Source organism: Lichenostomus cassidix, chromosome 1Aa, assembly GCF_008360975.1.
Source record: "Lichenostomus cassidix isolate B80296 chromosome 1Aa, HeHo_3.0, whole genome shotgun sequence".
Classification (NCBI taxonomy): Eukaryota; Metazoa; Chordata; class Aves; order Passeriformes; family Meliphagidae; genus Lichenostomus; species Lichenostomus cassidix.
The window spans coordinates 7,099,514-7,210,143 of record NC_139480.1 but is presented as its reverse complement, the minus strand read 5'-3'; the positions used below and the strand labels follow the sequence as shown (position 1 = coordinate 7,210,143).

The 110,630-nt window shown below is 43.0% G+C and overlaps 5 protein-coding genes and 1 long non-coding RNA gene across 11 annotated transcripts; 2 read left to right on the top strand and 4 right to left on the bottom strand.

Moving 5' to 3' along the window:
- Positions 1 to 10,756: 10,756 nt before the first annotated feature.
- MEIG1 (meiosis/spermiogenesis associated 1) lies at positions 10,757 to 18,783 on the bottom strand. 4 transcript variants are annotated; one of them, XM_085083170.1, is made up of 4 exons: positions 18,649 to 18,783; positions 16,446 to 16,578; positions 14,417 to 14,579; positions 10,757 to 12,435 (listed from the first exon to the last, which is right to left on the bottom strand). In XM_085083170.1, the coding sequence occupies exons 2-4, from the start codon at positions 16,574 to 16,576 to the stop codon at positions 12,307 to 12,309; spliced, it is 423 nt and encodes a 140-aa protein (XP_084939296.1). In that variant the 5' UTR covers positions 16,577 to 16,578; positions 18,649 to 18,783; the 3' UTR covers positions 10,757 to 12,306. The 4 variants fall into 4 exon arrangements, with proteins under 4 accessions (XP_084939296.1, XP_084939309.1, XP_084939300.1 ...); XM_085083183.1 differs by lacking the exon at positions 18,649 to 18,783 and adding an exon at positions 18,483 to 18,622 and having other exon boundaries at positions 14,417 to 14,590; XM_085083174.1 differs by lacking the exon at positions 18,649 to 18,783 and adding an exon at positions 18,483 to 18,622.
- A 100-nt stretch (positions 18,784 to 18,883) lies between these two features.
- On the top strand, positions 18,884 to 30,377 carry DCLRE1C (DNA cross-link repair 1C). The gene is made up of 14 exons (XM_085083136.1): positions 18,884 to 19,042; positions 19,172 to 19,223; positions 20,939 to 21,023; positions 22,109 to 22,168; positions 22,838 to 22,893; positions 22,982 to 23,083; positions 23,336 to 23,408; positions 23,574 to 23,714; positions 24,238 to 24,339; positions 24,920 to 25,056; positions 25,240 to 25,294; positions 26,890 to 26,978; positions 27,830 to 27,930; positions 28,170 to 30,377. Exons 1-14 carry the CDS (start codon positions 18,934 to 18,936, stop codon positions 29,129 to 29,131), a joined length of 2,124 nt encoding a protein of 707 aa, XP_084939262.1. The 5' UTR covers positions 18,884 to 18,933; the 3' UTR covers positions 29,132 to 30,377.
- A 296-nt stretch (positions 30,378 to 30,673) lies between these two features.
- Positions 30,674 to 43,256, bottom strand: SUV39H2 (SUV39H2 histone lysine methyltransferase). Of its 2 annotated transcripts, none has more exons than XM_085083158.1 (7): positions 43,029 to 43,256; positions 42,110 to 42,171; positions 41,877 to 42,022; positions 40,235 to 40,906; positions 38,179 to 38,325; positions 36,494 to 36,623; positions 30,674 to 35,108 (listed from the first exon to the last, which is right to left on the bottom strand). In XM_085083158.1, exons 2-7 carry the CDS (start codon positions 42,117 to 42,119, stop codon positions 34,999 to 35,001), a joined length of 1,215 nt encoding a protein of 404 aa, XP_084939284.1. In that variant the 5' UTR covers positions 42,120 to 42,171; positions 43,029 to 43,256; the 3' UTR covers positions 30,674 to 34,998. The 2 variants fall into 2 exon arrangements, with proteins under 2 accessions (XP_084939284.1, XP_084939274.1); XM_085083148.1 differs by lacking the exon at positions 42,110 to 42,171 and having other exon boundaries at positions 30,674 to 32,832; positions 34,993 to 35,108.
- A 738-nt stretch (positions 43,257 to 43,994) lies between these two features.
- Positions 43,995 to 55,938, bottom strand: HSPA14 (heat shock protein family A (Hsp70) member 14). Its single transcript, XM_085083124.1, has 14 exons — positions 55,834 to 55,938; positions 55,545 to 55,625; positions 55,355 to 55,437; positions 54,224 to 54,272; positions 53,339 to 53,432; positions 53,136 to 53,226; positions 51,892 to 51,996; positions 51,135 to 51,296; positions 50,570 to 50,725; positions 49,236 to 49,338; positions 47,482 to 47,694; positions 46,871 to 47,044; positions 45,910 to 45,980; positions 43,995 to 44,659 (listed from the first exon to the last, which is right to left on the bottom strand). The coding sequence occupies exons 1-14, from the start codon at positions 55,888 to 55,890 to the stop codon at positions 44,581 to 44,583; spliced, it is 1,518 nt and encodes a 505-aa protein (XP_084939250.1). The 5' UTR covers positions 55,891 to 55,938; the 3' UTR covers positions 43,995 to 44,580.
- A 7,023-nt stretch (positions 55,939 to 62,961) lies between these two features.
- On the bottom strand, positions 62,962 to 64,490 carry LOC146443124 (uncharacterized). Of its 2 annotated transcripts, none has more exons than XR_014855928.1 (2): positions 64,249 to 64,490; positions 62,962 to 63,396 (listed from the first exon to the last, which is right to left on the bottom strand). It is a non-coding gene; the product is annotated as an uncharacterized LOC146443124 (long non-coding RNA). The 2 variants fall into 2 exon arrangements; XR_014855930.1 differs by having other exon boundaries at positions 62,962 to 63,262.
- Positions 64,491 to 79,724: 15,234 nt separating this feature from the next.
- On the top strand, positions 79,725 to 108,267 carry LOC146443123 (uncharacterized). The gene is made up of 2 exons (XM_085079961.1): positions 79,725 to 80,293; positions 108,145 to 108,267. The coding sequence occupies exons 1-2, from the start codon at positions 79,847 to 79,849 to the stop codon at positions 108,265 to 108,267; spliced, it is 570 nt and encodes a 189-aa protein (XP_084936087.1). The 5' UTR covers positions 79,725 to 79,846.
- Positions 108,268 to 110,630: the final 2,363 nt, after the last annotated feature.

Genomic DNA, 110,630 nt, shown 5'->3' with positions numbered 1-110,630 from the left:
TATTTTATTATTATTATTACATTTTTATTTTATTTTCCTTTATTGCGTATTACTCTCATAGAATCACAGAAACAGAATGTCGTGTGTTAGAAGGGACCCACAAGTCACATCAGTCCTGCTCCTGGCCCTGCACAGGATGCCCCACAAACCTCACCCTATGCCTGAGAGCTTTGCCAAACACCTGCACTCTGTCAGGGTCAGTGCTGTGAGCTCTGCCCTGGGGAGCTGTTCCAGCCCAGCCACCCTTTGGGTGAAAAACTTTCCCCTGATATCTAACCTAACCTTGGTTTTATAGCTTTTGTATTTTTCTTATTCTGTATTTCATTTTATTTTTACTTTATTATATTTTCCTTTATTTTGTTGGAGGGGCTTATTTATTTGTTTGTTTGTTTTTAAACATCTGATCCTATTAGAGCTGAAAAATGAACTTACTTGTGCTCTGCCCAGTCCCCTGCATGTGTTACCCACCAAAACTAGATAAAAGGGAGGGATTATTCCTGGGGCTAGGATTGGTGACAGTGAAACACTTCTGCTGTATGCATTCCTTTGCCAAAGTTTTCCCATGTACTGTTGCTGCTTAGGATAAAGCTTGCTGCTGCTGCTGCTTTGGAGCTGAAGATGGGTTTGCATGTGAGAAAGCCTGCAAAATTCATTTTATTGGGTTTTTTAATTTATTTTTATTTATTTTAATTTTCGAATTATATTTTTGTTTATTTTTTATTACTTTAGTTTTTATTTAAATTAAATTTTATTGATTTTTTAATTTTACTTTTTAATGAATTTCATTTTTTTCTAACTACAGCACTCGGTCTCAGAAAATAGCTTTCCTCTTGGCTATCCCCCAGACCATCATGGCTACTTTCTCCAAGTGCATTTTAAGATTAAAATAAACCAATTAAGATGCAGTAAATGTTGTGGCTTCCAGGACAGCTTTTAAGTTTTTTGTTCAAACGAGCTCTGTGGTTTCACCCCAGCCCTGCTCTCACTGCCATGCACCTCTCCAGGAATTCCAGGGGACTTTTTGCCCTGAGAGACAAATTCCCCTAAAAATCACTGGAATTTAGCAGAAAAAACATGGACGTATCTTTCTTGCTGGATAGAAAAGATTTGTAGGCCAGGTCTGTAGGTGGAAAGATCAGAAAGACCAGCGGCAGATATGAATTGTCAGTGCAGCTGTTCTGTTGGTGGCTCCAATTCCTGTCACCCCATCATCCAAGGTCCCCTCTAGGCCACCAGTCATGGCTCATTGGAGCTCCCTGGCTCTTGAGCAAGAGCCCAGTGGAATCAGCCACTTCTCTTGCGAAACATTTCTGTCATTTTAGGTCAGAAGTGCTGCCGGCTGTGCACACAGGGCTCGGGAGCACTCGATCTGCTCTCAGCCTCTGCGCTCAGCACGCTCCGAGACCAAAGCGCTGCCGCTTCAAAGGTGAAGAGTATTGAATCCAAGTAAGGGCAGAAAACAGCCACAGTTTCGATGAGCTTGACTGTGTCCTGAGCTGAAGTACTGGGTGGGAAGCCACAAAGGCCTCCCGTAACCCTCCAGCAGTCATTCCCACGATAAGAGCTGGGCAAGAAGGGTCTCCAGGACTCAGTGGAGAGACTCTTCATGTCCTCTTGAGCCACCTTGAAAAAACCAATCCCATGGTGTGAAGGATGTGGCTTCCTGACACATGAGTGCTCTTCACCTGCAGAACTGTTGGTTCTCTGCTCATTTTTCAGCACTTGTATATTAATTATATTCTTGAGCAAGCTCCAGCTGTGCCAGATTGAATACTGAGGGGTTTGTGTGGTCTGGGTGGGGCATGGGGGTGGCTAGGGGAAGCGATTGTAGGAGTGCCCTGCATCATGGACTGCGTTTATACTTGAAGTTATGGCTCAGTGGGACAAAGGGACATAACCTTCTTCCAACATCTAGGGACATAACCTTCTTCCAACATCTACTGAATAATGGAGAACAAGTGCAAAGCACAGGCAAAACTTGCTGAAAACCACAAACTGTTACTTGCACATAAATAGCATCGATAATCAGTGAATATCAGAACAGGGCAGTTACTTGTTACTCAGCCCATGCTTTCTTGTAGTATCTTGCTGTTTAAGTGCTACCCATCTTCTCCACTTAACAGATCTACATCTCTCCCACCTGGAGCACTCACTTGGCATCAAAGTGCTTCCTGGGTGATGTGATCACTTAGACAGCAGCTCTAATTTGTTGAGCGAGTCTGATTGAGCCATTAATGTGACAGACCAAACAGATTCACTTCTTTCTACAATTCAAAGTAAGTACATCAATCTTTAGTGAAAACTACCTATACTTCTCTGGTCTGAAATACAAAACAACCTGTTTTTTAGTGGAGGAAGTCATATTAAAGGAAATCTCGGATGCTTTAAAATTGGAGAGGTTTGTCCTGCTCAGGTTGGACACAACTCCCCTGGCCTTATTTAGAGTGTTTTACATTTATCACAGCTGGCTGCTCTGTTAGAGCAGTTCCAAGGTTTGTATGCTGAGCTTTAGCTCTCCTTTCTCAAAAATATTCCTGGCATTACTTCCAAGAAATAGATTTGGCCCATAAATTGCAGGGAGCTCTGGAGTCTCTTCAGAACATCAGCACCACAGACTATAAAAGAATATATGCTTTCTCCTGTCTAATATTTTATTTATATTAAAAGTCATCATGTGCTTTTCCCTGCACTCGGGGTGAAGGTTTAATTCAGCACATATATGAAATTTTTTGATATATCCCAAGGCTAATTATATATCACTGTCATTGATGCTGCTGCCTCTGTGAGTCACCAGCTGGCTGTTGGAGTCCCAGGGTGGAGGTCAGTAACTCATCTGGGCAGGCAGTGCTGCCTTCAGCCCCTCACCGACCTGGCTCCCTGATGCTCTGCATGTCCTGTCAAGTGATCTAATGCGCTGAGGCTTCTAATGCATCAATTTATTCCATAACTCTTTGGTAGCAGGGGCTTTCTGCTGCAATTTATCTTAGTCTCAGCTCCAGCAAGAGCAGACCCTGCTCTCCTGTCTCCTTCCCCGTAGCGATTTCAGCTTCCCGACACAGCCCTTACTGATTACAGCCTGGTAATTGGTTTTTGCACTATTAAATCAGCCTTCAGCTCCCAGCACGATGGCCCTTGGGCTGTTCTATTTGGCACATTTTATTTTGAAAGGATACTAGTTTCCTCGGAGCTTTCTAACAAAGCTTCCACAACACAAAATTCCTGGAGCACCCGGGAGCTGTTTTCATCTGTATTTTTAAATCCCAAGGAAACCTAACAAACTTGGTTTGTTAGAATGGACTTTAATCTCATCTCTGTCAGCCCCCAACCTAAGGAAATACTCTGGAAGAGGAATAAATGGACAAAACATTTACAATGCTGAAGAGCTGCGTTTGTCTCCCTCTACAGAAAGGGACACCCGACACTGGCAGATCATCAAGGGGAAAACCATCTCGAGGATAGCCAGCACTGCCCCTCCTCCTCCAGAGCAAGGCACATGATTTTTTCCAATTAATCCTGCCATGCTGGGATTGTACATTTCTTGCCTTTGCTGGGGGCACGTGTTCTGCTGAGAGGAGAGGAAGTTTCTGCAGAGGGTGTGTGAAAGGAGAAGAGAATCCAAAAACTTTAAGTTTTGCAGTTCCCACAATCAGTTTTACTTAGTAGCTGCCTGTAAGGACCAAAATATTTTAAAACTGGTACCAAATGGTGTCACAGACATATTCAAACTTAAAAAAAACCCCACAACCATAACCACAACCACAACAAAAAAAAAAAAAAAACATCAAAACCAACCAACCAACCAAAAAACACCAAAACAAACAAAACCAAAACAAACAAAACCCACGAACAAACAAAAAAGACAAAATCAAAATTTAGTGCAGTATTTCCAATATACCCCAGGTGTAACCTAGTGGTGTAGCCAAAGATTTCTGCCTGCATCTCTCAGCTGATGGTAACTTTTTTTAAGTCTCTGCCTTGCAGCTTTCAGAGTATTTCCCCTAAACAAGGATTCATGCATTAATTCAGTGTTAATGAACTAGAACCTGAGTGGCACTGGGACCCATGGGGCAGATGCCACCAAGGGAACAAGAGCACTGCTGAAGTGACACTCGCTGGTACCACAGGGCTGCAGCTGATGTGAGCAGCTCATATCCAACAGCTCCTCGGACTTTACGGCCATTGCTTGGGACATGGGGAGGAACATCTGCCCAACAGGAGGGGAAAAACAACCACAGCCTTTTATCTTTTGCAGCCAAGGAGAGAGAGGTCTGGGGAGGCAGTCAGCAGAGGGAGGCATGAGCTCACAGATTCAGTGCAAACCTCAGCCCGTGGCCTCCCTCCGAGCTCCGGAATGCAGGCAGTGGGCTTCAAACGGTTCTGCAAAACTATTTCATTTTACTTTTTCCACATTTATGTTTAACTCTTGGAGATCAGATGAGAGACTGAGCAAATGAGGAAGCTGAAACATTCTGATTCAAGGATGTGTTGTCTGAATTATTCATTATAATCTTCATTTTCCTGTGGGGTTTTCAGCATTTGAGTTTTATGAGGATTGTGGATTCTCCCTCTTTCACATTATCTTACTTAATGTATTGCAGAAGATTTCCCATCTGCTCCTTCATGCTCCAAAATCTCAACTGAAAGAGTCAAAGTGTTCGATAGATTTAGAGAAAAATGTTCTCAATACTTTTTATTTTTGAGAAAAAAAAAATCTTCAGAAAGATAAACGTTTCATTAATATATGCATGCATATGCATATCTAATGCAAATTTCCCTCCTGGGCTTCTGATACATGTATAAGCAGTTTACCAACTGCTCCTCTGAGCTGGTGGCAGATATTAAGTGGGGCAGCAGCTGTGGGGCTGCTTCAAAACACCCCTTTGAAGAGCAGAGGAAAGAGATCAGTGTGACACCGGTCGTTACACACCAGCTGAACAAAACAGCCCTTCATCTGCTGCATCTGCAATCACACATCACCTGTCACCCCACCAAGGGTGGCAGGAACATCACAGGGCAATCTGCATTGGTACTGATCTTCAAGAAGAAAAAAAGCTACTTTGAATGGCAAAAGGACACAGAGCAGCAGTACTACCTCCTGATTTTGCAGGTTTTCCATCTTGTCATTTAAGCTTTCCACAGCGGGATGAACAGAAAATTATCCACCTCTTTGTCCTTCCTTATTATGTGCATATGCTCCCCTTGGCACTGGCACAGCCTTGAAATGCAGAATTTTCTGATGGTCTGCAGAGAGGTGAGATGAAAAGCCTTCTCTGCCCACAGCAAGCATGGTTTGCTGAGCCAGAAGAGGTCATCTCACCAGCAGTGAGGGTCTGTGAGATTCGCCCATCTTCCCAAGCCACCTCAAGGCTACCTGTCAGCCAAGCACATCCAGGAGAAGGAGATTTTCTTCCCAAAACTCAGTGCTCCTGAAGCACACACTCCATTAAACAATGGCTAGCCAGAGGCTGACTAAAGCATCTGCCTGAAATCCAGACTGCTGCCTCTTGTGCTGAAATGTTTCCAGCTGGCACTGCCCCAACCGCAGGCTTTTTCCTTCTCCATGGGCATGTGCAATTCAAAACCTGCAGTGGCTACAGCTTCTGAATTGAAAAGGAAGTCATGCAAATCCTATTTGCACAAGGGAGCTGTTATCTTACTAAGGTTTACAGAGTCTGAGGGTGGAGGGCTCCATCCCAAGTGAGAGGTGTGAACTCTCATCTCAGGGTCTCTCACAGCACAAGTCACTGCTTATGGTCAGATAACTCTGGGCTGAGACTGGTGACAGTGCTTGGAAACTGTGTTAGTCCCCAGGCAGTAAAACAATGTTCCAGAAACAAAACCTCTGCCTGCTCTGTATCTGTCTTATATCTCTGTATCCACCTTGTCTGTATCAGACGAGATGTGTCTGATCAGTGAAGCACTGTGGAAAATACTAATTAACCTTTATTGACAGAGTCCCAGTGTAACCACTTCATTAATTTATCCCTGATTAGAGTCTGTTTATCCAATCCAGTATCATTCCCTTATAAGTACTGGTTGATGTTGACCCTCCATCGACCTGGCACCTCTCCAGTTTTCCAAAGTTTGTTAAAGTCTAAAATTAGTGAAATGAGAGTACTGAGCTACTGGTCTTAAGACTGGCAGTGTATGTGACCCCAGACTTCTGAATGAAAGTGTTTGTATTTAGCAGGTGATGTTTCACATCCTCCTCAGCTATAGACAATAAATTATTTCATCTGGTATAGATGGATCCAACCACCTTGTTCTGATACAGTAAAGCAGGAATTATGAACATTTGGTGTGGGTTTTTTTTCCACCTGATGGATATAAATGGTAAAATTGCAAATAACAGAGAAGCTATTCCTAAATTAAGATTCCTGGTGATATTTTAATGTCTTCTGTCTATAGCATACTTAGGTTTTTATATTTCTTCTGTTTCTGTTGCCTTGCATTCTCAATAATCTGCTTAGAATATACATTCTATAGCAATAGCTCTTCTAAAAACCTTGTCTGAACTCATCCTTCAGATCTATTATCTATCTATCTGTCTATCTATCTATTATCTATCTATCTATCTATCTATCTACCTTTCTTCTCTGTTGAAATATTGCTCTGGTCTGACAAAATATTAATCCACTGATTTTTAAATAAATCTCTGTAGTTGCAAGTGTAGTAAGCGTTCTCATTTGCTGAGACCAAAGTTGTGAGTGATAGGCTATCAAAGAGATACTTCATGTATTTAATTAGCATCTCCTCCGAACTGTGATCTTTCAGCTCTTGGTACACAGACCTCCTCCTTTTTTCAGGGTCTGGTGGAGGGAAGAGGGGTCCTTCTGGGTTGTGATTCAAGTTCCTTCTGAACAAGATGGAGATGTATCTGTCAGGGAGGTTAGGACAGGAGCTGGCAGGTTCTACCCACCACAGAGCAAGAGCTCCACTGTCTGTAGCTTCAGGAGAGCAGAGCCATGGAAAGAGGCTGATCTGCAGGGACACCATGCTCTTTTCTCCAGAAGCACTGCCCAACACATTCCTGCCTGGAGTGTGCCTGGCTCCAGCCCATCTCTCCAGGCACGACATCCTAGCACTTATCTCCTCGCACTCACAGCCCACCTGCTGGCTCCTCCTTGCTCACATCCCAGCACTGCCTGGAACATCATGTACTTGGCACGAGGATGCTCCCCAGGACAGCACAACAGACATCCTCTAGACACCCTGCACAAAAATGAAGAGCCTGCCATATAGCCAGTCTCCCTGCCTTTTGCTCCATCCCCCAGGCAGCTGGCAGCACTTTATCCACCCAAGCAGGACACCTCCCCCTTGGATGAGGTATTTGGGCACTCCTGCCAAGGTAGGAGGAACATCTGCAACGAGGAGCTGGGACCACATCCTACTTTCCTAGTCAGCAGGAGCTGCCAGCAGGGGAGGAGGTTTCTGTGGGTACGAGATTGCTGGCAAAATACTGATGCATCCGTGTGCTTGACTCTTTAGCATGCTCGTCCTTCTCTGAACCCGTCCCCTTCTTCCCTCCCTTCCCCCTCCTCCTTCTGCTTTTAGGCATTCCCTTCCCTTTATCTCCACCTTCACATGCAGCAGCGGCAGCACTGCTGAGCTCTGGTGTGTAGGTGCCTCTACATCATCCCTCAGAGTGCAGCCAAGTGCCTGCCTCGGGGAGGCTGCCATGAGGACCTGTGAAACTGGAGAGCATCTGCTTCAGTAAGCTGTTTGGTTATTCCGTGTCATAGAAATAACAAACAATGAGGAAAGCAGTGATTTCAACACACAGGCACACAACCATTAATGAGTAGGTGATGAGAGAGACAATAAGGGAAGCCAGAGCTTGCCAGGCACTGACTGATGGGCCATCAAAGGAGACACTCTGGCTTTGGAGAGGATCTGCCTCAATTTTGTAACTGATAAGATGGAGAAAACATGGTTAGTGTGAATTTTAAGGAGTATTTGAGGGAGCTGGGGAGACTGCACAAAACTTACTATAGGATGTTTAGGGGAAGGACCAAAGATACAGGAGGGGAAGGATCAGGATGGAACAAGTACGGGAAGATGACAAGCAGGGAGGTTGGAGGGATCAGACACACATCAGCAAACGTTTGGGTAGGATGATCACCCCCTGGCCCTGATCCCCAGTCTGGCCTGCCTTCTTGTTAAATCCCATCCTTAATTACCTTTTCTGTGTGCCAGCCCATGGAAAAGACTCAGGGTTTGAGCCAGGGCTGGTTGAGGGAGCCAGGATAGAGGACAGTGGACAGGATTTTCAAGGGATCCATGAGCACAGAGTGCCTGTGAAGGCAGAAAATATGGAAGAGTACTGAGGGGAAAAAAGAGGCACAAAAGCAACAAGCAGCAAAGATGCTCTATCTCAGCACTGAGAGCTGTAAATACACTGGCTGAACAAAGTATCCGTAAAATTATGTTTGTTCAAAGTTACATTGCAGAGATTTTTTGGGTGCCACCCTATAACTCTGCTGACAGTAGGCATTCCACAGTCACCCTCCCAAATGCTGTTTGTGAGGGTGCTGGGCTTTAGACTTGAGTTAAATGCAAAGCCTCAACAAGAAAGAAATTGTGTTTTATGAAGTAATTACAAGTTGCAAAGAGGTGCTCAGCACAAGCAGGCTACTGAGAAAGCAGATCCAGTGATTAAAATAAATCAAGTGGAATTGGAGAACTAGGAGAGAACCTGCAAAGAGCATAGGGGAACTCCATTCCAGCTGCTTTCAGGCAGCCTAATTTGTACAGACAATGTGAGGAACTGGTGCACCTACAGTTGCTGAGTTAGAAAACTGTTTTTAATGAGTCTGAGGCAAATCATTTTCAACACTTTGAAACAAGGGAACCACGTTTGAAAACCAAAAGGCTGAGGTTCAACTGCCTTCAGAGATGGAAAAACAACTGTCCATTTGGGTGCCTAAGTGAAAATCAAAACACTTACACCATCCTTCTGTATGGTGCTTTGAGCTGCTGTGACTGCAAAGTAATCAAACAACCCTGGCATCACTGTCAGAAAATACTGTTCCATAAGTAAAGGCTGAAACACAGAGCACACCAGCCTGGAGCACACAAGGTTGCACTCTTGCCATTTCACATGTAGCTGTCAAACACAAAGCCTGAAAACCAGGTCTTGGAACTTTATTTTACCTACTCTTGTGAGCTTCAACAGGCATAGAAAGGATTTATTCTTCTTGTACAAAGCCATGAAGGGAATTAGAATTAGACCAAGTAGATCAGGCTGAGGCAGCTGCAAGCTAACAGAGAGCCCTGCCACCAGCCATTCCTTGAGCTGCTGCAAATGGCTGTTGAGAGCATTACAGTACTCCCTGATAAGAGAAATACCAACAGATAAAAAAGTACCTAGGAAAGTATTTTTATGGAATTACTTTTTACTAAGACTCAAATCAGAAGAATAGCACACATTTTCATCTCTAGGCAGTAAAACTTGAAAGATGTGATTTTATCTCCAGCTCTTTAAAGTTATTAAAGTTCAGTAGGAAAGTTTTTATAGCAATGTTCAGAAAATATTTATGTTGGTAAGTATTGTCACTTTTAAAATAAAGCACGGTTTCCCCAGATCACTTACTTCTGATACTCCTTTATAACTTAGCTTAAGAGACAAGTAAGCTCACAATTCTCCACCCGATTAAAACTGAGGTAGGGACATTTCAGTTACAGATGTATCAAATATGAGAAAACACTGAGTTCTTTTGACAGCTCTTTTGAGTGAAAGATATATCCAGCACACAGGCAGCAGAGTAAACCTTGTTTGTACTCAAGTGTCAGCTTCATGCTCAGCCAGCACAGCTGAACCCCAAAGCCCGGTCAGGAAGAACTTTGACCAGCTGGAGGAGTGGTTACATTGCCTTAAGTTTAGCATGAACTGGATGTCAAAGGACAATTATAACTGAAACCAACTGCCAGTACAACATCTGCTGTTTTGCTAATGAACTGAGAGAACTCACAAATTCAGCACAGTCCTGACAAAGGCCATCTCTGTAAATTAGTCTTACTAATTACAGCGGTTGCCTTTCTTTTTCATCCTGTGAATCTTCTAAATATCAGAGTGAAATCCGATGTGTTTGCACACTGACAATGCTGAAAAATGTAAGTAATAAAATCTAGGTAATTCACTCTCTCAAAGTGGGAAGGATCTGTCAATTCTTACAAATTGGAACATGAATTCCCATGCTACTCGTTTGAAGTGAAATATCCATGGGTTACATAAAATGCACACTCATGATTTTAAAATATAGACAGAAGCATCCAGCAGTATTGCAAAAATATTGAGGAGTAGTCAGGTAAAATGAGGGAATCCCAGAATAATCTCTTAGATTTGTTTCAACTTTTAAAAGTCTTTCTTGAGGAAAAAACTCCGCATTAAATCCTAAAAAGTTACCTGCCGTTTTAGTTTCTGTTCTCGAGTGCCCAACTACATCTTTTTTATAGACTGAGAAAATGGCTGTACGAAATGTCCTCACTTCTGTGTGTGCTGATAGCAATAATTTCTGACAATAAATTTGAGCTGGCTATACAATACATCTATTTTTTGTGAAATTCTTTAAAGGCTATTTTCATGTCCACTGGAAGTTAACAACGTGAGATCCACTAAATTAAAGTGACAAAATAGATGGGTTATCTGGAAATTGTGTTCCCATGATTTAAATGCAAAGTATGCAAAAACTCCTGTCTTTAAAAAGTGCATCCAGAGCACTCCAAATATAAAAGAAATCCTAATGAAAGGCTGAAGTGATATTTATTGTAGCAATGCTTTATTTGTCTACATTGCAGTAACTCTTTCTTTATATGCCATTAAAACCTTCCTGGAATATAAGTTTCATTGCTGCTTCAGAATATCTTTCAGTCATTTCTCTAACAGAGCTCATACAATAGGCTAAACTTTTCCAAGTAGTCTAAATAAGATGAGGAGATCATTAGACATTGTCAATGAGATCTTTTGAATATTGCACCCATACTAATTACTTTGAGTAGGAGCTGTAGGTCCTCTATTCCTCCTCTTGAGTCTGTCTCCACCTTAGGCTCAAATACTAGAAGAATATCCATAAGACAGCTGATCAGTGTACACACTGCTAATTCATGCCTAAAACTGAGTTTAGATACCCCTTGGTCAGCAGTCTGAAGATAGGAAATACTGATAACATTTTCATAACTACCACATAACACACCTACTGGTTTACATACCAATAATCTGTTCTATTGGTCAATTACCAAGAGTTTCAGCATCTCAAAGTATTTTAATTAAATCCCCTCATGAGTGAAAGTAAGTAGAGTCACTCATCTTTACTGAGTGTTTTGAGTTGCCCAGGTATTGGCAGCTGCTGCAGAGCTGATGTCACAGCAGCACGTTCAAAACAAATGTTACATAGCTGCACTTAAAAGAAACTGATTGTGCCCACAAGAGCTTCTCTCTATTTAGAACAAAGGCTGCCTAAACTACAGGATCAGGTGTGGATGTTGATAATGTGACACTTGAAGTTAGATGAGATGAATTCTGCCCAGAAATCCCACATATCATCTGTATATGTCACTTTCCCCTAAATATTACAGAGTGTGGATTTCATGTTCTCCCTGAAGTTTTATACTCCATGTTCCCAACACCTGTAGATCCACAATCCACCCCTGCAAGCAGGTAAATGCTACTAAGTACTAATTAGTACTTCATCTTTGAGTAATTAATACTGGTACCTGACAAAAATACTTTGGGGATAGACAGAAAGACACTTCTGTTGTGACTCTTTCTATCACAAAAACCAGTCTTTAAATCTGCAGTTCAGCACTGGCCCTTGCTAATTGATTGTTCAACATCCTTCACTTAAATTTTTTGCTTGTTATTCTTGCTCTGCTCCAAGGGAATTTTAGTCAGTGCTCTGGCCTCACTTTGGCCCTTTGGAGTCTCATAACCCTTAGCTACACCAAGAGACTGTGGCTGACATTAGCCAGGGTCAACAAGATTATATTGTTTGGAATCAAAATTGATGCCTGTACCTACAGTGGATGTTATATACAGTTAGCTGAAATATATGATGCCGATTTACCAGCTTTTTATCTTTATGTCAAAGAATTTGTAACCAGGAAAATGAGGAATAATAAGATTTTTGGTTGTAAGAGATAAAAAGTGAAGTTTCTATGTCTATAGTTCCAGGCTTCTCTACATTTCCAGCACTCCCCTTTCTAAGAATGACATGGATACTTACAAAGTAAACAAGATTACACACTTCATTTACTTACAGGTCTTAAGAAACGATTTATGAAAACAAACCAACCAGAACAGTATCAATGCTAATACACATAAACTTTCACTTTATGGACATCTTTGTCTTCACATTCTCTTTGCCTATTGTAATAATAGAATGTATTATCCCTCCTCTGAAGTTTCTTAACGAATCCAGTTTCTGGCCAACACTCTACCTACAAATAGAACAAAAAAGGATACACAATCACCTGAATATGCTCACATTAAACTAGGTTTGTGCATTGCATTGCAAGGAATACAGGGTATAATTCCACAGGAAATCCCCATTTGCATCTAAATACTATTTTTCTATTAATTTTATGAACTTTAAAAACAGATTGAGAACAAAATGTCAGAAACAAGTTTTCAGGTTTAGCATAAAGACTTATGTGATCTGAAAAGCCTAGAAATAAGAATCTAAGGATATTTGATAGACTAATTTAAAATTGGACTAGTCAAAGCTTTTCAAATACCTTGTTTAGGAATATAACATTGATGTTATTCAGTTTTTCAGTCATCTGCTTCTCTAAGACTGACATACATTTAAAAGTTTCTTTCAGATCCTTCTGATCATGAAAACTGTGCTTTTTATTAGTAATTGCATGAAAATTACAATAAGCTGCAGACTGCATCACAGTCTGAAAGGCAGAAGGATCAGTCCTACTGTAAAGCTTTAAACTAAAGGCATGAGCACTTGCACATTCAACAGCTTTATGGCTTTAGTAGCTTTCTGAGCTTGAACATCTATGACTGCTTCTGAATAAACAGAACTTTAAAGATCTGGTAAGAACCATCTTATTTCTCTTCCAGGCATAGCTGATAACAGGATGTCAGACTAGAGCATTCTTTAATTGGAGAGCCCCAGAAGCAGGTTCATCACTTACCTTATGACTTCAGGCATACAGCTGTGTTATTTGCGTTCTCTGTCTAAACAGCCTTAATATTCATTCTACCTACATTATAATTGCATCTTTAGTAACAACTGCATTACAGAAACCTAATATGGACTAAACACGACTTTTCAGAATATGTAAGCTGAAAGAGAATCACTGCCAGGCCCTGGCAGGCTGGAACAGAATGCACACTCACTTTACAATGAGTCAGTGGTGTTCTTTAACTTTCCTCAGGGTTTAACTGCCAGTGGTTGTGCCCCACCGCAAATCTTAAACCCACAGATCCTACCACAATAATTACATAATTTTCTTCTGCAGTGACTGAAAATTATACCAAAGCCTTTGCAGTGGTATCAGAACCCATTATAAAATAATAAATTGCATCTTATTTTGCACATCAATGTTTTGCTGTGTTGTGAGTTAACTGGATGGGGAGTTACTTTCTTGGAACTTTCTGTGCTTTCTTATGTGCACAGGAGGTCAACATCCTTTAAAGGTGTATTCTTCCCACTATATTTGCTGCTTTGGAAGATAAATTACAGAGCTGTAATAAAGATGATGTATTGTTTTCTGTATTAACCTCTTGGTTGCTATTTTGAACCTCAGGTAGCCACTAGATATTTGGGCACTGCTCAATAGCTCATTTGATGCGCTGGGGAGCATCACCACCAACTGTAGTGAGCAGAGGCACAAGTCCTTGGTGTTGACAAGAGCCTTGGATCACAACTGCATTTGCCACAGCCAGCATCAAATCTTTCCATTGTGGACATCATTTTGATAGAGGCCAAGTTCTGAGTGTGCACAAAGTCCTACTGTACTACCACACAATCCAACTGCAAACTGAAGCAGTAGCAATGACACAGGACTGACTCCATGGACAACCAAAGAGTTTCCTATTAAGTCTCTTGACAGACTAATGGGGAAGCTTCAGAGAACTCACTTTGAAATATTCCTTCCCTCAATGCTGAATTATTCCTTTGGAGATCAGCTACATCTATTCAAAGAGATCTATGATGCTTCTAAGTGCATCAGCGAGGGGGAACAGAACACAGGCTGGGTAGTGTTTCTGTTTTACTTCTGTGAAATGAATTATTCTGCACAGTTAACAACTGGCTCAAGAATTCAAGTCAGACCTGTGAGGAAACACACTGTATCAAAACCTAGCCCAAATAAAAGGAAATAAACAGCACCTCCATTTTTATTTAATCATTTAACATGAGACAGAAGTTTAAAGTAATTACCCTTACAAAGTTTTAAATCTTACCACATCAACTTGTTTTACTTGTTTATATTCCACCTCATCTCTGTATCCAGCTTGCTGAAATCTGTATAAGTTCTCTACATCATCTGACCATATTTTGGCGCGATGCATAGATTTTGGTTTGATGTCAGCTTTAGTCATGACTTCAGAAACTTCAGACTTGTTCCTGAAATTAGACTTACAAAAATTAAATAGAGAAGACAGAAGCAAGTGATTTTGTTGGGGACATAGAGTAATGGATAGAACAAGTTTTTAAAATAAAATAATTACAGACCTCAACATCTGAGGTTAAAAAAGGAAAAAGTTATAAGCAGCTGTAATCAAATAAAATGCACCACTTGATCTCAAACAAACCCAGCTCATCTGATTTTCCATATACACCTTGACTCAACCTTCCTAAAATTTACTTGTGCATATAGATACATTAAAAATATTAAATGCTGTATTTTTTTAATTTCACATCTTTGTAGTTGCTGTCACCTTGGGGCAGAAAGGCAGCTTTTCAGGTTTTTCTTTCTTCCTCCTGAAGTGACACCAAAGTGGGAACCACAGAATGAAGATCTGGGGTGCTACTGAAGAGCAGCAAACACTCAGGATGGGAGAGGAAGGGAAAAGAGAAATGAATGGCCAGTCAAATGGCCACAGTGCAGATGACAGAGATAAGGTCTTGAGAGATAAATTGCATAAGGAGATAAGGCACACAACGTGCCAGAATTCACCCTTTTCTACCTTTGCCCAATCAAACTGACTGCCACTGACTTCCTCCTCACACAAAACCCAATTGTTTAGTCTGCTGGGAAGTAGTAAATAGGTTAATCAAGGGCAACACCTGAAAAGAGCAGAACTGGGCCAAGATAAAACTCAAACAGAAACAAAATTAAATAAAGAAATAAACCATGAAAAAAACCAAACAAACTAAAAACAACAGCAACAACAACAAAAGGCAATAAAAAAAATTGCAGACAGTGGATACTCACCAGGCATGAATTTGAACTACATTAAAAAAATATATGAATCATTTGACTTCTACCTTATATCTGAATTTCACTGCATTTGCTTTCCTGAATGTAACTTACTTTGCTACTAAAATAGAAGTTTTGTTGCTTCTGCAAGCAAAACACACACGTCACTATCCTGCCTAGCAGGTATGATCAGAGATGAGTCCTTTCTTAGTTTTGAAATGTCACCGAGCTTTATAATTAGGAAGATATCTCCAAGGAATGAAAGCTTCTGGATTTTGCAGCAAGAGGATGAATATACTCTCCCTCCCTGTGGGTAGGATGCTGCCTCCAAACCTTGCACATGGAGTAAAATTTCTTTACTTGGCAAGTTCCTATATCAACAGAAATCTTGAAAAGTTGAATGCTGAAATCTTATCAAATGCAAAATGCCACTAGTCTGTTAGACAAGCAGAAGTTGGAAAAAAATTCTTGCACCACAGGATACAAATCTTTGGGGAAATTGTATCAAGAATTATTGTTATCACAATGTGGAAGTAGCAGGAAGAAGTAGGCACACCTATCATCTAATTGTATGAGAGCCATCAGGAGACAAAGAAAGGGCCTTTCATCTCTTATCAAATACACTTTAATAGAAATTGAAAAAATATGTGAAAGGGTTCTTTTTTGGCAACACTAAACCATTTCTTGCAGTTCAAGTACTCTAAGCATTCTTTTACCAGGCACAGCAGCATTTTGCAATTGAAAGCAGACATTTACTAAAATAAAAAAGTAATTTTCCCACCTGGTTATGAGGTATCAAATACAAATTAACAGGATAAGCACAAATCCTTATTCTAAATATTTAGGGTAGTCTTTGAGATATCTATCTCAACATCTTTTTTTCTGCTGTGCTGCAAAGGGCCCTTCTGCAGCCATTACAGGATTTTTCAAGCCCTTTATATGCTCATCAGTGTTTGATGAGAAGTGTTGTCAGTCAATATTGACTTTAGACAGTCAATATGATTAGCAATAACATTAGGTCTTAACAAGTGCTAAGCTATAATGAATGTAAGTATCTTGTGATAACTTACATGTTATTAGTGTTAAGTGTTTCTTTACAGGATGTACTGGGTTCACCTAATGAATGTTCTTCTTCGAGACATGCAGGCAGGTCTGGCACTTCCTGAGTCACCATTAATTCACAGAGCCTGTCCACAGGCATTCCTGCCCAAAAAATAAAGGTCATATATTGAAAGTTCCAGCTTGGTGACCACAAAAAATGAAAACAACATCCTGATATTTTAGGGCTGCTATTTGAAAATTGTACCCTTTGTCTATTGTGTGCCCCGAGTTCCAGGCATAGAGCTGTTTGCATTGTACCAGAGCAAGGGACAGCTGTACTCCAGCCAGGAATTCAGGAAAGAGAAGAAAGACAACAGACAGATAAAGGCAAATAAAGAGGACCAGAGAATAGTAAGAAATTCAGTTTAATATTAACATTTTTATTTACAGGGATTTTTTGAACAGTGGACTTTGCTAAGATGACAGTGTTTGCCTATTCCTAATATAGGGTAAAAAAGGAGTGTTTTGGCTTTGGAAACACATTTTTTACTGTTAATCATAACACAGTTACTGTGGAATCCTAACTAGCCTGGGCTCGCATATGGTGGTTTCCTGAATAGTTACACGAGCTGTAAGGGTTTGTGGGAGGAGAGTGTCTGCTCCCTTAGGACATCTGCTCAAGGACCATTTTCACTGCACCATGGAATTACAGGACACAGAGGAAACCATAAAACAAGAACATATGGGGACTCAAACCTGAGCAGCAAAAGAGGAAGGTGGCAATGAGAACCACTCCTGACCAGTCACGGGGCATGAGAAGAGTGTAAGAATGTTTATTCCAAGCAAGGTTATCTGACCAGGGACCTTGTGGATTGGGAAATGAGGGAAAAAGGGGAAAACAAACAAAATATGCAGAGACATATTTTGCAGAGACAAGGACCTGACAAAACAAACACAGAGAAAAAACCTCACCGCTAGCACTAACAGCTGTCAAGAAACTACAGGAATGACATCCAGGGAGATCAACCTGGACTTTGCACTGGTAAGACTGTTATCCAGGGGGACCCAGACTTGGGGAGGCATGGGAATCCATGGAACTGTTTAGATCACTGAGGAATGTGCAGGAGCAGTGAGGAACAAAAATAGGAACAGACAGAAAGGAGTATAAAATAACCCTGTCCCGTGTAAAACAGGGCCAGTCAGTATATACGCTTGGCTGAGCCCCACACATGATCATCACAGACTGTCCTACTCTATTGTATCTTCTTCTTAAATCTTAACTATCTCTCTGCATAAGCTCTGTATTCCACGTGTGGGTGTGGTGCAAGGACAAAGCGCCAGCTCCTGGTGTGTGAGTGAACACTGGTGCCAGCTCCTGGAGTCAGGCTGGGGGTATGAGCATCTCTGGCCTGTGATATCAGCTGCTGGAGCAGGTGAAGGTACTTCCAGCTACTGGAGCAGGAACAGGATACATCCTGAAAAATTGGCTGCTGGACTAGGCCTGTCATGACTGAGGGGCTCCAGGTCAGCAGGGGGAGCAGGACTGTGGGTCACAGCCTGTGCACCTGGTGCTGGGGAGGAGTGGTGTCTGTATCTTCACTCCATTTGCTACATCTAGGGTGCACACCCATATTCACCAGCAAACTTTAATCTGAAGAGTAGATGCACCTTGGGGCCAGGCCACGGTATCAAGTGGCACAGGAGCCCTGATGCATCCTCAGCCCGGGGAAAGAGCCCCATGCTCCCAGGGAGGAGAGGTGGGCCAGAGCAGTGGGAGGGCTGTACCTCCATCACTTAAGCAGCAAACACAGGATATGCTTGGGGTCTCAGAAGAGTCAGAAAGAATTTTCATAGAATGTTAAGGGGTTGGAAAGGACCTTAAAGATCACCTCGTCCCAACCCCCTGCCATGAGCAGGGACACCTTCCACAAGGCCAGGTTGGTCAAAGCCCCATCCAGCCTGGCCTTGGACACTGCCACGGTTGGGGCACCACAACCTCGCTGGGCAACTTGTTCCAGTGCCTCACCCCTTCACTGCAAAAAAAATCTTCCTAATATTTAACTTACATTTCCCCTCTTTCTAGTGACTTCCACCTACTCTAGCGACAGTTCCTTGTACGTTCCGAAGCGCGCAGGCAGACATCTAGGCCTGAATTAACGCTGCGGCCGTAACTTCACCACGCTCCCACCGCCACGGCCACAAGCCGCCCACCCAGCCCTTAAGGCGGCCCACCTCGGTGCGAGAGGAGCAAAGCAGGGGCTCTTCCCAGGCGGGACGGAGCGGAGCGGTGAGCGAGGCGCGGTAGCGGTGACCGAGCCCCTCACGGCCTGCCCCCCACCCCCTGCCCCCTCACGGCTCTCCCCTCACGGGCTTCTCCTCACGACGCCAACGGTCGCCAGGCAACCGCCCGCCATGGCCTCTTTAAAAGGCCGTGCCCGCCCCTGATAGGCCGGCGCGGGGCGGGGTTGCCTCGGGATTGGCTGGGGGCCGGGCAGGCGGAAGCGCGCGCGGCCCGCCATGAGCCGGTTCGGGGGCCGCACGCGCGAGTACCCGGCCGTGTCCATCGACCGCTTCGACCGCGACAACCTGCGCGCGCGCGCCTTCTTCCTGTCGCACTGCCACAAGGGTGAGGGGCCGCCAGGGTCCCCCGTGTGTCCCTCCCCACGTGCTGCCCTCCCCACGTGTGTCCCTCCCCCCCTCGTGTCGTCCGGCCCGCCCCCCGTGTCCCGCACTGACCCGGTGCCTCTCTCCGCAGATCACATGAAGGGGCTGCGGGCGCCCGCCCTGAAGAGGAGGCTGGAGGGCAGGTACGGCCTGCGGGGGGTGGCTGGTGCGCGGCAAAGCGTGAGCGAAACAGCGTGGGGAACTGCCGTGGGTCATTACCCGCAGGATGGGGATGTGACAGGGACATCTCCCGCTAGATCAGGTTGCTCCCAGCCCCGTCCCACCTGGCCTCGAGCACTGCCGGGGATGGGGCATCCAGAACTTCTCTGGGCAGCTTGTTCCAGTGCCTCACCACCCTCACTCACTGTAAAAGACTTCTTCCTTGTGTTTAATCTAGACCTGCTGACTTTCAATTTGAAGTCCTTCCCCCTTGTCGGCACCATGTCCTTGTAGAAAGTCCCTCTCTATAATTCTTAAAAGCCCCTTTAAATATCAAGTGATCGCATTAATGTCCTCCCCCCAGAATTTTCTCTTCTTCAGGCTGAAGAACCCCAACTATCTCAGCCTGCCTCCATAGGAGAGGTGCTCCAGTCCTCTGAACATCTTCATGGCCTCCTCTGGACCTGCTCCAGCAAATCCCTGTCCTTCCTTGCTGGTGTCCCCAGACCTGAATGCAGCACTGCAGGTGGGATCTCACAAGAGCAGAGTAGAGGCGAAGAATCCCTTACCTTGTCATGCTGCCCACAGTGCTGGTGGTGCAGCCCACGATCTGATTGTCTTTCTGGGCTGCAAATGCATGCTGCTGGCTCATGTCCAGCCCCTCGTCCACCAATACCCTGAGGTCATCTGCAGGGCTGCTGTTAACCCATTTATCCTTCAGTCTGTTTTGATACCAGGGGTTGCCCACATTCAGGTGCATTTGGCCTTGTTGAACTCCATGATGTTCATGAGCTTCATGAGGATCTCTCTGTTACTCCCTGGAAGTGTGTTGGTACACAGAGACAGTGCTGTGCCTGTGCAGTGAAGGGAGCCAGCTTTGCTCTCTGAGGTGTATAAACAAGCAGGCAGCCAGCAATTTGAGGGAGAAAGTTATTCCCCTCTGGCTCCACTTGTGAGACTCTTCTGGAGTACTGACTTCATCCCTGGGCTCTCCTGGATAATAAACCAAGAGGTGTTTTGGAGCAGGATCACCATGCTGGTCTGGGGCAGGAGTGTGTGAGGAGAGGCTGAGAGAGCTGGATGTCTTCAGCCTTAGGAGTAGGAGACACTGTGTTCACTGTTTGCAGGTAGGGGCAGAGAAGATGGAGCCAGACTCTTCTTGGAGGTGCATAAGAAAAGGGCAAGGGACACCTTTGTCACCATGAGGATGATCAAACGTGGCAGTGGGCCCAGGGTGGTTGTGGACCAGTTCCTAGGCTCTGTTTATCAGAGTAAATGTTGCATCTCCTCAGATGCAAGCAGAGAATCTCTCTTTGCTCATCAGGTCTGTGTGCACAAGCTCAAGCTTCATATGGAGTATTCTGTGTTCTGCTGATTGCTGACTGTTCCAAATTCCTGTTCCAGGGCTGTGTGCAGGCCTATAGAAACAAGCAGATAGGTCTGCACATGGCCATGTACCACACACTGCATTTATGTCAGCACAAAACCATGCAGGCAGGTTTAACTTGCAGGAGTAAGTTTGGGTTTACTGTGCTGAAGAAAAGCCTGCAGGATTCCAGCTCTGCAGGTCTCCTTTCATGAGAGGTTTCTGTGCACAGCACAGTTTTGATGTACTGGGTGCCAGGTGCTGATGTGTCGTTAGATTGTTCCTTGTGTTTACTTTAAAAAACACTTATCTGTGTTTTTTGTCTCCTCACAGCTTGAAAGTTAAACTATACTGCTCACCAGTAACTAAGGAATTGTTGTTGACTAACTGGAAATACAAGTTTTGGGAGAATCATATTGTGAGTGTGTGTTTATTTTGAAATTAGTGCTTTCCAAGCAGTGATTCCCAGAAAGAAGCTCCCAGCTCCTTGGAGTTGTCTGAATATTGGTGTTGATACAGTGTTTCAGGGCCTAAGTACTTCCAGCAATGTGCCTATCCTGCTGCTTGCTATGTGGGTTTATTGCTGTTTGATGTTTAATTATTTTTCCCTCCACAAAATTGTTCCTTTTCTCTCAGCTTCAGCTTTACATGGCCTTCGTCTTTACGTCAATCATTTGCACACTGGAATTCGTATTAATTTCCTTACCTTGCTCATGTCTCTTTGCTGCTGTCCTTAATTTTTCATTTGCTTCACTGAAAGTCTCTTATTGCTTGGAGTATATATATAATCTGTAGTTATATTCTTTTCCTTTGTTTTTTTGGCAAATGGACAATAACATGAAGAAGTTTTAGTGGTATAAAATCACTGAAGAACTTAATAAATTTACATGATTTCCAGCGTTTGGAGCCAAACTGCAAGGGATTGGTGTTATGTACAGTGTTAACTACAGCTTGTAGTTATTTCCTTCCTTTTGCAGATGGAGGCATTTTGAAATTGAACATGAGGGTTTTGGGTTTTTTTTTTCAGAAGTAAAAATAATTCTCTCTGCACAAACACAGGAATGTGTACTCCTGGTGATTTGTGGGCTCTGCTTCTGGTAATAGGGAGCAGTGGGTAGTGCTGCAGCACAGAGCTGTCCTAGCAAGATCCACGGCTGTGCTCTGGGACTGGGATGTTTTGGGCTTTGTAGTCATCCAAAAATAAGGCATGTGATCCATCCAGGAACAAGAGCTGTTGCTGTAAAAAGTCCAACATGCTCTAACTCTTGTAGGCATGCATAACTTGGTTGAGGCATCTCCATTTAATTTTTAGATAACTTTTAGGAAACTTTATTCCACTGGAAATGGAAATTTATTACTTACTATGGGAAAATGAGTTTAATTTTACTGGCTTAGCATTAGCCACAGTGAGTGCTAGAGATGTCTACATGATGAGTATCTGGTTGTAAACATGAAACACAGTGTTCAGTAAATCCTATAACACAATTAATCATTTTGTTACAGGTTGCATTGGAAGTTGACACTCCAACTCAGATATCTTTAGAAGATGAAACATCTGGTGAGGTAAGTTACAGGAATAAAAGATTCATATTAGTATTGGGCAGTAATGCTGTTTAAGTGAGTACAGGAAACACAGCTGCAAAATCCAAAGTGGACAAGCTATTTTTAAAATGCATGTGCCTCTCCTCTCCTGTAGTGACAGAACAAGGGGTGATAGTTTTAAACTAAAAGAGGGTCAATTCATACGAAATATAAGGAAGCAGCATTTTACAATAAGGATGGTGAAATACTGGAACAGGTTGCCCAGAGGGGTGGTGGATGACCCATCCCTGGAAACATTTGAGATCAGAATGGGTGAGGCTCTGAGCAACCTGATCTAGTTGAAGATGTCCCTGCAAAGGGTTTGGACTGGGTAAACTTACAAAGTCCTTTCCAACCCAGACTATTCTGTGATTTTCTACTTGCTCACCAGGAACCAAGGAAGCAGAACTGTCTTCTGTCCAACTTGTGTAATGTATGAGCACCATACAATATTTGGTCCTCTCTTCTGCCATGACAGGATGGTCCTTGCTCTCTAGTGCTTGTTGCAATGTGAAGAGACTCTCTGGATTTAGAAACAATGCTAAATGCTGCAGGAGGCTGTGGGGAGTAATGCATTGGTTTCACTGTTATGATGAAAGTACTGGTAGTACTTATTACAGTCTGAAAATAATGCTAACCCATCTCTTCCAGAAAGAAGATGTAGTGGTGACACTTCTGCCAGCTGGTCACTGTCCAGGTTCAGTCATGTATGTCATCTCAATACTTAAAATGTTTCACCACCTGGCATTTAATGCTTTATATTGATGAGTTTGACCCAAGTGTTGCTGTTTGCAGGTTTCTGTTTGAAGGTGAGAATGGCACTGTGTTGTACACGGGGGATTTCAGACTTGCAAAAGGAGAAGCAGCCAGAATGGAGCTTTTGCATTCAGGGACCAGGTGAGCTATTTGTGGGATATAGAAAGAATAGAAGATCATATGGCATGGACAATTTGGCTAGGTATTCTTTCTTTTTTTTTTTCCTCATTTTTTATTCTGGATTAAATATAATTGCAGTGCTGCAGTTACAAGCCTCCTTTGACTTATTGCTTGTAATAAAGAGGTAGAATTACCTCCTTTTGAAGAGAGGAAGTGGTGTGTCTTAGCATTGTGATGCAAGGTTTATTCTGATATTACATTTCTCTCCTCCAGGGTAAAGGACATCCAGAGTGTGTATTTAGACACTACTTTTTGTGATCCCAATTTTTATCACATACCAAGCCGGGTAAGTCTAAATAAACTGCAAGAGGAAAGGCCCTTAAAACTGTTAATTAATTAACCACCCCTTTGTTAGATAAGTCTTGCAAGGCAATGCCATTTTGCACTACCAAATCACAGCACTTTGGAAGTATCTTCCAAGATGACTGACAGCCTTTTCTACACTTTTCAGGAGGAATGTTTAAATGGGATCTTGGAGTTAGTGCGAAGTTGGACCTCACTGTCTCGTAATCATGTTGTGTGGCTGAACTGCAAAGCTGCTTATGGATATGAGTATTTATTCATAAACCTCAGTGAGGAACTTGGAATCAAGGTAATGTTTCTCTGATTGTTGTTTGGAACAGATCCTCAGTAATGATTGTGGCCAGTCACTGAGCTGGCAATGGTTCTTCAGAGGGCTGCTCTAGGTGACAGTTGTGCCTATTTCATTAACTTCTCTTAAAATGTGCAGTTGTGCTCAAAATGAGTTAGCTAGTTGACCTCAGTCTGGGACATCTGGACTTTCCAAAGAGAGGTTAATTCCCAGCTTTCAAGCTCAGCATTTACCTCTCTCCCTTTTATTTTGTGAAAGTGATTTGTATACAGCATTTATAATTAGTAGATCTGTTCTGACTTTCTCATGAATATTCATCCCTCTTCAGCATAGAAGGCATGTCTACTTGTTCTAGATGTCCAAGTTTTGGCTGACACATCTCTGCTTGGACATAATTAGTGGGAGTAATAACTTAAATGCCTGCCAGCATTTGGGGAGAGCAGAATCACATCTGTATAGCTGCTCCAGCTGCAGTCAGTCAAACACATTGAACTACTGAAGAGTAAACTCTGCCTTTCTCTAGGTGCACACGAACAAACTTGGTATGTTCAGGAACATGCCAGAAATCCTGTGCCACGTTACCACAGACCGACACACGCAGATTCACGCCTGTCGACATCCTCGGGTGCGTTTGTTCTGCAAAGCCTCCCCTGCCTTTGCTGATGTTTGGGACCTGCTTGGTTAATGAAGACTGGTGAAATGATGGCTTAATGTAAAGCAAAGTGAAAACTTAATTCAGTGGGTTGAAGCTTTTTAAAAAAAAAAAAGAAAAAATACATTAGCTTATGCCAGAAATAATTTAACTGTATTTGAAACCTAAAAATTGTGGTTTTAAGTGAAGTGAGACAAGCAGCAGACTAGATCGATCAGGTATTATCCATTTCAATGTATCAAAAATAGGTAAGATGATCCCTGCTGCAGCCACACACTGTGTGGTTTTAATATGTGGCCTTCTCTTTCCAGGGTGTCTGTCAGGCTGGAGGCTCCAGCTTGGAGGAGCACAGGTAGAACTCAAAATGGCACACTGGGGCATTCGTGTCTCTGACTGATTTGCTTTGCTAGCTGCACTAAAGAAGCAAGGTTGTGACAAAAAGTGTTTTAAGGCATTTGGAAGTGAAAGAACGTGGTTTGGGTAGATACTATGTTGCTTAATTTCTGGGTTAAAAAGGTCACTGCTGAACGTAATTTTATATCCCATTGGACAGGATGATGACTGCTTCCGAGGCAACAGACTGCCCTGTGGGATGACTTGCCACAATGGAACTCCCCTGCACATAATCAGCATCAAACCCTCCACTATGTGGTTTGGGGAAAGGAAAAAGAAAACCAACGTAATAGTGAGGTGAGTGTTTGGGCCACACAGAAACCTGTTGTTTCAGATTTGTATCTTGTCTGACACTTGTATAGCTGAATCTCAGAATGGACTGAGAGCAAACAAAGTAAGCTAAGAGTAGGTTATGCTAGTCTGTTGACCGAGGATAAAAAGCAGTTACCTAATTTTTGTGCCTGTTCTGGTTTTTTTTAGGACTGGGGAGAGGACATACAGAGCTTGTTTCTCTTTCCACTCTTCATACAGCGAGGTTTGTATACTTGTACTACTGAGTATATATTGATTAAGAAAATGTAAAAAAGTTTTGATTATTCTGGAGTGGATGACATGACTTGTCACAATAAAAGAAAAATCTTGTCAGTAATAAGACATAAGGGGATAGGAAGTTCTGGATGCTAAAGACAGAGAAATTTATTTTAATATAGCTGCAGAGGAACTTGTTAAAGTAGGGTAGGATTACAAGCCTAGTTTTTGTCCTCTGTTCTCAGTGTACAGGTCACTGCTACAATTGTTTTGATTGCCTTTCTGTTTTAGATTATTGTGTAACTATGGGATGCTTAAAGCATACAGTTTTGGTTTACAATACATTGCTTATCTACTGTGACTCAGATTTGGGTGGGTTTGCTTTCTTTTCTCTGCCCACACATTTAGACAGAATTTTCTTGCATCCTGATTGCTGCTGTTGCCCCTCTTCCTGTGTTAAAAACTAAAAGGAAATTGGTCACTGCAGCATCCTCCCCACAATCACACACTTGCATTTAATTTGACTTGATACAGCTCTAAAAACACTTCTTTCTCCTAAGAAACTGAAATGAAACTGGATCAGTGCTAACAATGAACTGTCACAAAGTCTTGCACTACAAATAGAGGAAGGAAGTACTGTTTTTAAGATCCTGGTTGAGTTTAAATTTGCTCTGCCGTGCAGAATTTTAAATGGAGGTCCCAGTGTGGAATTTGCTGGTGGAATATGGGGGGTAGTGTAACTGTAAGACTCCTACCTCCACATGCAAACATAGATGGTTCTTTGTCTTGGATTGAGACAATTTTAAGGAGAACATTCTGGAACAAGTTGTCTCCCTTTATAGGTTCAACTAATCCCTTTCCACCAATAAGGAATGAACATCAGTAGATAGAAGTGAAATAGTAACAGTTTACTAACAAGGGGGACAGCAACAGGCAAAAAAATAACACTAAATAACTGCTGGATACAAAATTGCAATAACATTATGGGTCACCCCAAGACAGTTCTGTCTGTACAGATAGGAGTGTGATCTGCAGCCTGCAAGTGTTTCCAGTGCTCAGCACTGAAAAAGCCTCAGCTGGAGTGCCCCAAACCAGACACAATTCTTCAAGAAATTTACTGGAGATCATCTGGAAGACAACAGCGTAAGGCTTGGGAAAAGCCTTGTTTTGTCATAATGGGCTTTTGCAGGGGACTGAAGAGAGTTTAAGAAAAGTCTTTGAGGAAAGGAATTCCTGATCTGCACAACTGGAGACTTGAAGTTCAGTAAGAAAAGCATTCTGAAAAGATCAACAGCAGTAAGGACAGGGAAGCACTGGATCACATTCCAGGTCTGCCCAGCCTCTTGTTTCAGAGCTAGTGATGGTCTGTGTAGTAATTGATAATTGCAGTGAGGTGTTAGGTGAGGCTGAGTTCTCAGCATCCTTTCAGGTCTGTTTCCTTGTTCCAGAGATATCCACTTTGACAGAGTCATGGTTAAAATTGGTCTTTATCTAAGACTACTAGTAGTACTTTGGGATGTGCTTGCATCAGTGCTGCCTTTAAGTGACATTCTTAACTGCTGATGTAACTTGTTAAATTGCTTCTTCTTTTCTGGAATTTAGATCAAGGATTTCCTGAGCTATATCTGTCCTGTGAATGTGTATCCCAATGTACTGCCAGTGGGTGGAACAGAGGACAAAGTTATGGAAATGTAAGTAACAAGTGGCTGCTAGAGGGAGGTGATCCAAACTCTGTTCTTGTAAGGACAATTCCCCTCCTGAATCTCAGCCTCTCAGGAGGGCAACTGCATTTTGCTTTACTTGTCTGAGAATTCAGATTTTTTTTCTGTATTCAATCCCACAGACTTGGGCTTTCTGCAGCACATGTGTATGTTGAGCTGAGTGATTGTATCCTACTTCTGTCTGTGTAGAGGCTTTTCTGCTGGTAAACTCTGTTTGGGGGGAAGCTGAATACACACATTCATCTTGCTATGTTCTGTGACCCGTTTCTATTCATCATTGCTACTTCTCAGAAGTTTCTTTTAAAGAGGATTTCTCTGGGGACTTGAACTCCTCCCCTCCACACAGCATCAGAGAGGCCAGTTCTCTCAAGCTGCTGCAGATGTTGGCAGTTTAAAAAGTGCCCTTGGGGAGCAGGAGAGCTGTGGTATCTCTTAGTCTGGACAGAACAAAGACTCCTGTTCCTTTTTCCTTTCCTCCTTAGTAAGAAAGGATACTTACACTTAATAATTTCTAAATAAAACTACAGTCAGATTTTGAACACTGTTGTCTTCTCTAAGCAAGGAACAACATAGTTTGTAAATTATATACATGTTTTAAGGTAAACATATTGAAAGGACAGGTTTCTACCTTTCAGCTGCTTAAGCTTACCAATGAATTAAGAACTTTGCCCTACGTATTGCTGCCTTTGCTTTAACAATTTTGCTCCAGTGCCTGTGAAAGGCTTGGAGCAGTGTACTTAAAACAAGTTAAAAGATTTACTTTTGCTCCTGAAAGCATTTGCTGAGTTCTAAATATTAACTGCTTTTCTCATTCCCCTCAGATTAAAGCCATTATGCAGGTCATACAGGAGAAACATAGAACCCAGGTACAAGCCCTTAGGAATATTGAAGAGAGCCCACAAGAGAGAATTATCTGATACAGGTAAAGGTTCTGCTGGTGCATCTGTCCCTGTGAGGCTCTGTGCTAGACAAGGCAAGGCAAACACTGTCAGTAAAGTCTGTGACCCCTCCAGCTGGGTTAAGGAACTTTTTCCTCAATTTATACTAAATGAATTTTTGTTAAAACTTTGCTCTCAACAAGGTTTTAGCAGAGCAGAGATGTTTAGTAAATTCAGTAAGACTTTTCTTACTGATTTTCTTTTCCTGTTTGTTTCTTGACAGATGAAGATGATCTCTTTGATTCAGAATTAACTTCTACAAGGCCTAAGATTCCAAAACAGCAGAGAGGAGAGAGCAGGCTCTCCAGCACAGGCCAGTCTGAAAATGCTGAAGGAAACATCAATGAGAGCACAGAAACTTACCAAGGGCCCACAACTTACACCTCCCTCAAGGTAGACTTTGTGGACTGTGAGGAATCAAATGATGATGATGAAGATGATGAAGAAGAAGAATCTGAAAAAAATACAGCTCAGTTTCTTTCCCATGAGCCAGATGCCTCTTCCACAGCCAATTTCAATGGATTAATCGGTGACCAGCAGGAGTCTAATGCCAATGTCCCTTGCTGGGGTGAATTCTTTACGGGTAATAAACTAGAGGAAAGCTCTGAAATTGAGGACAACATCCCATCTTCAGCAGATGCTGGAGGGTCCCAGTCACTCTTTAGTGATTCAGATGGAGTAAGTGACTCAACACACATCTCTTCCCAAAATTCTTCTCAGTCAACACACATATCAGAGCAGGGGAGCCAAGGCTGGGATAGCCAAATGGACACAGTGCTCATCACCTCCCAGGAGAGAAGTGCCCTGGAACTCAGCAAAGGTGGGAGCAGAGTGGTGGTTCCTGTGCTGCAGGAGACTTCCAGGGACACTCAGCCAGACAGCAGCAGAGGGAAACCCTCAGGCCAGAACAGACCTTGTGCCCATGATGGTGCCTGTGACTTCAACAGCAAAGGCTGTGAGCAAGCTGCAGAAGCTGGTGCTGGCCACGTTCAGGATGTGCTGGTGGAAATAAGTGACAGCCCTAGGACTCCTGATCTGGAGCTGAAGAGGGATTCCCAGAGCTCCTCTGACTTTGAAATTCCCTTGACCCCTGATGCTGAAGCACCTCAGCCAGATAAACTGCACCATTTATACAAGAAGCTCGCAGCAGGTGAAAACATAATCAATGAGAAGAAAGTCTTCTGAGTACAGGTGTAACTGATTACCCAATGGTAATACCCAAGATGTTTATTAATATCTGAATTCTTTTTCTCATTCCTATCTGCAGCTATGCTGAGTCATGCTTTTTTCAGAAATATCTTACTGTAAGAACTAAGAATGTGCAGCCTCTGTAACTTTATTCTTCATTCCATGAAATACTGAAAAGGAAGTATTATTCCCAGAAGGGACAGTGAAAGCCTTCTACCTCCCAAAGGTCAGTCCTCCAGAATTATAAGTAGACTAAAAATGGACCAGACAAAACCAAGGGTAGAACACTAAATGAAATTTAGTGTTTATTATAAGCTCTAAGAGTTTGCCTTTGTAATGTGATCTCAGGTTTTAAAAAAATACTGCATTAACTGTGGGGAGGAACACCTAAGAATGACCATGTAAACAAGGCAGATGTAATTTGGCTTTAATGACTATTATCATTGTTTATCACAACAATTTAATCATTATTTACTACAGTTATTTTTAAAACCAACTGCAGAACAGGGTAAAGGATTACTGAAATTGTGAGGGGGTTTGAATTTGTTTTTAAGTCAAATTGTTCATTTTAAGAAGTCTCTCTTTACACTGAGCAAGTGCTATCAGGCTTTAACTCCTGAATGAGGTACTGCAGACCACTGTCTCTGCTTCATCTGCATTACTTAAGGCTATGGTACTACAAAATTTCACCTCCTCTGCAACATTCTGTAGATTTCACTGTTTTAAATCAAGACAACATGTTCTCCATGCATGTGTGCCATCAAAACTCTCTGCCAAAATTCTTAACTTCTAACTTGGAAATGTAATTCAGGTTTTTCTTAAAATGGAGTGCCTATGAAATATCCAAACCACAGAAGTAATCTAAAAATACCTGAGGTTTTCCATGTATGTGGTCTTAAGTCCCAAAGAATTAAACATATTTTAGCACAACATTTCTCCCCTCTAAATGACTGTGCCTTCAGTCATTGTGCCATGTTTAGTGACATGTGAATGTTAAACCAGCCAGCATTCTGCCACAGGGAACAGAGGTGGGAGGGTCAAATCACTTTTATCGTCGATGTATGAATTTAAAGATATTCAAGATCCATGTATTTCTCCACTATTACCTTTCCTGCTGTTTGTGGGATTTGTTAACCTAATTTCCAAAAGTGATCTACCAGCTCTGGGTTTTTTTTTTATCAAGCCTGAGTGAGGGGAACTGCTATTGGAACTACCTCTGTGAATAAAGTCAGAGCAGAACCTCTTCTGTTTGCTCATTTCATATCTGTTCTGTGCATGTAAGTTCAGGGCTGCTTTTACCAGGATGCTCAAATATACAGGAATCTAGTCTGCTTCAGGCAAGTGTAAATTTATACCAGTTCTCAGCAGCCCTAAACTGAAAACACATAATTTCCTCATGATCCCTCTGCTGGAGTCCTTACAGTCCTAGAAAATTCAGGTACAGGCCAGGAATTAGGAGGTTGCAGTTTTAAAGCAAATTCTACTGCCACAACTCATTTTGAGAAGCTAATTTTTTTTTAAGAATGACAACAACAAGAGAAAAACTAAATTTAATTTATTTTATCAAAAACTATAGGAAGATAGCAATACTAGAGATGACACAGTATGAAAAGAAAATGTTCCTGAGCTTACAAACTGCATATTCTAATACAGTTCCTAAAACATACATTAAAAATAACCAAAAGATTGATTTAACTTGGAGATTAAATAAATAGACAACAGCTTTTCTTACAGGTGATCTTGCAGCTTTAGTTTTGCTATTAAAAAAACAAAATTAAACCAACAAAAAAGAACAGCTGGAGGACAAGCCACCAGGCCCCAGGTGCATACAGATGACTGAACTGGTGACCATGACGATGCCAACAAAGCAAAACAAAGGCAGAAGCTGGGCTGGTTTAGGTTCCCTAAGAAACTAAAACCAGCTTTTTCTCCTTTTCCAATCTGGCAATTTTCTGCCAAACTCATAAAGACAGTAAAAGGAGTTTTAAAAGTGACATGGTGTCCCCTTAAGTTAATTCACTGACTGCCACCCAAATCCACTGTGCATATGTAAATATAAAATACTGTTCAAGGCTCTAAGTTAGAAACTGGATCCATGGGTTTCCTTCAAATAAATACAAAATACTGCTACCTCCCAGAACATAAATTAACAGTTCTTTATTTATGGCAGAAGATAACACATATATCCTGAACAAACAGCAGTGTTATTCCAGTGCTGTGATAACATTCACTGCGTCTGGAAGAGGCAGACATTACACTCCAGTAAAACTGCCACAACTGTTGCCTTCTAAAATGCATCTACCTCCAATATGTAAATCAAACTGGGCATGGGGAGAGACAGAGCCTGGGGCCCAACCTGTGGCCCCAGCAGAGGGGAGGCCAGAGTAAAGAATTCATGTCTTGCTGCAGGGACAGGGCAGGCTGCAGACTGCAGTGGATTAAGGAGCTGGAGACTGTAGATTTCATCCACACAGAATGCATTGCTCATTTGAGCTACATGCAAGAGAAAGCGCTAAGGACCCCAAACAATGCAAGATCATCTAGAGTTTGCTGACATTAAAGCTCCACATTCCACTTAAAACTTTAAATTAAAAAATCATTAGAGATATGGCATCATAAAAACTGAAGAGATTCAGCATTTATCGACTGTGTGGATACAGGTAAGCCTGATCACATCAAATACTTTTAAATCTAAGCAAACTTTCTCCTATGCATTAACAATATAAAGTCTCTATTTCAATGTGTATCTCTGTATTGTAGATTACAAAATTCACAGAGCATTTCCAGGAGCCCATGCTCTTCACCAAAACTGTGAAACTGATTTTGGCTAGTAGCATATAAAATGTCATTTGCTACCAAAGAGCCAAATCTTCAGTACAAATGCAACTGTGCTTCTTAAGGAACAACCTTGAAGTACTCTTTTTGAAGTGCTAGTAATTAACATGGAATTTAAGGCATTTTCTAACAAATTAAGTAAACAGTTACATGCTAGGTACTTGACTTCATTCACCTGAGCCAACAGCTGTGCACCTTATAAAGGTAACTAGCTGACCTATGATACATAGCCAGCATCCTGCTATGGAGCATCCATTTATGGAGCAACATTATTCTGCCTGACCCTGTCAACATTTATGTGACTTGTAAGCAATATGCAAGTTTTACAAGCTTTGAATCCGTGAGAATAAAGCACTTGGATCATCCCTAGAGCATGGACCTTGGCTGTAACTCCACTCATCACCCACCTCAACTCCTCTTCAGTGGTTTTGAAGCCAAGCAAAACTTAGCACATGTTATGAATAGATCGAGACAACTTTAAGATGATCGGGGAAAAAAAAAAAAGATGACTCAAGCAGCTGAAGAACAGCACATTTCTCAGCCTTTACATTCAAGAACATCTTACAAATGCCTACAGCAAATGGGTATACTCACCCCTAGTCTAACTTCACTGAAGTTAACATTTTTGCAACCAGAAAATACAGGCCTAGTATCTTAGAAGTCTGTCACTAGGTAAAAAAGACACAGTATGTAAAAACTTAATCCAAACCAATTGTGAATATACATCAATCCCAGGGTACTTTTGCACCTAACATCTCCACAATGCATTGGCTTTGTTAGACAACAGGCTGCTCTCCTTAACCTTTTGCTATCTGTTTCCAAACTGTAGCCAGCAAATTGTTTCAGCCATGACTGCCAAATTTCTGCAATGAAAACAAACAGTGAATGTTACTTCTGACAACATCATATTTAAAAATGCTCTGTGGAACTTCAGTCCTCCTATAGAATCCTAACTAAAAATCAGAGCATAACAACTGAAAAAAATTCTACATCACATCAGCTAGAAGTTTTACACCTGCGATCTGTTAATACCAATTACAGAATCACAGAATCAGTTAGGCTGGAAAACACTTTTGAGATCATCAAATGCAACCTATGACTGAACACCACCTTGTCAACCAGACCATGGCACTGAATGCCACATCCAGTTTTTTTTAGAACACCTTCAGGATGGTGACTCCTCTCTGAGCAGCCCATTCCAATGTCCAATCACCCCTTCTGTGAAGAAGTTTATCCTGATGTCTAACCAAAACCCTCCTCCCTGGAACAGCCTGAGACTGTGTCTCCTTGTCCTATTGCTGGTTCCTGGGAGAAGAGACTGACTCTCACCTGGCTGCAACCTCCTCTCAGGGAGTTGTAGAGTGATAAGGTCACCCCTGAGCCTCCTTTTCTCGAGGTAAATGATGGAGAGTGGCTTGGCTAGCTCTTCTGCCAGCTCCCTCATCACCGTAGGATGGATCCCAGCTGGTTCCACAGACTTGTAAGCATCTAAATGACTCAGAAGGTCTCTGCTTCCTCCTGGATTACAGGGGAGCTACTCTGCTCCCCATCCCCATCTACCAGCTCAGGAGGCTGTCCTAAGGACAGCTGTCAGCTGAGCAAAGAAGGTGTTAAGTACCTCATCCTTTTCCTCATGTTTGGTAACTATATTCCCCCACTGTGTCCAATAAAGAATTGAGGTTTTCTGTGCCCCTTCTTTTGCTATTAATGTAGATAAAAAAACATCTTTTGTTATCCTTTAAACAAGTGGCCAGGTGAAGTTTTAATTGAGCTTTTGCCTCTCTAATTTTCTTTCTGCAATTACTTCCCTTGCATGGAGTACCATGAACACTTTAAAATTTGCACTCCTGTGAATCTTTATTTACACACTGGCTCTCCTTAATCCCTCACCTTGTTGCCATAAATGTTACTGCTAAGCTCTTCAAGCTTTTCTTTATATAACAAAAAAGCAAAAGAACTGTCAGAACTAAGATGTAGAATTCAATCAAATGCCTCCTGACTTCTCAAGCTATAGAAAATATGTAACAACACTTCATCCCACTAGAATCAGCTCCTGAAGCCCTATGGCTGAAAGCTCACACTCAAATGTCAGTGACAAGATGAACATGAGTCAGCAGTGCCCTGGCAGCCAGGAGGGCCAACCTTGTCCTGGTATAGCATTGCCAGCCAGACAACAGAGAGGACTGTCCCACTCTGCTCTGCACTGGGGCAGCCTCACCTCAAGTCCTGGGGGCAGTTTTGGGTGCCACAATGTAAAAAAAGACATTGAAGCATTAGAGAGCATCCAAAGGAGGCCACGAGGATGGTGAAGGGTCTGAGAGGAAACCTTATGAGGAGCATCTGAGGTCACTTGGTCTGTTCAGCCTGGAGAAGAGGAGACTGAGGGGAGACCACATTGTGCTCTTCAACATCCTCATAAGGGGAAGCAGAGGGGCAGGTACCCATCTGTTCACTCTGGTGACCAGTGACAGGACCTGAGGGAATGGCCTGAAGCTGAGTCAGAGGAGGTTTAAACTGGGTATCAGGAAAAGGTTTTTCACGCAGAGGGTGGTTGGACACTGGAACAGCTCCCCAGCGAAGTGGGCAAAGCACCAAGCCCAACAGAGTTCAAGAAGTGTTCAGACAATGCTGGCAGGCACACAGTGTGACTCTCAGGGATGGTGCTGTACAGGACTAAGAGATGGACTCGATGACCCTTGTGGGTCCCTTCCAATCCAGCTTATTCTATGATTCTAAGGATATTCAAATCAAGATATATTTTAGAGTTTTCTTTGCATACATTTTACTGCTTCCTAAACAACAGTTCTAGAAAAATGAATTTTTAATCCCCATTATCAGTTTTGTATTGGCTTGAAACACTACAATCTCTTCCTTTGGCCAACGTCATTTCAATTACAAACACCATGCCTTGTTTTCACCATCCTTATTTACATTAGATGTAAGAATACTTAAATATATGTGTGAAAGAAGAGTCTTCTTAAAACACATTAAAAAAAGAACAAAATATTTGTGACTTTGGATACCCGAACTCAGTTGAGATAACCTCTGCAACACACAGCTCCACATTTACAGACAGTTCTGATCCTCTTTTTGGATGGGCTAAGACCTTCAGCAGAGTCTGAAGTCAGATCTATTGAACCTGCAACACAGATAAACACAAGTAAGGAAGTTCTAAAATATAGACTGAGACCATGCCTGGTATTCAAACAGCTTCCAAAGGCCTTCTAACACCCTGGTTCAAAGAGCTGTGTGTGAAGCTATATTCACATTCTACTGACACCCTTGTTACAACTACTTGTACAACACCTGGCATACACATCAGAATCCAAAACTCAGACTTGAGCTTTGTACCCACCAGCTAACCACACAGATCAGCTGAGAGTGCAGCTGGCCTTAAACATCAGTGTTCACAGACTACATGGAGAGAAAGAGGAGTTTCAATGATTCAAGATCAATTTGGCAGTGTCATGGTTTAAGCCCAGCTGGCAATAAAACCATGCAGACACTTGCTCACTTCCATCCCAGCAAAACAGGGAGGAGAATCAAAAGTAAAACTTACAGGTTGAGATAAGAACAGTTTAGTAACCGAAACAGTAAAATGTTGTAATAATGATGATATGCTGATGTTGATTATTGTTATTATTATTAGTTATAGTAGTAGAAGAAAAAAACAAACATGAGTGTTGCACATACAATTGCTTACCTATGGCTGACCATATGACTATGATGACATATGACCCAGATGCCATCCCTAAACTCTGATCAGCCCCTTCTGGACAGCCCCCAGTTTCCATACTGCTCATGACATCCTCTGGTATGGAATATCCCTTTGACCAGTTCAGGTCACCTGTCTATGGTCCCTCCCAGCTTTTTTTCACGTTTTTTTGGGTACCTCCTCACTGGCAGAACATGAGACACAAAAAAGTCCTGGACTTAGGAAAAACACCACTTAACAACCAAAACATCAGAGTTATCCATATTATTCTCATACTGAATCTGAAACACAGCACTGTACCAGCTACTGAGAGGACGTTAACTCTATCCCAGCTGAAACAGTTGTTCCATAGGACCTACATCTGCAACTGAGGCCTACAAACACCACAATCCAGAGACAAACCTATGGTGCCTCATGCTGTTGAGCTGTTACAACTGCCTTAGTAACTACCACCAGCAGATTACCTAGAAAGTAGTTTACCTGAAATGCCAATTTGAATAAAGGAAAGCTTTATTTAAGGGCAGCCTGACTGTTCCTTTGAGCATTCCTGGGACAAATCTTCGAAATCATTTGCTTCACCAGACAATCCAGCCACAATCCCTGAAGTGCTAGGAGCACTGAGGGAGGCAGTGCACTAGAGATGCAGGCAAAGGTTTCTGGGTGTGCTTTTCTCTGCACTGCTTTGAAAGCCAGAGCTGTGCTAGGGAGAGCTGTGCCTGAGCTGAAATGCTATCATCAGACAGGCTGCAGTAAAACCCACCAGCACCCCAAAACTCCCACAAGAACCTTAAATGTTAAAATGTGCAGACCTTTCATCTGATAGTCAAAGGTTAGCTCTTCTCCAGCCTTGATGGTTCGGGTAGAGAACAGCGCTATGCGAGGAAGACGCAAGTCGAGGTTATCAATAAACACGTTGAAGACTTGAAGATTTGGATCACACTGTAAGCAAAAATTAATGCAGTTTCTGTTTAGAAAAATTAACATTAAACTTCACTGAAGTGTTTAAGTAAACCAAGGTCACAGGAAAGGAAGAATTGTTCTTGTCTCAGTGACAGAAGTCTGCAAACTAAGTTATCTTCTAAAATCAACAAACTGAAATGTTCCAAGAGAACATTCATAGCTCAGATTCGAGTTCTTCCAGGAAGGCAACCTTTACATGTTAGGTAGACTACATTAATATGCAACAACCTATAAAACAAAAACGGCACCTTCAAAGGGGACAATAAAAATGATGACAAAGTAATTAGAGCTATATTCAGAGGTTGATATTTACCTACAAAACCCACAAAAAGAATTACAGTTAAAAGAAAACTAAAAACAACCTAGTATTTCAAGCCCCCCACACTCACTACTCTGTACTGATGTTTAAGCATTGCTTCCAGGCCGGAGATAACATCTTCATATTATGCATTAATTTTTACTGTCAACTGCAAATCTGCTTCTGAATTCCCTGCCACAGGCTGGGTGGTAGGAGGAGGGTGAAGGTCACTAAGCAGGAACTAGAAACCACTTCCTCACTTTCTCTGGTTTAAGTGCCAGAAGTCAGTAGTCCCTGAGACTGTTAAAATCTGCATGCTTTTTTGCTCTTCAACAAGTGAAATAGATCACATGTTAAAGAATCAGAAGTGAAGTTACAGACATTTAACTTTACGCTGAAGACTAAGAATACTTCAGTTCCATTTCTGAATGTGAAGAGCAACTTTCTGTATCTAAAGCTCTTCATCCTTCTCCCTGGCAAACCTGCATGGAATATAAGTATCATCATCTCACAAACCTGAAGACATGAATTTTCTGCATTTGTAGAACACTGACTGCATACCTCACAAACATTTGATCAGTAAGAAATAATTTTTAGTTCAGGGATCCTTACAAATGCAGTTCAGCCTTCTTACTTTAGGTACTTCAGTTGAACTTGAATAAAACAATGAAAAAAGTTGCTCTTTAAAAATCTACTTTTGAATTCTCTGACAAGTTTAGATCAGGAGGGAAAATTATATTTCTCCCCTGTACATACCTAAGAAAGCACAGGAATTTTCTTTTTTCCCTTTACCACGTCTGCAGGACGAAAGTCAGAGTAACATTTCATCCTGTCCAGCTACAAAATAATACATCAGTTCCTGTCACCTTTGACTCCTGGTTCATTTTATTAAGGACCTGTCCCATGTTAAGTATTTCAAGTACTTGGAAAAAAACACAGCCAAAGCAATCCTATTTTGATTGTCTAGAACCAGTGTACTCAGTGAAAACTCCAGTCCTATAGGATGTCCAATTCAGGCATCACCTCACTCCCTGATTTTCATAGGCAGTCTCAGCCCCAGTAAAGCCAAGTGTTCTGCTCAATTTATTGCATCATCTGATTGACTGGACTGTGCTGGCATGAAGCAAACTACTCCAGAAAAACTGTGAATATGGTAAGGAAACGTCTAAAGTGGAAGACATTTCTGGCACAATTAGGATAATTCTCCAAATTCTTAGATACAAAACAAGGTCTTACACTGTGGTTCACAAAGTGGGACACATTTCCATATCGAGCTGCATCTACTGTAAATTCATCTGAGTCGTAGTCCAAATCAAACAAGTATGTATTTCCCTGGTTGTCATAGAATTGGCCTCGCCTCTCTGCTTCCTCACTTGTAATAACCTAAAAAAAAAAAAAGAAAAAAGAAAAAAGAAACCTGCATCATGTTATTATCTATTCCTAAATCAAAACAAAAATCCCAATCAAGTTAGAAAAAAACTTTACTTAGTAAAAAATACCACAGTAACTTTTTGATGTTGAAATAGCTTTCCATCTAATGAATGAAGAATACATAAGAGTACATACAGCTGAACTAATTAGGGACTGAGGCTTCTCTGGATGCAATTTGTCTACAGCTGATGCACAGCACTACCTTGTCTCTGGAAAAAAAAATATCAGCACCCTCTGTTAATAGCTGTGATGATAACAATACAACCAACTGTACACACTTTTTCCATTAGACCCAGAAAGCCTCATTTACTTCACATAAAACCAAGATGCAACCTTCTCCCTTTGCACAGATGATCAACAGGTACCAGTCTTTAAAATCCAGTCACATTTACAGCCTGATATTCATTTCCTCCCTTCCCAGAAGCATCTCTTCCTGCTATTTTTGACTGCAATGAAAGATCCTATTCATGGCAGCTTAGACAGACACACCACTTCACAAAGCTCAATCTATTCAATTAGGCGAGCGTGTCACTGTCAACAGAAGAAACAGCTTAAACAACTTCATCTGCAACCTGTCACTTTAAACACATTCTGTTGTGCAGATTCAGCATAGAAATAATAATTTGGCAGCAAGAGAGATTCAAAATGTGATGCAATTGGACAACAAATTCCCCTAAAATCTGACAGATGACATTTGAGAACTCAGTAGTAGATATTAAGCAGATTCAGGTGAAAAGGCAAATACACATTCTTTCCTTTAAGCAACAAAATTACATAATCACCTTTCTGCATTAACTCACCCACAGAGATATTTGTAATGTCTGACCTCTTGTCTGTTTAAAGGAAATATGTATGAACATGAGCAGCTAGAAGCTTTGGGGCAGGAAGCATGGAGGAAATCTACTTAAGACCATAAACACTGCACAAAGGGACAGAAGGAAACCCTTTGAGTCAACATAGCACCAAGGCATATTTGTGGTAGAAATGCAACACATTGTAACAGAGAGGCTTCCAGGAGCTGCTTAAGTGAAGAGCACTCGAGCAGAGCAGACGCTGAACCACACGGCAATACAAAATATCAAAAACTCAAGGTCTGTATTTCATAACATAAAAGTTCTCTTCAAAATAGTATAAGATTGAATAAACAGATAATGTCCATACTATGAGTCTTAATCTTGCTGCTGAATTAATCAAAAGTAATAAATATGCTTGGAAATACTACCTTAGAAGTTCAGACAAAACAGAAAAGGAAGGGACTGACAGACTGTGCTGGGAGTTTCATAACAACTGGGCTCTGGGAACAGCAAAAACTATAATAAAGATGATCAGGGAAGAATGAAGAACGTGATTGCCATGAAAGAAATTAAGGGCTTGCCTCTAGGAAAACTATTAGGGCATGGCATGTATCTAAAATATTTTTTTTAGTGCCATATAAGATAAATATTCTCTTTATAGTTGACCTTTTACAACTGCTCTGGAATGAAGGAATGTTCTGGACAATATAATTTTGCTGTTGACTTGAAAGTCTATTTATCTCTTTACTCAAAAGCAGACTGATCTATTTTACAGTAGAATCACAGAATGTCCTCAGTTGCAAGGATCCCACAAGGATCACCAAGTCCAACTCCTGGCCCTGCCCACGACATCCCCATGTGCCTGAGAGCATTGTCCAAACACCCCATGAACTCTGTCAGGCTTGTTATTGTGATCACCACCCTAGAAAGCCTGTTCCAGTGTCTGACCACCTTCTGGGTGAAGAAGTCCAGAAGAGTTGAAACTGAGAGAGAAAGCGCATAAAGATTTTATCTAACATCTCCTTGATTGTATGTAATTCACCTATATGAGCTAAATACATACCTACCTCTCCAACATACTCCATCACAAAACTGTTGGTTTTAATTTTCTGGAGGGTTTTTACTCCCCAGCCACGGCCGTTGTTGGTTCTGAAGATGCAGAGGGAATATGGGGTCCCTTTCTGTACAATCCTATTTGGGCAGTCAGGCCCACACCTACAATATGAATTGCACTCATAGATGGGCAGGCCAGGCTGGATCTTCAATTTCTTACGTTTATTGTAAGCCAAAATAAACCCAGCCTCCTTCGGACAGCACTTCTCAGCAGGGCAGTCAGCACATTCACAGCCAGTCGTTATTCCATTGAGCACATTTATGCCTGGAGCAGGTTTATACTCATTAATGTAGTAGAAGTCTAAAGGAGGGCCTTCAAGATCCACAGTGTTTTCTACCAGAATCATTGCTTTATGATTCTTTTTCCTGTTGAGTTCTTCTTTCCATCTCTGCAGAGCTATTCTTTGCTTAGCCTTCTTTACAATGTAATCTGCAATTGCAGGTTTCAAAGCTTTAACATGGTTTTTCACTTTCAGTGCTTTGCCTTCTCTCCCCCGAGACAAGTATTCATTCTTGTCTCTAAGAAAGTTCTGAAGAAGAACTGGGCAGTTCAGATGTTTCCGAGGTTCCCAAGTATTTGAAGATTCTGGCCATCCTTTCCATTTCACAAGAAAGTATGCTTTGCCCTTGAAATACAGAAAGAGATACAGATTTAGCCAGAGTTCATGTTGCTGAAATCCAGCATCACAGAGCACACAGACAATCTCAAGAGCTCTGGAGTTAAGGATCAGCTCACAGTGCAGAAGGTCTTGATGTCCCCATAGCAATTACAACTGGGGAGAAAGAGAAAAAACAGGTTTTTTGTTTGCAAATTAACCTATAGCAAAACTTTGCATTGTTTACATATCATCTCTAGGGGCAAAGAAATCAAAAGTTGGGATAAATTCTGATTGCTAATGTCATACCTAGAGGAGGAGGAGGCTAGTTTGTCAAGGCAGGTGGTAAGTTATGCTAACGTGCTGTATGACTCGTATGCACAAGCAGAATGCAGCCATACCACATACGGAACAAAAAAATTTAATCCAAAATTTAGACAAAAAAAAAAAGTCTAAACCTTACTATTGGTCATATCAACCATCCTCCCAGAATAGTAATTAATTTGATACATGTAATAGTATATTTACAATGAAGCAGAATACACTTTGTAATTATTTTAAAAAGGACAAATAACTGTAACAAGGACAAATCATGAGACTGAATTTCACAGGAATCCATTTGCAGCACATGGCCCTAATTCTTCATCTAACAGACTAAAAGAATCAAGAGAGAAATACACATGGCTGTCTGCAAATAAAGAGAAGCATCATAATTCATACTGAGCTACCACCTAAAGCATCAGCATCAGATACGCAAAGGTGAAATATTTCATATTCCAACATGTGTGTAATTTCAGGAAAAGATTTTCCTTCCACATACTGAAAGTAGCAGTTTACACCACTTTCTGTTTACAGTTCAAAGTTTAAAACATATTTAATTTGATGCCCACAAAAGCTTTGTCCTCACTACCTGCTGCTTTATATTATGAATAAAACTACCTTTGGCTTGCTTCTAAATTTCAGCTGAAAGAGTGATCAAATTGATCTGTGTTTCTCTTACCTCTTCTACCTTGTAGTCACACAAATATTCCACCTCATAACTCTTTACACTCTTGTTGGTGATTCCAATGGATTTACATGTGAGATTTTCCTTCCTACACAATTCTTGGAGGGTCTCAAGTGAAGCTAGACATGGCACATACCAGGCTACAATAAGAAAATTGGTAAAGAATCCTATTTAATGTCTCAGCTAAATTGAAATCATTATGCCTTATCCCAGAGTCCCCACATTACCATTTGCCATAGCAGTCCACGAGTCTCTTGAACAACTGCAGCGCCTCCAACTCAACCCTTCTCTAAAGGGTCAAGAGAAACGCGTCAATGATTCCCTCCCTGCGCCTTTATTCTGTGTAGCACGTATACTTATAGAGAACAACAAATATTTTGGAGGGCAGAGACTTCCACAGGTGAAAGTTACACTAAGCATAGAGCAATTTTTCTACAGTTACAGCATCGCATAACAGAACTACGGCAAGCAGGAAACCTCCATTCTTCAGTAAGACCGCCAAATTTCTGTAGTCAAGCGCAGCCGAGCACTTGCGATGCAGCCATGGTGACTGGACTGGGAAACAGAGATCCACAGCCCCCATCCAGAAGGATCGCGGGTGCCCCGTCAGCCAGGCGGGACACTCCGCGGGGCAGCAGGGCCGGGCAGCACCGGGATCGAGGGGTTGGATGGAGTCCCGAGCGGGAGCCGCGGGCTGTGGGGCCGTGCCCGCCTCCCCCCGGGGCTCTCCCCAGCACGCCTCACGGCGCAGGGGCGCGGGAGGGCCGGCGGTGCCTTTCCGCGGCCGCAGCAGGATCGAGCCTCTCGCTCCGTGTCCCACCCCCGTCCCATGCTTACCCCAGGCGCCTCCCGCCCTCCTCCCACCACAGCTCCCCTGGGGCAGCGGCAGGATCCCCAGGGAAGGGGGCAGAACCCCCAGCCCTTCCCTCCCCGCCCCGCCGGGGGTCTGCGGGCAGGGGCGGTGGGAACGGTCCTGACGGAGCCGGGCGACAAGCACCGGCAGCGGCTCCCAGCGCCGAGAGCGAACGGGAGCCTTCCCCCCTGTCCTTTCTCCCTCCCGGTCCCCCAGCGCCCGGAGCAGGGCGGGCAGAGCCCTGAGGGGACAGAGCCCCGGGCGGCCCCGTCCCCAGCCCGCTCCCCCCTCACCTCCTCGCCAGCCCTCCATGTTGGGGGGGGGCGCGCCGGCTCCGCCCCCGGCCGGAAGAGGGCGGAGCGCAGCGGGCGGCGGGCGCTGCTCCCTTTCCCGCCTCTGCCGTGAGGGGCTGCGGGCGGGACGGGCCGGAAGAGCGGAACGGAGGGGAGGAGAGGGGCGGGGGAAACGCGGCGGGACGGATTTGAAGCCTTTGCTCTTTGTCCTTTCACAGAACGGCGGTGCCGAAGGAAGCACGAGGCAGCTTCCTCCCCGCGCCCCTCAGCTGCGGAGCGTAGCGGAAGAACCGCACTTCTTGATTTGAAAAAAGTTACAGCATCGTCACAGCTCCCTCCTCAGATGAGGTGTTTCGTGTTAACGGAGCTTTCACAGAATCACACAATCGGTTAGTTTAGCAAAGGCCATGGCACTGAGTGCCACCCTCAGGCTTTCCTTAAACACCCCCGGGGACAGTGACTGCACCACCTCCCTGGGCAGCCCGTTCCAACATCTAATTACCTTTAACGTGAAGAAATTCCTCCCAATGTCACGCCCAAATCTTCCCCAGCTTCAGAGTTCTCTCATCCTGTCAGTGTTCCCTGTCAGACAGAGCCTCACTCCCCCCAGCTCCAATCTGCTTTCAGGTAGCTGTAGAAGAGGTTTTCAAGTTCGCTTCAAACCCCAGGTAACAGAATACAGCTCTCTTCAAACCCAGACAGCTATCCCTTGCTCTATTTTTTCTGATTTTTGAGGGTCTACTGTGACACTTTTAGTATTTTACAAGGTGTTTTACAAGTATTTTACATTGTTGCAAGCACTGAACTGTCGCACAGTAACTGCGCTTGAGGCTGATACTGTCAAATCCCATAACCACACTTGCCTGCCACATCTTCTCATTGAAAAAAACCTGTCAGCTTGTATCCAGACAAATGTGTAACATACAGATTAAAACAGTGTCACACAGAATGGAGAGTGCCAGGATCTGCATAAAAAATGTATTTTAATAACATATAAATAAGCATATTTAAGTCTTACATTCCTCAGGTAATACCACAAAACCATGTTACAGAAAAAAACTCCAGAAAAAAAAATAACCTGCTCAAGAGGCCAGCACAAATGGGCTCCACCTTCACTGTTTTGGGCATTATCGATACTAGACAGGATTTCAGTACAATTACCAGAGAGTGGATTTTCACCAGTCTAGTTCTCGCTGGTTCAAAGCTATGCTGCTGAAGCCACAGATACACTGGCTAAAAGGGTACAAAACCTGATTAGTCAAGTTAGAATCTTCAGACTATGTCATATGCTTGTTGCTGAATCACAGGCACAAGGTTTTGTGCTTTGCATTCTGCAAATCAAGTGCTGATAATCCAATAATCTGCTGTCCACATGTCTTGACTAACATTTTGCACCACACTCCAAACAGACTTGGTGGCAAATTAACATTTTACTTTAGTTTATTACAGTCTTCTAAGAATCACCAGAGACATCCCAGAGAGTCGCTGCTTTGGCAGCAAAGCCAGTTAGAGACAAGAATCAACTCAGAAAAATATTGCCTTTCGAAATGGACTATGATGCCACTTCAACAGTGATGATTTCACACTTTCCAGTATCTTGATCTGTGCAGGTAACATGCAAGGAGCCATCCCTAGATAAAAGAGAGGGGTATGTTTAAGATTATCTCAACACAACACTTACTATGTTACTGCATGTTCCAGAGTTGATACACAATAGTCTTCACACAGATTAAAGGAAGAAATATCAGCATCAAAATACCAGGGACAAACATGCTTCAACAAAGATGAAATTGGTTTATGATATTAAATTTAATTTAGTGAGTGTTTATATATGGAATTCTTGCCCTTAAAGCATCTATCTTCTCTGTATGTGCTGGAATAGATCCAGGAACACATTTAAATATTGCAATTAGATTTATTTAGTACAGGTCTGTAAATAGAATATGTGGTAATATTTTTCAAAAATACTCATTTTGAGAACTGAGTAACAGCAATGGATTGATAAGCATATAGCACAACAACTTGACTTTTAAACTGTAAGTAGTCTTTAAATTCCAAAGATCTCCTTCAATAAGGAAAGTTTAATTTTCAAAATCCAAGAATTAAGAAACAATATTGAGTCCTACCTTAGCTAGGCATACAGTCACACAGAATATTTAGGTCGAAATACTAAACTTTTGCTCCCTTTTTCACCTAAATATTACTTAAATTTTCTTCATAATAATGCTTTTTCCTTCAAAATAATGTTTTTCTGCATGACAGAGTTGTATCTGTAATACCCAAGGTGTTTTCCTTATCAGTGGTAAGTGTAAATCTCTGTATGCCAAACAAGGCATTTTAGGTGAGGTCTATTAATGGGTATTAATACACCTAATAGCTAACATAAGAAAATGAAGCATTTTGAACTTAAATACCAAGTAGAAATTATCTGTGGCACTGTTTCTCTCCTTAACAATCCTGCCTCTGAAAGGACAGAGCCACTGTAAATTCTACAATCCTTCATAACTAAAACACAAAGTCTCCTTCAGTTTTTCCCAAGAGTGTGGGCATTCAGCAAAACTACCCAAACCACTTCCACAGGAAGTCTGAGATCCTGACTGCTCTCAAGCTGGTTCAACTGACCAATGGTTCAGAAGTTGCTAAAAATAACATACACAATTGTATTAAGCTTGCTGTCTTTAGGAATCAATGAGAGTACCAAAGGTACTGCAGAAAACCCACATTTCTACAGAATTTTTTCCTGCTAGGACTGTACAGCCCTGTGACCAATGAAACGCTCAAATTTCTCAATACAAAATTAAACACTCTGTAACAGGAGCAGACTGCTTTTGCCAGAAGTGTGACATAGCAGGGTAAACAGCAGAACAAGTATTTTGGGTACCTTTTCATAGTGAGAACAGTCAATATATCATGTAAGCCATCCTCCTTTTTATCCAAATCCTGAAGTACAATCTAGTAAAAAAAAAAAAACCAGTACATTATAACCAAGTTCTCCAAGTTTACACAGCACAGCAGTTCAAGGGAAATGACAATATATTAGATATATAAGATGTGCAAATTAATCTATTTTTAGCTATTTGTACTTTCTGTGGTTTGGCTCAGATCTACCACCAAGACAGCTGGAGGACCTATCTCCCCACGGTGTCATTACTTAGGACCCATACTGTAACTATTACAACATCCCTTCCCCATCCCCTTAAAGATATTTGGGCAGAACTAAGGTGGAATAACATTCTTCTTAAATATTCCACTAATTTCAGACATATCTACCCCTTCTCTGATGCTTTCCAAGGAAAGCACATCATCACTATTTCAAAAAAGCTGGGCTCTCTCTATAGGTTGACTTCTAACCCACAACTCTAAATCCTCACTTGATAGAATCATTTCATCTGACCACTGTGATAAATTGAGAATTTAATACCAAGATCATGTCTTATCTAGGAAGATCAAAAAGTAATCAACACACCAGCTGTGTAATTCTCTCCATCAGCTTCATTTTTAAAACGTTGGAGGATCTGTGCACTACTGGAATGACTGGTAAAGATCTCTCATCCCAGGTGATCCTACTACAATAATCAACTCACACAACAACTCACTGCAAGTGTCAAATCCTGTCAGCCATTTAGGAATTCAAAAGGCAAACTTCAGTTTCTTTACAAAATGCTTGAATACTATTCATGTACAGAAGAATGAATGAAGACCAATGCTAAAGAGATGCATGTTATTATTTCCAACAAGTTCTGGTAGATGGTAGTGGTTGGATTGGTTTCCATTTTTTTTCAGGTCCAACTGATTTTCAGGTGGCTGCTATTAAAAGTGCACCCAGGTGTGTGCATACTCACTTGTGCAAATTTATCTTCTTCGTTCATGGGACTTTTCCCCAATGACTCATACAGCTCAAGGCACACAGAAGAAATATTTCCAGGAGCATGCAGGGTGTGCTGCCTTCGAGCTGGCAGTGGTGTCCCTGATGGAAATAGCACTGTGAATTTGTCAGCCCCTGACTCGTCTACTCCCTTAAAAACAGAAAAAAAAAAAAAAAAAAAGAAAAAAAAAGTAATAGAGTTCATGACTTTAACTGCTTCACTGAGCTGGAAGTCTTACAATGATGCGCCACAAGCAAAGAAATCCAAGATTCATTCCCTCTCTCATTTTTACCATCACAGCAAGTAAAACAACCCGAGATTCCTATAAATAGGAAGTCCAGCTATTACAACATAGGAAAGATAGTTTGTATCTCCCCTTAAAATCAGTTATTCTTGTCAATTTTTTTTGTTAATAAGCCTATGTTACCATGTACTGCTGATCTATAGCAAATCTGTAGAAGTTACAAGAAAACAATGCTGTTTCTCTAGTATCAATCATACATAATTAGTGCCGTATATTCACAGTAATATTCACAGCAGTATATTCACAGCAGTAAAATTTTCTAATATTCTAATTTTAGCCTTACCTTAAGAAGAATGTCTTTGGCAGAACACTCAATGAGTGCATCTTCTTCTAACAAGGTATTCTCTTTCCCTAGCAGAATGCCTGCCTCTATGGCTGCACCAATGGGAATAACCTCATCTGGAGGAATTGAATTCAGTAATTCCACAGTTGGGAAAATGTCTTTGATCAGCTGCTGCAGCTTTGGGATTCGAGCAGACCCACCACAAAGAACCACCTGGAAAACATGTCATAAGAATTTCAAATGTTTATTCTGTCAAAAGAAAACAGACAGGTCACACCCTGCAGTATAGAAATGCAAACTGCTCTGGGATATTTTCTCCTGCAGTTATTAAAACAAAACTTAAAGTAGTCTTTGGTTGGCTTGTGATACTTTTGCAATTGAAATTAAAGGAAATATGATGTCTTGAAAAAGTGTTTCTCATTGCCAGAATCAGCTATATAAAGTAACACTTTAAAAATTGAGAAACTCATCACAAAAAGAACATCAGGTTGAAAGGGATTTCCAGAGGTGATCTAGTACAACCTCCTGGCCAGAATAAGTACAGTTACAACAGGCTGCTCAGGACCTCTCCTCTACAGATACATATTTCACAGACTCTGTAGCTGCTTAATTCAGCATCTGATTTCCCTCACACTACAAATTCCCTTCTTGGAATCTAAAATTTCCCCATGTTGTAACTTGTGCTGCTTGCCACTCACCTTTCCACCATGCACCTGCAGGAAGGAGCAAGTCAGGTTTTATCCATAAGTCCCAGTCTTATTATAGTGACTTTGTTGAAATCATCCATATCTGGAAACAAAGCTAATTCCCAATTTTCCTCGTGTAAAACATAAACCTAATTTACTGCTCTTAAGTTATTTATTTTTACATTTAAAGTGTTCAACTGCCCTCCACTCAAAGCATTAAAGACTGAGAGCCTAAAAGGCCACCTAAAAACCACTTAAGAAAAAGGCCACCAGAAAACAAAAGCCATTCTTTGAACAGTAGCCTGGGATACTTGATTATCCACCAGTGAAACTGAGATGTGACAAAGCAAACACTAATGAAGAGTCTGAAATAGCATCGAGTGTCACTGAAAGCACCAGGCAGCTTCAGCTGCAGAACTGATGAGTCAGTTCCCACCAGCAATGAATTCAGTACCATTCGCTATGCACAGGGACAAAGGGGGCAAGATGAATTTCCTCTCTTACACCAAGGCAGGAGACATTTGAATTAAACTGCTAATGTCAGCTGCCTTGCTCACCATCTTTGGGATTAAAGCACTCCCTGGTTTGGCATCTCATGAGGTTTTTAAGCCAGCAAGGAGGAGCACAGGCACCAACTGGACACCAAGGGATTTGTTCAACTTTAAGTCAAAGCTTGGCCTCTCTTCAGAAGTGTCAGCAAAGCCCATCCAAAGTTCAGTGAAGGCAGAACAAAGTCCACAGACTGAACTTAAGGAAGGTACTCCTCAGCTTGAGTTTGGGCAGAGTTACACAAATGTATCAAATGGAGGCAAATCCTCCCCGCCTATTCAATATGCAGCAGTAAAAATACACAGCTGAATCTGACTCTACCTCATACTTAACTTCAAATAACTGAAATGAAAGCAAATATAGAAGTCCTAAAGATCTTGAGTTTGTAAGACTGTTGGACTCCAGTTAAAAATCCTTAAACATACAATGGAAATCTCAGTCTGCAAGGAAAACAGACTCCGTAAGTATTGTTTTTGTGAAATTATGAAGCATCCTACAGACAAATTATTTTGTTATTACCTTATTAATATCATCTGCTGTAAATCCAACTTGCTGCAAGAGCTTTTTAATTGCTTCTACACATTTACTAAAAAGTGAAGAACAGATAAGTTCAAACCTGGCCCTAGAAGAGAAAAGAAAAATACACTCAGAAAGGGTCATCTCATCCATTAGAGACAAACACTTGAAATGGAAGAATGGTAACTTTTAGAATATAATTCAGTTCTCCAGCTGGTACTAAGGGATTAAAAAAAAATTTAAAAATCACCTTTTCCCATTATTAATCTTCAAGTGATTTTGTTGTTGTGGAAGTGTCTATGCTATTCATTCCATCATTAACACCTACACACACAGAATGCACATTCATTCTTCTTCTGTGTACTCTAGAGAACAAAACCAGTATTGTTGTCTTGACAACACCCAGGTATTGCTGTCTTGACTCATATGAAAAAAGTCAAGACAAAGAAACAATTCTGGGACTGCTTCATCTTTAAAATGGATACAAACACTCAATTTTTAGAGGCAAAACAAGGTGAGTCCTGATTTGCACATAGTGACTAGGTTCAGCACATTAAAAGACAAACTTGTGCTTGCTTTTGTCTCTTTCAAACCTGCAGAAGAAGTTCTACTTTGCACAAATACAATGAATCAAAGTCTGCTACACTTAATCCACAGGATTGGCATCCTTATCCAAAAGTCAGCCGACCCAAAATATACAGTATTGCTCCTCACACTTGCAAACATGCTGTGCCTTATTTTAGACTACTGGAATTCTGGAATGGAAAAGTCTGTTTCATTTTGCTAAAGCTACTGCTGTCTGGAAGAGCAATCAAAGTGAGCTAAAAATCTCAGTAAGAGATCATCCCAAGGGAAAAGAGACTGAGTAGGACAGTATGAGCAGTATGAACAAAAAGACAGAAGACATCTTTTTACTCCAGCTGTCACCAAGAGGCACCATGAAGACTCCCAGGACTCCTATCATTCTGGATCTCATTTAGATGAAGAGTTCACATGCTGTCTTTTCTTTAAGGAAAGTACAACAAAAACAATAAAGGGAAGGAAACAGCCACCTTGATTCATTGCAGTATCTACTCCCCTCCCATCAACAGCCAGACAACAAAGATAGGGTCTCCTTTGCCTTTTTGCACTTTATTTTCTAACAATTACAGCAACACTGTTAGTGTGACTGCCCTGACCACTACAGATTGCAGCATAATAGGATCATCAATATGAAACAGAAAATTTGCCTTCAATCTTCCTTCTTTCTCTAAAATAAACACCATCAGAAATCAAAGCTTATTGAACCTCCATAATACCACCTAGAAAGATTTCAGTAGCTTCAAGATCTGCCTTACCTGGACACATTGCAGTCAAAATCTAATCCATCGTACAATGAATCTACAAAACAGTTTGCACTTCCCAGGGTTGATAAAGAGTGTTTTGCAATATCAGCACTGTTCATTAACTTCATCATGGCTCTGGGATTTCCTCTAATATCATGTTTACAAGACCTGTATTTATTAAGAAAAAAAAAAGATTATGCAAGTTTAGAAAGGCAGGAATTTGATTGATAACTCCTACTGAAAGGGAAAAACAGTTTAGAGCTCTTGAACTTTTTTTGGTAAACATTTTAGTATTAACTACAGTGTCACTACTGAAAGTCTGCACACACCACTCGAGACACAGCAGAGTTCATAGCTGAACCCTTATAGTTCAACACCAGCTTCAGGCAACATCCACACAAATGCAAGAATTTCCCAGTCTTCCTCTTTGGCCTCAAACAACTGATTGTTCCTTCAACACCATCTTGAACCGTTTCACTCACAGGCAGGCTGCCAGATTTAGGGCTTTTTTTTTAAACAAGTGCCAGATAATAAAGTTCCTGTCCTAACAGCAACATGCCTGGAATTCAAACCTTACCTCTGAAATTCAGAAGCTAAGTGTTGTGCTAGAGCTTCTGTGAAGCAAACTCCGCCAATGCTGTCATCTGTGTTTGTTGCAAGCACACGATATATTCCACTGTTTACTTCTACCACTGTGATAGAAAGTGATGTTCCACCAAGTTTATAAACCAGAACATTGCTGCCACATTGAAAAAAAAATTGAAAGTAGCATTAGTAAGCCATCAAAAGTTATGTTGATTTTGACACACTGTCTATAAAGACACTGCAAGTACCACCAAATAACATATTGCAGGTTTTAATCAGGCAAGGAGTATTTGAGAACAGTAAAAAACACCAAGAATAACAAAGAAGTTTACAGCGACTTTGCTGTTTTCAAAGTTTTGTGAATAATCTGAATATTCATAAAGAAAATCAAATGCACCTGCTGAATGCAGGAGCTCTGCTTTAGTTCTTCCAGCATATGTAAAATTATCCCATCTCCCACAATTAAAGACAGCTATGCCAAAATGTTTAGAAAGGAATGTATTTTTCTTCAAGCCAACCAGCTAGTTAAAGAGAAAACTTGCAACAAAACTTTAAAGACAATTCTTAAAATACAAAAAACAACAAAGGGATTTAAAACACTACAGAACTACAACTTCTAAATGCTTATTCACTTTATTGAGAGAAAAAAGCAAAACAAGCCTCATGCTAAGGTAACACAGCATTTCCTCATTTAAGATTTCTATGGATTTAAGTACAGCAGCTTGAAAAGTAAAATATGAGGATTTTACCTTTTCCCAGTGGGTGAATCTTGGCCAATTCCATAAGCGAGGAGAGCTGCAGATGGTTCATGAATTAATCTCATAACATTGAACCCAGCAGCTGCAGCTGCTTCCCTGCAATGAGCCATAACAGCATTTCATTTTACTTTAATGATCTCACCATAGTCACACACTATTAAGATTTCACCTGCACTACACATGCCACCTAATCAGACCTTGTTTACAGCATGGTATTAACAAAGCTGAGTGACTGGAAAAGAAAAATATCAAGACGTTCAGTTGCTACTGTATTTGTCAAGTAATTGGATCTGCTGTGTGCTCATTGTCAAAGAAAACATTGGTCTATCAGTCTATATAGCCCATGCAAAACACCCCTCAGCTACAAGATTGAAAACCCCACTCTAAATCAAACTTAGTAACTTATCTTCAGGTGTGATATTAAAAGCTGCTGATACATTATTTCAAAAGGTAACATGCCAGAAACACTGATTTACTTCAAAATGAACTTACTGTGCCTCACCTGTAACATTTTACTTACATGTTTTCTTGAAACCTCAGTGACTCTGGGACTACCTCACAACTTGTTTCCTCCACTTTGAAGTTATACCAGAGCCACAGAATGCTTTGTTATAGACACTGCAAATCCCCAGCTCACTGTTTTCTGACCATTTAGGTGCACTTTATTTATTTAATGACAGTTAGACATAAGGGCTTCTACATAACAGAAAGGAGAAATAGATGCTGCTGTTTATGCTCAGCTTTAAGCATGCTTATGTTTTCATATGGAGGAACTCTTCCAGCAGAAATGTTTCCAAACAGAATTTTCAAGTAGAAATCTGGTATGTATTCCATATCTGCACTCTGACAAAACAGACCTCAATAGGTCATGTAGCACCACTTGGTTTGGGGAATATGAAGGGCAGGAGGGGAAATTATGGAGGAGAGTCTTAATTTGTATTTCAAAGGGCACACTGAAAATCCTAATCTGAAATGAAGTTCTATCCTTGACGAAATTGAAATTTCCCACACTTTAGTGATTCAAAATTTCCATTTGCTTACATCAGTGAATTCCACTGAAAGTTTCTCAACTCAGGATTTAGTCTGTTACTTTCATGTCTTCCCAATTTAAATAACATCCCAAAATCTTGACTAATGGTCACAAGCTGAAGTCCAGCAGCAGAATTCCCACTGCTGATCTTCCAGCCTTTCTGCTTTAGGCACATAAAATAAGAGATAAACCTTAATGCTCTTACCCAAGGGCATTTTTCTGATTCTCTCCAAAATCAAACGGTACAGTGACAACAACATCATTTACATCTGAACCCAAGGCAGACTGGGCAGTCTCTGTTCATAAACACAGGCAGAGCATGTTGAGTAAAAGAAAAAAAAAGGCATCTTAAAAATACAAGGACAGCTTAAAAAGACAAAACATGTTATAAATTTAATTATTATATACCTTTCATTTTGCTAAAAATTAGTTTTGCCACATCTTCTGGGTTAATGAGCTTGTTATCTATTTCATACTGAAGTTTTCCATTCTTCTCAATTATCTGTAAACAAAACCAACACACCTTTGTTATAGAGTAATTTGGTTAATAACAAAAACTAAATTAGATTCTGTTTCAAGTAAAAAGCACCAGACTGTGTAAATATTCTCTGCATTAGTACTCTACTACAAGGCAATAAATGCTTTCAAGATGCTTATCAAAGATCACAAAAAGACCTGTAGCATCTGACAGACACAACAGTGACATTCAAGGACTTAAAGAGTCCAGGTTTCCCTTTTCTGTTAAGTTTGCCTCAGTACAAAAGCAACGTTTAGAACAAAACCATGCCAGGTTTATTTCATAAGAGAAACCCTAGCTATTTTTTAAAAAAATCACATCAATATCAACAGTCAAAACCCAGAGAAAAACTTGCTCCTTTATTAGAAACGTATTTCCCAGGATAATTTCTCTCCTGTTTCACAAAATTTTCTAGTAATAGGCAAAGTATTATGCAAATTAAATACTGACATTAAATCAAGCAGTAAACATTCCTATCATAAGGTGTTGTAACCTGAGCATCTCCTATCAGCACTAAGAAAAACCACAATGCTACTACATAAACATATTAAAATTCATCCCTTTGGAAAATGGCCAAGAGACAAAAATTTTTCTGTTGGAACTGTATAATGCTGTCAGATCTCAGAACATAGTTATCTACTGGATAAAAACAGAAACATTCCACACAGCAGCAAAGGGACCTCATATGATGAGAGCTGATCACTACACAACACAGACATGGTGTGGCACAAACAATGACAAGAAAAACATAAAATTATACAAATCATCATACTCACAGAGCACTTGCTTTCTGCAATATATTTCTTTGCCTGGGGGTCATCAGAGCTGTCCAGAAAAATTCAAAGCAACAAAATAAACCACACGTTCAAGGGTAATTGCACAATTTTTTTTTTACTTGCTGCTATTCCTTATAACATCTCCAACACATCAAGCTATATTTGAACGAAAAATTCCTGTTTCCACTCTAGAGATATATTTATAGCATAGAAGAAAACCCAACAATTCTGACTGCTGGCACCTTTCATTCTCCTTTCCCCAAACTTATGATTGAAAGAATTCCTACTAGCTAGGGAAAAGGGAAAACAAAACTCAACACACTGTTTTAACCTGCTATCCCCCATGACCATTATAAAAGATTTCAGTCAAGTTCTGCATCAGAAAAGTGCTGAGAAATACACCAGGATGGACAACATCTTCTCCTGGCAATGAAAGGGCTGTAGCACACAGCTGGGTGTTCACTAAAAAGCTTTGTCACATCTCTGATGTGAAATCCAACCCAAGAGGTTTAGTTCTAGTGTCACTGTAATTGCCAGTGTAAATTATCACAGCCTCACTAACAGAGGCATCACAACAGGCACTGTTTCACTGTTGCAATAAAAGGAACACAAAGTTTCATTCAAACAAAACCACAGTGGATTTAACACACAGGAAAACAACCAGGGAACAAGATATTTGAGTTAAGAAATTTAAGCATATATGAAAAGCATATGTGCAACTTGTTACTAAATTTCACAATTAAATTTTCATAGTCAAATTCAGACACAAAATACTATTTTTCTTTTCTGCTTTTCTATTTTCAGGAGCATCTCTTTGCTGCTGGAATGAAATGTAGGTTAAGAAGTTCCTAATAGTAACTGAGTCTAGGGGAAGGTGTCCCTCCCTATGGCGGGGGGGGGGTAACAGAATCATCATTAAAGCCCCTTCCAAATCAAAAGGCTCTGTGACTCTATGATAATAACATGATTTTTAATCAAATGACTCTCCTGTCAGTGCCAGGTTAACTGAACTACTATCACACTAGGTTAAAATGCCTTCAGTATCAGTGTTGAGAAGTTGAACTCTAGCGCTGACCAGCTTTAATAGGAAAATTAAACTCCTCACCGCCCCTTTCACGCCTGGTCTCTTACCTTCGCCCAAGGATCTGCTTCACTTTCACTACAGTGTTTGAAATATTTCTTATCCTACTTTGCTTCGCAGCTAAGCCCACAACCTGAATGAAAAATAAAGGGAAAAAAAAAACAAAAATAAAAACTGAGTAGCAGACAGAGCCCCTTTCCTTCCTCCTCCCCACACCACCCCGCGGAGGAGCAGCCTCACCTCCTCGCTCTCCGAGAACGCCACGACCGCGGGAGTGACTCTGTCCCCGGCGTCGTTGGCGACCACGTCGGCGCGGCCATCCTGGGGGGGGAGAGAGAGAGAGAGAGGCACAGCCGTGAGCCGCCCCTGGGGCTTCCCCGCCGAGGGGACAGCGCCGGGCAGCCGAGAGCCCCGGGCAGCCGAGAGCCCCGGGCAGCCGAGAGCCCCGGGCAGCCGAGAGCCCCGGGCAGCGGAGACCAGGGGCAGCGGAGACTCCGGACCGAGAGCCCCGGCGGCCCCAGCCCCTCACCTTGTACACGGCGGCGCACGCACAGGTGGCGCCCAGGTGCACCCCGATGGCCGCCATCGCCCCTCCCGCCCCGACGTGCTCCGCGCGCCCCGCTCCCAGCCAATCCCGCGCCGCGCTGTGCCGTCACCGGCGGAGCAGCCAATGAGAAAAAGCGGAGCGATAGGCGTCATCGCGCATAGCAACGGGGGCAGACTGCGCGCGCGAAGCGCGGGGTTTTGGCGGGAAACGGCGCTGAGGGGAGGCGGGTCCGTGAGGGTGTGTTTAACCCCTGACACCCCGGCGGGGAGAAAATAGAGCTTGGAGTGCGGAAATTAGCAAAGAGAGACATTAAAATAGAAAATCGAGATTAAAGTGGAGGAAGCAGCGGCTGTTCGTGTGGTTTGTGTTCGTGGCGCCTCTCGCTGTTCGGTTGCTGGCAGTGAAATGCACGGAGGCGTTTCAGGTCTCAGAATCACAGAATCTATAAGCTTGGAAAAGATCTCTGAGAGGATCGAGTCCAACCTATGGCCAAACACCACCTTGTGAACCAGACCATGGCACTGAGTGCCACATCCAGGCTTTCCTTAAACACCTCCAGGGATAATGACTTCCCCACCTCCCCGGGCAGCCCCTTCCAATGTCCAATCCTTTCTGTGAAGAAATTCCTCCTAATGTACAACCTTTCTGTATTACAGAAATATTTCTAAATCTAGTGCTGCAAGTCAAGCTGAATCGCTGGTTTGGCATCATCTCATGAGGCATGACCAATGTCTGAAAGCAAAGCTCAGTGTCTCATAAAGCTGCACTGCTGTTGAAGAAATCCATCCTCAGTGTCACAGGACAGGGGAGGAAAAAAATTATATCTAGTTATTCCTGGGAAAATAAGTATCATTCACACAGAACTTCATCCTGGCCAGGGCCGTTGTGCTGAAGGCTCCTCAGATTTTGCATGGCCCCATAAAAGGGACGGCAAAGTTATCACAGGACAGGCCACCTCACATTTGCAACCTCACACTGTGCAAGTGACAGCACTTGTGTAGGTTTGGGTGCTCATTTGCATCTCATTTCCACAGGGAGTCTAAATGCCCATCTGGGCCATCTCACTGCATCATTATGAAGCAAAGAATGTCTTATACTGCTTTAGACATGGTATGCTGAAGGTTAAAGGAATGGACCAAGATCACACAGAGGTGAAACGTGTCACTTGGAATTGCAAGGGGGTTTTGTCTCCCAGAACAGATCCTACAGTTCCTAAGTCATGGGATAATCTTCCTGCCTGAGCTTGCTGAAGGTGACCAAAGGCTGGAGCTCAGATGCCAGCAGTCTGTGCTTGGGAGACGGTGGCAGTGTGACAAAAGCAAAGCTTATACAACTGGAAAGAGTACCTTTGAAGTATGTCCAAATCTTCTTTCTGTCTTCTCTTGTAAGCGGAGGAATGAAAAGAGAAAAAGGGCAGCGGTGAGCAGGAGAGACCTGTGGGGACTGGAAAAAGGTATTGTAGAAGAAGGGGATGATGCTAATGATGCTTTTGGCAAAGGAAAAGGTGAAGGGAGTCTGGGAAGAGTCACGGAAAATGAGAGAGTAAAGAAAAATGGTAGCCCCAGTACATAACCTAAGAATATTTTTCCTGTGCTTTCCCCAAATCCTCATACCAGTTGCACCATTTATGACAATATACTGGTGTTTAGAACCCAAGCCAGAATGTATAATCTGTGAATTTAAAAGTGCTTGTAGCCACACTGATAACAACTCCTGCACAACTAAGCACATCCACAGTTATTTTCCATTTTTTGTTATGCCATGGACACGTCCATATTAAGATAAGAAGTTCTGCTTATCTTAACTAAAGCAGTTAATGTTCCTGCCAGCTGTAAGCAAAGCTGAGTGGTAGCAGCCTTGGCAGAGGTTTGTGGGTGGCAAGTGGTGTTTGCTGAGGAGTGAAAAGCCCTTGTCTGTCTCTGTCCTTCCAATCGTTTTGGGAATTGTCCTTATCTAATGGAAAGTTTAGACGCTTCACTGAACTTGAATGAGTTGATAGATGTGGCAACAACCCATCTCTAAATAAAAAATTGAGCTTGCACACCTCTGTGAGAGCTATTTTTCTGACCCAGGAAGAGGAAAAACATCCAGCCCCAGTCTGACTGGAGCCCTGCACATCTCCAGGCACTTACATCCAAAAAACAAGCCCACCATGAATCAAACTCAGTTCAGAATTACTGAGCAGTAAATCAAAAAACTCTTAGTATTATTTCCCAGCTGACAAAGCCGTGGTACAAACCTTCACAGTGTCAGAGCTGTCCCTTCTCCTTCGGGCTGTGGCACATCTCTCAGCCATCCAAAAACTGGAGCAGCCTTAGATCCTTGTATCTAATACAAGGTCTCTTTCACTTTAAAACCATCACCCCTTACAACAGGCCCTGCTAAAAAGTCTGTTCCCATCTTTCTCATGGGCCTCTTTTAATACTGAAATGCCTTTAAAGTAGAAGCAAGTGTCTCTATAGAACAAAGACTGTTTTGCAGCTGGTAAATAGTATATTCTCTCAAATGTCCCTTGGGGTGAGGAAAGAGGGATGAGAGAACTTCTTTTAATTATCTTGTGTGTGTTCTGACTTAATTCTCAGGAAATTAAGCTCCTAGGAGACTAGAGATGGCAGCTGCAAGACTGTGACCTGAGATCATCTCTGGCCTGGGGACGTGACCAGAACCAGTGCACTGGCCAGGATTCTCAGAACTTTGGGAGAGCCCAGCTATGGGAGAGCTGGACAGGAATCCTCTGTGTGGCACTTCACCCCAGCTTTGAAAACAGCTCCTTCCCCAAGACAGAGGTGTAAGACTGAACAGTTTTACTGCAGGTACTGTCATCTCCATTAGAAAAATTCCATCTCCCTCACTTTGCATGAAAATAAGCTTTTCAAGCCCATTTTCTAAACCCCTCAAAGTGATTACACCATCATTATTCATTGCAGTGCTTATTTTGGGCACACATGGTTGGGGGATCTGTCTGTATATCACCCCCAAGGCTGCTGGGCTTTGGTGGAGGCTGTAGCTCTTTCTGGCTTTGCTCTAACACTTGCCACCCATTACAAAAGTCACTTGATAAAGTCACTTTCAGTGTCCTACTTGTTTCATAGCCACAGCATGTAAATGATAGAGAAGAAGCAAGCTCAGTTAGTGGGCCAGATGAGTTAAATACTTGTCTTAATTCTTAATAAGTGGAAAAAATAATTTTGTAGGTCGAAGGTCAGGGTTGATCACTGTGGAGTCTTCGCTCAGCAGACCAAAAAAGGAGTCCGTAGACAGTTTGGCAGGCAAACCGCTTGTAAAGCTGCTCTCAGTGCCTGTAGGTGGCACAACTGCAGCATGGAACCACAGTGCTGCACGTTACCTGCAGCATTGTCTGTTTGGCAGCTCGGTACGTTTGCAGGAAAGTTGAAGCCAGATTAATTTTGTTTTACTCACACCAGAGTGCTTATTACAGAGTACCGCAAGACAGGTTGATATTTTAGACGATGTAAAGTATATTAAACATCTCTGATTTCAAATGTAGGTCAGGAATGGTAGTTTTCTTCCTTTTATTGAAAAACCTTAGAGTGCTTTCAAAACAAATCATCCGTTTTTGCACTCCTCATCACAAACTTGAGTCACAAAGTAGGGAACATTTAATTTTCCTACAACCTGAAACAACCAAACTGCCAGCCTGTACCTGGGACATTGATCAGTGCTCCTTGAGTGAGCTACTCACCCACACTGAAGCATTCCAAAGGAATCTGGCAATGACTCCACTGCAAACAATGTTGTCCTGAAAAGAGGAAGCTCTTTCAGGTCACTCTGGTACTTTTTTTCTCTGCTGCCGCTCAGCCAAATGTGAATTAATGTTGACAGGAGTAAGGAGGCACTGAAGGCCAATTAAACATGGCAAACACACTGCAAGGCTAGAACAGAGAACTGGCACAAGTTACCTTTGACAAGGTTGTGTTGAAATTTGGCTATTAGGAAAATCAAATTTGTATTAATTACCATAGAGTAAATATAAGCACATGCCACAGATAATTGCATGTACACTTGGTGTTAATAAAACAAAAAATATTCGTAATCTCATTGCTATTTGGGAATTGCTGTTTACTGTGTCAGGCAGTATCATCTCTGGGCACATCTGTGATGATCAAAGTTGGCTAAACAGCTTTATTACTCTTGTCAGTCCTGAGAACTTCCAAACATACATCTTCCAGCCCCACCCCCGCCAGGAAAAGAGCTCATCCGCACATTTTTGGCCTTTTTCCTCTCTCTGTTCCAGTTTTTCCATCTCTTAAATGATGTCAAGTTCACTCTGCAGGAATGCTGAAAGGTTTTAATAATAGATAGGAAGTGTGCTGAGATCCTTGGCTGGAGAATGCTCTGTAATGCAAAATGTTATGGTTAATAATGCAGATCTAAGTTGTGACATGAATTACAAAGGGTGCCATGAGGCAAGCTCAGAGCTTTCCAAGCAACCTTCATGGTAAAATATGCCTGAAATTCACTTTTGTGCTCTGAGTGGAAAACCTTGTATTCACTGAGTGCTGCCATGAAGGTCATACTCTGCAGGGCAAGGTCACTACAAAAAGATGAGAGGAAATGGCCTCAAGTTGTGTCAGGGAAGGTTTTGATTAGAATTAGATATTAGGAACAAATTCTTTGCTGAAAGGGAGATCAGGCATTGGAATCACTGTCCCTGGAAATGTTCAAAAGGCATGTGGATGTGGCACTTGGGGTCATGGTGAACTCAGTGGTGCTGTGATAAGGGCTGGACTTGATGTTCTTAGAGGTCTTTTCCAGCCTGAAGAGTTCTATGATTCTGTGAAAACCGAGCAGTGTTTCAACCAGCAGTTTAAGAAGAGATAACCACCACAACAGGTTGTGATCAGAACTAGAGTAGTCAGTGAAAGATGTCTCAATTTTAGGCCAAGAATGGATTTAGGCATAGGGATGCCAGCTAGAAACTATCACATCATTCTGTGCACTGTCAAAGATTTACTATGTGATCTTATGGAAGCCATTTAATGTTGCTGTTACTCGAGTTCTTCGTTTGAAAAAAACCCTGAACTAACAAACAAACAGGAGTAGCATTTTCCCTTCCTCCCAAGGGTGTTCTGAGGATAGCCACATTAATTAGTTTCCTGCTTAGAGGTGAGTGTAATAGGATGGAGTAGCTAGAACACAGCTCTTCCTTATCTCTGCTGACCAGTCCTGGTCAGTATCATGTCAACTAAATTGATTTTTGCAGAAGGTGATTAAACACAATTAAATGTCCATGTTAAAACCAACACTAAGATTAGCTTTATTGAACTGAGATCAAAGTGGTGATAGATTCTGAGCTCCTTTTATTAAAAAAAGTGTTAATAGGATTCATGCAGAGCTGACAGAACTACTTCCATTCCCACAATCCCACTGTTATCTATAAAGCTCAAAGATGAAATTACAGTTCTTCTTTAAACTAAAAAGCAGTCTTTTTTTTTTTTTAAGTGTTAATGATCCCTGTCTTTATCTAACTTGTTAATATTCCTTTGGCAGTCTCTGCTGTTTAGCTTAAGGTTTTTATTTTCTTGCTTTGCGTAAGGTACTTTTTGACAGATCTTACAATTCGCTTACAGAAATGCAGTTTTTGCTCTGGACATCATAGCTGGTCAGCAGCTGTGGGAATACAAAGGACAAAAATGGCATCTGGAACCATTCTTCTTTGTTTTAAGTTCTGAGAAATTCCTAGTTAAATGACAGAATTTGTGCTCAGTAAAAATCTCTGTCCATCTGCGCTCACGGGCATTAATTCAAATCCAGTAATGACAATAATAATGATAATTATGAGTAACAGAGGACAGTCCTGTGGCCTGTGAGAAGCAAATTTGGAGGATCTGTGCTTAATTTTCATCATATAGGGCTGTGTGTTGTTGGGCAGCCATTGAAATCAGTGGGACTCTTTCCAGCAGCTTCCCTGGTCATTGGCTGGGGCCCTAAACTGCCTGTTACAGCAGTGGCAAATTAACAAAGCTATTGGCAGCTCATCAGCTGATGACTGAATAGATACACTGAAATTCCTTTCCACCTTTACAGAAGAAGCCTGGAAAGGCCAAGGGTGCAGAGGAGGGAGCTGCTGAGCTGATGAACAAACAGCTGCACTTTCCTTCCTCAGTGACAGCTTGAGGGCTTCTGAGGAATTTCAGACACCCAATGATTTTACTCTATGATGCTCTGGTTTTAATGACCTGGACCCAGAGAGCTGCCTCTGAAATAACAGCTGTCACTCCTGTGGAAAACTACACGTTTTTATGGAGACCAAACCACTTCTCATTCAGGGCAGACCTGAAGCCCAGGCAGTTGGGGCACATTACATCGACTGATCCTGCCTCCTGATCCACAGGAGGGCTGTGCAATCAGGCAGTTTGTTGTAAAATCTCTCCATGCTCTGATGTTAATCAGTCATGCAGCAGGGACTCCTCATTTCTTTGGCAGTGGGAGGGGAATCCCCGAAGAGCTGCTGTAGGAGACAAACTGCTTTCTGGAAGCTCACAAGGGACAAATCCCACTCCACCCAGAAGGAGTTTTAAGCTAACTTCAGCAGACACATCTGCAGCACCAATCAATTGCATGAGTCTACCCTTTGAAGAAAGGTATATGTTGAATTTTCAGGTCTGGATTTTCCCAGGTTACCTTTTGGGGATTTTCCTGGCCTGATCTCATGCCCAGAGGTTGTTATTTCTCTGAGTGCTGTTCGACCACAGAGCAAAAAGACAAAATCTACTTGAAGAAAGTACAGTCAAACCAAGAGGAATTTCCTGGGATTCAGAGAAACAGTGAATCAGTCTGGCCAGGACATAAGCAGAGGTTTTGGTCAATCACCCTCCTCCCCTGTGCTGAAGAGTGCTTATCCACCATGAGTCCTGGTGGCACAAACAGGATGGGTAGAGCTGGAAGAGTCTCATTCTTGATTTAGAGCCACAGGTGATCTCTTTGCCTTCTCTGTGCTATAAAAGCTAGTAGGTAGCCCCTGCTGCTTTCATGGGATGCATTCTACCATGAAGAGGAGAGCTTCTTTGCTGTATCACATTACTCATTAATTCATTTAATTGTAGATTCATTATGTTTTCTCCTGTGACAGATGACACAATCCAAGGCTTACCTTCAGGATTTATTATGGGTGCAAAATTAAACAAAACGTTGCCAAATAGTAACAACATCATTTAATATCTCCTTGAGAATTCATTATTTGCATATTTGCAAGATCCTTTAGGAGTAGTTCTGGCACTGCTGTGCCCTTTGCTTTGCCATGTGTTTTACCCCATAGAAGAGGGAGTCCTGTGATTTTAGCCAGTGGCTTGTGGCAGTCAGCATCCCTGGCATAATTGTGGTTTGTACTTCCACGGGTTTCTAGGAGTGTGCAAGCATTCCCAGCTTTGCAGCATCCCCTACCAAAGCTCTGTGAAGAGTACAATGTGGCAGATATTCATGCTGGTGAGTTCAGATAAGGTAGGTCGAGGTTTTAAAGCAAATTGCTGGATTTTGGGGTCTTGCTGTCCCCCTCCTGCAGATTGTTTCTGTTCTTCAGCCTTTCTAAACCCAAGCAGAAATGTTAATAAATAGTTCTGTAGTCTCTCCCTCCCTTTCCTCATCTACTTACAGCTTAGGCCAGGAAAAGTAAAGAGTCTGGGGATTACACTTTCCTGCTAGCCAGAGCAGCCTTTGTTGGAGGCCTGTCTGGATGACTCATGGATGTGGATGGGCACTTTCCCAGCTCTGCAGAGAAGGAGGAGCAATGCTGACTCCTTCAGAGAGAGGTTGCTTGTTCAAGTTGAACAGCTGTTAACAAAGACTGCTGAGTTTTAAATAACCCAAATAAGTGAAGTCTCTTCTCCCTCTTCTTGCTTTCTTTGTACATCAAAAACCTTCTTTCCTCTCATCTAGGCAATTTTCCATGCCAGACAAAAACTAAATATAGGACATAAAAAGCCAGTCCCATGGACTGAATGAAACCTCATTTCCAGTGGCTTAATGACTTTTGGATCTGCTGCTTTTTTCCTAGTAAAGTGCAGGGGTTGGCATGAGCTTTCCTCATGGCTGGGCACTTCTCAGACCCATTCTCTTGTGTGATTTTTCTGATGGCTAATGAGACTTACTCTAAAGCCTTCCTCTTGGGGAAAGAAATGAGAGGGAGGAACTGGTGCCATCCCCTCTAGAGATGTCATGGACTGGTAAAGCCCTGGTCCTTGGCTTTGAATACTTGGAGCTGCAGACAGATCAGGGGAGGATACAGGATTGCAAGCCCAATTCATCTGGGATGCAACAACTGGTCTCCCTGACTATGCTGCTCTCTGTTACAGTGACTGCTACACAGCTTTTGCATAAGCTGAGTGAATTTTTTCCTCTCCGCAGCACAGAGGAGTTAAGGACAAAGTGAAAACTCACATGCTCTCTAAAGCATCTCTCACATTCTTTCCTCTTGCAGAAAGGAAACTGGACTTAAAACACATGGAGCTCTCCAGGAGGATGAGAGAGGCTGAGCACTGGAAGTACTGACAGGCTGGGGAGAAGTCAGCAGGATCTGTATGGAGAAAGCAGAGCTTGTTCCAAAGTGTCTGTGGGGAAAGCCCAATTCACACTTTGAGCTGGCACTGCTATCAATCCCATATTGGTCACAAATGCTGTCTTAAAGGGATGATCGGGATTTTTATTAGTTGCTTTTGTAGCACCGTAGCAGTGCAAGGCGTTTGTCAAACACCTTCAGAAAGGATTTCTAACAGACATACAATCATTAATTATTTACCTTGCAATAGGTGAGCAGAGGTCCCAGTATGCCAAGACCTATACATAACACACACATCAACACACACACACAGAGGGGATGTTTTTCCTACATTATTCTCTGAGGATATGGTGTAAATAAAGCCACAGACAGAATCCATAAATAAATAAAAGGGCTCTGCCCTGTTGCCAGTGGAGTCAAGGGTCTCAATGATGATACTGAGAGCAGAATTCGACATGAGGTATTCCTGGAGCACATGCTATAATGGAATAGAGATAGGGAAGGAGGGAAGTGCCAAAATGCAGTGGGGATGAAACTCATGTGCCCTGGCTCAGCTGCCTGAAGCACAAGGTCCAGGTCTGAGCTCATTCACATGTGGCACAAATGGGCATCTGAAGATACACTTTCAACTCACCAGTTTTTGGACCCTGGCAGGTCCCTCATATGCAGAGTTCTCACCTGCAAACACAGCCTGGCACATACAGACCCTCCCCTGTGCTCTCTATTTCTTTTTCTCTCTTTCAGCACAGGTAGGCAAGTGAGCAGTAATACAGACACAAATTGCAGCTATTAGTCAGAAAATGCTAACCAAAACTAACCAGCCTAAAGTCTGTGTTGCTAGGAAACAATCTGCCTCTTACTATGCATCATTGCCATTTGCATGCATCCACTCTTCTGATTTCCTTATTAATATTCCTTTCCTCAGACACTCTAAGAAATTTCCACTACAAGCTGGCACAGAATTCAGTCCTCTCCAGGTCCCCCAACGGTTTAATTTAACCTCAGACTGCTGGTGCAAGTGGCTTCAGTTACTTCATTTTAATCTGGCAGGAAAGTGAGAGAATTCACATGCCCACATCCACATGGGCTTATGAAAATAGGGACAGCTGAGCTTTGCAGGACTCAGTGGCATGTGCTGCCTTCTGCTTTTCCAGCCTCTTCTGAAGGTTTCTTCCTTTCCATGTTGCTGTGGATTCTTATGTGCCTTTAGGAGCTAAGCTGCTTGCTTGTGATTGTCCAACCATATCCAGAGGAAACTCAGGCAAAAATAATTAATCCTGCTAAAATTATTTTTCTTAGGACAAGTACCTTTATCCTGCATTTTTATGTCAGTTCTAGGGAGCTCTCGATTTACTATATTGGAATTTAAGTCAATGTGGGTAAATCAATACCCAACTGCAGTGGAGATTAAGTTCACCATTGATTTTAAGTGTGTGTGACACCGGCAGAGTTTGCCATTTACAAGCACAGGATTTATTGATGTGAGGCAGCTTTAAATCTCTCTGGCCATGTTACACCAGCTCTGCTAAGATTTAGGCTGGGATCTGCAGGGGGATTTCCAGTGGTGCATTCCCAGTCTGCTGATGGTTGCTGATAGGCAAGGTCTCCTGATAAAACATTGTGTATCACTGCTTCCCAATGCAGTTCTAGCAGACAATTGAAGTTTAGCAAAAATCACGGCTTTTGCTTTTGTTTCAGCGTGTTTTCAGGTGAGTTCATTTAAAGCACATCATGATGCTGTCAGGATTAGAAAGGGGAAAGGGGCTCTGCCTGCAGTGCCAGCAGCAGCCTGGGAGTGCCATGGCAGGGCAAGGACAGCACAGACCAGCAGAAGTCGCCCTCAGAGCACTTGCTGCTGACATGGAGCAGCAGCAGCCAGCAATCACATCATCTTATCATCTCACATGGAGGTATTTGGCCTGGTATTTTGCAGCTTCCACAGGCAGCTCCTTGGCCACAAATCCATCTTGGCTTTCCTGGAAGGCTTTTGCCTTTTACCTTAGCACTGAAGGAAGGAGGCAGGGTCTCTGTGAATAACCCTGTCCATTGCACATTATGGAATAAGGCAGAATCCTGGAGGAAAAAAAAAAGTTTTTTTTTTCCAAAAATCTGATTGCAGTGCACAAAGGACAAAATGAGTGTTTCACCTTGCACCTGTAATCTTATATTGGATGGGAGAGTCAGTGTGGCATCCATGTAAATACTTGTTCCCTTGTGAAGATTATTCCCTAATCCATAGATCTTTGTTGCTTGGGAATGAGTCTTCAACAAGCTTGTGCTTTCCTTTGCTTGTTATCTTTGAAACAATTTGCCACAAATATGCAGCTGAATGCACTTAGAGCTATTATAAATGAAAACTCTAGCTTTTTAGACCTAGTCTAAATACTTCTCTTCCCACATTTTATTATAATTTACCAAAATCTATAGGTATTCAAGGGCTTTGTCACCTCATTTTACTCTACTAAACTGAACTTTTCAGAGGTTTTCAGTAGATTTTGAGCTCTCAACTCTCTTATTGTTTTGGTGCTCTTCAAATCCTTTCCAGTCAGGGATTTATACAATGGATGGCAACACAAACAGAAAATCCCACTACTCTAGGACATTCTGCTTGTTTAAAGGGATTATTTGTCATGTATATAGGCAGGGCCTGTGAGCTTAACTATAAGTACAGAAAATGTAGGTGCAGGAAGATCAGCAGAAGATAATGGTACAAATAATAAAAGGAAAGCAGAGGGCTTGTCCATTGTGTTTTTACCTCAAAAATTCCTGTGGGGATGAGCAGAATCCCTTCCAACTCCACCAAAAGGAAATGTGCCATCTCTCATGCTGGGCTGCTCTGCCCAGGCACCCTCATACTGTTAAAGGTGTGAGAGGCACCAGGACAGGTTATGACATGGGTCCTGAGCAAATAACTTAAGCCTTGATGGGCAGGATCACAGCTGGTCCCAAAGTCGGAGACTGGCAGCAGATCCTTTAACAGCAGGAAGAAACCTTCCTCTGGTAACTCGACCCATCCTGGAAAAAGCGAGACCTACTTTCTGCTAGCTGGAGGAGCAGAACAAAGCAAGATGCAGTACTCAGGAAAGAAACTAGTTCATGCATTGGCAGCCCCTGAAACATTTTGTTATTTCATAATCAAACACCATTGGAAAAAGGATTGGATTGCAGCTGGTTAAACGCAATAGTAAAACTGGTAAAAGCAAATTTCTAATGTGTTACAAATGAATAAATACCTAAAAATTCACATCTGAACCTTGGCAACCTTGTCTTGTCTGGAAAACCTGGACTTGCATCTCTTGACTGAGCAGACATGTCTAGTGCCATTGGGGAGGCCCAGCTGGGCTGGGAGGATGTGCATCTCCTGGAGGTCCCATGTTACATATGCCCACGCTCAGTGTCTCAGCCAAGACAGCTTGAAAATATGCTGAGGTCGCTGAATAGACCCTGACTTGTTTGGGTTTGCAGGGAATTTTCAGGAAATCTCCTGTCACAGAGATAGACATATGAGTGGGTAACTATCTATCTCTATATCTATCTATCTATCTATCTCTCTATCTCTCTATCTCTCTATCTCTATCTCTATCTCTATCTCTATCTATCTATCTCTATCTTATCCAAATCTAGATCTAGATCTAGATCTGTAAATCTATTTGTAAGTTATTTGGGTACATTTGCTTTAAAAAAGGAAGTGGAAGAGGAATTGCTCCTTCATCAGTAATGAACCAAGGACCTGCTTTGCTGTTATGTTACTTGCCTTTTGGATGTGCTCTGTCACAGAAGTTAAATCCCTCCCTTCCACCTCTTTAAAATTTCCTATTACTTCATAAAAGAGCAGAGTATTAAGTCTGGGGATGTGGCCAAACACACGTTGCCTAAACCTTTCTGTCTACCTTCATTTCCCTCCAGGTACATCTGAATGAGATAGTCTGCATTTCCTATCCAAAACCACCATATAGTTTTGCAGTGAGATAAAAACTACATACAAAATACATAAATTTGTATTGCATTGCCAAAGCATTTCAATAAATGGATTTAATTTTATTGCCTAAAGTTTGCAAAGCACCAACATTTTTCTTGTGGTCAAGAATTACATACACATATAAAAATATAGATGGCTATTTAGGTGCTGTTCAAGACCTCTTGTCTGCTCAGCTATGACTTACTTGCCTGTGGAGTGACCACGGAGCCAGGTGTGCACCTAAGGATAGACTCGCAGTTGCCAGGAGTCAAATGAGCTCAGCAGAGCTCAGACAATTCCCATCAGCCCACGGCTTGGTGGGAGTTCCTATGCAAAATCACTTAGTGGGGAAGGCGCTCAAGTCACACACAGTGTTTAAGCAGCAGTTTTAAATTTTTAAAATTAGGAAGGAAAATGCTCGCTTTGGACAAAACATAGAAGTGGGAATATTTTGTGGGACTCCCTCATCCACTGAACTGGTGCAGAAATAGCTGCCATCAGCCCACAGCGTTCTGGAGCTGTCTCGGTCTGTGAATCGACATTTGCTGATGCCAGCAAATTCAGCAGCCTGAAAAGCTATTTTTTCCCTACTGCTGAGACCACCATTCCATGGACTCTGGCAGAGGAGGTGCTTTCTGTCTCCCAGCATGTCATGCCAAGAGAAAGCCTTTTGTCTGCCCACAACAGAGACAGTGGCAGAGCAGGAAGTTGTGAAACACTAACTACTGTTGCTGGCAAGTGAGCCAGAAAGGAGGATTCTGCCGGAAGGACACAGGCTGGGATCTGACCTCCCTTTCTGCGCTCACAGTCAGTGTGGATAGGTGAAGCCATGTCCTGTAGAGAGAACTGGAGGGAGCTGAGCTGAGCTGAGCCAAGAGCTCCTTGGAAGTTAACAGCATTGTTAATGCTGGGGCAGAGGTCCGGGTCTGTGTCAGAAACACAGACAATGCTCCCCCTCAGTCTTGCCACTGAGAGATTTCTGCCAGTTGGGCACCTGCCATGGATCTCAAAACGCAGCTATGAAATTGGTAGCTGTCCCAAATGAAATAATATCCTGGAGGATGGCACTGAGCAGCTTTCAGGCCAAATCTGGCATCTTTTCTATTTGCTAAAATCTGCCTTCTTAATAGTCATTGCCTGTATCTGCCCTCTCTGTGCAGCATCAGGGCAGCAGGATGAGGTTCCTTTGGGCACAGGAATTGTGTTGGATTGGTCCCCCAAGTACTCCCTCTGCTGCTCCTTTGCCCTGCAGAGGCATCTAAATTGGGTGGGACACTGATGGGGTGATCCTCTGTGTCTGCTGTGGGGGTGCAGAGCAGAAGAGGGGTGCAGTGTGGGACACTGTCCCAAGGCTGTATGGTGATGAAGGATCTGTTCCCTCCCTGCTGAAGGGCCTTCACTGTCTCCTCCCTGCTGGAAGCTGTACAAGGCCATAGGCACACATCAGTGCATTACTGACTACTCCCAAGGTGAACTTCAGCCTCTCTTTTACAAGCCCAAGGGCTCAGAGGCATATTTTAAATGTGGAATCTCCAGTTCTGGCATTTTTACCTGCCTCTGCAAACCAGGAGCTTTAACTGACTCCTTCTCAAGCCTTAAACTGCTACAACTGCTTGGCTCAGCTCTTATGCATCTAAATCACACACTGGACGCATCTTTTCAGAAGACATTTTGCTGCAATAAGATTTACAAAATTGCTCCTTAAATTTTGTGGTTAATTTCACATTTGAGGCATGTGAATGAAATGGCCAGATTTTCCAAGCCTGAAGTACCTTGAAAGTGCCCATAACTTCTGTTTTTGCCATATATTTGCTCTTGAAGGCAGAGTGTAACAGACCTGTGCTGTGCTTTATCATGACCTGATTATATTGCTGTTAAGTCAAAGGGTGGATGCGAGGGGGAAGCAGCTATTTAAAACCATTTTCATCAAAATCAGAGCAGTCTATGAGACCAAGACAGCTGTTAGATGCATTGTGGGCACTGAGATGGGAATTCCTGCCTGTTTAATCAGGCAGCCAGCTGCAGCCAGCAAAACCGACCCCGATAAGTCAAGTGGTGAAAAGCTGCACCTGCGAGCTGCATATGCGCCTGTTGTGGGGTTGGGAAGGGAAAAAAATAAAAGAAATCTAAAGACTGGATCAAACAAATGAAACCTGAAGTGTGGAAGCTGTACAGAGGTTAAAAGGTAATAGCACCGTCATGGATCATCTTGCAGACTTGGCTGAGAGAGGACTCAGTGCATTGCAGTGAGGAGTCTGTGCTTAGGAAAATTTCTGAATGTCTGCAAAACCAGCAGTCCTCTGTTGAAACTTGTGCAGCTGGGTTACCATTCCCACTGCCTGAAGTTCTGGGTAATTAGTCTTAAGGATACCACAGTGCTGCCTTTGGATCGTTGCCTATGAGGTCTCAGTGAGGAGTGTGGCAGTGAAATGCCCACAGAGCCCCGGTGCAGGGGCAGTAGCAAACCCAAAATCTGTGTTTTGCTCAGGCACTGTAAGCAAACATGGAACAAGTGCATTGCATCAATACACACACACATATTTCAGCCTATTGGTTGGGAATTACCCCTATTGCACACGTGGGCAGGAGGAAGCATGATGCTGAAGGGCAACCCCTCACCAGCTGCCCACACAGATTCAGGTCAGGCAGTCAGACCCCAGCTTTTTTGGTCACAGCTGATCCTGTTGATCTGCTTTGGTTCCTGGACTCAGTGAATGATGTTTGAGTCACCCACTTCTACCCGAGATGGATTTTATGTGGTCATGAACTGGATGACACCAAACTGGGAGGAGTATCTGATACACCGATGGATTACACTTCCATGCAGATCTCAAGAAGCTGGAGAAATGGGCCTGCAGGAACCTCATGAAACTCAACACAGGAAGAGCAAATTCCTGTGCCAGGGGAAGAACAACCCCAGGCACCAATATATGCTGGAGGCCACCCAGCTGGAAAGCAGCTTGTCAGAAAAGGACCTTGGTGGACACCACGCTGAACATGAGCACAGTGCCCATGCAGCAAAGAACCCAAGTGGTATCCTGGGCTGCATTAGACTAATTATTATCAGAAGTTTGAGGGAAGTGATCCTTTCCCTCTACTCTGCTCTCTTGAGACCCCACCTGGAGTAGTTTGTTAGGTTTTGGGCTCTCCAATCTATGAGAGATGTGGACATACTGGAGAGAGTCTGGATCATCTGTCATATGAGGAGAGGCTGAGAGAGCTGGGACTGTTCAGCCTGGGGCAGAGAAGGCTCAGGAGGATCTTATCAGTGTATGTAAATACCTGAAAGGAGGGTACAAAGAGGGCAGAGTCAGGCTCTGGGCCACAGGCAATGTGAAACAAACTGAAACACTGCAGATTCCCTCTGAACACCAGAAAATACTTTTTAACTGAGGGTGACTGATCACTGGCACAGGATGCCCAAGGATGTTGTCTCCATCCTTAGAGATATCCAAAACCTGTCTGGACAGCTGCTCTAGGAGACCTTAGCTGAGTAGGGGTCTTAAACCAAATGATCTGCAGAGGTTCCTTCCTACCTCAGCCTTTCTGTGATTTCGTGATCTTGTTTCTTGATTAAATACAGAATCTTGGCCACAGGCATGACTGTTCATTTTCCCAAGCATCAAGCAAGAATGTTGCAAAGTAAACAGAGCTAAGTGATGTGCAGACATAGACAAAATTAAATTGAACAGAGCTAAATGATTGAGGACCCTGTTTGGTTTAATCACCTAGCTCTGGTCAAGTGCAGGTTTTATTCAGTTTTCAAGAGTAGGCTTCTAAACCAGAAAGATCATTTCACAAAGTAATATTTCTTGAGATGATAATTGCTTTGATAGATTATTTCTTTTTCCTACAAAAATGTTATTATCAAGAAAGATGACTTCTTTATACAAATAAGAAAGAGGGTCTTTTTCATGTAAATAAAAATGTTTTTTTGAAGTCTTTCTACAAAACGCCCAAAGGTTTACAGGGAAATACAAACCAAAAAATCAATTATACAGTTTTAAAATATCTCACTATGTTGCCCTTTGAAATTGATTCTGGTTTTATTGCTCACAAATCACTGCTGCACTGAGTTGAAGACTGGGTTTTATTCATCAAGCACTCAGAACACAAATTACAATATATGCATAAAATCCTCTATGATTATGTGTTTTCAAGCCCCTGTGAGGGAAGAAGGAAATACAAGTGCTTCTTTCTGCATCAGAAATTTCATAGTGAGATTTTGTGGCCCATGTGTGACACAGGGTACCTGGCATTGCTCCTCATGGCTCTCCTGTCAGCCACGGAAACTTGCTCAGTTAAGGACTCACAGAGTCAAAGGAATTGGGTGAATTTCTACTGGGAGGCAATTGTTGCATTGTAATTAGCATAGGCAGGAACCAAAAGGTGATTTTAAGGGTGAGAGATAATGACAGTGCTTTGAAGTTAAATAGCACAAGTGATATTTTTGAGATGTGTATGGGGAGGGTTCAAAGAAGAAGTCAGTGGGAATGAAAAGAACCCTAAAAACCACCTTCTCTGCTCCCAGACATTGCTCCCTTCTTTTTCATGCCCCATTTGTCTGCTTGCCCATCCATGCCCAAAATCAGACTCCCTGTCCCCGAGGGCAGGACTGTGCCATAGCCTTGGGTGCTGTTGCCATGCCCCAGCTGCAAGCTGCAGGCTGAATTACACAGCGATGGAGCTCATCTGCATAACGGAGAGCCCATTCCCAGCACAGGAGGCCACAAAGCAGATTTCCTCTCTCCATGATCCTAATTAGCCATCTGTGGTGTGCAACTGGAAAAGGGCTTGGCTCAGCGAGCAGAGAAGGGAAGGGGCAGCCAGAGAGTGATTCCCCCAGTCCAGGCTCGGCCAGCATTTCTATGTACACAGGAGTGGAGCTGCCCAGTGCTGCCGGGAGCAGTGACACAGCTGCAGACCAGTGCAGGGCTGAGACCCCCTGCTTTCCCATGACAAAAACTGGAAAAATCAGAGCTGATTGAGAAAATCCCTGCTGGGAGAGCGGCCTGCAGTCCATCCCTTTCCAAAAGGGCATCTGGCAGTCTGCTCCATCCATATGCCAACATGTGTGAGCAAAGCAACCATCTGGAATATGGAGAATGGCTCCAGGACACTGGATCAGGCCATCAGGGTCCACAGATGTGCCTGCTGCATTGAGGATATGTTTCCAGTCTGAAGAAGTGTGGCCAGCAGATCAGAGAGAGAATTTTTTCCTGTCTGCTCTCCAGGAGTAGTGCATGAGGATGGGAAAAACCCAGTAGAAGACAGACATAGACCTGTTGGAGTGGGTCCAGAGGAAGGCCATGAAGCTGATCAAGGGGCTGGAGCACCTCTCTGTGAGGACAGGCTGAGAATAGTTGGTGTTGTTCAGTGTGGCGAAAACAAGGCTCTAGAGAGACCTTAATGTGGCCTTCCAGTACTTAGAGGGGGCTTATAAGAAAAGTCATAGAATCACAGACTCATTTAAGTTGGAAAAGACCTTTAAGATCCTCGAGTTCAACCATCTACATATCTTTTAAATACCTCCAGGGATGGTGACTCCACCACTTCCCTGGGCAGCCTGTTCCAAACAGGAACAGACTTTTTAGTAGGGCCTGTTCTGATCGGCCAAGGGGTAATGGTTTTAAACTAAAAAAGGGCAGATCCAGACTAGATATGAGGAAGAATATTTTTGAAATTAATATGGTGAAATACTGGAACAGGTTGTCCAGAGAGGTGGTGGATTCCCCATCATTGGAAGTGTACAAGGCCAAGCTTGACAGGGTATTTATCAATCTGATCTAGTGGAAGGTGTCCCTGATTACTGCAGGGGGTTGGACTAGATGACCTTTAAAGGCCCCTTCCAACCCAAACCGTTCTATAATTCTAAGTTACAAACAAGATAATCTTCCTTTTTTTTTAACTCCTTGAAAATTCCCTGCCTTTTGGGATAATTGCTATAAATCAGCCATTGGGCAAGTCTGTGTTATTTGAAAAGGCCTGCACAGGGACTAGAATGCATATTTGTAAATTCAAAGGAAATCTTTCTATAAAGTAAAATCATTGGAACTCAAGGAAATATTTTGTCATTGCTCTTTTGTTTTACTTAATGCTCACAGTCACGCCATGTTAATACCAGTGGGTGAGAGTGAAAACCGGAAAATTGCTATAAATGTATAAAGTTGTGAAGGTTGGATGTGTAATTGAGAAAAGAGCAGAAAGTAAATGAAGCTGATCACTTACAAAGTGTCAATTATTTGAAACTGTTCTGGCTCAGAAGCTTGCAGAGTCATTAGTGCATGAAAGGCCATTTAAAACAAAAATATGGGTTTTAATCTTGAATCCTCTAAACCACAAAAGGAAAAAATTCTACTGCTGCCTCAAGGACAACTTGTGCTCAGACAGAAGTTTTATTTCAGTTGTTGTTAATCCAGATGTAGGAGCAAGGCTCTAAATCCATCTCAGAAACTAGTAGCACTTGTTATGAAAGAACCAATTCATTAAGCAGCCTTCTGATTTTTCCAAGTTTTCACTGATGGAAGCAACCTGCCTGGCTGGAAGACAAAAAAGTAAACATCATCTCTGTTATACCCTTTTCAACAGCAGAATCAAGACTTGGTTTACAAAAGCTTCTGGCTCCAAGGCCCAGGACTTTGATTTAGTATGAATATTATTTGCATGGCCAAAAATGGAAAACTTGAATAATGACTTTTGTTAATATAAAGAGTGAACGTGTGCATCCATCCAGCTTCAGGATTCATCCAACTTCTGGTCTTAATTCTGCAGAAGAATGGCACAATTTGTTGCAAAGGACTTTAGATTAGCTCTTCATCTCCAATCTTCTGTAATCTCACCACATGGTTTACTTTTTACTTGTGGTTTTTTTACCCAGCTACTCAGTTGGGATTCCTTAGGGAATAAGCATTTTCCCAGCCCCTCAAAATTATAGCCTTTCCTGGGAAAACAGAGGGGTGTACTCAGAGTCTGCCTCCAGCTGATCAGTTAGTCCTGTCAGGTTTTTGGCATTCCAAGACAGGAGGTTTTTGTAACCTCTCAGGAGTGAGATTTGGACAGGCATGCTTAAGACCTTCAAAAAACAGATTAGCAATGGAATATGGGTTGCTTTTTTTTGTTTTTGCTTTTGTTTGTTTTGTTTTTGTTTATTTGTTTGTTTGGCATTGGAGGTGTCAAAACATTTAGAAATTTCAGAAAATTAGTTTAACCAAAAAAAAAAAAACCAAACAAAAAGTTTCCTGCTCATGTTTTTAAAAACTTGCTTACTGTTAAGTAAATTCTTTTGCTAATGAGTCTAAATTTTTCCTTTGTAGAAAAACAGCCTCTGCCATAACTGGATGAGACTAATAGTTACTCTCACCCAGTCACCTGCCCTCAGTGGCACCTAATAGCACATACAGCAGAAGATGAAACAAACTGAAATTATTAGGGAGCGTTTTGGCTACTATAATAATTTTATTTTTTAACCTCAATCCCTATGTGTCTCAGATAAACACAGACCATCTTATCTCATTGCTTATCTTACTGGTTTCTTGTTGCACCTCCAGCTGAGCTCTTTTAAGCCTTCCCATGGGACCTGGTCCTTCTGGCATTTGCAGTGCTCTTCTCTGAACTATCTTCTATTAAGCTCCGTACAAGAAGTGCCAAGTTACTTCTAGCTGATTTAATGGTTTAGCTCTCTTCATATCCTACTTATCCTCTATAGGATGTATATATTGTACTTATATAGAAAATAAACATCATAGAAACAGTTCCAACTCCACTGCCATGGGCAGGGACACCTTCCACTAGACCAGGCTGCTCTAATCCCCATCCAGCCTGTCCTTGAACACTTCCAGGGATGAGACATCCTCAGCTTCTTTGGGCAACCTGTGCCAGGGCCTCACCACCCTCACAATAAAGAATTTCTTCCTAATATCTAATCTAGACCTGCCCTCTGTCAGTTTAATACGTTTCATATGAAGTAGGAGGAGCCAAAAGCTCAGCTGGTTTCCAGCTAAAGTTTGGGCAGTCTGGGAGGAGATAGAAGAGATAGCAGGAGACTGGATTTATATCCTCTGATCATCCTTTCAGATTCCCCAGATTCAAAGACAGTGGAACTCTACTGACTATCCTGAGCTCAGATGTAACCTAAAACTTACTTTGGTGCAATGAACATATTCCTTCTGCAGGTTGTGGCTTTTGTCAGGATAAGGAAGGGGAGATGCTAGGGAATGCTCAGCTATGGCAAAAGCCCACCAGACAGCCGTGCTTTGGGAGATGCTTAGAGAATCAGTGCTACTGTAGGAGTGATGAGGAAAGAAGGGGCAACACAGAAGCACAAAAGCTGTAAAATAAAATGCTGTAAAACTGGCTCCTGTGAAGTGAGAGACCCAGCTAGGTAGGCTTAGTCCCTGATGCAAGCCTGGGGCATCTGAGCTAAATCTGACCTGATGTCTCCTGCTGAGAAGAGAGTATAATATCAGCCACATGAGGAAAAAAATTCTCTTGAAGGAGTAATACTGAAGACAGATCAAGAGTTGGCTGGAATTCACCTTCTCCATTTACTAGAGATGTCCATCTCCCTGAGTTGCTAAGACAGAACATTTCAGCTCATCAGTAATTTATGAGCAAATTCAGGAAAAATAAAGCGAGTCTTGTCTCTTGTCCTAATAATATCTCATCACACATAAAACATGGTTAGTGTGCTTGATTGATTGGTGCAAGGAGATCTGCTTGAATGAAATAAACCTTGAATCATGAGTTTAGTATTAGCTAGATTGATGGGCTTAAACCAAAACCCAATAGCCCCAAGCTGTGAGGAGACACAGCCCACATCTCACTGCTGGGGCACATGGCTGTCACTTAAATGTCACCACCAGTTCATTTTGGGCATTCCCAGCTTGTGAGATTTCTCATGCTGTCTTTGAACTCAAGACAAGACTCATGGGTTAATGACCTCATCCTGATCACTTCTCTTACAGGTACAATGGAACATTTAGCTCTTTTTGTTGGCTGAAAAAGTATCTCTGTGGCTCTCACAGCAAGCAGGCACTGAACATTCTGCCTCCTCAAAGGTAATACAAGCACACACCTGATTTTTAGAATAACCACTCTTCACTCAGACATGCATCTGTGCCATGTGGTGAGTTTAAGTGGTCATGACTCACTCATGCATCTAGTCTTTGTGTAGACTGATGTCCCCATAAACTCATTAGGTTCTCAGAAAGAGTTGCAGAAAAGCTGGCATGGCCAGCTGAAGACCTGGAAATAATTGAATGTAGGTTGTTGGCTGTCTGACTTGCTCAAATAATTATTTTAATTCCAAGGACAGCTTACTGTTTAATTAAAGAAATGTCAGATCACTGACGTCTCAGTTGTGCATCACTTTGAAATTACTGTTCTCATCTAAGCACCAAAAGCTGTTCCCACATAAAAACATTTCTTTGGTGCTGCCTCAGCATCTGACCTCTCACAGCCACAGAGCTGTGCAGAAGAGCAGGGCACCCTGGTGGATGCAAAATTAATCCATCTGCAGTGAATCCACTTCCAGAGGGATCCATGTCCACCCCAGTGGATGCAAAGTGAGAGGAAGCTGCTGCATATCAGCACAGCCAGTTTTTTTGTCTCCTGGTACTTGCTGGATACTGACATTAGTGCTGATACTTTCACCTCAGGTAAAGCCAGGTGGACCCTGAACAAAAGTCAACATCTCCCATGACTACAATACAGCTAGTGTTCTTCACTTCAAGAGTTTACAGTTTTGCAGCACATTTTCCCCCTCTGTTTTCCCCACTCTTAGATCCTCTCCTAACTTTTTCCAAGGCTTTTTGGGTCAGCAGGTGCCTCACTTGGAGAATCTTGGTGGATTCTCACTGTATGGTTTTCATATCAGCCTGGCAGTATTTACCAACAGAGGAGTGATAGAGGACCTCAAGAGCCCCTGCAGCTCAAAATGCTTTGCTATGCAAGCTGGAGCACACTTTGGGCTTTTCTAAAACCCAGCACCAGCCATGCAGACACACAGACGGGCAAGACTCAGTTAGGATGGGGTAGAAAGAAAACTTTGAGGTTGTTGGGGGTGAGGGACCTGAGATTGTTTTACTCCCAGCACTGAAAATTTACACATCAAAAATTTAACCCCCAGCCTTCTGCACTTTGGTTCCTGATGAGCTACTAGAAACATGAGTTTCTCTTAATATATCACTTTTTTGCTCAGTGTCATGCCTTACAGAGTATTAAAGGAGCAATGACAGGGAGGGTCTGACAAACATCTAACAACGTCTAACAGCAAACCAGGCTAGAAAAGTAAATGGAAGACTACGACTTTGTTGGGAAAAACTGAACGCCAATTTCTCTTTAGAAGCTATTAGCAGGTAAATGCCATGGTTGTATTAGGAGACTTTTTGTACCAGCAGCCTAAAGGCAGATAAGAACAAGCTGCTGCCCTCGAGAGTTTATAACCTTTTATAAAGAGACAGGATATGTATAGTGGGTGGAAAAAAAGAAGTGATTACTCTCCTCCTTTTTACAGATGGAGATAGAGATCAAATAACATCGCTGCTATCACACAGGAAGCCTGTGGCAGCACAAAATAGAAGGAACTGGGATTTTCTGGAAGCAGATGCTCTAACCACAAACTCCCTTCTTCCCTCACTTCCCGCAGATTTTTGTTTTAACAGCCAGCCTCAAGCCACTGCACATTGAAAAAGGGAAATGTCTCCCTTTACAACCACCCAACGACAGATGAGTTTTAGTAGGATGCTTCCCTGCCTTTCTCCAGGGAATGCAGAGGGCCAGGAAGAGCAGTGGGTGAGTTTGAGAGGAGCTGGGAGATGCAATGCTTCGTGGCTGGAGGAGGAGCTGTGGGGACAGATCCTGCCTGTGCTGTAGGAGGGAGTGCTGGACATGGGGAGCCCACACAGCACCCCATCTTCACCTTCCTGACCAAAGCAGATGCTCATTTTTCCATCTTAATGATGAACAGCCCAGCCAGTGCTTGGAAGAACATTTTTGATCCAAGTCAGGGACAGATGAATGATTTGGGGGTTTACCCCTAATAAACAGCCGAGCAGCGTAACCAGAGCCAGTTTTGCTATTGTTATGATGACACTGATACAGTGTTGATGCTGTTATGGCCGCAGAGCTCGGGCTACATTATCTTTTTGCCTCCTTCGCCAGGTAACTTGAGGCTGCGGCACTATTGATTGAGGACCGCCGGGTGCTGGAGTGTCCTCTCCTGTAACCGTAGCCTGCCGGGGCTATGGGGCTATTGTGAGGGCTTTGTTCAGCTGCTGACAGCTCCCAGCAAGAGCATGCAAAGGTTGCAAACGTTTTTATTGTGCCTGCACCTCTTTGCCTCGCAGACAGCAGGAGTGGGCAGCAGTGAGGAGATAGTGGGCTGAGTTTGGTGGAGGACAGAGCAGGAGGTGTAGTACCCCAGTTCTGAATGTTCCTGACAGCAGCAAAGGGGTGCTCTCTCCTAGGAAGGCTGGAATGCCGTCATGCCAGGACTCTCATTTTGGGCTCTCTTCTGGATGTGAATGCAGCCTGTTGATTATGCGGATGTGGAAAGCAGGCTAAGCGGATCCGATAACCTGTCATCCAAGATGCATCCTTTCCCTTGCTCAGCCCTGCTCACCTGCTTTGGAAACACACACGAAAACACTCCGTTTGAGCAGCCCAACACAAACCCTGTGTCCATGGAGGAGGAGAAGACAGAGGCAGCCTCAGCAGTGTGCCTGCAGCCATCCGCTGTGACAGCCAGCAGCATTGAGCACGGAGGGGAGAGGGACAGCGAGGAGATGTTCAAAGCCAGAAAATGCTCTGAAAAACAGAGCCGTGCAAGCAGCAGCTCCAGCAATCACACTGCTGCTCAGGCAGTGCCTGCTACCACCGAGTCATCAGTGTTTGCTGCTAAAGAGCTGAGCCAGGATGTTATTGCACTCTGTACTCATATCCCCAGGCCATCCATCATCCATGTGCCAAAGGTGAGTTCTCTAGAAGTCACTGTGCAACAAGGTAAGAAAACTGGCTTGCTTTTACAAAGTGTAAGAAGGGTAGAAAAAAATCCACGGGAGCATTTATCTTGTAACGATTGGCATGCAGTCAGGAAGGGACTAATGGCTGTTCTTACTAAAATAATGCTATATGGCAGCTATAGCTTTCCCACACTGTTATCAGAAGCCTTAGGGGATGTTTGTAATAATACCAGGCACTTTTGCAGCATGTTTCGATCAGTTGTCTTCCTATCTTTTGTTGATCTTCACTTATTTTGGATCTGACCCAAAATCCCTTGAAATTAACAGGCATCATTTTTACCCTCTGACTTGAGTGAATGCTGTATTTTTGCCACCTCAGCCAGATGCCTCAAGGCTGTGTCACCAGTGGCTGCAGAATCCTTTTTCTGTCTTAATTTTTAGCTTGTGTGTGCTTGGAGGCAATGGTAAGGTGCAGTTGAGTGCAGTCTTGGTGAATTCAATTTATTCTTGCTTTAACAAGATCACAAAGTTGGGTATTTTGCCACTGTTAGTACTAACATAATAAATAATAATGGACAAATAGTGCTCTTCTCATTTTCTCTTGGCTAGGTAACTGGAGATCACAGGCTTTTTTTTCCCACGATAAACACTGAGGAATAGAAGCCACATGTGTGGCTCAACTTTTTTATACCACAGTTTTGTTTAGTCCATTCCTCTCCCAGTTTCCCTGCCAAATCATGTATATTCAGAGTGCTGCTGTTTGCTTCCCCTTCATAGTCAGGTAATACTGTGTTTGGCAGTTATCTGCCCTTCTTGTAGAACAAGTGCTAGAAAAAGGTTTAATATAAGATAAATTTGCTGGAATTAAGAAACTTACCAGAATCAGAGTTTCCAAGTGGGTTATGCTGTGATTACCAGAGCTGGGGGCTCTGTAGAGCCCCTCAGTCCTGTTGCCATCAACCACAGCTCCCATGTAGAATATAAGGAAAAAATGGAGCTGCCCTTGAGCAATAATCTGTAGAAGGGAAAGCTGACTATGGAGGTGCTCTGGATTCTGAAGAAGAGCTAGCTGGCCAGTATCTGGGGATGGAGTGAGTATATTTAGTCCTGCTGACATTCAAGGAGCCAAACCAGATGGTATCAAGGTCCTGCTCACCAGCACATTTCTGTGGTTTCACTTGCTTTTTTTTTTTTTTTTTTTTTTGGCTTGGGATGTTCAGTTTGGACATTAAGAAAGACTTTCTCACCTGGAAAGGGAGCAAGGGAGGAGGTCCCACAGAAGTGTGTTGGGAATGCTGTGCTGGGAGGATTACAAGGCTTGGCTGGACACAGCCAGGGCTGACTTCATGCACCCTTGGCAGCCATCTTTCTTTGAGCAGGAGGTTGGAAAAGAGACCTCAGGAGACTCCTTCCAGTCAATGGTTCTGTGATTGTGTGATGTCTGGATTTTGATGCATCCATGCAGCTTATAAGCATGAGGCATCTCTTTGCTGTCTCTGAGACAACCTTTGGTGCTCTTGGCTTTACAATGATTTTGTGACAATTTCTCCCCCCTGTCTGCTCCTACCTGCTCCCTTCCAACCACTCCACCCTGCCTTTGCTCACCTGCTGCTCCTCTCCGTGCTGTCAAAGTCACTCTCACTTGAGAGAGCCAACAACTCTCTCAAGCTGTGAGTGTTCACTGTAGCAGAAGAGGTTCCTTATGTTGGGCACAGAGATCCCAAACCTCCACAGGCCTGTAGTGTTGAAACAGATAATGCTGAAGGGTTGTGACTGTAGCAATCCAACAATACTCCGTGCCTTTGCTGTGGTGGAGCATGGATTCTGCTGGCTGACCTGTGCCAGGGGTTTCTCTAGGAGTACACATGGTCCAATTTAAGATTAAAATTTGTATGAATCTGCAATCAGAGAAGAAGTCAGGAATGGGCCCAATCCCTCTGGACAATCTGGGTGATTCAAATTTATTCAATCAAGACACCACTTCAAGTCCTCCATTACTGATCTTAGGGATTTTTTAAGAACAAGCTACAAAAAGACATCCATCAGGATGATGTGTGTTCCTGCCCTGAAGTTCCTGCTGAACTTCTTCTAAGTGCCTTGATGATTTCTTGTCACTGGGGAGATCTGCAAGGAAACTCCTTGTCAGGGCAGGAATTGAGCTTTCTGTTGCCCCTCACCACTGAGACCTTCCTGCCAAGGTCTGGTTGGTGACACTTGTGAAGTCTCACACATGAGGAGACTTCTCTCCCCATGGCACACACAGCCCAAATGTTGCATGTCATCAATCCCAGGCTATCAGGGCACTCTGCAGCCAATGGGCTGAGATGATTTTGGTGGCAAATTGGAGAGAAACAGGAGATCCCCGGAGTCGTGGTGTCTGAGTATGTTCAGCTTTTTTGTGAGACTCTGCACTTCAGAGACTTGCTTAGAGGCAGCTCTTGGCATCATACAGCAAAACAGTGTCCTCCCTCAGCTCTGCCCATCAGCTCAACCAGTTTTAAAATACTAATACACTCAATGATTGCCTTTCCAGGTAAAGAGAGATCAAACAGTTGTAAAAATATAGAAAAATAGGACTATTTGTGAAGGCTCTGTGATGCACTGGTTGGAAGCAGGAGTGCAGTGGGTGGAAGAAGGAAAGCAGGATGTGGACTGACTCTGGTGGGTTCAGGATGAAAATGTGGCATGTGAAGATACTGGGAGGTTTGGACTTGCTGCCACAGCTGGGGAGGAACCATGGTAAATATGGAGAGGAAGAAGAGGGTCCTAGCAATGGGACTGCAGCAGGGAGTGGGGAAGAAAGAGGGGTCATGGTCATGGCATGTGATGGGCTGGGGACCACACAGAGCTCCTGGTGTGAGAGGAACGAAGAAGATGGAGGGAAAAGGTGGTGGGAGGCACACAGGACATCTGGTGCACATCTAAGGAAAAGGACTCAGGGAAAATATGGTCCAGAAGGAGAGAAAGAGAAGCACAGGGTCTCTTGAGCAGGGTGTGGGTGGCCTTGGTGAGGGGAGTGGAGAGGAAAGGAGAGGAGAAAGCACAGGGCTGATGGAGAACAGGGGCTGGAGGCATTTCAGTCTCAAAGCAGAGCTCATGCCTGTGCTAAAATAATAATATCCAGACATTGCTAAAGGAGCAGTGAGGCCCAATGGAGAAGACAGAGATTTCCATCCTTCTTGTCATATCTGAATTTCCCTTTGTATCTCAGTTTCTCTAGCTACAAAACAGAGAGAATTTGTCCTATTTCCTATGCAATCACCGTGAAATCTATGAATCAAAATAACATATGGCTGCTAAGTGGCAAAGGCAAACATTCTATGTCAACACAGGAATCTCACAGTCCCACACAGGAGACCTTTAATTCATGTTCTTGCATCAAAGTCTTCAACAAAATCTGAAGTAATGTCAGGAAAAACACTCATTGTATTTTGTATCTTTCATTATTAATATTACATCATCAAGGAGCTAAGGACAAATGCACTGAGAAATTCCAGCTTCAAGAGATCTGCTGTCTACCTGCCAGCATAATCCTTTTCAAGCAGAGCATCAGTCCACTTTTTAGTTATAGCAGCATACAATTCTAATTTGAACACATAATTTACTAATTAAGGAGATCTTCCAGCTGACCCTCTCTCCTGGGATACGTAGTCACATATTTTGGATTACAATAAAGCTGGATGCATGTAACCAAATCCAGAATTTGATCAATTATTCCTTTTATGAGAAGACTGCATCTGCTCCAGATGGAGCCAACCTTAAATCTGATATAAACATGATCCAAACAAAAATTAGATTTGAAAATAATTACGAAAGAGATTGAGTTAGAGTTGTTTGGTCACAATTACCATGGTAGCAATATGCTTGTAAATAACCAATAACCATAATTTTAATATTTAGAGATTGCCTCAGTAATAAAGCATGATTAAATGTCAATGAAGTACTTGATGTCTTGCATGTTTGTCCTATTCTGATGTGCAAAGAATTAATTCTCCTGTGTTTTGTGTGCTGCCTGGAGAGTCTTTATCAGCTTTTACAAGGCCATAAATCAAAGCTGCCAGAACTAAAGACAGGAACTTGCTTGCCTGGTCTTTCAACCTCAGCTACAACATGAAAAATTTTCTCATGTTTTATTTCCAAGTACAGTTGCAGCAACTGATAAACTCTGGGGTGGAGACTTAGAAGAATCCTCATTGTTCTGAACCAACAACTGTGCTATGACTCCAATGAATGTTTCATGTTGACAAAAGCATATCAGTGACCCTTTCTACTTGCAATATCACTCACCTGACTTGAACTCTGTTGACCTTCACAATTCAGATTGGTTTATTTTCCAAAACAAAGGAAACCCAAACATCATCCAATGCATCATGGAATAATTTCTTCCCTTTCAAGCTGTTTGAACCACCAGAAAATCAGAAGCTGAGACCTTAAATGAGAGATCACAGGAATGATACGTTGGATGAAGCTTCTCATTGCTCCTGGGGAGCCTCACAGATATTGGTCTCTAGGAAACCTGCAGTTTCCTAGATAAAGTGCCAGTCATACTTTCAGGGAACATAGAAGCCTTTAGAGGATCTCATAGCTACTTTGAAACCTTGAATGTGTAGCTTTGTTTTTCACCTGCACCTTTCTGATAGCTAGATTAGTGCCTTGGCTAGAGAAGCCAAACAGTGGATTTGACACAGTGAAACTATTTTCAAGACTCTGGATATAATAGACAGGCTGTTGATACCATGTTGACTCACAACTTTAACAAACTAGGGCTCAGAACTGATCTGAGTGTTAAGATAGTAAACCAGAGCCTGGTAAGGATGTGTCACACATTTACAGGAGGGGAAAGTGCTCTCTGAGTGGAGATACAGGACTGCAAGAGATGAGGAGAGTTGAGATGGAGGAAACACACCTGTAGTGGCCTAAGTGAAGTCTTACACTGAAATTATACCTTGTAGGTAAACTCCATAAATACATGCAATATAATAAAAGTCCACTGAAAATAATGGGACTTTTCACAGTCAAACTCACTCATACTCATGGTTTTGCAGTACCAACTCCTAGGGACACAATGCTGGTGAGGATTCCAGCATTCTCACGCTCTCCTGGGAAAACAGCTGAGAGTGGTTGTGTTCAAACCCCCCTCAGGTGCTGGATGACTCTGTGGGCCTGAGGGTCTGACTGCTGCAGGAAGTGTTTCGAGCATGCTTTGGGAGTTGTAAAGTATTTTGATGAGCAGCTAAAAACTAGCAGGAAATGAACATCATTACTTGTTGAATGGCAGCTGCTTAATCTGTCCTTTTGCTTACCTTGGCAAAGGCTTCACTCCATCCCTCAGCAGAAGATATTTGTGATTATTTCATCAGTGGGACATTACACAGGGATAGTCTTTTATCCAGCACAAGAAGGAAAAAATTCATTTTCCTCAGTCTGACTCTGGTGCAAATTTGCTTTAACTTAATCAAATTAAACCCAGAGGGTAAACCCCATCTCTTCAAAATGCTCAGGCTGGATGCTCACCACAGGCTGTGGTTGCCAGAGGAGCATTAACACCCTCCAGCTCCTCTGACATCTGCAGGAGCTTAGCATCTCAAATAAAACAGTGTCATTTACACAAATTACATTTATATTTTAATGCTTTGGCAAATTCAGATTATGGCCCTGGTGATTTGGCCAGCGCCCTCTGAGAGGCTTGAGAGAGTCTTTGGACAGGATTCTTTATTTTTTTCCCTCTCTATTTCCTTGTTCTCTATGACCAAAATCTCTTACTAGAGCATGCTACTGTAATGTTTCCCTTCATCTCTCCCTCTTAATCTTGACTCTATAGTTGGCAGCTGTCTGGGGAGAGTGTGTGTGGGCTGGCAGTTCTTGACTCTCAACATAAACAGCACCTAAGTGAAACCAGACTTTCTCATTACATTTTTTCTTTGCTCTCCACTCCCACACAAACGCAGAGGTAAAGGCAGCACAGAGCCTTTCATCCTGGCCAACGCACAGCTAATTTTCTTCCATGGCCTGAACATATGCAAAATAAAATCCAACCTCGTGGTAGAAGCAGCAGGCTCTGGTCAAAGAGATGCTGTGTCCTGTCCTGGACTGTGCTGTCCCTAGGTTGGCACATTTCTGCACAGACCTGTGAGCACTGCCACCCTTGTCCTGCCTGCTGGATTCCCCATCCAACAACTCCCCTTTCACCTTTCACATGGCATTGCTTTAGCTGACCCCAACCAAAATGGTGCAGTTTCCTCTATTTGACAATAAGCTCTTCTTTTTGCCTTTTCTAAATCTATTTCTTACCTCTTCCTTCCTCAGCTTGCATCAGCTGGGTTGTTTATTGCAGAGAGGTTCTGCAGCTGCATTTCAGCTGCTGTTCTACAACATCTCCTGTATAGCAGAGTGATGAGGGACAGCCTAAGAGCTTCCTTCATGCTCTCTGCCACCCTGAAACCTATTCCAACATCATTCTTTGGAGTAATGAACCTCCTCTGTGCCAACAATAATCATAGAAAAAGTGGAGCTTTCAGGGAGTTCTTGGAAGTCACGAGACCCCCATTTAAACGGGATTAAGGAGAATTTGTGAAGTTTCATTAAAGGCACTTCTGAAAACAAGATATTGTAACAGGAGCAGTTTGAAACCTCCTCTAGGAAATTGGAGACTGCATGAAACTCGACAGGTTTTGGGTTTCATCACCAACACAGAACAGCCCAGGGTCAGTGAAGAGTTCATACCCCTTCTACTCTTAGGGTGAGCATGAGGGTCCTGGGATGCTGCTGTGTGATTAAACACTGCCATCCCATTAGCATTCAGTTTGTGGCTTTTGCTCACTCCAGCACCTGCAGAATTGGTACTGTTCAGCCTCCATAGGTGCTCATGTCCTGTTTGCATGTTCTCCATAGCCTTGCTCTGAACACAGTGTGAATGTTATGGTAACATTCTCCTTCCTCCTGCCTTTCAGTAAATTAAAGGGTGTTCACAGCTCTTGGGGGGGAGATAAGATACAGTTTGAATCAATGGAGTAATTACAGAAGAATATGACACTAATGGGACTGATTTGAATGCGTATCTAAGGATGAATGCTGTGGCTCCCTGCCCAGACGGTGCACACTTTCCCCATGATGAGTTATTTATGACTTGACACATCTCAGCTCTGCTGTTTTGTTGTTGATAAAGCAAACTTTGTCAATATTGTGCATTCTTACTGATCCAGGGCTGGCTGCTGAGCAGTCTTCCCATCTGGTACAGCCATGGCCACCCCTTTCCAGCAGCAACAGCAGGAGGGAAAGGTTGATACACCTTCACCAAGGGCAAGCTGTGCCAGACTAAGGGGCCATAGAAGTGGTCTTCTTTGGTGGAGTGGTGGCATCAGTGGACATAAGAAGAGCCACTGATCTCATCTACCTGGACTTCTGGAACAATATTCTCCACAATATTCTTAGTTTGGGGTTAGTTTTAGTAACCTAAGAAGTTCTGTACCTAAGGAGCCTGATCCAGCACCAAACTACTCATCAGTCAGTAGGATGTTGAGAACTCTGCCTGTGAATAAAGATCAACTCTTAGATGAACCTAACCTTATATTGGCCTAGAGACACAGAGCTCAAGAAATCCAATACTTAATAAATCTTCTTTTTATATATATTAATATATATGCATACTATGTGTATCATTATAGATACGTCATTATATCCAGATATAATAGACTGCAGCATAGCTATTTTGGGTCCCTCAGAGTCCACTCCCTGTGGCACCACATACTTCTGGCATGACAGTGCTTATCTTTGCTTCTGCTTTTATTTGTTTCATAGCCATGGTTGGAAGACAGTTGTACCCACAGATATTGTTATACCTAATGCACTGGGGCTGGGTGTAAACACAAAGTATTGATCTGAAAGGCCATGGCTTGGCAGTCCAGCTCTGCAATGAGAGGAGCATTCAGCCTCTTCACAGACAACACACTTGAATACTGAGCTTTAGGAAAGTACTGTCTAAGCCATAAGAAGAAAGGTCTAATTTCTTGATTATTTTAATGGAAACATTAAGACCACAAATAATATGGCAGCAGTGGCAAAACCCCAAATCATCTGGGCCATTAGTTCCCCTAATGAAACAACTGGGCACAGCCAGGCCCAAGGTTTGATGTAGTGGGTCCATCCCAATGGAGATTGTCATCGATTTCAGAATATCAGATGCAAAATGCTGTTGTTTTAGCTTCGCTTCAGAACATTCCACATGGAGGTTTGTGTTGGCTAAGGACTCCACACGTAGGCTGAACACCCCTGGGAACAATGGCAGGCTGCTGTAATTTGGGAGCAGCTATACATTTGGAATGTAGAATAGGGCTCTATTCTGTCACCCTCTTTTCCACACACCAGGAGTCAGGGTTTTCCAGCTGCTCTGTTTAAATTAATGCTTTTTTTGTAACTAGCACTAGCAGAAGGGACCCTTAGCTTTCCTGCCCTGACATGAAGCAGACAGATGTTGTGGCTAGAAGAAAAGGCCTTCTCAGGGGACAGGACTGTCCTCTCACCTGTACTCACACAAAGCCCTGCTGTCTCACTGGCTCCAAGAAGAGAAGCTAAGCACAGGCATATAACAGAGATAACAAATCATTCAGTGGGTGGGAGTTGCTGAATGATATTTAGTCCCACATGCCATAAACCATGTGTTCCTTGCTCTGCAATTTCAGATCTAAAGAAGGGCATTAATAAAAGGGTCTTACTGACCTGTTTGCCGACAGAATTTTTGTCTTATGAAAACAGTGGCTGGATGCCAAAAGATTAAATTAATTTTTAGGTACCTAAAGTGAAATTTGGACAGATATGTCTTGCTGGTGAGCAGCCTGAGCCCTTCACTTGGCATGTGCAGGAACCAACCCCTGCTAACTAAAACTGGGCAATGAAAAGTAGTAATAGTGCAGGACCTTGTGTCAGTGGTAGATCTAAATCTTCCACAGCCAAGCTGCATGATCTAGAACCTTTCAGGGAAAAAAGAAAAAGTAATTAAGTGCAACGTGAATTTGCTCTCCAAGTTGCAGCTCAATGAGACTTCAGATGACTGGTACAAATTCTTAATGACTGAGTGTTGTCTTCACTAGGAAGAGCACTCAACTGCATCAACACCTGCATTGGATGAGGTCCATCTCTCACTAGAGTAGAGCATTTTCCTGACTTATATTCATTTGTGTGAGCAAAAATTTGCCCTGTTCCCCGAGGACCACAGTAACGTGTGTTCAGCTTCTTTGGATGTCTCTGTGGGAAGGTTCTTCCCTAATATTAAGCGAAATTCTTCTGGTTCCACAAATCTGTCCCAAAGCTCTTCTGTCTGCTTCCACCTTCCTCTGCAGACCTGCCAGACCTTTACAGAGCACTCCTTTAACATCCCAAGACTTGCTGGTACTCACTGTCCCAATACTGAGTGGGTATGTGACCTCCTAGACATTAAAAGCAAATATGCCTTAAGCAAAAATCAGTTTCAGTTCTGCTTCCTTCTACTCAGCTTCAAAACCCGAGTGAGCTTCAGTCCTTCATGTTGTGTTTTTCTCCATTCTCTGGACAGTTTTCTTCCAATTTCTCTCCTGTTATTCAATCATATATGACCCTTTGACAGAAGCATCTAATATTCATTATGCTGCTACCATACAATTCCCGTTATAAACAAACTTCCACGCTTTGCAGCTTTCAAAAATTATGACATTTGTAAATGAAAAATTTAAAAAACCCCACTAGAATAGATTTTTCATGTTTCAGCCAAATACAATCACATAAATCATTTCTAATGTTGCAACCACATAATTTCAAGACAAGTTTGTTTTCATTGCACAAGAATTCAGCAGTTCCTCATCTGGTATTATAACTTTGTTTAACAGAAAAGCGTGTGAAATCAAGCCCCAGACCTTGAGGTACTCTGGTCTGAAATCATGCACAATATCTGCAAGGGAAGAGTGGCAGAATCAGCTCTCAGGAAACTCAAACAATGAACTGAAGCAGTTAAGGAAAATTACTTATGCTGAGTCACCATCCATTGGCAGAAAAATCTTACTAGTAGGATGGAATCTGTTCACATGCAATTTAGAGTGGTGAAAAAAGTATTTCAGGTCCAAAAATGGCCATGAGATGATAGATACAGGTAAATGTATAGGGAGAAGAAGAGAATTTTTGTGCCAACAAGATTCTCTCTTAAAGTCACAATAACAGCCCATAGTGCTGCTTCTGCCCCAGCACAGCTGCAGGGACAGCAGGGACTGAAACCAGTGACTTGGGCTCTGACTGAAGCCAGTGGCCTTAAGCAACTGCTTGTCCTTATTTTTCTGGCTATAAGTTTTTGGGGAATTCTCCAGTTTTCAGAGGGATTTGTCTTTCTTGTAGGAGGATTTTCCTGGAGGGCTTTGCTCATACACATAGGGAGGAAAGCAGACACAAGTAGATTTTAATTAAACCATTCTTTTAGCTCCCCAGGCTTGTGCAATTTAACTTCTTCTCAGAGATAATATTAACACTTACGTCATTTTTCATTATTGTTAGTTTTGCTTGTGGAATTGCATTGGCAAGAAACCCCCTGGAAGCAAATGCTCATTGAATCCTATTGTTTCCATTCCCTCCAGCCATAATTTCTCAGCCAAAGAACAAATGTTACCAGGAACAGGAAGGAGCTTGATTTTCCAACAAAATCAGCAGAATTGCACATGTAGAGAACACGCACAATATCTCCTTTAGACCTGCCTGGTTAAAGGCATTATTTGTCAATAAAACTTAAAAAATAACAAGAAACTGGTACTGTCTGCAGGGGACTGAGATGGAAGACTTGGAAATCAGTGGTGTTGCAGTGGCAGAGGTGTGGAGGAAGGGAGAGCAGGGATGTGGGAAGAGGAAGGGGCATTCCACTGGCCCCCTGTCAGCAGCTCTCCCTCTCTCCTCACCCTGTGTCTCTTCATTAGCAGCCCTGATTGCCATCTGAAGTAATAAAATAAACACCACCCCAGTGGAATATCCTGGGATTAGCCTCTCAGGCCTGGCAGGGTACGAACTCACACTTTGACCTGCTCTGAAGAACATGCAGATAAGTAGGAAAGTGTGGATTGAGTGAGCTGGTTATTGTATTGCCCTCCAATGTGCAAACGCTGAGCCTTTTCATGTCAGAGGCTCAGCATGTGTTGCAAGGACAGAGAGAAGGAACAGCTCTAGTGAAGCTAATTGCAAAGCCTCGTTAGTTTTAAACCCCAAGAGGGAGGAATGCAAATATTCAGACATAAAGAAGCATCTGGAGCCCAGCATGCTGTTTCTAGGAGACTTTGGGTGGCAGACAAAGCTATGATCATGTCAGCAGTTGACACTGACACGCCGAGGTGATGTCTCCTCACCATATGGGCTTGTAACCAGAGATGTGTTGCCACTCCTCCCTTTTACAGAGGGAAATGCTGAGGGGCTTCTGGTGGACTCCACCCATCCCGCTGTGCTGGAGGTGGGAGCAGGAAGGGTGGTCACTTGCCATGCATGAACGCCCATTCTCCAGCACGAGAGGGGGACTATTTGAGCCCAGTGCTTTTGCACACCCTGAACTCTCCCCCAACATGCAGAGCCATGTAAAACACATAGGTTATTTAAAGAAACCATGCTGCTCTTCAAGATGCACCAAGGCATTGGAGGGAAGAAGTCTAATCTGATCTGATGGGTTTTTCATTATGAGTTTTTCCCTAAAATACAGTGTCACTGTGATTTTCCTCTCTGCTCTGACAGCTGTCACAGGATGTGGGTCTGGCCCCTCGGTCCTTTTCCACACTTCTTGCCTTCCTCTCCTCTGAGCCTGCCTTTCATTTTTTATTTCTTAATGTTTCTCCCTAAAGTGCATGTGCTGTTGTAAAACTTAACCTGGCTTTTGAAATGCCTGTGTAATGTATAACAAGAAATGCTAGATGTGGGATCTGGAGGATGCTGCTCCCCCACTTCCTTCCCACCCCCTCCAAAACAAACAAATAATGTAGATTTTTGGACTGATGAGCTCTGTGAGCTGGTTTTGCTTACGGCTTTAGATCCAGTGCAGCTGGTTCAAGCACAATGAGCAGTCTGGTGGACTCCTGGACAGGCTGAGAAGTAAATACAGAGGGTGTGAGACCCCAACCCAGCCTGTCACCCAAGAAATCACAGCCAGAGAGCATGGCCAGCAGGAGGCAGAGGCGAGAGGGGAAGAGAAACTTTCTTAATGCTGGAAAACTGGAAGTGAGGCAACTTTTGGGAGGTGATCAAAACCTGTCCTGATCCTCCTTCCTCTCCTGTTCCTCCCAAGGTCAGCATGGTTTGAACAAGAGCAACACAGAGACCTGATTGTGTATTTTGTAATTTCAATCTTTTCCTTTTTGTCCCAAAACACACGCATACCATTCCATGCCTGAAATCATGTCTCTTTCTGCTAAAGAAATTTTTATTGTTGTTGTTTGGCAAACAAAACAAAACAAAAAGCCAAGATGGAAAACTTGGATCAGCTCTAATGATTTTATTAATATTCACCATGACAATATGTCAGAAGGCTCTAGTTTCATAATATGGCTTCTTAAAGTATTGATGTTTGGTAACAGTGTGGGTATTTTGGCTCTGCTCTTCTGTCTTTCCTGGTTGTATCATTAAATGCATCACAAGCCTGACATTAGCCAACCTCTAGAAATACCCAACTACAGTGATGCTGCTGATTTTCTGTAAATGATCAGTTCAAAGGCTTTTAATGTATTTTGGACCTCAGTCATAATGGATCTCTGATGATAGCAAAGGGTAATAAGATAATGGGTATGTCTCTTCCAACGCTGTGCTTCACCCTCCTACCAGCCTGCTCTGTGCAGGTGGAGCTGGGGGCAAGAACCCAAACCAGTTACACTGCAGATCAGGTCTGTAAGTGAAATAATAAGGAGCAGCTTAGCAGAATTACTGAACTGATGCAGGAGTTTGGCATCCCATCATCTTTCTCCTTACCCTAGGGGAGTGTGGTGAACATGTGTGATTAGTGTTCTGGGTCTTCCAGAGGACACAGGCAATATAATATGGCAAGGCAACCTTTTTTTCTGCAAGAAATTAGAAGTGAGCTACTCCACTTTGTTTTTTTTAACCTTTTTTTATCTTTGTCATTGACTGGCTTGAAAACAAGAGTGGGGATGTTTGGGAAGGAATGTCCCAGGTAACTGGGATGCAGGGATCTGATGCAGAGCTTACCTTCCTGCAAATTATAACATATTCTATCCATTATTATCAGATTTGTGTGGCTGATACACTGCCAGGGTCAGATTAGAAGCTCTGGAAGTTTAGCTTTGGTTTCAAAGGGAGATATTCAGCTAATAATCCCTTGCAGGTCTGCACAGGAATGCAGAGGGGAGTTGTCTCTCTGCTGAGGGACTGACAGATTTATTACCCTGCTATCTGCAGAGAGCTGGGCTTGGGAAGGGGAGCAGTGCAAGGCTGTTTCCTTGTCTGCAGAAGGCATTAAGCCTTGCCTTGCTGAGAGAAGCAAATCATGGTGGCTTCGCCCTCCTGGCAGCTCATTCCCCTTTCCCTTTTCCTTCTTTAGTCCCTCTTCCCACCATATCAAGGCACTTTGCAGTGGCTCTGGTAGCTGCACCCTCAAATTGCTACAGCTCTTCCAGTGGTTTCTCTTCAGTACCTTCAGCTCTCTAAGAAAAAACATGTAGTACAGAGCATGGTGGCTTGTTTTCACTAATGGAACATCTCCTAAACTGACTCCTTCTCCCTGCTTCAGGGAGACTCTTACAAACAAAATCTGCCTTACATTTGCAAAAACTTCTACAGAGAAAAGTCTGCAACTTCAGTTCCCCAAGCTTGCGAGGTACAGTGAGGGTGACTGTTCTTTCTGGATATTACATCTGGATTGCACGTGTATTACAAGGAGATACTTTCTCATCGTTTGGGACCATCTCCTTTTTTTAACCCAGATTTCACAGAACAGCATATGCAAACAGATATGTGCTTTAGGTTTGTGTAGCAGCTCCTCACTTGCCCTCCTCCCCTCCTGAGGCCTCTGCTGCAGAGGGAGGACCCCTTTCTCCTCCCAGCTTTGGCCTCTAGGTTGGCATATGGATCAACCTTGCCCCATCTGCACTCCTGCCCTTTTCGTTTGTCCTCTCTGCTCCCCAGTTCCTTGCCACAGCTGGGACTCAGGGGGTTTGGAGCAGGTTTTGGTGGTGCAGGGAGCAGTGTCAGGGCAGTGACCCCATAGATGGTGCTGGTGTTGCACCAGGGCTCTGCCTCACCCTGTGCAAACCCTGAGGTTCACTGTGATCAGCAGTGGCTGGTGACATACAGGCTCTGTGTTCTGCTGAGCTTCCTAACCTTGTCCCTCCTAGAGGTATCCCAAGCATAACTGAAGGATAAGAAGCTATTCTAAAAGAGTTGGGGTGAATGGCTTCCCCACAGAGCAGTAGTGCATATGGACAAATCCTACCCACACAGGACGACTGCTCCATCCTTTTATTTCCACCTTTCTGCCTTAATCCAGGATATACCCTGGCAGGCAGCCTGCAGGCTCAAATGACCTGTTGGCCTCAATCCACTTCTTGCATAAATTCTGCAAGGAAGTCTGTCAATACTAAAACACCCAAGAAATGAATTTGTATAAAATTCCTCTGATCTCTCATGAGATATTTGAAATCAGACCATAGCTGACAGCTAAAGGTTTGACCACTTCACATTCCTGGGAAAGGAGTTGCTTTCCTTTACATCTTGCAATATTGGGAACCTCTCATTTACGGTACTCCCACATCCCTGCAGGATAAAATTGCTCATTTCTGCTGATGTGGCCATGCAAAGTCCTCTAGAGAATTACAAATCACTGCCTGTCTTCACAATGTTGATGTAATAAAAAGAAGGCACTCTGAAAGAAATCCATATGACAAAATGAATAGCCTGAAAAGGCAGAAGGAATCTTTATGCACATCTAATCTAACATCCCAAAGAGCACAGCCATTGACTATTATATAGCACTATTCCAACAAAGACCAAAAAGGAAATTCAGCAGCTTTTCAGCTTGTCTTTGAAAGAGATGTCCGTTTTACTCCATCAGTTTTGAAAGGGCATTGCTTAGAGCTAAGGAGCACGGGGTTTTTATTCAGCTTCTGCAAAAACAGGAGATGCAGCCTTCTTCTTACTGCTGATGGCTGAATTTACTTCTTTCTCTAAATTCTGCTAGTTTGAGCCTCCTGTGGGCATTTTTGTCTGGTTAACTTCTAGGAATTGTTCCTCAGTAATGAAAGATTCCTTGTTAGCAGCATCCTAACCACCACATTCCTGATGGGCCTTTGAACTCATGGGAAGGCAACACCTTCCTTTTCTGGAAAGCAATTCTCCTGGGCCAAGGATTTGAGAGTTATTTGTGCTTGGAAAGCAGAATACATTTGATAGGAATGCAAATGTTTGTTCCCAGCCAAAAATCACACCTGTGAGTCTTTGATTCAGGGAATCCTATTGTGATGAAAAAGGCTTTGTAAAATAGCAGTGCAGTCTCCCCCTGTGAAACAGAAGATTAAATCGTGATCACCCTGCTGTTGACTCAACTGTTAGCAGCTGAAATATTATTTGCTCAACACACTTAACTCAGTTATGATCTGCAGAAAGATGCTGTGGTTAGAGTGATTCTGAAACACAATTGAGCCACACAACTTCCCCATTGAAAGAGAATTATTCGTATTTACCAAAGGGAAAATTAAAAGCAGGTTTTCACAAGAAGTTCAAGCCAATCCAGCTCTGCCTGGCTGCCAAAAGGGACAGTCCTGCTTGCCTGTCCCATCCCACACAACTGTACTCCTGGCTGTGCATTCCTGCCACCACCACTGTGCCAGGCTAGCAGCTGTGGAACCACATGGTGAGGCAGGTCAGCCTGCTAATCGGGCTGAAAAATGAGCCACCAAACTGATCCAACTCGCTGGTAGCTGCACCACAAGTTGTGCTTACACAAGGCAGCGAGCAGAAACATGCAGGCAGGGCAGGGAGTAGGCACGACCACATCTTTGGGTGACAGTAAATTGGCTAAAACTGATTGTGAAATGTGGGTGTAGGGACTGAAGGGCCATACCAGTGCTGGTCATGGTGCAGGACAGTGAGGTTCTGCTTCCTTCAGAGGGTGTTAAAGGCAGAGACCAGAAAATCTCTTGACCAAAGTCAGGAGAAAGGCTGGTGCTGGCTGCAACCAGAGAATGTGGGTTGAGTGTGATGGGAGCTGAGCCCAACAGCCTGGCCAGTGCCCACATGTGGGAGCACATCACCAGCTCTGCCCTGCCAAGGCTTGTTGTGGTCAGCAGCTGGTTTAGGAAATCCCAACCCTTTGTATTCATGTTGATATAGAGTTGTAAATACATGATAGCCCACGTGAGAGATGGTAGGGTGTCTCCCATGGACAGGTAGTGATCTATTAGCTGGAAGGGACACACCAAGTCCCCAGACCTATTCTTCTCATTCCTGCACATGGGTGAAAAGGTGAGTTTCCTGGGGCAATAAAAGAGGGAGTAACCCTCCCCAAATTGCTACCTGCATTTAATGAGTCGTGCAATATGAATAACTCAGCTCCCACTGCAGTTGTGTCCTCCCCCAGTGCACACATCCCATGGGCTGCTCCTGGCTCACAGGTTTTAATACACCCTCAGTGAGGGGATGTCTTTCTCCAGATATTGTTTCCGTGGTCTGTATCTTTGCTTGTTCCACACTGAGCTGCAGGCTGTATCAGCCCCTCCACATGCCACCTCACAGAGGGGGTTGCAGGAATGCTGGGGACAAATCACTGAGGGGGAAGTGCCCACTAAGAGGGGACGTGACAAACCCCTGTGCAAAGGCACTCCAGGGCTGTGCATGTTGCTCTCACCTTGTGAAAGCAGAACATTTTTAGATCTTATTTCTATGAACATTCATGATATTTAGATGAAAGGGTTTTTCAAAGCTCTTTGCTTCATTTCCCTGTCTAATGCCAGTAGAGGAGTGCAGGCTCTCTGCTCAGAGTGCTGGGTGTCCAGGGAGTCCAAGCCACCCCTACTGGAGCTGCTCAACCTCCTTGCTCTGTACAAGTGCCATCAGATGGTTCCCAGAACATAATGAGGATTTTCCTCTTAGCAAATCCCTGCTAAAAATGTGGGAGACCTAGTCTTGAACCAACAGGAGCTGTAGGGACAGGGCTACAAGGCAAAGGAACAGGCAGAGTAGTCAAGGCTGAGACACCATCCTTCAAGGCTCCCACAACATAAATTCAAGATCAAATTGATTGTTACAGACCAGCCAGAAATTACAGCATATCGTCTCCTTCTCCCTTCCCCACACTGCTGTCCTGGTGCTGGCATGAAGATTGGTGCATTTACACACTGACCAGGGATAGGGAAATGTTAGAGGGTCCCAGTGCTGGCACTGCCTCAGCCAAGGGCTTCACCCCAACCTGATTTGTTTCTCTGAGGGTCCCTCCTGGCTTTCAGTGTTGATCCCACAGTACTGTTCCGCTAGACAAAACATTTGTTAGAATTGTTAAAGCTACTTTGCTGATAAAGATCTCCCCCCTCCCTCCCCCAAAAGCTCTACCAAGCAGAAATATGAGCACAGGGCTGCTGTTTCACTGCCAAGTGACCCATCCCCTACTGCAGGGTTGAAGAGGAGTTTGGGGGTGATCAGTTCATGACTCAGGAGGGCCTTTCCAGCCTGACACACCCAGGTGCCCCTGCCACATGCAAGGACATGATCTGGCAGCTCTCCCTCTGCCCCACTCCTGACTATACAAGATCACCAGCCTGTTCCTTCCAACTTATGGGCAATAAATAGGTTTTCTGTGGGGCTGACATCTCACTGCATTTCCCATGAGAAAAGCACAGGGGTCTCTTTCAGCCTCTGCAGGTTTGGGACCCTTAGTTCTGAGTGTACTCTCTGCACCCAGTCAGCAGCCAGGGCTCACAGTGGGAGTGTGCTCTGTGGGAAATGGGGCTTAAGTTTGATCAAACTTTCATAAAAAGAGCAAGCAGACTGTAGAAGTCTTTATCCATCAGATTGTAACAGACTTAAAGCAATTCTCTTTTGGGACAAGAATACAGTGACCCCCATCTGAGTGACTAATAGCCAAGAAACCCAGTTATTACACTGATCAATTTATTAATATCCAAGTACTAGTCATGAAAGAAAGGTTCTTGTTTTTCTGAGACTTTTATCTGAGTGATTTAATGTTGCGTGACTAATTCGTGCTTTTGAGCAGACCAAGTTGTACATTAATCTGAGTTTAGTTTTTCCGAAGGGCAGTTCAATTCCAGGTTTTCAGCACTAATAGACTTTTATGATTGCAGAAGTGAAGTTGAAAATAAACCAGAGACTGCAGAACGTTCTTTACACTGAAAGTTTGGTGACTTGTGGAGGCCAAGCAGATTTATGTATTTCTCCTTGTAGAGGTCACATATTTTTAGCTCCCAGACAGTTTTGCGAGCTGCAGAAGAATCTGAATCACTGGGCTCTGAGACAAAAGTAACCAGAGAGTTTTAAAAGTTGGTTCTGATGTGTTGATTCGCCTTCTTGTTCTGGGTTGGGTTTTTTTTTGTTTAGGTGGGTTTTTAAATTATTCTAAGGGATAGATGGATGGCAGAGGCTCTTTGGGAGTGAAGGGTGGTGGCAGAAGGAAGGAAGTTCTGTCATGGAGCAATGATCCAATTATTAAGGTTCTTAGAAACACCTCTGCCTGAATTAAGGTGCAAACGAGACTATATGCCAGTCAATAGTATGGGTTTTATTTGATAGTAAATATGAGAAAGAGAGAGAGAGGAAAAGAGAGAAAGGGAGAAGTAGGAAAAGAGGTGGGGTAGGACAGAAAGAGAGTGACAGAGACAGAATAAAGAAAATATCATGAGGCTGGATGATGGCATTCAAGGCACTGAGCCTCCCTGCCCCTTCATGGCTCTGCTCACAGCACATAGGCATGTAGCCTCTTCTGCCATCCCAGAGCAACTTCATTTCCTTCCACTGTCGTGGCCAGAGGGAGATCAGTTGAGTGTTACCAAGGGAAAAACAAAGAAAAAAAAAACCTCAGCTGTTCCCCTGCTGTGTGGGAGCACAGAACAGCTGAGTGGCTTTAGCTCCTACCTTCAGGGAGAGGACTTTTTGGGAAATGATGAACAGTCCCCAGAAATTTAAAAGCCATCCTGAGGCAGTGAGGAAAAGGACAGCACTGACAACTTCAAGCTTTGCTTTTATAATTGCATTATCTCCAGTATTTCCCTAGCCAAGGCAGCCCAAGCACAGTACCTGTTCTGTGTCTGTCACCCACCCACACCTGCCTTGAGATGGACACTTGTCCATTGGTCAGGGGATCCCCTAAGACCCTAACTGGCAATGGGAAAATGGCTACTTTCATGTTTCTAACAAAAACCCACATTTTTTTGAAAATGCCTCCTGCACAGTCACCTGTAACTCTCTGAAGCATCCAAGTTCTCTGTCAAACTGAGAAGTGAAACATTGCTCCTGCCCCATTTCCTCCCTTTTGACAGTGACATGAAGGGCTGGATGGAGAAGGCGAAATGCACAAGCAAACATTTGTTTGCTTCTTAAATAAATTCCAATTAAGAAACGAAAGACAGGACTGCAGCTTTTCCACCTGCCCCTTCCCCTGCTCCACCAGCTCTGCCCACACACCCAAGATTTGCTAATGCTGTAAATCCCCTTGTGCAGCTGGGGTGGAGGCAGGGTTGCTGCTCTTTATTGGTGTGTTAGTGGTGCTGTTCCTGCTTGGAAACTGTGCTGTGCATCCCTGGTGCTTCCTGTATCAAGCAGAGGAGCACTGTGATGTGCCACAGAGCCTGTATCCCTCTGCTCCCCATTTTTCATGTTCCTCCACTGCTCTGGAGTGGTTGATGTGCAGGTGATGTGGGAACTCTGATCCCTGCAGAAGCCATGGGGCATCAGTGTGGGCAAAGGGGATTTTAGGAAGGGAGAGGAATGAGAGGCATGAGTGGGTCTGGGGATGTCCCAGAGACCAGCCCACTCCCAGGGGAGAGGGAGGCTCCATGAAGGCTCCTTGCTGTAGGTCTCTCCTGCAAGCTTGGAGAATCACCTGCAGTAGATGCTGGGATGACAGTGTCCTGAGAGTAGGCAGGAATGGCCCTGCTGTGGGACGTTTTCCATCCGTGGGTGTTTGGCAGCTGGTTTTAACCACAGAAACCAACAGCTTCTGCTTTCTCAATCCTTATTGTAAAGCCCTTTGCAGCATTGCACAACTTGGCCTCACATTTCAGCCATCTGGCACAATTGCTGCATCAAGGATAAATGAGGATTTGATGAGGATTTCCTTTCTTTTCCTCTTCCTCTTCCCCCTTTGCTTTCAACTTTGCTTTTTTGCTTTGGGCAAACTTGCTTGCCTATCTTTGCTAGCTATGGGACATAATGGTATGGAATCACAAAATCATTAAAGTTGGAAAAGACCTCCAAGGTCATCAAGTCCAGCCTTTAATTCAGCACCACCATGCCCACTAAACCATATCACAAAGTGCCACATCTCCTTTTCCAGTTCCACAGATCCAGCAGCATCTTCCCTTGGCACCAAAACACACAGCAAGGGTGAGGAGGTAGGGGAATATTTTTATTCAAGAAAATTATCTTCTAGGCTGTGTTCCTTGAATATCCAGTCTCTCAGATATAGCCACGCACTGGCAGGGTCACCAGAAGTGGGATGCAACAGAAGTTGATGGAAACTGTTCCCAGAAACTAAATGTCTTAAGAACAAGACTTCAAGCAAATGTCAATGAAAGTAAAGAAAGGAGTAAAGAAGCCTGCATGACTTGTTCTGTGTGAAAAATTTGTGGAAATACTGCTGTTGTCATAAATATGATCTATGTTTGTGTCCTCTACATAGAAAAGTCCAAGGATGTCTGCTGAGCTAGAGAGATCTGGCTCATCCCTCTGCCTGTGTCCAGCTCCCATCTTAAATTTCCCCTTCCCACTGCCCAGAAACTCCTGTATAGTTCCTGTGTTGACATTTTGCTGCCAGTTTTTGGATGGATCTTTTCTGCTCTGCCTCTGACGTCTCCTTTATGCAAAGAAAACTTTGACCATGCTCCTAATGACAAATATTTGGCTCAAAGAGCTCATGGCCTGTTTTCCTTGAGCTGTTTGTCACCTGTAATACAGTGGGTTTCCATCTCCTCTTTGGCACTGGATGGGCTTGCTATCAGTTTTTGTGCGCTCTGTCCTCCCTTTCAGATTTGGGGAAAATTAATGATGGTGCTGTAAAAGTCATAGAAAAGGCATATAAAAGGATTTATCTTTTGCACAAATATTAAGCAATACTTCCTGTTGTAGCCTCCTGTCTCCTTAACTTTCCAAAGTAATGACAAGTGGCTTTAATATAACTCCTACTCTCATAGCTTTAGCCACTCTATCATTATTAAAAATTGCTATTTCAGGCAATTGTCAGTGAATTCTGTTTTGGGGGAGTGGGAATCAGCCTGTACTCCGGAGCTTGTGTGTGTCTTTCTGCAAGTGCAGAGCAAATATTGCAGGAAAGGCAGAAATCAAGATAGAAAAAAACATGGAAAACAAGTTTCTCTAGGGAATGTGCTGTGTTGTAGCAGTGAGTTGGTTATAGATAAGTTGTCAGAAAATCACAGTCTTTTTCTGGTGGGTATATCATTCCTGGGAAAACAAAAGGCAGCAAAATATGATTTTGCTCCAAACTGATCCAAAAGCAAAAGCTTTCAAAATTTTCCATAAAGATACTCCTTTCTGCAAGAGATCTATAAAATGCCATGTCCCCAGTAAGGTTTTGCTTTTTTTTTTTAATTCTATATTTATTATAAGACCAGGAAACCTCCCTCCTTCCCTTTATTCAGTTTTTTTCTGCAAACCCTTTCTCAGTTTAGAAATATACAATGATTGCAGGCCCAGTCTAGTCTCAGGGCCACTTTTGAGACCCAGAGGGTGGAAGACCAGAACTGACTTGCTGTTTTTGACAAACAGGATGGAGACTGGAATATGATTCCAAGCTGAGAATTAGAGTTAAGTGTTTCAGAGGCCTTTTTATCTTGAGGTGGAATTAAAATTTGTTGATGCATTCAGTGCATTTTAATACAATCAAGAGGCTTAGAGACAGACAAAGTGAGGCTTTTATTTCAACTGGAAAGTGGTTTCTGCCCAAAGAAATTGTGAGAAAATGTTTCTGTAAGAAGACAAAGAGGTTTTCCAGGCAGAAAGTACAAAAGCTGTTTGTATGTGCTTCAGCATTTGATCACAAAGCCCAGGGCAAGGCTGGAGAGAGCTTGTGACAAAGCATTCTTCCTTGAGGAAAACCAGCAAGAGGGAGTGAACTTCAAGAAGAGATCAGGCAAGACCAGTTTGACTGGCTTTAAACCCCTCCAAAATACCACCTCTTTTTGTAAAAAGCCTTTCTACCATAAAGAGGACCCTTTGCAACTCCACTTTGCAGTGCTGGCTTTGCCACCAGCCTTGTGACTCTAACACCTACAATATAAATGAGGTGAGAACTGAATCCTCTCAAAATCAAAAAACTTCCTCAAATATAATTTTGAGAAATATTATTTATTTTTATATACCTATTTGTATATTAAAGAAAAATGAGAGAAAGAAAACAAATCCAGGAAATTCCCCACTGACTTGCTATTGATTTTATGCAGAAAGAGCTCAGATCCTGCAGCAATGGGCAGTGTACATGCTACTCATAACACATCTGGAAGCTTCTTCTGGAGCTGAAAACCCCAAACCAAGAACAGCTCTGGCACCCACATGCTTTTGGGCTGTGTGACTTGCATTGTTTATGGAGAAATGTGCTTGCCTTAGACCTGCACCCTGAATTAAAGACAAGGGGAATCTTCTGCTCAAGGCCCTCTGACCTGGTGAGGGATGGCAGAGTGGTCATCAGCTGTTTTCTGACCTTGTGGTGAGGCTTTGCTGATGGAATGGATGGGATTTTCTTGTTTAGCTTATATCAAATTTTATATGCCTAGAATTCAACATCTTTTGGAATCCCAATATAAAGCCACTTGAAGCCCTGAGCGAAGGAATTTCTTACATATGAGTTCATCAAGGTCAATCATACAAACAGTGCCAGTCTGGGTGGATTAGAGAAATTCCATTCTTCACCATTTTGAAGGCAGAGATTACACCTGACATCCAGAATGGCTGATGCTGTGCCTCACCAACCCTGGGTCCTGGATTAGGGAGACTGGTTTGGCATTTGTCACCTGTCCTGTGGTCCTTGTGGGCAATTTCAAGTCTGCATGAATAATGCATACAGTATTCTAACTTATTAGGAGTTCAGTGTGGTGATGATCATGCTGTAAACATGGAATTCCAAGTGACCTTCCCATGGCACCTCCCTTTGATCAGAACAAGCCAGAAGGTCCTTTCTGCCCAGGAGGAGTAATTCTGACAGTTTACAGATGAGGATGTGAACATTGTGAGGGCAGCCACTAGTCTCCAGGCATTTGTGTGAAAGGGCAGTGAGGTTCTTTGCCAGGATTTAGGAGAGCCTGGGAGCGGAAGCTGGGAAGTGTGGGTGTGTGAGATGTCCCCCATGGCTTGTCCGGGCTGAAGAAAACCATCTGTCAGATCAAGTGCTCCCTGCTGGCCTGGTGGGCACTGGAAAGATACAGCAGACAGGACGTATGTGAACACCCATCCTCCATCCTTCCTGTGCATCCTGTTATCAATGGCTTTTTCAGGATCCCACAGCTTTCTCCAAGCTTTACTTCTATCCCTGGGGACTTGGTGGGTTTTGTTCTTTGTCAGGGACCGAAGAGACATGGTCTGTGTCACTCAGAGAGGCACAAAGGCAGATTTTCTGCCAAGGGAAAAATTCTGTGGCTCATCTGTGAGCAGCAGAGGCACATCAGAAACATGTAACAATGGAAGCTGAAAGTCCAAACAGAACCACAGTCCTCCTATCACCCTTCTCCTTCCCCCTGACATGGACTTGGGAGGTGAATTAGGCAGGTTGAGTGATCCTTTGTTCAAGTTTCATGGATGGTCACTCATCGACCACTTACCACAGCCTTGGGCTTCCTTTTCAACTTCTTCCCCAAGCAGAGTCCTTCCAGCCTGTGTCTCTCTGTGAGGGAAGCTTGTGGGGGCAAAGGGCTCTGCTTCCTGGTGCTCTCCTGTTGTGTCAAATTCCTGCCCAAATTTTCAGTGAGCTGAGACTGTGCTGCAGGAGAAGGATGGAGGTGACGAGTGCCTGCTGGATAGATTCCCAAATAGCTCTCACATGAGAAGGGTGCAGCTGAATTTAAACCAGTCATGGTGGTGGGAAGCCAGAGGTGACTTTACTAGAGGAGGTGGGGCAGGACAGGAGAGGGAGAGCTAAAGGGCCAAGAGCTGGGGTGAGGGTTGTGCACCCCACTGCCACAGCCATGGTTGGCTCTCAGCCATATGAACATTTCTTTGCAGAGTGATGCAGCTGCATGCTCTGCTGGGCCAAGGGGAAACAGAAAGATCAGCTTTAATTATTACAGCCCAAATTACATGATGGAATGAGCTGATCATGTAGTTTGTCTCTATGTCATAGTTGGCATGCAGAGCAAATAAATTAATTTCCAAGGATTATGGGCCAGAAATGTAGCTATTATAAATCCTCTTATCTATTCCACGAGGCCTGTAAGAAAACCTTTTCTTTTTATCTTGGAAGTGCTGAAATATGTATGAAATGTTACTTGCCCTGCACACCCATAAATATGGCTCTTGCCTATCACGGGGCTTTCATTCAAGACATTATTTCATCCCCCTGGCATGTCATTAACCACGCCACCCCTTCCTTATCAGCCCACTCCTGCCAGGGAGGAGCACTCCTGTACTGCTTGTTTTCTGATCCATTTGGGTTGGGCACTGACCCCAGGTTTGGGCTGAGTGTGTAACCCTTTCTGCGAGGAGAGACACAGGGCTTAGTGCCTGCAACCTCCAGAGTCACTGACATACTGGAAAAGTCTACCTGGATCCAAGCCAGGCTAAACCTGTGCCTGATGGGGAGGCGACCAACCTCCTTTCTCTCAGAAGGGTCCTTGGGAGCTGGCATGGGGAAGATATTCCCAGAACTTACTGGCAGGGAGTCTGTTTCCCCACATAGCTTCTCTCCTAGTTTCCCTTTACTTGCCTAAGGCAGCTGCTTTTCTGATAGATGCAGAAATTAATTTATTCTGAAAAATAAAAAAGTAGAAAAGTGAACCGCTCCCCTTGGATCCACCCAGCAGCTCCTGACTAAGGAATCCTACATTGCCCCATCGAACCTGGCCTTGAATCCTTCCAGGGATGGTGCAGCCACAGCTTCTCTGGGCATCCTATTCCAGAGCCTCACCACACTTAAGATACTTAAAACTGACTAAACTTTGCCCGGAGAAAGTGGTGGCCCCGTGTAGTAGTGAGTTTCACTTGTTTGGATGCTTTGATGTTACATCTTGCAACTACAACAAATGCTTCCCTCACCAAAAATTTTGGTCTGCTTCAGTAAAGACTCATATTATATAATTCCCTTATTTCAGGTCCCCACTGCATCCTGATCTGTACCTTCTAGGATATCTGGCTTCTATGTCCCCAAAATTTTCCTGAAATTTCCTGGAAAAAGGAGATTGTTTTAGAGACAGAGTATTGCTTGTAAAATGAGAACAGAGCACTTATAGCACACCCCACTCATCTATAAGCTCAAACCCAAACTAGACACCTGTGAAGCATCTTGGCAACATTTTGAGAGTCATTGCCTTCAATGTCTAATGAATAATGTTGCTTTTAAATTTTCACCAAACATGAAGAATTTCCTATGTGGAATTTTCTATCTAGAATTTTCCTATGGTTAAGGCTCAAATTGCAGCAAGTTAATGGTGCTGCCATCATGGTGCTGAGGCAGCCATCAGTGAGCTGCTGGGGGATGAATGATGAGAGGGAATGAAACAGTGCAGGGCATTCAAAACCTTTGCCTGCAGATGGTGTGGCTCCCTCTTGGCATTTATCCTGGTGCTGGACACCATCAGCTTTACTCTTTCAGGGGCTTTCACTGTGGCCAAGAAATGGTGCAGCAGGTGGAATCTGGTGTGCTCCAGAGTGGACACAGCAGTGGAAAGCCAGGGAGATGGCAGAAGCTGGTGGAGCCTTCACCCAGCATGTCCCAGTGGCATTGCCAGCTCCTCCTCTCCCTCACTGCTGTTGTCATCTCCTCTCCTTCACCCTCATGATTCCCCCTTTGCTTCTCTCCCCTCCCTGCTCTGCCTCACTAAACTGATTTTCCTAAATCAGTGCAGAACTTTATTCTCATTCATGGTCTTACTTCCCCACCACAAGATTTTAAACAAGCTTCCAAGTGGAAGAGAACATTTGCTCCTTGCCCCCCACACAGTTGCTTTGTGTAGTTTCTGTCAAAACAATGCTGAATAGCAGCAAACTATTCACTGACCCGTCACTCGAGAGGCTGGTGTTGTCAGCAGGTTCTCCATAGCCGCCTCATCCATCCTCCTGCTCCACGTGGTGGCTTGGGTGTGTGACAGATTTGCAATCCACACTGCATTTTTAATAAGCCTGTCCTCCCTCTTTGGACGTCAAAGGCGCCATTCTGAAAGTCAATCTCAGCCTCTGACCTCTCTGAGCTTCCCTCTTATATTTAATCTGGAAATACTACTCTGAAAGAAGAATATGATCTGCCTGCTTTAGGCACCAGCACTGCCTCCCTGCCTTGCCAGCAGCTCTGTGGCATTTTGCCATTGGCAGCACAGAGCCCTCCAGGCTGCCTCTCTCACACTCCTGTCCATGTCCCCAGGTGCCACATCAACACATCTTTTAAACACCTCCAGGACTCAGCCACTTCCCTGGGCAGTCTGTTACACTGTTTGACAACTCTTTGGTAAAAAAGCCTTTCCTAATATCCATGTAAACCTCCCCAGGTGCAACTTGAGCCCATGTCCTCTTGTTCTATCACTGTTAGTTGGCAGCAGAGCCTGAGCCCCACCTGGCTACACCTTCCTGTCAAGGAGTTGTAGAGAGTGGGAAGATTCCTCCTGGACCTCATTTTCTTCAGGCTACACATTCCCAGCTCTCTCAAATGCTTCTCATCAGACTTGTGCTCCAGACCCTTCCCCAGCTCCACTGCCCTTTTCTGGACTCATTCCACCCTCTCAATGTCTTTCTTGTCGTGACAGGCTTACAACTGACCCCAGAATTCAAGGTGAGGCCTCACCAGTGCTGAATACAGGGCAAAAATCCCTACCCTGGTGCTGCTGGACACACTGTTGCTGGTACAGCAGATGGCAGGGCTCATCTGATCTTGCTCAAGACATCTGAGATGGCAAATCAGAAATTTGGCTGTGAACAGATTTTTCCTCTGACTGTGAGAACATTCACTTACCAAGGGGCAAAGACTCAAAAAAAATAATAATTCAGCCTTTTGCTTTGTTCTGTGTTTGGCATCAATTAATTTTTGAAAGGAATGGAGTTAGTATTTTTACAAGGAAAAGTTGAATAATTCTAGTTAAACTTTCTCTTCTGAAATGGACAGATAAGTTTAATGACTTCAGCTGGAGCATGAGACAGGCAACACTGGGTACAAGTGTCCAGATTAGATCTTGGATTGAGAGTTGGCTCCAGGCAGCTTTTTCAATCAAACACTGTAGTTCTCTGAGGCTTCACATGATTTCTGAGCTTCACCTCCTCCATATGTACCACTGGCATTATGGGGAGGTGATGCCTGACACAGGGCTGTTGGGATCCTTGCTTTCATGCTCGGCATGAGTTACAAGACTGTTTGATAAAAGTTGTTTTTGATGTAATTCATATTTCTGTTTGGTATTAGTACCATTCAAAATTGTCTCATGTTGACAATGGTTTTCATTTGCCCTCTTTTTCTGTTTTGTTTTTGCTTTCTTTTGGGAAATGCAACATAAAAGGAAGAAGAAGAAGATGAAGAAGAGCCACCACAGAAGCAGCTGGATTTGCCAGTCTTGGAGAATGAGCCCTTATCAGGTATGAGTGATGTTCAGAGCTTGCATCCATTCTGTGGAGCAAATTAAAACCAGTCTTTTCTAGATGGGCCTGAGCTGGGATGATAATGTGCTGACATTCAGATTGTGGCAAATGAAAGCAGAGATATCTGTGATAACAGGCCTGGAACTTGTTGCATGTCTATCACAGCTTGTCTTTCGTCTTGGGATTTGTTTCAATTTGTTAACACGGTGGTTCTGTGGGTCAGGCATTTGCAGATAATGCAATTGGAATTGGCTTTCACCTACTCCCTTGCAAAAGATAGTGACTATGGGTACATGCAGTATTTGATCTCTCCTTCAATCCATACACTGCAGAGGCAGGTTCTTACAGCATGAATAAAGAGGAATTTGTCCATATCCCCCTTTAAAGAATTTAATTCCCTTTTTGCTAACAAGAAACGATGGGCCATGAAACCTCTCTATAAAGTTTTGGATATGAATCACAGCCAGGCTAAAGGTTGTTAACTCCAGTTTGGTAGATCTTGCTGTTAAAATCACTGGCAATTCCCAAAACATCTGTTAAAAAGTCATCTGTAAAAGAGGCATCCAGCAGAGTCTGTTTTCTGCCACTCTGGGTCTGTTTTGGTGGGAAGTTCCTGCTTCTTGTATCTTTACCTGCCCAGACTTGGTTTTGGGAGCCTTGTGCACCTTCTGCTTCCAGCCATGTGTTGGGGGGAGTGGACAACAGGTATTTCTTTCAAAAAGACTTCAGGCCTGCTGAGAGAGCATCCATCATCAGTGTTACTGTCACTTCTCAGGCCTAGCTGCTGTATCTGCTAAACCCAAAACCTGGAGGGATTATATCTTTCTCTCGTGGCTTTCTAGATAATGCAAAACAAATGAAAGGGCAGCACAGCTTTCAGCTGTGTAGGGTCTCCCCCACCTTTCCCTCCCTGACTGGTTTGCTGTGTGCAGAGCAATAAAATAAAACATTCTTGGCAAATCTGTGGTTATAGATTGAAGTGGGGCCTGCATTTAATATGAGCCCACCCAGACAGCAAGCTGATGGAAAAGGACCCTGGAAAAACTCTTAAGGGTGTTTAAAATTTTCTAGGCATCTCTTTAGGGTGTTTAAAATTTTCTGGGCAAGTGAATTAATTGCTTGGTACTATCCAGTGCTGGAACATGGGTGAGCTCAAACCTGAATTCCCCATTTATTTATGAAAATACAAGCTCTGGTGCAAATGGTTATCACCAGCTGCAGATGCTGAGATTTAGGATGCTGGGACTGGAGAGGGGAAAACACAGCAACCACTGAGCAGCTGCTTGTCAGGGCAATGCAGCAGGACAAACCTGCTGAGGGAAGGCATTCCAGCTGATAGACATGTGGAAAAAACATAGGGGGGAAAAAGTCTTAAAACCAAGCTCTCCCATCTTCCCCACTCACATCAGTGCTGAACTTGCCTGGCATGGACACACAGGGCTCATGTGCAGTGTCTGTGCCACGTCCTGATGGCTGTGCTGTAAGGATGCAGCAACGGAATGAAACATTTGTACTGATGTAGCTTTTACCCTTCATCAGCTGCAATCAGTCACAAGGTTGCTTTTATTTTTTATGGCAGAGAAATGAAAGCAAACCTCCCGGCTCTGGCATTTGCAATCCAACAGGCAAATTAGTGAGCAGAGATGCTCTGAGAAGCACATGGCTCTGGGACTGGTGTTTCAAGAGTCAACTGAGATCAATATTGAGCCCTCTGAACTACAATTTATCTAAAATCCACTAAAGAGAGAACATGAGCAAGGCTTAAGTAATTTTCCGAGCAGATGAATAACAAATATTTTCCACGTAAAGTCTGAAAAGCTCAGACATAATTTTGTTATTGTTTTTTAATATTGCTCACAGGAATGTCTCTTTTTTAAAAATAAAAACCCACATATTTTCCTGACTTAAAAACAGAATGGTGCCAACAGAAAGACAAGTTTGTGATGAAAGTACCCTTTAAAAAAACCAAAACAACAAAAGGGTTGTTTTTAATAAATCATAAGACAGTAGAATAAACTGACAGAATGGTTTGGGTTGGAAGGGAAGTTAAAGACCATCTAGCCCAACTCTCTGCCATGGACAGGGGCACTTCTCACCAGATCACGTTGCTCAGATCCAACCTGGCCTTGAACACCTCCAAGAATGAATATCTGAACAAAACTCAGTTCAGGACCAGCAAGATGCCAAGAGGAACTGGGAGGAGAGGCAAAAACTCTGGGAACCACTTAGATGTCCAGCTGCCTGCAGATGACTTTGCAGCACAGAGTGGCCTTTCCCAATGCAGACCTTTGTGAGACTGAACATGGAAGCTGCTAGGAGCTGAGCTGGGTGGCTGTAAAGCTGTTTCTGTGCCCTCCATGAGGAGGCTGAGGGGGTTTGCCCCTCAGCACCTCCTTAAACCCCCCTC

What these genes read in the sequence shown, in the direction of transcription:
- MEIG1 (XM_085083170.1), bottom strand. Translation starts at nt 16,576, where the DNA reads ATGCCTGTGGACAGGCTCTGTGAATTAATGGTGACTCAGGAAGTGCCA. An exon ending in ACACTTAACACTAATAACAT is followed by an intron (nt 14,580 to 16,445) that starts GTAAGTTATCAC and finishes GTCTAATTTCAG; the next exon opens with GAACAAGTCTGAAGTTTCTG. An exon ending in AAGTAAAACAAGTTGATGTG is followed by an intron (nt 12,436 to 14,416) that starts GTAAGATTTAAA and finishes TTCTATTTGTAG; the next exon opens with GTAGAGTGTTGGCCAGAAAC.
- DCLRE1C (XM_085083136.1), top strand. Translation starts at nt 18,934, where the DNA reads ATGAGCCGGTTCGGGGGCCGCACGCGCGAGTACCCGGCCGTGTCCATC. An exon ending in AAGAGGAGGCTGGAGGGCAG is followed by an intron (nt 19,224 to 20,938) that starts GTACGGCCTGCG and finishes GTCTCCTCACAG; the next exon opens with CTTGAAAGTTAAACTATACT. An exon ending in AGTTTTGGGAGAATCATATT is followed by an intron (nt 21,024 to 22,108) that starts GTGAGTGTGTGT and finishes ATTTTGTTACAG; the next exon opens with GTTGCATTGGAAGTTGACAC.
- SUV39H2 (XM_085083148.1), bottom strand. An exon ending in GTGACTACAAGGTAGAAGAG is followed by an intron (nt 40,907 to 41,876) that starts GTAAGAGAAACA and finishes CTGTATTTCAAG; the next exon opens with GGCAAAGCATACTTTCTTGT. An exon ending in CCCACTTTGTGAACCACAGT is followed by an intron (nt 36,624 to 38,178) that starts GTAAGACCTTGT and finishes TTTTGCTTACAG; the next exon opens with TGTGATCCAAATCTTCAAGT.
- HSPA14 (XM_085083124.1), bottom strand. Translation starts at nt 55,890, where the DNA reads ATGGCGGCCATCGGGGTGCACCTGGGCGCCACCTGTGCGTGCGCCGCC. An exon ending in TTTGACTGCAATGTGTCCAG is followed by an intron (nt 49,339 to 50,569) that starts GTAAGGCAGATC and finishes TTTCTCTTCTAG; the next exon opens with GGCCAGGTTTGAACTTATCT. An exon ending in ACTGTTCTCACTATGAAAAG is followed by an intron (nt 44,660 to 45,909) that starts GTACCCAAAATA and finishes TCTTTTATCTAG; the next exon opens with GGATGGCTCCTTGCATGTTA.
- LOC146443123 (XM_085079961.1), top strand. Translation starts at nt 79,847, where the DNA reads ATGCAGCCTGTTGATTATGCGGATGTGGAAAGCAGGCTAAGCGGATCC. An exon ending in CCATCATCCATGTGCCAAAG is followed by an intron (nt 80,294 to 108,144) that starts GTGAGTTCTCTA and finishes GCAACATAAAAG; the next exon opens with GAAGAAGAAGAAGATGAAGA.